This window comes from Motacilla alba, chromosome 2 (genome assembly GCF_015832195.1).
Source record: "Motacilla alba alba isolate MOTALB_02 chromosome 2, Motacilla_alba_V1.0_pri, whole genome shotgun sequence".
Classification (NCBI taxonomy): domain Eukaryota; kingdom Metazoa; phylum Chordata; class Aves; order Passeriformes; family Motacillidae; genus Motacilla; species Motacilla alba.
The window spans coordinates 142,065,604-142,209,782 of NC_052017.1; the positions used below are offsets into that span (position 1 = coordinate 142,065,604).

The 144,179-nt window shown below is 38.4% G+C and overlaps 2 long non-coding RNA genes across 5 annotated transcripts; one reads left to right on the forward strand and one right to left on the reverse strand.

Moving 5' to 3' along the window:
• Positions 1 to 2,975: 2,975 nt before the first annotated feature.
• Positions 2,976 to 41,642, forward strand: LOC119698049. Of its 3 annotated transcripts, none has more exons than XR_005256043.1 (5): positions 2,976 to 3,290; positions 9,735 to 9,875; positions 13,357 to 13,496; positions 32,850 to 32,973; positions 39,267 to 41,642. It is a non-coding gene; the product is annotated as an uncharacterized LOC119698049 (long non-coding RNA). The 3 variants fall into 3 exon arrangements; XR_005256045.1 differs by having other exon boundaries at positions 9,735 to 9,812; XR_005256044.1 differs by lacking the exon at positions 9,735 to 9,875 and having other exon boundaries at positions 2,986 to 3,290.
• On the reverse strand, positions 37,035 to 121,163 carry LOC119698050. Of its 2 annotated transcripts, XR_005256047.1 has the most exons (4): positions 120,751 to 121,163; positions 66,768 to 66,802; positions 41,651 to 44,041; positions 37,035 to 39,332 (listed from the first exon to the last, which is right to left on the reverse strand). It is a non-coding gene; the product is annotated as an uncharacterized LOC119698050 (long non-coding RNA). The 2 variants fall into 2 exon arrangements; XR_005256046.1 differs by lacking the exons at positions 66,768 to 66,802; positions 120,751 to 121,163 and adding an exon at positions 45,777 to 45,819.
• Positions 121,164 to 144,179: the final 23,016 nt, after the last annotated feature.

A 144,179-nucleotide genomic window follows, 5' to 3' on the forward strand; every position in this document is an offset into this window, starting at 1 on the left:
GCTGTGAATAAAACAACGTCAGGGAGCACAGCTCTGATCAGCTTTATTCCATACTCTCTGTCCCTTTGGGGAAGCCTCAGATCACACATGTCAGCTACCAGGGACACAGCAAGAGGTAAGATGAGCTGCCTGTGCACATGGAGAGTGATGTAGACACAAATGTAGAGTATGCTGATCAAATGCTTACATGATGGGAATATATGGTGTGGAGCATCCCTGGGTCTGCATTTTTCTCACCCATCTCCAATGATATCATACTCGTTCCACTTTCATGTGCATAGGAAACAAACAGCCCAAAGAATTTTTACATGACTTTATTTCTTCCTGGATTTTCTTAGATTTGGAAGGGAAAACAGAAATATTATGATCATGAAAATAATGAAAATGTTGGGTAGGAAAGGATTTAATGAAGACTTCTTGATCAGGATATTAACAGCAGTATTGTTGCTACACCACAGAATCACAGAATCATTTAGATTGGAAAAGATCACCGAGGCCAACCTTTGACCAATCATTGCCTTTTCAACTGGAACATAGCGCTAAGTTGTTCCTTGAACACCTCTAGAGATGGTGACGCCATCACCTTCCTGAGCAGCCCATTCCATTGCCTTACAACTCCTTCCATGAAGAAATTCCTCCTGCTCTCCAACCTGAACTTCCCCAGGTGCAGATTGAGTCTTTGTCTTCTTCTCTTGGGACCAGAGCAGCACAGATTGCATTTACTGCCCTTAGCCTTGCACAGATTGCATTTATTGCACAAGAAATCTGCAGTTTCTTTTTTTTCCCCTCCTGGAAAGTGAGCCTTAGAAACACTTGTGCACCTTGGGCACGGGGCAGCATGGCACACAGATAACATGGCAAACTTTCAGCAAATGATCATCAAAGCTATTAAATGCCGATCAACTTAGCTGAAATTATACTAGGTCAGCTTAGTGGCCTGTTGACAATGTCTCTCATTACTGAACTGATACTGCAATAGTTCCTGGGCAAAATGCACTGTTATTGTTTTTTTTCTGATTTTTTTTTCTCTGTTAAAATTAATGAAGGCCAGAACTTGAAGAACTGAAACCCAAACATAGGCTCTTGTGTCTGTAGTTCAGTTCCCCAGATTGGCCTGATTTTCAAAGATATTGAAACAACTTTGTTCAACAAAGAACAATGAATCCCACTGAAGCTGATTAATATTTTGAATATTTTGTCTAGATTTTCAGGTTAAACGATTAACAGAGATATGCAAATCACTGATGATCCAAGATAACTGCTTTATTTCTGCTGACACTTCCGACAAGAGATGTCACTGTGGAAAGGAAATGAGTCAGGAGAAATGAATTTCTGAACAGTTTGAATACATTCCTGGCAAGACCATTCCTGGAAAATAAAACAGAGTAGCAGATCAAATATGCAGGCAGATGAACTACAATAGCAAAACTTATGGCACAGAGTTTTTCCCTCTGATGTCATGACCTGTGTGGTTCTCACAAAAACCTTTACAACAGAGTGGATAGCTTCCTGAGGCTTGCTTAGAGCAGAGCTAAGGGAATAATACTGAGATTTCATCCTCATGTGGTGTTTGTATTCACTCAATACAGAAACTGATTTGTGACTCTTCCCTGTGTGACAGTAAAAATCTACCTGAAAGTGGTAAAACTATTACTCCTTCAAACTCCATCAGGTTGTTATTTGCTTATGCAAACTTAAAGAAGAACTTTCAAAACTTTTAGATACTGTCATTACCAGGTTGGATGACATAACGAAAAATTAAGTTTGTGACAACCTGTGATCATCAAGGATAGGACAGAAGGCTTGCATGCCCTGAAGTCTGTGGGAAATCTGGCATTGAAATTAGAGACACTAATAATTCAACACTGATCTTCCCTTTAGAAATGTTGTCTACACGTTACTTTGCCCAAAATTTCTCTGTGTGTCTCCTACACATATTTAAATCACTATAGCCGCTGTTTTCCATGCAGGGATTATGTCTGAGCGAGACACTTGCTTATATACTCATTTAGATGTCACCTACATTAAGCCATCTTCCAGCTTTTGTTCCCAGAACTTCATATTTTTCAATTTTTTATGTTTTATCCAAAATTGCTCTTTATATTGACTTTTAATTTAATACCCTCAGCAGCCCACACATTAGAAGGGACCGTGTGTCACTGGTACAAAGAAAAAAGTTCTCAAGAAAGGACAATTATTTTAAGCAATACCAACAACCTGATCTAGTTTCTCCAGCTAGGATGCTTTTCAAGTGATGACATGACTGTGGGTCAAATTTGAATTTAGTGGTCCTAGAGTAAATCTGAAAAGAGGGAGAAGTGTTTGGTCTACACCCTGAGTTACTGATACAAGTCCCCAAAGTCAACAGAGTTGAAGGAGCAGAACTAAATATCCCCCTCTGGATTAGTGACATTACCTTGGATTTATGTCAGTAGAGCTGAGAGCAGACACCCATTTAGCAGAATATTGCCAAGAGGAAAGATCATGGTGAGCTGCTAATATTTGTTGCTGGAAACAATCCAGGAATGATAAAGAAGCCATATTTTTACAAAGCTTTGAAACCATCCTCTAGGCACACTATGTGGGTCAAGGTACTAGGAAATAATGAAAGTCAAATGGGTCCTAGACCTTTCTAATCCTGTCTGATCCAATGATCCTCCAATTTTGGTCATTTCGCTTGAGTTTCTTAATCAATTTCAGGCCAGCAATGAAAGCCTGAATAAGAATGCCTTAAAATCCAGCTAGGCTCCAGCTTAAAAAAAAAAAAAAATCACTCTTTTGGCTTTTTGCAAATGATTGCCAGAATTTCACACAGAAACTCAACTGTTAACAACCCAGTCTAGGAAGGTGCTGAATGCAGGAGGTGAAAGCCATCAGCTGCCAAGGTACAGTAACACGATGGCTCTGAGTGCAAAGCTGTGCCACAGTCTGTTCTGGGAGACACTTAAACAGTTCTGTCATAAACTGGTTTTACTAAGGAAACAGCTTGTGGGCTGAGAAATCTACACAGAAAGGAAGTCAGGTTTCTTGCTCTCAGAACACATACAGGCTTGTGCAATTTTATAAACAATGTGCTTTTTTTTTAGCAGTTTGGAATTTAAGACAAATGCATCCTGAAAACTGTTTCCTTCTTTCCTTTCACTCTCAAGGGTAGATCTTCCTTCTAGTGCAGACAATCAGAAAATATTATGAACCTTCACGGAAACTTGGAAATATCTGATGATGCTCTCATATGATGGCTCAGATGCTCACTCTCAGTCCAAACAAAATATCTTCTGGGGGAAAAAAAGGTATGTAAGAGTGGGTGTATATGTATATGAGTGCTTATGCATGTGAATTTTCTTTCTGCCTCTCCAATGAAAGAGGAACACCTAACTTATTTTCTTGACATATTAAGATCTGGTAAACTATGAGTGAATTCTGTTACTATTTGGTTAAATTAATGTAACAAGGTTCAGGGGAATTATCCAACATTTCTAGGTTATGGATGGATATATGTTTTTAATTTCATGACTATTTATATTTTTGCCAGTAATAGCAGGTGAGTACTATTTCAGATTGACTCTAAGAGTGGTTTGAGGAATCCATACAGCTGATTAGGAGTCACAAACCCACAGGTCATATCCCAAGGAAAACACTGCAGTAATATTGTGCATTCTGCATGCTCACCTCTTTGAGAAGTCAGTGAAATTTAGATGCCTGATCTGATAAACAATACCAAAGTAAAGCCCTTAAATTCCTATTCTAGAAACTAGTTCAAGTTAATTACTAACAAATATTCCCCTTGAAGTCTATGGTTATGAATTTGTCAGATGAAGCCTCAGACATTGACCCTTTTGTCAAGGTGAACCTAATCAACCCAGATAATTTTTTGTTTATCTGATGGAATGCAGGAATGGAGCTCTAATGACAATCTTCTCTAATTCAAACTGCTGAGTAAATATAATAAAAAACATACATTAAAAAGATGGCCCGGTTCCAGGCATGAAAATATTGCCCTTTGTGATTAATCAAATGAAGAGAAGAGAATGATATAGTGCCACTGCTAAGAAAAAAATGTTTAAAAATCAACCAGCAACAGGAGGTTATACTACTGTTTATTTTCAGTAGTGCCTATACTGTTTTAACTGTGTTAACATGCTTTGAAAACTTTTAGGATCTTGAAGACTGGTGTCTATCTGTGACTTGGATCATTGTGCCTTTCATCCCACGTCTTAGAAATATTCCCCGGCATAAGATTTATCTCTTAGAACACAGCCTTATCAAAAAAGGGATGATAAAATAGAAGACAATCCAAAAAAGAGAATAAATTCAACAGCAGATAACAATTAAGATATTTGTTTCTTATACTAATATTTCTTTTGCTTTGACTCATTCCTATGTATTTTTTGCCATATTTTTCCCAAGCAAAGTTTCTGACAGAGCACATTGTAGATGACATGAAATCCCCTGGCAGAGGTATCTATCTCTTGCTATGCACACTATGAGTTTGTGTCTGAGATAGTTACCTCACTGTAGCCAAATCCAATAGAGAAAACAGAGTTGAGACTGTGATTGATCTGATCAAAAGCTTCTGCATTCTCTAGGATAAGGAGTGCTACACCGTAAAGTTTTCTGAGTTTACAGGCCTTTTCTCTATTGATTACGAAGAAAGCTCATGGCCAGAAGTTTAGATATAGAAGTCTACACTGCAGTGAGATGTATCTCCTCTCTCCTGACTTTAGACTGACTTAGTGGACACATATACTGGGGTTCCTGGTCTTCCATTTCTTTTTTTAAGACAATAAAAAAGAACTTAAAATCCTCTGGTAACACAATTGCTGTTCTGTATCCACAGAAGTACCACAGTGCATCACTAACCTTGCATCATCATTCAGACAACAAACAACACTGGACATTTCTTTAAATTTTCCTGTATATCTGTTGTAAATGTGAAAAAAATTATATGAGTTTTTGGGGTTTCTTTTTTCCAGTCTATCTGTCTGAGGAGACAGATTACTTCAGTTCACCTTTAGCATGATGCCTCACCTAGAAAAGCAAGAATCTAATGTTCACTTTTCTTCTCTTGATAATGTCTGCAGGTAGCTCAAAGCTCTCCCTGGTTGCTTTTTATCTCTTTTTTGGACTGTTTTTAAAGACATTCCAAGGTGTTGCTGGACAGCTCCTTTTCCAAAGGGTAGCAGTAGCAGAGGCAACAGGAAACCAAAGAGCATCCTGCTTACTCTGATGAGCCTTTTGTTAAAGGGACATGTGGGTTTTTAGTGTAGTCTACCATGATTTGAAGAAAAAAAGAGAAGTACACTATGTCAACCATCTGATAGTTAGTGCTACCTTTTCCTTCCACTTTCTGTGTTCTTTTGCCTTCATGGGTTTAACCTAGTTATTTGGGAGAAGATTGTCAGCACTTTTACCAGCCTGAGATGAATATCTGTTTCTTGAGATTGAATTCAGTTATTATTTACATACAGTCCTACTCATTTGTGAATGCCTGTGAGATAACCTTAACCTCAGCACAGAGGTTTGACTTTACATATGTAAACAACAATATTTTACTAGTTGAAATGGCAGGGTCCGTGTAGATAATGATGCCTCTGTTATGGTGGAAAGATTGTAAGACTAAATGTGAGATAATATTTGAACTTTGAAGAATGGGACATAATGTAGACAAGCATTCTCAGCCATGGTATAGCTGTGCCACATGTTTTCAATTGGAAATATGACCACAGGTTGTAAATGCAAGCAAGGTTGGGGAAAACCAAAATTGCCTCCTTCTGAGAACTATAAAATGACATTTTAGGAAAAGACAGTTCTGTTCCACTGTGAAGTGGTTTCTGGATATTGGATATGACAATGTCAAAAAAAAAAATCAGAATGAATAGCTTTATACTCTGAATGATCTTAAGTTACATATCTTTTTAATAGCACATAAAGCAGGGACAAAACTGTGCCTCTGACTTGAGTACACCATCCACAGTAGGCCAGATCTGGTGGAAAGATCTGGAAGACAAATCAGAATATGACTCTAATTATTATTTTTATCCATCTACTCTGTGAGTGTTGTTGCTGCTTACTTTCCCAGTTCAGCTAGTCCCCCTCATCTCACAAAAACATTGTGTCTGCGTGCACTGATGGACAGCACCAAGGCAATGGCTCTCACAATAACCAAAGCAGGTGGTTTGTGGCCACTCAAATAGTCTCTGAGAAATCATGGTGATAAAATAGAGGAACTGCATTCAACAAGGACTGCATGTCTATATCTGTGGGAGATATTAAGTCTATAAGGTGTGGAAAAAAGATTACTTGGGTAGACCTGCTGATGTAAGTGTGGCGTGGCTAAAGAGGAATGTACCTTCTGTGTCTCTAGAAAAGCCTATCAGTGCAATACAAGAGCCATATTGGCTAATAAGTTATGATCCTGGTTAATGGTTATTGAAATGGTTAATCTTTTGTTACCTCTCTTATCTGCAACATTTTTCCAAAGTGATGTGATTATATCCTTTTTGCCTATTTAGGGAAGCTTTGCACAAATCATTTCTTGAGGAAGTTGGTAGACTGCTGGTAAGAATGTTAAACAAATGAATTTTAAAAATTAGCGAGTATTTTATGTCTTCTGTGAGAAGATATTGAATGTATATACATTTTAGCTTATGTGGCTACTTAAAACACTCCCTAGAAAACAAAAAAATAATTAAAAAAATGACTACCTGATCATTACTATTTGATTTCTTATTCTTAGCACTGTTTCAGCTGAATGCATCTATTCTTCTAACCAGTCACTAGGAAAGCTTCACTGTGATAGCAAAACCATTTTCAGTCTTTAGTAAAACGTAGTTTTACAGGTTAAGTTACAGGTTAAGTAGCAGAAAGATGTTGAAAAATAATATAAAATTTGATTCTGAAATGAAATCCACAAAAACTTTAAGAATGCAGCAGTCTTAATGTCTTTTGATGTGAAATATCTAGCAACCTCATTTTTAAGTGCTACTCAGGTGACTGGCATAGTAAAAAGTTAACCAGACTCGTACATTGCTTCTAGCAGCATTTTTGTGGTTTTGGAAGACAAAGAGGCACCTCTCATGACAACCATAAAAAATCTAAATCTGTCCCCTTTTCCCAAGATTTTCCTTACAGCAACATTTTAGCTCTTAGCAATGCTTGCTGATGGATACATTTCATCCAGAAAATTCAATTGCCTTCTCCTGCTGCTGCTATGGTTACAGATAATGGCATAACTTCTTGTTCTGGTAGAGACAATGGGTTGTTATGATGGGTCAAAGGAAAAAGTTTCAAAGTTAGAAAGATTTCTCTGAAGGACAGATGGTTCAGTAACACTTGAAGCAAAATCCTGTATCTTTTCTCTACAAGTTGAAGAAAGAGCAAGGTTTTCTTTTTCCCTTCTCTGATAGTTTTAAAATTGCATGTTTCTTGTTAAAACATGGCTATGTGTTTATGTATTTTTCTAATTATTACTCCAGAATAAAGAACACAACAATATTAGGAGGCACAGGTGAAATCAGGTTTAGAGGATGATTAGATCCAATCTCATCCAAAGGCTTCCAGCAAACTAAAACCCAAAGATTTGTGTTTTCCTCAAAGCTGTGCTTGTTTAATCCATCCCCTTTGCATATGCTCATCACAGCTCATTGACTCCATGGGAATGCATCTGTCACCCCACAGAAGCGTGTGCTTTAAATGAGGTCAGATGATTTTACCTATATGCAATTTTGGCATGGACCTGTCACTTATAATTCAGTAGTTTATTTGGGATTTTCCAGGAAGTTCTCCTGCAAATCTCCACCATAATAATGTTCCTGTCCAACCCTTTCTATTGATAGGTGATGCAGGAAAAAAGTACAGGGAAAATGTGTCTTTCGGAGGTCTACTGCTTTTGTAATATCTCTGATAATTCTCAGGGTTTTTCTGTCCCTTGCACAGCCTGACAACAAGAAGGATACAGCCTGGCTATGGTGTTCCCCAAGCCTTCATTTCCAGCAGCTCTCTAGTAATTTTGCTAAGCCACAGGGATCAAAAACCCTGGGCCAGAATCTTCTCTTATTTACACTGGCATACATTTGAACATCAAGCCAGCAGAGTCAACACAGTTTCAAAACAGTGAAAGTGATATGAGATCAGAGTTGGATGAGGTGCTTTTGGTTGTCTTTCAAGGAATTCAGAGGTATGCAAATACATTTCAGCCTAGTATTTCTGCATATTCATGTTAGCCATGAGGATTTTCTCATCCTGTTCTCTGACACCTCTGCTCAGGTGCTTCATTGCAGAGGCTGCATTAGTGCCAAAACATGAGCTTTTAATGAGATAATGGAATGCTGTAGAATTAGTAGTTAAATTCAACACTGCTAAGTGCATCTGCTGCTATTGTTGTAATATTCTCACAAAATTTAGTGATGCTTTTCCATTCAAATTATGAGAAATGTTTTAACTGGTTCCTGGAGTGGACTTTCCATGGCATGCTGCTGAGGGCATGCATTTTATGCCCTCGGGTGCTTCATAAGAGCAGGAATGAACATGCAGAGTTTTCTGGGGCAACTTGGAGGACAGCACGGGGAAGAAAAAGCTATGCTTGTTCAATGCCATTCCAGCAGAATTCCCTCCCACAAACTCTCTGGACTCACAGGCACACCCAGGCTTTGTTCTGAAGGGAACTAATTTCTTCACAGCAAAATAAATTCCGAGAATAAATAACGGTTATGAAATTTATGAAACAGGCAGGGGTTGTCAGAGAACCAAGACACACAACTGATACTCAGGTTATCTCAGACACACAGCTGATACTCAGGTTATCTAAAACCATGAACATAACTGGATTAGGATTCACCTATTCTATTAGATAGTGTGTTGTACTGAAAAAGGATCTGTACAACTTGCAAAGGGTTAGAGTCAACAATACGAGCCCACATGGGGTCACACAGCTGGCTTTGCTCCCCATTTGGTTCCACGGACCAGCCTTTGGTTAAAACTAAGGCTTCTTGTTTTTTCCATTGTCCTGCATGGTGCTGGCAATGAATAGGCTCCTGGGGTTGTGGCTTAAGGGAATTATTAGGCAAAAGAAAAACATGCCTCATACAAAAATCCAGCACTAAAATTTATGAAAGTTTCAAAGACTGATGAAGAGAAGGTGTCGAACTGTAATTATGGGCTTTCTCAATGTACAAGGCAGAAAAAACAGACCAAATTCAGGTGGGACTTTCAGCTCCTTCAAAACAAACATAGCAGGGTCAGACCAATGCTCGTTTTAATTACTTGAACCAGAAGGAAAAGAAGACAACAAGGAAGGGCCCCTATATTGCAGCACATTATGTCCTGCTCCTGGTTTTTTTTTTCAAATCCACATGTTGCTGTGGCTATGGTAAAAATGGTGCTTGAATGGCTGCTATGATTTAACTGCATACACAGCTTTACAGATGTTGCCAAACATGCTCATTTTTACATAGACTCTTCCTGCCCATTACAGAGTCAATTCTTTGCATGATCTTGTGGCATCAGAAACAGAAGAATCTGGGTTTTCATGACATTATTCGCTTTTCTGTGGGAGCATATGTTTGTAAAGTCTGCAAATAAGCTTGCCTGGGGACAAAGGTTTTTCTATTAAGATTTTCTAAGGGGCTCCACAACCTTCAACATTACTGAGACTTCTGTTATGTGTTGACTCATGCAGAGAAGTTAGGATGAGATTATTTGATTTCTCCAATTTTAATTATTCCTCTCTTTTTCAGACCACTGCTCTGCTAGGTCATGGATGACAGTATGTGTTTCAACATCTTTTGGGAGAAGGAAGGCGAAGAGCTCTGAAGGTAGCTTGCTGCATACGCAATCATATATGCAGCTCATGACCCTGGCCAAGTAAAAATTGAAGTGTAAGGAAGCCCTGATAGATTGCTCTTTATTTCTCCCTCTTTTTCCAGTAAAAAACATTCTGTCTATGATGTTGATTCAACATCTAAAATGGTCTGCTTCCTTCCTGTCTTTATAATTAGTTTCCTATTTAATGTGTATGTACTTTGATTTTTTTTTGATGTTTGTACACTCTTGTCATTGTAAGAGTGATAAAAAATTGCATTTGATTTCAAGGTCCTATTAACACTTTGCTTGAATGACAAAGAATTGAGACACTTAAACATAATTTCTGGAAATATTTACTCACTTATTCACTTTTGGGATGCAGTTGTTTATTTCATAGCAGTAGCCTGAAAAGAGACCACAGATAAACTGTCAGCTTTGACTGAGTTTCAATTGGAAACTTCAGCTTTCCAAGAGGAACTCAATGAGCATGAGCTGCTGCATCTTCAAATCAAGATAATATTAATATTAATTTCTTGGAAAGTAAGCTGATATTGTGCTGTATATTTTCTAGCCTCTGTGTTGGAGAATGAGATTTTACCCTTTCTGCATTTGCATGTTTAGTGCAGGCCATTTACTAAAAGATTTCAAAATCATGAATACTTTCACTCTTCTTCAGCTTTTGGATACTCTGCTGTGGTGGATTGACCCAGCCTGGACAGCAGGTGCCCACCAAAACTGGATGGGAAAGAGAAAATATAAAAGAAAGCTCATGGGCTGAGCAGGGAAAGATCATTTATCAGTTACCACCATGGGCAAAAGAGACACAAATTTATTACCAATTGAATCAGAGTGGGATAATGAGAAATTAAAATAAATCTTAACACCTTCCCCTCATCCCTCCCGTCTTCCGGGTCTCAACTTCAAGCCTCATTTTCTTTCCCTCCTCCCTGCAGTGGTGCAGGGGGATGGGTTATGTGGGCTGTGGCCAGTTCATCACACGTGATCTCTGCCACTCTTTCCTCCTCGGGGTTAGGCTCCTCACATCTGCTCCAGCATGGGATCCTTCCCATGTGAGACAGTCCACCACAAACTTCTCCAAAGTGGGTCTCCTCCCCATGGGCTACAGTTATTCATGAACTACTCCAGCCAGGGTCTTCTAGAGTCACAGGTTCTGCCAGCAAACCTGCTCCAGTGTGGGCTCATCTTTCCATGGGGCTATGGGTCCTGCAAGGAGCCTGCTCCAGCAGGGCTTCCCATGGGGTCACAGTCTCCTGTGAGCCCCCACCTGCTCAGCACTGGCTCTGTGAAATGTAGGGGAAGCTTCTGCCAGGTCCTCACAGAAGCCACTCTCTACCATGACCATGCCAGACAAACTCCATGGCAAAGCTCCTGGTCTAGCAGAAGAGATTTATTCAGCAAGTGTATGAATTTCTTAATATGATCTCAACTCTCCTGTGCAGCTATCCGGGAAACTAGTGGGGAACAGGCATCACGTACTCTATTAGTAGTTCTTGTATATCTACAGGGAAAAAAATTATTCAAAGAATTTTTTTATAATTAATTTCTACATGCCATATGTGTGCTCATAAGTGCTTCAAAGTAATTGCACAGGAACTGTGATTTGTTTTGTGTTCAATGTGAACAATTTTGTGCCAGCAAGTGATTGCGCGTGTAACTGCCCGTTTGGCGTGTGCAATAAGGTGTTTGCACTTCTGCAGGTGTATTTGGGAGAATACAAACCAGGACCTCACAGTTCACAACAGAACAAATGAAGCATGGGAGTGAGTCATGGAGAAGACTGGCTTTGCATGCAAATCCCTTGAATCAGTAGAAGTACTGATTTCTAGGATGAAAGCATCTTGTTTCTCTGATTAATTCTTTATAAATTATTTTAAAACTTGCTTATTGGCTGTAATTTGTCTTTTTCAAGCTTGGTAAACAGGTGTTTTTAACCCTTAAGACCTACAGAGGAGCAAGTTGGTTTTTTTTATTTACATTTTCAAGTGCTCAGTTGTCACAGCCAGCCATTATGCAGAACTGATTCCAGTGACTAATTTGACTTGACATTTTGATACCTGTTTCTTTCAGAGTTCCATGTTGTTTGGCTGATCTTGACCTGGGCCATGTCATTCAGCAAGACATACCTCCATTTTTTGACTGCTACTCTACTAAAGAATTATATTCAACCTGTCTGTCTATTTTTCTTATATGTATCTACTCATAGCCCTCCTGGATTTTTCTTTATGTCAGCAAGGTCAAACTCATTCCTCTTCTAATTATACACAGTACCTATTCAAATCTTTGCTATTTGAGCATGTCAGCTGTTGAAGTAATTACATTAGTGTGAATGTCAAAGAAAACTTAAGAAAAGAAGGGAATACAAATAATTTAAAGCTTTAAGAGGAAAAGAAATTTATTCTTACTGTCACTTTATTTACTAAGTCCACTCAGATAATATAGTTTCAGGTGCTAAACAGTCTGGGGATGCAGCTTGAATTTAGGTTTGAAAGGCTCATATTCTTCACTGTTCTTTCTTATTAATACTTAGAGGAAAGCCATAATCTTTTAACCAAATTCATTACCTTCAGAGGAGGATCTGAATGTCTGAAGGAGAAGAAATATTCAGCCTTGCCAACTGAAGTTCCTGTCTTTAAGATTGCTTAGAACTCCCCAGAAAAGAAACAGTGTACTAACACATACAAAGTGAACAGTTACCAGACCCTGCTGATGAAAAAATAGGGGAATTCAATAAATTTTCCATTTGTATTGCATCTTATCCTTCTGGAAAAATGTATTGAGAAATTTATTATGAGTCTCAGTCCAAGTTAAAATCTCTGCATACTCTTTGCTTTTTGAGTAAAGACCCTCTGTTCTACACTTTATGATACAGGTCTTTACTGGTAGAAATCCTCTCATATAGCTGTGGAAAAAGCTTGGACATCCTGATTCTCTTATGTGTTTGTGGCTTAGCATCCTTTTTGTCTGGTGTGTGCAATTCCATCCTCTTACTTAAAAAAGCAGGGAAGGAGGGAAGTCTTGTGCACACCAGGAGCATTTTATTTTAGTGGTGTTTTAACTAATATATTTTCACATATCTTGTGACTTGGGTTTTCTTTAGGTAGAGGCAGTCAATGTAGTATTTGGCACTTAGAAGTTTACACAATTAATCTTGCAGATGTTAGTCTGCAAAGAGCCCTAAACCAACTTTCCCAGTGATGACCACTTTCTGCTGCTGTCCTACACAAGTACCCCACTTGTTGTCTAATCTCTACAGGGAGACCTGGAGGCCAGCTGAGCTTTCTCACCTGATTTTGATCACCTCAGGAACAGAGGAAAAAACTTGTATTTTTCTGGTTGATTTTGCCTGAAGCAGAGTTAAATGTTCAGAGTGCATTTAATCAATTTTGACAGTGGTGTATTCTGCAGTTGTGGTTATATGTGGGGGCACAGCAAGAGAGCACCACTGTTAAACACTATGTTTTAGTGCTTTGAATTTTGCAGTCAGTTACACTTCACAGAAATTGAGTAACAATGAAGCCATTGTCTTTGCTACAGGTCAGTGAAACAAAAATTCTATGTTTCAACACTGATGATGAGAAGCTCCTTTCTCCAGTTGAAATAGAATGGCCTGGATGACTGGATTCTACTCATTCTGTAATATTACATCTGAATCTCTTCTGCATCATGAAGTGAAGGTAAGATATATGATTATATCAACAATTACATTACACTTAAGATTGTTTTTTTAAACTGGCTAATTTGCTCCTGATCATGTTTCAAAGCCATCCATGTACCAGACTGAAATTTTTGGGTTATGCATTTATTTGTGGAGGAATACCAATCAGGTATTTGCAGGACTTGCAAATTGCTTCCAAACTCATCACTTTCAAATGAAGAAAAAAACCCCACAACTAAATAAATCTTCCTCACTTTTAAGACAAAACTGATTTTTATTGTAAAACTATTCATAATAAAATTGACCTATTTTTAACAACAAAACTCTCATAGGTTGTATATTTCAGGATCAAAAATACATTTCTCTCTTTTAACTTAAATTTATTTAGGAATGAGATTGTTTTGTCTAGGCAAAAAACACACCAAAACAATATTTTTTCAGTTCCTTCCAACTTTTTCTTCAAAGCCTTTTTTTCAGTGCTTTTTCTTTTTTCAAATTTCTCCAGCTTCTCATGAAAAACACTTTCACATTTCATTTTTAGGTTTATCAGTCTGATTTGAAAATTTCATTAACTTCTGTGAAAATTTTCCTTTCATTATGAAACCAAATGAAACAACATGATGCAGACTGAGGTTTTATTCACACATCCTGGAATGAGAAGAGAAAAAAAAGAGGTGAACTGAACTGGAAGAAAAGTCACAGTGGACATATGCATAAAACTCACATTGAAATAAAAGAAATAAGGCCTTGAAAAAGATTTAAGACAAATCTTGTCAAACTGAACTGATCTTTATAATAAACACAGTCTTGTGATCTAATAACTCATTTCATGTTTGGGGAAGCTGGGACTGATATTTTGCAACAGGTTCCAATGTCATGCTTGGGTAATTTTTTTGATTTGTTGCAATTTGGAGGACTGTGAACTAGACAGGGCTGTTGAGCCCAGCACAAAGAGCTTCAGAGCTATCAAATCTGGAAATTCCCTTTCAACAAAAACCATCCAAAGTTCAGGAACATCACTATTACATTCAAATTGGGTCAGTTTGTTATGAGGGAGCTGTAAAAGAGATTATATCATTTCCTGACATTAAAAACACACATTTGAGGTTTTTTATGATAGCAGAGTTGATCGGTTTTGGAGTGTTTCAGCATTTTGGCATGCCCATAACATGAGGATGTATCATCAACACTGCAACAAAAGAGCCAGGGTTGATGAAATTTGACCTTCTAGAAACTCCCAAAGAAGCACAGCATTCACATCTTAGTACTTGCCTTTTTATCTAACAAGGGGATTTTAATGTCTGGATTGGTTGTTCATACCAGGAAAAGAATTCTTCTTCTTTATTAAAAAAAAAAAAAAAACAGGTTTGCAAGTGAAGGCTTAACTTTTGTGTTTTAAAGTTGTGGCTGCAGAGAAGACAAATTGAAATTCTTCAAATCTAAAAAAATTCCAAAGACAAAGTTATAGATGGAAGACTTAAAAAAGTCCATTACATCTGATGTCAAATCTTTCTGATTTGTTTTAGATATGTGTCTGCAGTTTTTACTATATTTTTATTTATTTCTAAATTAGTGCCTTTAGGTATGATTCTTTAAATAGTCAAAATAAAGCAAAATAATAGTTAGTATATTAGAATGCAGCAAGTTTTACCTGCAATTCTAAGAGAAGGTGGTACGGTCCATGATCTACAGCCTGCTTTCAATTTTCAATTGGTTTATTAATCTAAAGTATTCTAATTCTCAAACATATTAATTTCACAATAATTCACAATGTGATTTCAAAGAAATTGGGAAAACTAGTCCAAATAAATTCAATTACATAAATTAAAAGATGTGTCCATACTTTTGCTTGTTTTTGTTTATATGATGTGCCTCAGTCAAAACTCTTCACATCTGCAGGGATGTAGTTATAAAATTCCACATTCTAGATATCTATGTCTATTAATGTTTATGCAAAACAACATGTACCCTTTCTTATATCTGATCTATAATTGTACCATAAATTTTTAGCATGCAAATTTTTTTCCCAAACAATTGATCCCAATGGGATAAAAAATATTAACCTTCATTTATTTCCTTATGCCTGATGTATTTCACTATATAATCAGATTGTTTTTCTTTAAATGAATGTTGTCTCCATACTGGTTTTCTCCATTTGAAGGTATTAATGAATAAATTTAAACTCTCAATCACAGGTGTTTAAATTGGCTGAGGGAATAAATGTATAACTACATTCATAAATACATATCAAAGCAGTCAAAGGCTTAGCTATATATTATGCCTTAATGTGTGTGCAAAATTTCCATTACTGTTTTTGGGAGATAATGTGTGTGTTGTGAGGTCAGAATATATTCCAGGCAGTACCCTGTGACATGTTTTTTCCTACTAGTCCCATTTTCCCTTCTTTGTATGCTGTTTGCTACAGTAACATAGCATTTGAATCAGAATTTTAGGAACTTTGAGGAAAGCAATTGCAGAATTTATACATCTGTCACAATAAAACAATTTTGCAAGTTTCACACTTGTACTGAAAAACCAAAGTATGTTTAGCCAGATGTTGATACCTAAATTGCAAATATCTGTGTTTAAGCAGATGAAGCCCTCCTGAATTAGAAAGCCCTCTGTTTTATGATTAGGACCACATACAATGATAACAGTAAAAAATAAAAGGACATGGTTGCTAACGTGGTTGTGGTGGTAGCACAGGGACATTGGCACATGATGGTGGTGCAGGAAGATGCTCATGGTGCAGAGAAAACCAGTTGTCCTGTAGGCGGGCTGCAAACCTGACAGCTGAAAGCAAAAAAAAAATACATCATGTTGGAAACGTTTTCTCAGGATATTTAACACTTATTACGAAAAGTTAAATAAAAGTTCCTCTATGTTGTTCAGCTATTAACAATTTTTGTTACGTCTCCAAAATGCCCATTATTTTCTGCCTGCATCCCAAATGACACTTCTCTGGGTTTTTATCCCAGCTAGTGCCAGGAGTCATCAAAGCCTTTGCAGGTTCAGAACCTTTATCTGTATAAGAATCTGAGCCAAGTCAATTTTATTTTGTTATTATCTAGTGCTCTCCATAATTTTAATGCCCTTTGGTTGTGCCTTCAGTTCTCTTCAGAGAAAAGGATGGAGAATATATAAAACTGAGAACGATGTTCTCCTCACAATGAAAAGTCAGTGCACAGCCCAATTTCAAGAAGTGTGTTGTGTTCCCAATCCTGCTGGGAAGTGTGTATAGCACGGTGACTAATGAAGTGCTAAGTAGCTCTGCTTAGCCAAGGGAAAGGGCATTATTATTCTTCCCTGGGAAATGGGTTAGAGGAAAACTGTTTAGAAGAAACATCCAAATAAAACAAAACAAAACAAAGCAAAAATCACACACACACACACACAAAAAAACAAAAAAAAAAACAACAAAAAAAAACAAAACCAAAAAAAACCAAAACAACCCACAGAAAGAAGAAAAAAGGAAAATAAAATTCAACTATCTCACAAGCCAGTAAGAACTTTTCTAGTACTAGATGTGTATCACTGGTGGGTACACTCACTGTTCCCTTAACATGTGTCCCAGCTATTAGTAGCAGGCAAGAGGATATACACTTGCAGAGAGTGGATCTAGGTGCCCGGCAGCCACCACCTGCAGACTGTAAAGTTTTGGGTAACCTAAATGCATATTTTTTTCCCTTGACTTCTAATCAGCTTCAGATGACACACACATTTATTTAATTCTTTTTCAAGGTGAAAATTTCTCCTATCAATTGGTGGTTACTAATCTCTAATTGGAAAAGGAAAAAAATGTAAGTGGATTTAAACACACTCTTTAACACCAGAAAGGATCTCTAGTACTGAAATACTGAGGCACTTGATCTGCATGCTGCAAAAAGCAAAATGCAAATACATTAAATAAAGTCACATTGGTTCTAATGATGCTCAAGGCTGTGCTTAAAACCATGCTGTTATGATGTAGTATTGAGCAGTTTTATTTGTTGAAAGCACAATCCATGTATTACTGACCTTATTTAGGACTCATCTCTGCAGATCTATTAGATGCAATAAACAAAGAATTAGAAGTACAGAGAAAAAATAATAAAGGTAATGATATAAATATTTAAGAATTGTTTTGCATATTGTAATAAACTGCAATATGTCCAAGCAACAGTGGGATAGGTCCTGGTACATCAGGATAATGTAATTTATTTGGAAAATCTGCCAAGGGAAGGTGGCATTCTCATAGAAAATGATAGATTTGGAGGAACCAATTAGAGTTTTAAACCAAAAGAAAAAATGCCCATAGAATTTCTTGTATCTATATCTTGCTTTGGCCATTTTGTTGTGCTCCTGGGGAATTAAGTACATTTTGCTTATAATAGATAGACCTTCTGGGGGTTTTTTAGCCTATATTTCCTTATGAGATCTTGATCTACTAACTGTGGCATCAGTCTCTAGGGCAACATATGCAAACAAGTTACAGTAGTCTCTTGTCTACAGTACTGTCATATTTCATTTTGAAAATCTTATGAAAATATTTCCTACAGAAAAACAGTCCTTGCATTTCCTTATTTGTGAATTGCATGTCAGAGTGCTCCAATTAGACATCAAGTGAAGAACATGTCCAAGAGATAATGTATTTATTTTTACCCAATATCTCAACATTGCTCAATTTGAAGTACCATAAATTCTTAGTATGTTCTCAGATGAAGACAGATGTTATGCATGGTTCATTGTGTAGACTTGGGCCAGATCACCTTCAATATGCTGAAAGGATTATTCAAGGCTTTTATTTATGTAAATACGAATTTTTTGGGTTGCTGTGTCCACTGTCCAAAACATAAGGAAATAAATAACTTCAGTAGAGGATGTGATGCCTTTTATTGGATTATGGTATATAATGCCTGTAAAAATATTGTTTTCATAAAAATAAATTATTTCAAAGTCATCAAGTCTGTACCAACCAACACTGATTCCACTGATTCCACTGATTCCACTGATCGAGGTCACATTTTCTTCCCCTCCTTTCTAAAGACTGTTTCTTGCATGGCCCTCAGCCCTGCCCTAGGACAATTTTCTCAGCAAGACCTAATTTCCAAGGATTTTTTTGCAACCCCCACTTTGTTGATCCAACCCCTACTTGATGACCCAAACTACTTCTTTGAGCTGGTCCGTGGTCCTGTAGAAGGGAAATTTCTGAAGCACTGTTATACCTTCAGCAAAGGCTCCAGTAAAGCATGGTATAATAGTTAGAAAAAACTTTATTAAGACCATGATAATGAGTAAAATACATTCCATATTTACTGGTGTGGATTTTCTCAGCTGAGCTATGGGGAAATTGACCATCAGAATAAATAAAGTCAACAGTGTTGGTGCTGGGCGAAATTGGTACCATATAACAACCAAAAATCTCCACTGCTATGCACTATGTGAGATTCTGTTGGATGATTTTAGCCAAACAATGGAAAAATATGCTTATCATCTCTTGCAAATCTGTCCAAAGTTAGGATTTTAAATGTAAGCATGTCTACAAAATTGAAGTCAATTGTTTTGCCAAACTTTGGTGTTGAGCAGGATGCAGAAAAGGAAGAGCCTAAAACATTCAAAACAAATTTAGGAGAGACTTAGTTAAGAGTCTAACTTGTCCATTGTATATGTGCACATACCTTGCAACATGTTTATTTTGAAGAAATGTAGTTAAAATTTTGCATTAAAACTCTTATTTTATGATAGGCACTTAACTGCACTTCATTTCTCACTTGCTATTTTCTAAGTTTTGAGCGCATGACTTTGAAATGTCAGGGTTCTTTCAAAAGGGTGTCTGTGCGTGAAGGTGAAAGAGGCTAATTTCCTAGGTTTTTAATAAAGGAAAAAGGAAAAAAAACAAAACATAAATTCCATCAGGTAGCAACTGAGTGGCACAGGTACCCTTTCAGACACAGCAACCTTTGCATCCATTGCAGAGACCTCTTTTCTCTGGATTAGTTTTGTGACTCCTGGGTGATGTTCTCATGCTTTCTGCTGAGCGGCACTAGCAGATACAAAAATGCACATTTTCCCTGTGGAGTTGCACAAAATGCTTGCTGAGGGGTTTAGGAGCTGTGAAGCTTCAGATACATCTGTTCCATTTTCTCTCTCACTACCTGTCCTACTATAGGATGCCACTCCTGACTTCCAAACTCTCTTTGAGCTGAATTTTCTTGGATACACATTGGGTTGTATCCTCCTTCAGAGAACCTAGGCTTAGCCATCAGCAGAGGAAACACTGAGTTCACACAAAGAGTGAGAAAGAAAGAGACACTTCCTGGCCTTGAGAGCTGGCAGCAGGCAGGAAAACACAACCAGTGCGGAAGGAATTTCTAAGCATGCAGCTGCCAACTGCCTCAGCTCTTGTCTGAGCATGGACAAACTCAGGAGCCTTTTAAAAGGCTACAACTAACAGACAGAAATGGCTTGCAAAGTATCCTGAGTCCTGACATCACTTTCCACTTGTTACATTTTGAATCTCTACCACACAAAATAACATATTCAGTGTTACTCCAAAAAAGAGTTGTTTTTATTTGTCTGAAATGGGTGATCACTGAGTGTTACCTGTCTTTCTGAGAAATGGGTCAGGTATTTTGAGCAACAGTGTCTTTAAAAATTCAGTCTAAGACAGATAACAAGTTTGGAAAATTTTAGCCTGAGTGCTTACAGTTTGACAGAATTTTAAGCCCCTGAAAATAAAAATTTATTAGAAGTGTTGGACAACTTCAAATTTAGGCAGCGTTGCCACCTCTATTAGCAATATATGTGAAAATTCAACAGCAAGCTACAGAAAATGAGACTCATGTATTATAGTGTTGGTCTATTAATATGCATATGAAGAAAGAGAGAAAATAAAATGCTTCTTTCCCTATTTTTTTAATGAGACAGAATCATATGTTAGAAAGAAAAACAGGCATACTTAAGAAATTAAATTGAACAGAAATAGGAACAACTCTGGGTTTATACATTCCCTTGACAAATCTCTCAAGTTTTTATGACTGTATAATCCAGCTCCTGTCACAGTTCTCTGCCATGGCATCTTTCAAATGATTGGTTTTGTGCATAGTTATTAGTCTGATGCTGCTAATCTCTCATTTCTGAAGGAATAAACTCAAGTGCTTCTAGCTGAATGCTTATACTTTCTTTTAAAATGATGTAATTCAGGTGGCTTAATGTGAAAGTGGATGATCCAGATTTAAAGACAATGTTTGATCTTTCATACATGCCAGGTGGACTAGAAACTGGGCAGTATATGGGCAGTATTTTCCAGTTATATGTGGAAGATGACTAATAATATTCAATTGTAGTTAATTAAGAAAAACAATTGATGGGATTTCCTTCAGCTGTATTGGTAGGGTAAAAGTAATGCATGTACACCAAGCCAGTTTCCCCACCCATGGAGAGGGTGTCTCATCCCCACAGGGGACAGGTTTACAGGTTTGTATCACAGAAGGATTAACCTCCCTGTGGAGCTGCTTATTTTTTTCTCTTAATGTACAGAGACAACAATCTAAATGGTTTTAGATGCATGCACACCAGGCACATGAGATGGAATGGAGATGAAACTCATTTGGGTTATAATAATTGTCCCGTTCCTGCAGGGATGAAGCTTACATAGACATGAATGTTTTGATGTCTTCTCAGTGATCTCATAAACTATTAGCAGCTCAGGTTTATTTTATCCTGACCTGAAACCAAATTCTGAACAGATGTAAAAATAGTAAACTCCGTCTGCAACTATGCAGGATACAGGTGAAGCCTGGTTCTGAGTGTTCTCTTTAGCATTTTGTGCTTTTTATCCCAAGACATTCCTCACTTACTACTCACGACTCACAAGACATACTCACCTAACGTTAGCTTAGCTTTACAAAATTGTCAAATCTTGCTTGTAGACTTTATCTGAGGCTTCAGCCAGAAAAGAAAGTTATGTGCAGAAGACATGGGAGTAAAAAGTGTGCCTTTTAGAGTAAGATGCTATTTTTGAGTGTGTTCTTAACATTTATCTGGAGCAACCAAAACACAGTAAATATGTGAGTATTCCTACTCATTCTGGGTTATGATCTTTCTTTTTGCTTGTTTCCTGACTTTGGAAACTAATTCTACTTATTAGTTCCTGTGAACAGTAAAGAACCATAAGTATTTTTGCTTTCATTACACAAGAAACTCTACAGCTTGTCTTCTTTTCAGTCTCCTCCTGCAAACTGTTCTGGTTTTGGATATCAAAAGACTAAACATCTGTTCCCCTAATGATACCAGCCTTATGTCCCAAGAGTCACATTTTTTTTTCCATTGCCCACTTTTAGATTTTTCTGCCTGTATTGAATAGCAGAGGAGCTTCTACCACAAGAAAGCCATGACCCCTAGATGGGACCTCTGGGTTTAGCTGTAGTTTGAAGCATTATGGCACCTTTAGACAGAAAGTGTCACCACCTCTAGAGAGAGTCTTGGTGATTCAACTTCCAAACTTCCTGCAGTCTATGCCCTGTCTTTTGTTCTCCAGAGGACAAGAGACCTATGACTGCCTTCCTTACATCTTAATTAAGCAAACTCTAAATCCAGAGGTTGATGAACAGATGCTGTCTCTTCTCACCTCTCACCATGTGACCTCTGAAACCCACCCTGAGAAATACCTCCTTATTCTTCAGAAGAAAGGCATTCTCCCTACTTATCCTGGGTTGTTCAAAATATGCCAGCAAAGATGGAAGGGTTTCTTCTCCCTTTTTTCCTTGGAGTTATGCAAAGACCAGAAGCATTTATAGTCATAGTTTCCCAGTGATCCTTCCCACCTTTCTTTCCCCCAGAGATCTCTTTGTCCACTACTTGTCTTGTCATACGTCAAATGAAAAAGAAGGGCTGTCTGTGCCTGATTCATTCTTTGAAGTATCTGCCACTGCAGTGTAATAAATAACCAGAAACTTTGTGTCCTTAAAATGAGAAATCAATCCACAGAGGCAACTTTTAGATATTTCTAGAATAAGAATCCAAGGAGGAGGAAGATTAAGTGAAGAAGTGAAGAACTTGGCTGTCACCTTGCCTCATGTTAGTTAATTGAACACAACTGTAAGAAGAGGCAGCATTCAGCTTCAGGGTTCTTTCTGTGTGGAAAGCCAAGGTGAATTCCCTGATATGCTACAAAAGCTCTCTTCTTTCAGTTGGATTATTGATTTCTTTGACATATTTTAAGCATCTTTCTAGCTTCTGCTTTTTTCCTTTCCAGACTCTGCCTGCCCTCCTCTGGTCTTTCCACACCTTCACAGGCAAAGAATTGAAATGTTGAAATATCTGAAAACCAGAAAATATTATAAGAAGAAAGAAAGCAGGTGTGAATAAAATGGAATTGGTTAAGGTAGTTATGCTGAATATGATGCCTTGCCTTTATCTTAGTATAAATAATGTGAGAAGTTTTTACCAAATTTAGGATCGCTGGCCTATAGTCAGGTAGAGTTTTTTCTCACACCTTGTTCAGGCACCTCAAAAGTCTCATGACAAATGACTGTGTCTGAGCAAGCAAAATGTTTATTTCAGGAAACAACCGTGAAGTGACCCGCACTTCTTGGGTCACAGTAAAGTATCTACTAAAGTACATATCTTCCTGTCTTTTTAGATTACCTTTTTCAATTTTAAGATGCATGTGAAAATTTAGAATTCAGAAGTTTGTAGTAAAACTAAAATCAAACGAGATTGTTAGCATGAAATAATGAGAGAGACTTGTTCTTTGGTTGTGATGTTTTCTCCTTCTCCCCAAAGTTACAGATAATTTTAAACTTCTGCTGGCAGTACGCCGGGAAAATATCTTCTCAAGTTTGTCAATACATTTCTTAATTTTTTGTTCCTGCTCTGTCTGACCATGCTGGGCAGGTATAGAGCAAGAGAAGAAGAATGAAGGTATCCACAACAATGGGGCAGTTGTGGAAAGTTCCTATCTGACTTGTGATGACAAATGATGTTTCAAAGTAATAAGTGCCTGGAATGGATTGATACACACAAGAAAAAGACAATATATCCTAGTGATTTCTGTTAGTCTTTCTTAAATTTTAAAAACATTTACTTAACTTATTCTTTGCATGCTATTCTAAAATATTCACAAGGATCAGTGATATTCAGGGAGTTTGTACAGAACAGCTGGAAATCTTTCGTTACTGATCTGACTCACCGTGTCCTCCTCATAAGTGCAATCTTCTCCATTCCCCAGAGCTACCCACTTTTACAGTGAAAAATGTAAAAGCAGCACTGTGGAAACATTTTGCAGGAAGTCTTTGCAATGCAGTTAAGTACAGTGCAATGTGGCTGAAAACACAGCCCCCTTGATGCCACGAGGAACCTGTCACAGAGCTGGAGAGTTGTTTGCGTTGGAAGGGACCTCAAAGATCAGCTAGTTCCAGCCATGAGCAGGGGCACCTTCCACTAGGCCAGGTTGCTCAGAGCCCCATCCAACCTGGCCATAAACTCTTCCAGGGATGGGGCATCCACCACTTCTCTGGGCAACCTCTTCCAGTGCCTTGTCACTCTCACAGTAAAGAATTTCTTCTTAATGTCTCATTTAACTTTACCCTCCATATTATTTCAATTTAAAACTCTTACCCCTAGTTCTACTACCACAGTCCCTGTTAAAAATTCCCTTCCCACCTTTCCTGTACGCCTCCTTCTAGTACTGGATGGTCACTATAAGGTCTCTGGAACCTTCACTTCTCTAGTCTGAATGACCCCATCTCTCTCAGTCTATGCTCAAAGCAGAAGTGCTCCAGTCTCTCATCAACTTTATTGTCCTCCTCTGAACACACTCAAGCAGGTTCATGATCTCCTTGAGATGGCATGGAACCACAAAATTGTACCTGGAAGTCTGACTTAACTAAGAAACTACGTGAAGAAATTAAATAAAATCCTAAGTCTTCAATAGCTGTAATACATTTTATCCCAAGCTGGCATGCAGACACCTCAATACAAGGTATTTTCTCCAAGTCCTTCTCTGAAGGGCAAGTTTAATAAAATTAAATCATGTTGCAGCAAAAGTTCCAGCTTTTCCAGTATTTGAAGTTAATAATTTCTTAAAATGCCCTTTAGAAAATTTCCAGAACAAAATAATTTGTCTTAAACCTTTCAACATATTACTCAAATAGTTCTCTCATTTAAAGTATTGAGAACTTCCTAACAAATGTAATTTCTTTGTTTTTTGCTTCCACGTTTATAATTTCATGGTGATGTGGTCATAAATTAAACATCTATAAGTATTTCCAATGTTTCCTGATTAAAGTTTGTTATTTTTAGCTGCATATAAAGGTATGCAACAAGCTTAAGCCTTCTTCTAGATGCCCTAAAAACGACAATGAATGCCAGTCTCTAACCAGATAGTTTTTAATTTGAGGCGTATTTTGTTGGTGATAAGCATGAGTAAATTTCCCATTAGTTTGTATGAATCACAAATTTATACTGTAACATCTTAATTTCACATCAATTAATTGTGATTATTGGTTTAAGATATTCATGCAGCAAAAGGTTTTGAGAAAGATGAGTAATCAAACTGTTTTGAAAAGCAGCTGTTTTTTCACATTTGACAGGAAGTTCTACTTTTTGTCTGAAACGGATTACAAAAATTTCTACAGTCATACAGGAAGAAAAAAAAAACACCAGTATTTTTAAATCATGTCTATTGAGCTGAGTGCTATATCAGTGAGATTCTGCAGTCTGTCTTCTCAATTCATTCACTAAAAATAATAAAAAAAGAAAGAAAATAAATAGGCATTGAGGGGAGGGGGAAAATACAGAGGGAATTAAAAATAGTGAGTTTTTCTGTGGCAGTTGGTTATCAAAGGCCCCCATTGCTGAAATAAATGGCTACTTTGCAATTGGATCTTCTCTCAGCAAATAAGTGAGAAGGAAGTACAGTGTGCAATTGATCAAACAGGGGAAGACTGTATAGGTGAAAACTTACCTAAAACTTTCTTGTTAACTGAGTAATTGAGATTTGTTCCCTGTGTGCTCATGCCTGGTACAGAAGACACTGAGAGTTACTATTGCAGGAGACCATGAGAACTAGGCTATAGAATCATGGACTCAGGGAATGGTTTGGGTTGGAAGTACCTTAAAAATAATCTTGTTCCAACCCCCTGTCATGGGCAGGGACACTTTCCACTAGAAAATCAGGAAATGTTTTTTACTGCAATGGACAATCGTATCAGGTTAGAGAGAGTTTTCAAAGTGTTTTCATCAGCTCATGTTTAACAGTCATTCTTTACTTACCTCTCTAAGTATTTCCCCCTATGAGACTAGAAACTGTTCTAAGAATGAAACTGGCCCCTTTTTGACGTCTCAAGTGCCCAGCTAGAGCAGACAGGGAACATCTGGATCATCTGCTTTACCATTTGTGTGTACTCCACTTTCACCCTATTTTCCTTCCACCTAAAATTCTGTCTTTTCATTTGATCTTTCTACTTATTTCCTCCCTGAAGGCTCAGATTTGCATCCAGTGAAGCCAGTATGAATGCTGTATGAGAAAGTTTAAGCCTTTAGACTGTGGTTTAACAAGGTACTTAAGCACATGCCTGGCTTAGCACACAAGAACCTTCTGATTGAAAGCAGCAGAAAGATTGCTACTGGCCTAATTGGGAACAAGAGCGATCTATGAACCATTAAGCAGCTGCTGAATTCCACTGCAGCAGTGGCTGTATTTAAATGATAGGCCGGGTGTGAGCTCTGTGAACAGTTTATGATGTGCTTGGGATCCTTAAGAATGAAAGCACCTCTATGCCAGCTGCACCCAGCCATGGAATTTACCGGTCTAGACAATGTATCTGTGGGTCCACAGCCACCAAGAAGCTTGTAAAAAGTAAAAAGGCATTTTGCAGAACAAATTGAAAACTATATCTGCCCAAACTTGAGGGTAATCAGTGAAAAATATTTCTCAAGACTCTCCAGAAGAAATGGAAATTATTTTATGTCTCTCTGTCCCATGCCAGAATAGGATTTTAAAGCACTTCTTGGTGCGCACATATCCAGGCATGCACACACGTTCACATATAGGATATTGCACTCAGACTCTTCAGTCTAGCTGGGCAAGACTAGGAATAGTATTTCTGAGTTTGCTCTGATCTCTGTCTTCTGATGTTCCAGAAAGGAAACTCTCACCAGCAGTTAACAATAAATACTTGGAAAAAGTGTAAATTATTTCTTTTATAAATGCCAGAATATTAGCAAAGACTTATGAAATCATCCATAGATACAGTCCTATCTTGATACTCCAATGTAATATTTGATACTCCTGTAGGAGGTGTTTGATACGTAGGTGAGTGTCATGTAGTCATGGATACATTGTGCAGTCTGTAGGGAGATGGCTATGACTTTTGTGAGAGACAAGAAATGTGGTGATAAATAGGAAAAGATAATGCTTGTTTTTGTAGGTTGGTGTGATCCTCTCACTGTCCTTTATACTAAGGTGAATTTATCGCCCATTTGAAGCTGTGAGATGCCCACCCCTCCATTTCATTGATCTCCTATGAACTGTAAAGCATCATAATCCATGGGATGCCAGGGAAAATATCTGTGCTCATAGTTGAGTGAAGAACTCTGTTGTGATTGCACTGCCTTTTACCCTACAGGAAATTGAGAACCTTGCACTGCCTTTTACCCTACAGGAAATTGAGAACTGTGGCAGTGCCAGTGGAGCATCCTGGTCCTCTTCCAGCTCAGGCTTCTCCAAATGACAGGCTGAGACTCGTGTCATATTCCCCAAGCACAGGGAACGTTAGACTTACACCAGCTGCACATATCCCATGTGCTCAACAGGAGGATGGTTTTTGGGACCATTTAAAATGGTTTTGGTGTAAACGCACTATGGGCCAGTGGCCATTTAAATCACACTCCGTGCCTTCCCCTGTGCTAGGCTCTGGGTTAAGTGATTCAGAAATGCTGTTGTAGTGTTATTGCTGCTGCTTACCCACAAACCCCTAAAAAGTTGCAGCCTAAACCAGTCATTCAACAGCCTCTGCCTTACTGATTGAAGACTGTTCATACAATGCACACAAAAATGGTGTAAAACTCTGATAAATATATGCTGCCGTGGGTTTTGGGGATCACACAGAGCAGTGTGTCCATAAATAGGCTATTTTTCTTAGAAATTTCGCACTCTGTTTTTTTTTTTTATCTTAGATCTGTGCATCATGTCTGGAAAGCAAAGTTTCTTCTTTTAAAGTTGTATTTGAGGTTTGCATGAAATTTATTTTAAGTCAGCAGTGGAACACAGCTTTTTTTTTTTTTTAGTTTAGGCTTTTCACTCTAAACTTTTAAAATAATACTTTCAGTCCTGCTTGGCTACATAATTTGGCACCTGTGAATACCTCTTGCCACAATCTCTTTAAGAATACCTTCCTGTTTGTGCCTATGGTTACACAATTCCCATGACAACTGTGCAAGCAGCCTGAAGAGTTACTTTTCTTGAAGGACTTCCTATGAGGTGAATTTCTCACAGTGCTAAAAGACCTGCAGAAGCAGCAATTTCAGAAGCATCACACAAGTGCTCAGGAAGACTTATTAGAAAGATCTGCATTATCTTGAAAAGTAATGAAACTCTCCTTTTAAGGGTTGCACTTTGACACAATAGACTCAAACCTCTCATTGATCCCAGAGTTTGTATGTGGAAATTACTAAAGGGCTGCTTGCAGTTTGCAAGTGAGAGCTGGAGAAGAGCAGAAAGATCACTGCCCTTAAAGGAGCGCATCACTTCTGCAGAATGGTTAGACCAAGGAAAGCCATCTGCAGCCACTGAGGGTTTTGTTACGGGGAACAGCAGCAGTCATCATCTGGGGGAGGCTGTGGCCTCAACTCTAAAGCTGAGCACTGTCTGATATGATCTTTGACTTGAAGTTGCACATAAAATACCATGTGCTTTAGAGTTTAGGAAGTGTTCAAGGATATTTGCCAAAAATTTGGACAGAAAGACATTGTCTTACTGCTTGTTGACTTTAAAGGGCACACCTAGTATTTGCTTACTGGGTAAAGAAAAGGCTAATATTTAAAGGTTCGTTGACATTACAACTTTATAATTTAGAAGGGATAGGTGTTAAAGAAACTATATTTGCATGTGGGGATGAGAAGGCAAGAGACCATAAACTAAGAACAGTTCCAGGTGTCTGGGCAAAGCACAAGCAAAGTCTTAGAGTGATGCTGATGAAAATAGCTGAGCAGTTGAATTCCTCTGCTGCTTCAGGAGCACCAGGAGAACTAATAGAGCATCCTCCTGCATCCTCCCAGTCACCTAAACTGCTTTGAGAAATGCATTTGCCCATTTCCCCATTTTCCCACTATACCACCTAGTTAATTCTCCCTATGGCCTCTTCAGCCAGCCTTGTGTATTTCCAAATTGTCACAATTGAGAGCATTTGACTAAGTTGAATTGTCACTCCTGAAAATCTGTTGTTTCTTTGGCTTGCCTTAAAATTCTCAAGCTGCCTCTGATCCCTGTTGTTCAAGTTTTTAGGCAGAACATTTTACTTCTGCATCATGTCATGTGCTCTTATTTTTAGCTTGTTCGGGCAATTCCTAAAGTGTTTGTTTCTAGTTTAACTAATTTCTTAATAGCTGCATCTGTTGGGTTGGGGCTCAGTTCAGGAAAAACAATGGCTGGATTTTATTGTTTGTGAATTCCCAAAGTGCATGGCTCTGCAGAGATAACTAGACAGAAAGTCACAATTTCAAAACACTATTGCTAGATGACTTAGGCTCTATTCCAAAAATAATTAGGCACTTAGAAAGATGATTTTTTATGAAAATCAAGAATATGCAGGAGACCTTTGACTGGAGATCTCAGGCTTGGAAAATGAACCTATGAATATTTGGAATTTTACTCCTGACTGTAATTCAGTAAAGGGCATCTTGTAACCCACTCCATTACAAGTAGTCCCATTAAACTCTGTTTACCTCACCATGAGTGAACTGGGTTATGACCTCAGTGGGGACAGCAGAAGTGAGTAATTGAAACAGATGGACGGGATGTTAAAAGAGGCAATATTATAATTGCATATGACTATTATCTCAGGGTCTGCTTTTGTTCCTGTATCATCAGCCTGGTAAATATTATTACTGTTTCAAGTAACTAGTAGAAGATAAGTTGGCTTGGTGTGTTTGGCTACATTTTTCACTTGCTTATCACTTTGCTAAATGGTAGTTGATTGGAGTAAAATTGTTTAGTCTCTTTCTGGTTCTTTGTGGATAATTTTGTTTGTTTTTTCTTTCCTTTTGAATTCTTTGAAAATGTGATGTGGAGAAGGTTTGTGAGGAATGAGGATGGTGACAATGCTTTTTTCTTCACCCTAGAAGATTTTTGCTGGAAGAGAGGTTTTGGCCCTTGTAGGCTTTAAAGCAAGGAATAGAAATTTGGCAAAGGGTGGGCTTGCTGTGCAGAGTCTTTTGCTGTCTGTGTAAAAACATGGCCAAATCCTGAGTGTTTGAAAAGAATCACTTTCCACAAGCTGAAACCTTGTTTCAGATCAGGGGAAACAGTTCCCTGTCTTGACAGAACAGGCTCCATCCCAACAGTGAACAAGGACACCTGTTACCAGAGCTGAAAGGTGGGGCAAACTTCTTTAGAACTATTCTTCCTTGTATCTTGTTCTCTGGGACCATGATGGCAGTAGTCACTGAAAATTAGAAAAGATTGTCTGCTCTGTCAGAGTTTCCTCTGCTGATGCCACCACTGGGACTGTGTCCAGCTGAACCAAGGGTATCAGTAGAGGTGAGAACAAGCTGTCCAGTACCTCTGTCAGGGGGAATATATGAATCTCACTAGGAAGTCTCAAATGTCAAAATAGTGTAATTGCATTGAAGACTCATCCAGAAATCAATCTACTTGCCCAAATCAGTGTCGACTTTGGATCAAAATCCCCAAATTAATTTTTTGCCATAATATTTAATTTTCTATGCTAGTCTCTTAAGAGTGAAAGGAGAAAATGGATGTTTCACTCTTCAGAACTTCAGGGAAAACCTGTTCTGCAGCATTTTCTTCTCTTAGCTGGAGTTTTGCCAGCTCATCAAAGCTAATATCCCTCCTTCTGCAAATAAATGCCAAGGGATCTTTAATTAGCTAAAATGACCAGCAGTCAGGACCTTGATTTCTCACTTAATCTGAAAATAGCACAGTGTCCCTTAGCACTCTGCTAGAACATTGGCACAGTACCAACAGAGAGAATATAGTGCCATTTACTTAATCATACACTTCCTGCAGTTTCTCCTACATTTCTAGTTGAGTTCATCTCAACAGCTGGAGAAGGGCATTGTAGTTTCTGCAGTTTGTGGTAAGGGAATTCATGCTTTCTTTGGTAATTGTAGGGCTGTTTCAGATCTTTTGGATCAGTTCACTCGAACGTTAATACAGCAAACTCTAGTGGTCAGTATGGTGCAGTGGAAAAGAGTGAAAAAGGCAGCCCCAACCTATCCTCTGCTATGATTTATCCACAGGTGAAACTTGGACTCCACCCCTTGTACTCATTCTACACCACAGACTGCTGTTCTTAGCACAACTCTAATACCTGAACAAACAGAGAATAAAGGCTGAGCAAGATGTTTGCAGGAGTCTCAGTGAGCTGTTCCAAAATCTCTGCAAGTAGTCATAGGACCACTGCAATAGCAACCTGGATGAGTGTGCCTGCAGCAAAGCTCCATTCCAACAGCTCCCAAGAATAGATGGGAAAGCTCTAATATTGTGGATTGGCTCATCCTTTCCTTAGGTGCTAAGTCAAAATCAACAGAATTTAACAACTTCAAAGTATGCTTTGACATATCTCTCATCTTCAGGTACTCATCAGTAAATCACAATAACATAGCAAATGCTGGGATGAGCCCTTCTTAAACCAGTGAATTGCTCTGTCCTGCAGGGGAGACATCCCAGTGCCAGTGAAGCAGTAGAGTGGATGCAGCAGGGAGCAGAATGTTGTGGTGGAATTGGACACAATGGGAACATGCTGCCAAGGGCCAACTTCCTGGGTTTGCACAAAGACTTGTGACCCATTTTAGCAGAGATCTGTTTGGTTTTGATTTTAACTGGCAGTGCTGAAGTGAAAAAAAAAAAAAAAAAAAGATATATAATGAAAGCCAAATATTCTAGTATAAAGAAGTATAATCCTGCCTAAATCAACAGAGACTGGCCTAATTCAGATGTAGACATCTACATAGATTTCAAGTAGTTCTTTCCTTACCTGTAACTCATCTCTTGGAAGAAACAATAAGCTTTCATGTCACTGTTAATTAGAGTCTGAATGTGATGACTCCACAGCTGCCTTTAAGTTCCTTATATTTCTGGGCTGGACAGTGCAAGACACATTCATTCCATGGAGGGCAGGGTATGGGGAGGGTGGGGGCTGGTAAAATTTCCTCCTGTTTTTCTGCTTAGCAGCTTGTTCTGCTCTCACCAGCACTGCAGTGCAGGTGAGGTGAGTGCCTGTTTTCCATGGCTTCTGACACATGGCTTGCAGCACAGGTGTGACCAACCACACATTTAAGTATCTTAATGCTTCTGCTCCACACTCAAACAATTTCTTCCCATGGAATCCCACTAGTAACAGTGAAGTTTTTCTAAGGATAGAAGCCTCAAGGCACCACTGTGAGTAGAAAAGGAAAATATTTTTATGCCCAGTTTACAGACAGGGAAGTAGAAGTTCTTCAGTTACTTCCTCTGCATCATTGTAAAACTAGGCTTACATGAAGAATGAGTTAGAATGAGAGAACAGAGGTTTTCTCTTCCAGCCCTGTATTTATTTCCATGTTTCTCTTTCTTTCAAGAGACTCTACATTATAATTAAATTAACAACAAATATGGTTAAAGTAAGTGGTTCAGTTAGGGTTTTCTGGAACATTATATATAGAGACTGCTTTCAAGCAAGAGTGGACTTTTTCTTTCTCTTTCCTTTTTTTTTTTTTTCTGCAGTAAGCCTCCATTTCCTGCTTTCTTTGAAAAATTGTACTACGAATTATCAAGCGGTCACATATTCTACCATTCAGCAGGAGCTGCCAAACCTGCAGTAAATATTCTCTTTAAAGTAACATCTTGTGTGTTTCACTTCACACATGGCCCCGGAGCTTATAGGTCATGCACAAATACAATGGTGGTCTTTCATGACCACAAGAGTTTCTAAATTTCTGTGTTTGTCATCCTCTCCATCTGTGTGACTTATTCTGGTCTCATAACTTTGCAAAGAATGACCCTGGCATATTCAGAATTTTGCTTTTCACACCCCTCTACCCCCAAATGTGAAATTAATTGGTTCACAGCTCTTTGCAGGATTGCATGTAATTCAGTTTAGGGCATTGCTAATGCTCTTAGAGGTCTTTTTACAAGCTAAATTATTCTATGATTCTGCATCTGCTACAGGTCATACCAAGTGTCCATCTAGCCCATTGACCCCTGCTAGCAATGTCCATGCAAGGAACTATTGAGGAAAGCAAGAAAAGGGCAAATACACCAAGTCTCTGCAACCTCCCAACTTCTAGGACAAGTGAGTAATGGTATAATATTCTAATGTGAGCTGCACTGCACCCAGAACCATAGGTGTGGCAAAAGAAGGTTATTAAGAAAGAATTTGGGGTAATTTTGATGAGTATAAAAATCAGGTTTCGGTTCCTACTGGACATGGAAATTATTGATTGCATAAGAGCAAAAATGAAATTCACAAAAGCTCAGGACCTTCCTTTCCATGAGGTTTTGTGGCTACAGGAATTCATGGCTACAGGAATTGGAAGACCAGAATTACAAGAAGAAAGAACATCTGTGCATTAAGAACTACAGCTTTTTTACCCACTATTGATACATGCTTAAACCTCAATGTATTTGTTGTCCCCAAAAGACTGAATGAAGATTTGTAATTTTTATTAACTTCAAGTCATTAATGTCAACAATGCACTTAAATGATAATTAAGACACTGCAAACTCCTTTTAGTTCAAGGATTTCTAACACTCATTATTCTGAGTCTAATAACTATAAGCATTGTTTATCCACATGCTACCTGAGCACTGAAAGGTCCCACACAGGCCAGTGTTGATCCTGATGTCTGATCTGCAGCTGTTTGCAGGACTTTTAAGGAAATGACTGCTGACATTTACAAATGAGATAGCACATGGATGCCAGCAGATTAGTACCCTGGTTTCTTGCTTTGAGGTTTGGTATCAAAAGAACTGAAAACTTTTTAAAAATGCAAGTGAAACCAAGTCTTACTTGGTACCTCCAAGCATCAAAGTTTGATCTATTTTTATGCCTTTTTTCTTCAATATTTAGTTCCTCATGCACAGGAAAAGTTTGCATGGTGTTACTGCAAATTCAAGCCCACTTATCAGATCAAACTGTGCATCTACTATGCAAGTGTGATAATGATAAGATCATGAAAATCCCATTTAGAGTTTTTCAAACCATGTTCTTGGTTTCCCATGTAGTAGTCCATATATCCACAGTGGGCCTTTCTTGCATTCACTCTAGCAAAGAAATTGTCCATAGGACAAGATTGCTCCAAGGCCTCAAGTGAGATCAAGGAATATAATTTCTGTGGAAAAAAAATCATAAAAGCTATATATTAAAGAGCTTCATGGCTGGTGAAACTCTAGGTATCTAGTTTTAAACCAAATAACACAAAAAAAACATTCCCCATCTAATGTTATCAAAAATCTGGCCACTGACTTTATACAAGTCTCTCAGGAGATAAGACTATTAATCTAGTAATCTGATTTCTTTGTATTATTTGATTTCCTTTACATCTCTCTATATAAAAGCAAGTATTTCAGAAGGGAAGTCCTTTATTTGAAAACATTGAGTCAAGAAGAAACCATTGTTTCATGGTTAAAGTACACGTTTGTTCAGCATCAGTACTGTTCAAAAGTGTCCACTATTTTTCTTCTGAATTTGTTCAATGCCAGTTTCTCTTGAAGTGACCCTACAAAGACTTCTTTGGACTCAAGTTTTCTCTCTACAAGAAATTCCTGGTTGGAATTTCATTCTTTGTCTAAATAGTCTCTCTATGTTCTTACTCAAACCAGTCTGTCACCACTCTCTATCATCACAACACAAATTGCTCCTGTAGCATCCTACCTACCTCTGTTCTTTCTGTAGGAAGCCAAAAGATAATGACAAAGGCTTATCAACATCCCTTAAAGACAAGAGGAATTCTCCTTGTTTCTTCCCTGTCTTTGTAACACAAGTGGTCTTCTGAGTTGCTCGAGCTCCCCATAATTGCTAAGCAGGTCACATTTACAATAACTCGTAAGTGAAAAATTGTACTTAGTGGCTTGGGTTTTCAGATCCAATCTTCTTTCCTGGAACAATTGGAATAAGTGGTATGGACTGCAATTTTCTTCTCTTTGTTTTGGAGGGAACAGTGCTCACTTTTAAATCTTCAGTTCATTCTTATTCAAAAGGGGTGTGCAGCAGCCCTTAAATACAGAATACCAGCATAAACAGGTTCCTGGAGTCATCACAATGGCCAACAATTAGATGTATAGCTAAAGACCTACTAGTAGTTTAATTCCTACTAAATGAGGAAAAGAGAATTTTGGAAGCCTAAACTTACAACTCACTTTCAAACCAATGGGATAATAGTCTCTTTGAGAGCCAAAATTAAAGAACATCTTTTAAGTTTAGATTTATTTTGTATGGTATTTTCCTAGCTAGGACAGCCATTTCAATCCTTTTTGAAATGTTCCACCTTTCTCCTCTCATGCATTGGCCAAATAAAGCCTCATGAAACAATCCTGAATTCGCAAACAGATCAAAGAATATGATGTTGATTTTTTTTTGGTAAAAAAAGTTTGCCTGTTTGCCTGTAAGATGCCAAACTGACTATAATTTCAGTGTAGCTTGAACAGTTTTGCTTGTTTAGGGAATAGAAGTTGAGTTTTATGTTTGACCTTCAATGAATTTCAGGTGAATATTTTACAGTTTTGATGAATATTGAACATTTTTGCTAGCAGTAGTGCCTGAAAGGTATTCATTTATAACTCCATACCATGCTGGCTCTTTACAGCATATCAGTTTTATGAATGCCAGAGTAGACTCAGTGGGATCTTTAACATCTCTGATGTATGATGTGGAATAATGGCGTGATGCTGAGTAATCTGATTGACAACCTGAGACAGTCAATCAGATACATGTATCTGTCTGTATTTTTTCCTTTAACTCATCTTTGCTTCAATCTGCCTCAATTCATTGTGAGGGAGTTCTGCATTGCAGCTTAAATAAAGCTTGGTTAACATCAAGTGAGTAAAATTTCGTCATTAAAAATGGAGGACTAGATTTTTCACACATAGGAAAAATGAGCATAGATTTTAGGGAACTGTTTTGGTTCAAATTCCACAATAAAACCCATGTATTGAAAATAAGTGATTTGATTTACAGAATTGTGGTGCTTTGCTTAATTCATTTAAACAAAATGTTGATAATAATAAACTTGGTAATGTCAAGCAGTTTCAAACTGTGGTGAAACAAAATGTATGTTCTGCATTGAGTTCATTTGACAGGAACTGAATTTTACAAAGCTATTCTTTATAATCTTTTTTCCACGGTGATTCAAACCAAAATGTCATACATTTTCAAAACAAAAATTAAATAAACCCCAAAGTATTCCCTCAGTTGTAACATTGAAAAAAAATTACTGTGAACCAAACAGTGCAGAGGTTTATGCCAGGTTGCTGCAAGACAAATAGATTGCATGTGCAGTGCACAGCAGTATGTGGATATTTGTGAGTGAGGAAACAATTAACTCACCAAGTGCAACTGCTTAATGTGGCTTTTTAAAAAGCCCATTGTCATATTATTTATCACATTAACTGATTTTGTTTACAGATTATTTAAGAATAATTTTCAGTATGTTTAAAATTATTCACTGATGCATTTTTTTTGAAAAATAATTCCTTATAAGTTCCTTATGCTACAGATTTGAAAAGAAAGGGATTTGATCTATGAAATGGACTAGTGTGGAGTATTTTAATACTGAATATGAGCTTTCTCTTTTACTACATGTCTTCTGTGCATAGGATTGTATGTTGCAACATTTATAACAACATTTCTTCTTGTTTTGAAGTCAAGAACAACAGCACCTAAAATATAGATGATTAATCCCAGCACAGTCATCCAGAGTACCTCAGCCAGTTGCTTATGTTCATTAGGCAGTTAATGGAGAGAAAGGATTGTCTCTGGAAGACAGGGCTGAATGTCTAGAAGTGTAGACAGGGAGCTGCTCAGAATCACCAACAGCAAATGGCCAGGAGTGTGCCCCCACTGCATTTCCCTGTGACTCACGACTCACTGAGCCCCTGCAGCCCCTGCAGCCTCTTCTAAGGCTAAATAACCTTCACAGCAACATTCCCTCTGTGCTAAAGGGGATGTGACACCAGTGCCCACTTCTCTCATGGTAGCTCAAGAACTACTCAAAGTAGGGGACCTTTTGTGTGCAGGCATGTTGATGTGTAACTCCAGCACCCTGTGCTGGCCTTCACCACCAGGCTGTGGATTATTTGGGAGAATCAGAGGAAGCAGAATTAACTTCCATGTCTCTTGTTGAGATTGATTACTCATGGACAAGATTTGAAGCAAATGGAATTTGGCAGGGACAGGGGAGGGAATAGTAGTTAGAGAACGGCTGAGAATGGCATAAACATGGCATTCTGATACCTGAAAAATTATAAATCCAAAATATTTGATCAAAGATAGATACTGTGGGAGGGAGAGGATATTCTTGTGTCTGAGAATGTTGACTGAAAATCTTGGTCCTATGGAGCAAGGTTAACTCCTTGCAATGATAAGAGAGAGATATAAGATGGAGAGATATAAGATGGAAGGATCCCAAGCCAAAATGAGGCTTCAGAATGGAAACTAAAGAATAGACTAGGCTAGGATAGTTCAAGCTGGAAGGAAAATACAATGACCATCCAGTCCAACTACCTCGCTGCTTCAGGAATGACTAGGAGTTAAAACATATTATTATCTGCATTACCCAAATGCTTCTTAAACACTGGCAGGCTTGGAACATCAATCATGTCTCCAGGAACATATGCTTTCAGTGTTTGATCACCCTCTTGGTAAAGCTATCTTGATCACAGGGAGAAGAACTCAGCACTCTCCTCCCCCTTTCCCATTCTCGGGAAGCTGTTAGAGAGCATGAGGTCGCCACTCAGCCTTCTCTCCTCCAAACCAGACAGCCCCAGAGCCCACAGCTGCTCCTCATAGGGCATGCCTTCCAGTCCTCTCACTGGCTTTGTTGCCCACCTTGGGATGCATTCAGGGACCTTCACATCCTTCTTCAGTGGCGAGTCCCAGCCTTGCACCCAAGGCTGAGAAAAGTGGGCTTTTTCCTGGCTGGTTGTGCTGTGTTTAGTGTACCCCAGGATGGGATTAGGGGTCACTGCTGGCGCTTGGAGAGCTGCTGCCCAGCCAGCACCCTCAGATCCCTATCTGCAGGGCTGATCTCAGCCACTGCTGTCCCAATTCATACTTGTGCCCACTGTTGCTGCATCCCAGATTCAGAATATGGTGTTTGGTCTTGTTAAATTTGATCCCATTAATCATTGCTCAATGCTCAAACCTCCGATCACCCTACCGAGGCAGACCACCTCCCAGTTTAGTAACATCAGCCAGCTTGCTAGTGATGCATTCAATTATCCCTTTGGGTTTTCTACACCCTCTTCTTGCCCTGAATAATGTATTCCTTTATTATACCTTGGCCTGTTGTGATCAGTGGAGTAATTCTGATTTATATGCAGGAGAGGAATTGTTAACATTAACCATGTAATGGTTCATGTAATATCTGGGACAATTTACGAATCATTTACTAAATGAAAGTAGAGTACAGCTAGATTGACTTGGAACATATCTGTACCCTCCTATTTCAGGTAAATAGTTTTGGCATCTAGTTTGCTGGACCTGTGACATCTTGGAGAAACACCAGTGTCTTAATTTTAGCTCAGTAGTGCCTTCCATTTGGAAGAATCCTAAAGTTCCTTTGCCCTGAATACAAATGACTTCTCTTTCTTCTTCCTGTACATTTGATGAGGAATTAAGACAGGAGTTTTCTTCCTCCATTACACTTTTTCTAGAGCTATTTTGCACATAATGGTGTTCTGATCTAAGAAAACACAGAACTAAGAAGAGACATGAGAGGAACATGACAGTGCAACTATTAACTTCTTTTGCGCTAGGAAAAAGTTTCTTGTTCTCAAGATCTTCAAAACAAACTGAAAGTCAGTCCACTGAGAAAGGTGACATAATAACATAATAAAGTCCAGATCTCTCCTCTACTGTCCCCAACATAAATGATACTATTTTCTACACAATAACAGTCCAGATCTTCATATTGGCAAAAAGGGTCCCCCAAACAGGAAATGCATGTTTCACTTGCTCTGTTCAGGCACTTTAACATACAAAGATGCTCAAAGTCTGAACTGATGAGTTTCTTTGGCAGTGATTATCCCACAACAGTATTTCATTAAGCAGTATGGGGGATTTCCTCTTTACTTCCGCTCCAGGCTTACTCACAGATACCACAGATGCAGATCTCTCAAATGGCAGCCTTTTTAGCCCCTTCCTAAACCTCCAAGAATTTAAAGATTCCTTTTAGAATAATAAATTTCCCTTTTATTGTGACTCAGACTTATTCAGTCCAATCCAGTCTGTGCAAACACACATGCAGCTTTAAATTAGCATTTGTGAACAAGCTGGGTTTCTTTGGCTGTTTGCTGAGACTTGGCAGTTCAGTTCTTTGAGGAAAAAAAAAGAGAGAGATTCACATCTATTTATGGCTTGATTTTCAGACATGCTGAGTACCTCCTGTGGACTTTGAGAGCTGTTCCTCTGGAAATCAGGTCACTGATGTGATGCTGGAAGGAGAAAGCACAAGGAAAAAGAAGAGCTCTGATTTTCAAACACAAATGTTTATATGGTTTGGGGAAGATAATAAAATGAATAAATAAACCTGTTTTAAAATGTCTTGTTTGGAACTATGACTGAGCTCCATATTTCAGACTGAGTTCACAACTGAAAAATGCCTGTGTGCACAAAAGCACCAGCAGGCATCTATTTTGTTGCATAAGCAGAATGCTTGCTTCTCCCCTCCAGCCAACTTGCTAGTAAATCACTAAAAGCTTTCTCAGTGCAAGTCCAGCACTGGCTGGAGAGGTTCTGGCTCTCCTACCTATCTCAGGTGCCTGTCACTGCCTCAAGCCAGAGGTTCCTGTCCTCTCAGCAGAGTACAGAGCAGTTGTTTAATGGAAGCAAGCACTAAGTTATTCAGTCTGAGTAGAGCAGCTAATATATTTTAAAAAGCATGTCCTTCACTAAAATGAACCAGGTAGTGCACATGGGATCTCCTCAGATGTGGGATCTGACCAGGGTGGAGTTCTTCACCAGAGGTAATAGGCAATAATTGTCTCTCTTAGTTTTTTTTAAAGCCTCTTTTTAACCCAGATTATTTTTTCTCTGTGGCACCCAAAATTAAATCACAGTGGCACAGAGAGTAGTTGGTACAAATCCTAACTACTAAAGAACATGAAAAAGGAATGTTTTCCAAAACTTATGATAGTCAGTTTATAAAGCAAACCTATAATGTAGGTCCCATATATAGTACAATATAATTGTACTATGGTGTATAATATATAGTGCAATAGACTTGCATTCCAACAATGCATTTTCTTATTAAGGATTATAAATGTTGCAAATGCATTGCAGACTTTTATTCCCTCACCATCTGCTAAGACAGTGTTAAAGGTGGAATTTCCAAAGGTACTTAAGTTCCTGAAGTGAGAATTTCTGATTTGTAAGGATATTATAATTATAGATAAATTGTTCTGTCTAACAGACTTCAATTAAAAATTTAATAAACAAATGTAAACCAACCTATATTTTTGGGACCTATAATATTTTTTAGCTTTTTTATATTCAGAAGGCATTAATAAAACTGTGGTGGTTTTTTAAATGTTCAATGCAACTTAGTGTAGACATATTACTGCAAAATAATCCCAGTAATTTCTGTTCTTTATTAACTCTCAGATACCACTCAGTGTCAATGAGAATCAAGTATTCAGATTTCTCCAACACCTCTAAATTCTGCAGTAAATATTTAAATTCTGTGACTACTTTTGTGCATCAAGACCCCTTAATTGGAATTAGAACAATTGCTATCAAGAAAAAAAATATTGGGGGAAAAAAAAAAAAAAGAGACTGAGTAAATGTGTTGGTTTGGGTCTCCCTGAAGGACAGAACAAGTCTAATAATTTCATTGCCAATAGATGCCATTAGGCATCACACATCCTTGTGAATTGGTTTTTTATTGATTAAAAGAAAAAAACAACACACGCTCTCCCCTCCACCCCACAACAAACACACAAAAAAAACCCCAAAACAGGCAAAAGAGCTTTTTTAATGCCAATTGTTGGCAAATATGAAATATTTAGGATTTGGAATAAAAGCTCAAGTGGGTAAAACTGCTTCTGAGTGTCTGATCTGCATCCTAGTCCTGTCAGGTGAGTTTGAAACAAATTCCATTAAATAAGGGATAACTGGAAGAGTAACCCTTACATTTCTATCACCTACCATATAGCATCTTCCGTAGCCATTTTTTCCTAGGCTAATAAAAACAGTGTGGAGATGTCTTGTAGAAGTTGCTTGCAAAGATCTTTAAACAACATTATGAGAACTAGGAAACATGTTTGTGACAAAAGAGGAGTGAGATAAGATGAACACTGTCACACTGAAAAGCAATTTATATTGCAAGATTAAATAATCCAGCTGAAATGTTCAAAAGCAACAAATTTCAAAGCAGAAATTTCAGTCATTTCAATCTGAACTGGATATACAACTTTAAAAATACAGTCTTTGTGTATTCAGGAAACTTAAAGGACTGTTGTTCAAACCTGCTCCATTTATTTTGTGCGAGAGCATCCCCTCAGGAGGCTGGACAGATCCCTGCCCAAAGGGCTCTCACAGTACACAGCTGTGCAGAGATCAGAGAAGGGCAACAGCAACAGGGATTTACCAGGCATGATATCTTACAGATGTGGAAGTCCAAACAAGAAGTCAAATAAAAGTAATTGGGGAAAAATGAGTATTGTTTATGTTTGAAAAGACACCAATATCTTGATCTTTAGGCAATAAATCAGCTCTTTAGCTACTGATACATTTTAAACCATAAGTTACTTACATCTGTTTATTGGCTAAAATGGTTTTGAGCCAAACTGCATCTCTTCTGGCTTCTGTCATTGTTTCTTTCCAGGAAGACTTTTGGCTGACTGGGTGACTGATTGGTAAGAATGAAAATGCAAGATGCATGTAATGACAGGATTAGAAGGGCTGGGTTTTCCTCCTGATTTTACTCTGAGAGTCTATGTGATTTTGGACAACTCATTGCAGCTTCCAGGGCTTTGTTTCTCTTGAAGACGAAATTCCAGATGTTTTTCTTGAAATAATTCCAGGCATACAACACCTGCAAACACTGAACTTCCAAGAAAATTCCACTTTGTTATTCAGTTTCAGACAAAACTCCAGACAAAGCCGAAAACCTCTCTCAACCCAGTCCATATTGTATAACTAGAAAACAGATTGATTCCACTTTGTTTCTCAATATGAAGCAAACCATAATTCCTAGAAATGTTGTTCTCATAACATATTTAGAAATATGGCCAAATAAAGAACATAATTCAAACATGAAGACTGATAAATGGCCTGCGACTATTTAAAACAACATCATATCTCAATGTTTGAAAGTCTCTGTCCAGGCCTAAAAAATTATGTCCAGGCTGCTAAAATTATGATCTCTTTCCAAAAGGTCCAACACCTTGTCTCACTTCTTGAAATCTTTTCTGCTTGTGAAATCATTTATTGCTGATGATGGTTTTTATTATTAAATGTTGAAGGCCCCAAGAAAGAACTCCTGTCACGTTCAAGAGGCTGGATGGTATCATACAGAAGGGAGAAATCTCCTTTTTATGGTATATATTTTCAATATTTCTCCACCTCTCAGGATCTGTTTCTGACCTACTTCAAATTTTTATCTTCTTTCTTCAGCAGAGGTGGTGTCCTGCATCTTAATACTTGTGACTGTTGTATTATCACTGCTGTGCTCATACTAACTCTCAAACATCTTTATACATCTGCTCTTGAAAATTCAGATCTACCAAAACATCAGCAAGAAATCAATCAATCCAAACATGATATTACACATGCTTTCTTCAGGTGAGATCTGATTTTGAGCTGTTTCTTTTTCTTGTCCTGCTCACTGCAGAGGAGTTGCATCAGGTGACCTTTAAAGGTCCCTTCCAACCCAAATTATTGTATGATTCAATAACTCTTGGGGAATTAAAAAATGGTGTGGTATTTTTCCAGGCTTAATATTTGTATTTTGCAGACAAACCTTCAGCAAAGCAGTCTGCCTCACCCTGAGCAGTGAAACATGGTGTTAAACACCACAGTTTGAGTGGATGCTCGAGGAATGATCAAAGGGTTCTTCCTGAATCCTTCCAGTGTGGTGCTCCCTCAAGTCAGCTTGGAAAAACCCAAAAAACCCAAAACTTTCCCGGGATGGCCTCAATGCCAAGCTTGGCAGAGCACAGTTACCAGTTGTGGCAAGCAGTGCTCATCATTACAGGTGTCAATGCTCTTTCTCCACACATCTTGATCATGAGTGAAACAGTTAACCTTGCTGCTATTTGAGATCACCAGAGTTCATTTAATGTTTACTGAAAAGCATGGAGACAGTTCAAATTTATTTTAGTCTCTGAATACTCAGGCAGACTTTTTGGTACCAATTACAGTCTCTTCATCTAGAAGTTTACTCTAAAAGACCCTGGGGCAGAACAGTACTACTGACACAGAAAACCTAAGTAAGTTTTTTTGTGCGGGTCAAGACATAGGAAAGAAAATTGTGATTAAAAACAAAACAACTCCCAAAACTTTTAAATGCAGCAGGATCTTAAAACAAGAGTGAGAGAAAGAAAGGAAATCGATGAATCCTAAAATTAGAGCAGGAAGTTTTGAGGATTTGTTTGCTTTATTTTTTTTTTTTTTAATTATAGATCTAAAAGCATGATTTGAGTTATTTTTCTGCTATTTTCTGCTATAAGATAAAAAACAGAACCATTTGCACATTCATTTCATCTGGTTTGGTCATGTTTTTTACTAATTTTTCAGTGCAGACCCTTCCCTTGAATGGCTCCCACAGTTTGAACTACTTATCTGCAGGTGGTAAAATATTTGCTGCTTTGAGATACAGAGTGATATTGCCCACTCTCTCCACCCACATGTCTATGGGTTCTGAAAACCAGACAGCAAACAAGACAGGTTTGTATGTGTGTCTGCAGCCTCCTCAACCCCACAGCACTCTACAGAAAAAGGAAGGGTGCACTGACCTTCTTTAAGTGAGCAGTGATGTAATGGTGCTTGTTAATGGAGTCTCAGGAGTATCATGATTGCAGGACTTTCCATTACAGTTCCTTTTCTGGGTCTTCTCCAAGAAACAAATCCAAATATAATCACCTCATGTGCTGCAATGGAAACAGCCCCAGAGTATCACTCCAGTGTTTCAAATCAGACAAGCCTAGAAAATTAGAAAAATCATGCCGTGTGTTTTAATAGTGATTTCCTGCAGTACTTTTCAACATCCTTCACTGTCTTGCAAGAGTTCCTGATATTTTTTAAGAAAATACTGAGTTGTTGGAGAGTACAAGGGAAAAAAATGCACATAAAATTTTGCAAAATAAAAGGAGAGAAATGCTAGAAATAACAGATTTTATGAGGTTCCACTACACTGTTCCAGTTTCCTGTTACTGCATGCAGTAAGAACTCATATAATCCCCTTCACAAATTGAGTGAACTCTACCCTCAATCTCCTTTGATTACTTTGTACTTATTTTGGAAAAATGTTCAAGAACCTCACTCCTGTGAATATTGGAAACCTTATTGTTACTGACCTGTCATTGCTCAAGACCAAATTAATTTTTGCCTCTGTCATTTTCAAATGATTTTCCACATTTTACTAAAACAGTTCATTGTCTTCATGTAATCTCTCTTTCTTTTCCTTTCTTATTTTTCACCTTTTAAGTGTCCTTATTTATGCTTTTTCCAGACTTCATGTCATTAGCAAATTTGACTAGTCTCTTACTATTATATTTTTGCCATGGTCTCTGATAAAAATACTTAGTAAGAGGTATTTCAAAACTATTTCTAGAGGAACTCCCAATTTAACACAATTAATGGGTTTAGAATGTTCAACTAGCTTCTTACTGGAGTTAGGATTCATTTATTAATTTACATGTTTTCCAGTTTAATTTATGGCTTCCCATGTGACAATTTACAATCTTGAAAGCTAAATAAATTTATTCTACCAAAATTTCTTAATCAAAAATCATTCCTTATTAAAAGGATATGGAGCTATTCTGGCTCAATCTGTCTTTGGTAAATTGAAGCAACATCTTTTGCATAATTTTAAATATTTATTCTACAATGCTACACAGTTAAGATCAAACTAACTTTAAAATATTCTCTTACTAATTTAATATTTTCTCACAAAATTGCTCTCAGGAGAAGAACTTTAAAGAAGAAAAGTGGTGTTTGTCAGTGATACCTAACAGCTGGTAACAGAATGGATAGAGGGCCTCATCCACAGTCTGTATCAGTCAGCTGGAGTCTGTCTGCTGACTTAACAATCTGCAGGTCAGTCTTACAGTAGTCTAGAAAATCACCACATCTTTTTTAATTGTATTATCAGCAAAAGCATTGTGGCCCAGCTCCCGAGACAGATAAGGAATACACACAAGAATTACAAAACAGATTTTTTTTGCTGGCTATTTAGTAACTAATTTTCCCTATCCTTAGCTCTAAAATTTTCAATATTTTTATGGAACACATTACACTCATATGTTGATAAACTATCTAGTATGAAAAAATTTCCATCTTTAACTTTCAAGACTGTAATTTTGGGGAATATTGCTTCTGGACAGTATAAATCAAGAACAAGACAAGTTCTGTGGGATGATGACAAAATTCTTATGCAGCAGTCACAGCAATAACAGTGCTTGTAAACAAAACATAGTAATATATTATTAAAGAAACATTCAGTAGCTAATGCAATTATTTGGGCTCAGAAATAGTGTTATATCATAGACTCATGTCACCACATTTCTCTTCACAGAGAAAAGCAAGGCATCATTTTTACTAAGAATATTTCTGGGCTTCACATTCTCTTAACCTCAGAGAAAAGAAAACATAATTCTTATCATATTTGCTGTGCCTGTGTTAGTGCAAAAGTAGAATGCAATGTGGAGATTGTTTACCTGAAGTGATGGTGTTTTGTTTCTTTGTCCTGTCAGGGCCAAGGTTGTGTGTGTGTGTGTCGGGACTGTCAGCTGACAGTCATGAGATGCTGTGCACAGTGTGTGCAGTAGAATGCTTGGCAGATTCAGTTTAGATGCAATGTAATATAGTGTATTATAATATAGAATAATATAGTATAATAAAGTAATTAATTATCCTTCTCATAAGATGGAGTCAGATGCATCATTCTCTCTCCTTGCCAGGGGACCCTGCAAATGCTATAGACACATAAAAACACTGGCATTTGGTCATACTCAGGGCATTTAGGTATGCTCATAAGTAGTGTTTAGAACAGGCATGTTTCTTTCAAGGTTGATGTCAGGAATTTTGTGTGTTCCCTTAGGCAGTTAACACATGGCATTACAACAGTCCATGGTTGGAAATTCCCTGAATCCTCAGCACAGTGAATGAGTGCACTTTTGAAATCATGTCAAATTCACCACACCATTCCAGTTACAGAGTCAAGATATAATACCGATCTTAGCCTTCCAGACTGAGAGTAGGGGAGTGGAAATCAGGCACCAGTTCTTTAGAGAAATACAAGCTCTTACTCTCTGGTGTGTTCATTATCCCTGTGTTCATTCCATCAGGGATAAAACTTTTGCTTTTCCAGCTCCTCAGATTCTTTGAGCAGCAATACAGGACCTTTTTTCCCAGCTACTGGAAAGTTCACACTCTTGGAAAAGTACCCCGACAATAGTAAAATAGGTGAGACACCTCCGAGCATGGACAGCAGCAAACCCCAGGAGGAAAGTGCAATCCCTCTGTATTACAAATTGGCAGTGTGAGCACTGCTTGGTTCAACCCTCGAGTCTCTATTTTCTGTACCTTGGCATGGTTTCCAGTAGGATTGCTGCTGGTCCATGTGCTAGCTCCCAGAATTCAACAACGAGGTCAGTTAGGTCCTCCTCTTTCACAGTCTGCCAAGACCTCAATGTCTAAGTTTACCTGGGATAAACTTTGCCTTCAGGCTAATCTACTTTTTTAGAGGTTTAAATATTTCAGTGACTGCTTTTAAGAAGTGCTGAATAGAACAAGGCAGATTTTTGTGGAATGAGGAGGCAAATGAAATGCAGATAATACTTCTGAAGTCCTAGACGTTTCCATCCTTCCTCAGATCTAGCTATGAAGCAACAAGTAAAGAGCCAGCTTGTTAATTTTCATTACACTGACCCCAATTTTTTATTTTTAACTAGGAGAGAAAGGGTCAAAAAAGGGTTAAAGAACAAAGTCATCCATCTAGGGATGATATAATTACGCATTGTAATGTTTCTGACACACATTTCAGTAATTATGGGAATCAACAGGGATTTGCACTCCGTATCCTATAAAATTGGGAGGAGTAAATCCAAAGTAACAGGAGATGGTGGTGTCATGATTAAGCCAGGGAAAATTTTCTTCTTTGGGTTAAACAACATTCAATAGAAAAATACATTTTTCTGTTGGATTGTCAATAACCTCTAAAATCCATTTTCTGTATAACTACACTCTCCCATACTGATTTATACATTGTTAGGTTATTTTTATCTAAAACACAGGGAAAACATCCTCTAGAAAATATCATGAGAGGGGTGATAGAAGAAAAGTTTTGCTTTTGCAGTTTGAGACAGCATTTCTAAACTGCAAGGCCCTCAAGCTTAGTTACAGAAATACAGCCCTCAGTCAAATAAAAATAAATACTCTGTATAGGAAGACATTTAGGAAAAGTTTAATGGAGAGATCACAAGTCTGAAATCATGTTTTACATTTCTTTCCAGCAGACAATACTTCACAAGTGTTTGCTTTTTAATGTAAGCTTTGCTTTCACTTTTTTTTTTTTTAATTTGTAGCTCCACCAGCTCATGAGATAAAAAGGTGGAAATCTTACAACCCTGTTTTTAAATTTACCTGTAAGACTGGCTAGAAAGGATTATTAAAAAAAAAGGAAAAAAAAAAGTAAGAAAAAAAGAAGGAAGGTGAGCTGGTATTGCACTGTCAGATTCTTAATGCAAATCAGTCAAATGTTTACAGTCTGACCACTTGAGCTCAGCCTGTTGCTTATTGGAGTTATCTCTTTGATTGATTTACTTCACAAGCTGAAAAGCTGTATGGATAAGATGTTGTGGTTCCAAGTAAAAGAAGAGAGGAATTCCACTGTGGAAGTTTTGGACACCTTCAAAGCTGTGTCTAACCCAATCCCTGTGGTACTACACTTTATGGTTCGGATATGAACCCCACCACACACAAATCCCTGCTTACCTCTCAGTCTATGTTACTTCAGGATCTTGGTTGCATTCATCTGACTGTCACAGACATCCTTTGGCACCCAGTCCCTCTCCCAAACAGATCAAGTGCCACTATGAGCCCAATAAGTCTTTTTTTCAGTCCCACTATTCCCATTGTTCCATGAAACTCCCTCCCCTGGCAATAAGAACCTTGCAGCCAGTTTCCAGCCTTGAGTCATGCATGGTAGGTTTTCACTCATTCAGCCTTATGCTGACATGTTTCTAAAGCTTTAATAATCGATTCTCTTCATGGAATATACCCTGATGCATAAAGAGTCAGGAATGACATCCCTTCTCAGCATTAATTTTGACATACTAAGCAAGCCAACACTTCCAGACTCCTATTACAAGTGAAACTCTGTCTTCCTCTCAATAATGGTTTCCATGAACATGTCCTATATTTCTGTTAAAAAAACCCTCTGGATTTATACATGAGTCCAGGATTTCTGTCTCACTTGAATCCACTGTGTTAACTCCAATCAGACTGGGTCCAAAAATACTAAGTCTTTCAGCAGGACACATTCAGCTCAGTTTTATATCTACTTGGTACAGCACTTCCTAGAAATGTTACCCCTGAATATTGTGGCTCTGCAGATGCCAGACTTACTGTTCAGATATTAAATATGAGATGTGCATGTGTTCAGCAAGCCTGAAGTGATTGCAAAACATGAAATTTAGTGCATACAGATATTTCACTGCTCTTGAGCTTATCTGAGAAATGTGGGGAGGAGCAGAGTAGTCCTCCCTGCCTTGGCAGCATCCTTTACCTGTTTCCAACAGGAATAAGCAGAGGTGATAGTGACTGAGCATATTAACTATATGTACTACACTTGCAGCATCTCACCTAATTACAATTTTAATTTACTTTTTACTTGGTCAAATCTTAGTGCTGTCTCAGAGTTCTTTGTCTTGCCAATACAGATAAATATGGAAACTGAAATGCTTTTGATTTTATGTTTAAAATTGTCATTTTGTTCCAATGGGACAAAACTCTCAGAAGATAAAAATTTGAGCTAATTCCGTGGTGCATTAATAAAAAATATGGCATGTATTTTTCATGATTTGGATAAAGAAGAGGCAAGTGACACTATCTTTTCAAAAGTTTTGTTTGTAGTATCTCTGTATTTGTTGGCTGAATGATTTTACAGAAGCAAATTTTACCAGATCAAATAGAAAGAGAATTTTTTTTGACATGATGACTGCTTTGACCTTCAAAAGCACTCTAAATTGGTCAACTCATCTTCCTCTGGAAACAAATTGAAGTAAGAAAGAAACCTTTTGGTGTGTTGAATTTGAGACTCAGTAGATGAGAAAGGGTAGAAAGGTGGGTCACACAGGATACGACTCACACCCAGAAGCTCTTGTGTGTGCCTTTTGGTGAGTCAACTACAAAAGTTTTGGTTTTAAAGGTTACTGCTACTATGATTTACTGCAAAAGAGCATTATTGGTAGTAATGTCTCACTTTAGTAATGCCTCACTCCATCCAGCTAAACTGTGCTTAAGTCACTGTAGCCTTAAGCACTCTTGAATCATTTCAGTAAATGAGGTTTTAATGTATATATAAGGATTGGATAACAGCAAATCAGTGCCAGAGCTGGAAAATAACCCAGGACTACTGGCCCTCAAGTCTATGCTCTAATTAATGCAAATATTTCCTCTCTTATCCAGCAGTTAGGATTGCAAGTGATACAAAATGAAAGTGAAGAGTTTGTGTGGATATTTTACTAACCTTCATCTTGTAAACATTAGCTACAATTGGACTTTTAGTATAAATTCCAGATTTCAGTATAAATTCCAGAGCACTGTTCTCAGGCAGATACGTCTCTGATTCATTGGTGTTTTTTGGGTTTTCCTGGCTTTGTATTAAGGGAATTACATCTCACTGAATTGTGTAAGAAGGATTGAGAGCTGTTCCTCGGCTAAAGCAAAGCTCACACAAAGGTACTCAGTGCCAGTAAAGCTGCTTCAAGTCTGCCAACTAACCAACAGCACTTTTCTTCCACCTTTTTTTTTTTTATTCCCTCTTGGCTCTGAATGGTCCTTTATTGTCTCCAGTTCAGTCCTCCCGACAGGAATGGTTTTCTTGAGGATAACAACATAGCCAGGGTGTCTGAGCCTCTGTTGGGCTTTTCCCAAAGAGTCTAAATCAGTGTTTCCAAACTGTTTTCATTCTGTAACTCCCTATCTTCAAGGGGAAGAACAAGCCTCTGTGTAATGTTTAAGCCTCCCAAGAAGATGCCCACCATGGTCTAGTTGACAAGATCTTCAGAAGGCCTCTGGGGTTACAAGCTGAAATTAGCTGGCCAGATTCAAGGTCTTATATGTGAACTTACATCCATCTAGAGCGCTTTCAGTCTAAGGTTTGGGATGAGAGAAATATTTCCAGTGATAGCTTTCTATTTAAAAGCCTGTCCTCCATTAGTGGTGTTTCTGCTACATTAAACCATCTGCTTTGTCAACTTATTTACTAACATAGTGCTGAGTTCAGAAATTTCCAATTGTATCAGCCCTTTCATTTCTAAAAACTCTCGTCACCTTCTGAGCTGTTGAATTTGTGGGAAGAAAGGTGGGAAAAAATGAGATACAGTTCAAATTATAGCTAGTGGAAAAGCCTTTCCTCTCTTAGATTATGCACCTGTGTGAGAAATATTGAGGGAATTTTCCGGTTTTCTGGGTACAATCAGCTGTCACACAACCAGGGCAGCATCAGTTACTCACCACAAACCTTTCACTTCTGCACCCAGGTGGAAGTGTGAAATGGTATTTCTTTATGTACACACACAGTTCTGCCTTTTGTGGCTAAGCAAATAGCTCTGGTGTTTTTCTAACGTTTTCTTCCACCAAAAGAACAGATGAGTAACAAGTGATTTCTGTCACGGGGAAATATGGAGGTGAGGACATCACTGTTTTAGAGAAGCCACAAAGGAGAGGAAGCCAGGAGTAAGAAGGGAAGAGTTGTAAAGATTTTCTGGGATCTCAATCACATATTCTAAGGTGATAAGATAATTCCGGAAAGTTTCAGATGTTCCTGAAAACTAGAGGAAAGTCCTACAAAACAGGTCTATAAAGCTGGCTTATTGTACAGACTGAGTTATTTTCAAATGATCTCTAATTATTTCTGTTCCTATGTGTACAGATCTAGAAACTTAATTTAAGTCACTGCTTTTTTAATATGATAACCTGGAATATAAATAATTGTCTTTTTGAAAAGTAACTGTCTGTTGCACTGCCATGTCAGGATACTAGTACAAGATTAATTAATTCAGGAGCTGAGAAAATCAAATTTGTCTCAACTGGCACTGTTTTTCATTTCTTTTTTCATGAAGTCAGAGTTTTGGCTTCGTTTCTGTAGAAAGTGACCCAAAAAGAAGTGGGAAGTTGTTTTCTACTTTAGACATATGACTTCCCAAACAAAGGAATCCATCTTCACTGCATTACACATACAGACTATAGATAGAGCTTATTCTGACTTGTAGGGGATGCACTGGTCAGAAGTCACTCAGTAACTATGAAAAAGATCAGAATGATCAATACTTCCAACAAAAGACACATACCAAAGCTCTCAAATAGTCACCAAAAAACAGTCTAGGAAATCATTTAAGTTTTTCCATCTTTACATCTACAGTCTTATGAGTTTTCAAGATATCCATTACATGAGTGGTCAAAGCTCCTCAGTATGACATGGTGCAATTTATCTGACTCTAGACCAACTACAGCAAGAATTTGCTTTGTCTGATACTCATGCAGTCTTCTACTGGCTGCCAGTTAGCTTTCAACCACATGGTCATCCACCCTTATAAAACATAAATGGATTTTAGGGAAATTGATATAATTTTTGGTTTTGCAGCCTCACCTTGCTCCTTTTATTCATTTCACAGAACTTGTTCACACCAGGGTCAATATTCACAGTCCTTTGCAATGCCCCATTTGCAAAGCAAATCTCCACAGTGAACCCATACAGACCTTAGGAGACTCAACCACAGGCTCTCAGAGACCCCTTCAGAAAAATGAGGGCAAAAACATCCAGGGATCCACCTCCACAGGGAAATCCTGAAGAAAACATGTATTTCTTATAGTGACTGAGAGGGTGCTCACCAAAACAATGGGTATAATATAAAAGCCTGAGAAGGAAAGGTCTGCACAGGCGCTGTCTGTGTATGCAGACATCCTCCTTCGAGTCCTGCGCACATCAATGCTTTTATACATTTCCAGAGCCATTCTCTTAATCAATTTCAATGAACAAAGAGTGAGATTATTGCTATGTACAGTGTTGACACAGTCTTCAGTTGTGCATGTGTAACTTGGCAAAATTTGCAAGGATTTTTACAGTGTAAGAGCAAAGTTGCAGGAATCAACCAAATCTTGCTTGACTGTTAGGAGCTGAGGGCAGAATTAGATGATGTCAGGCTGCCTTTATGCTGCCCACAGATATTTATCTAGTTGAATGCTGTTTATGAAGAAATTAAAACCTTTTGTAATTGCCAATGTGATTAAGGACTGATGAACAGCAAAGCTGTTCAGGAAAAGGTCCTTCTTGTGTGGAAGGAGGCATAAAAGGGGTGGGAGGATACTGTGATGGTTAGCAGAGGGAGTGAAGTATAATGTGCCCTCTCTGAGGGTCATTGTAAGTCTTAGAACTGAGAAAGGGATTCTGTGAGTGCAGAGAGGAGGAAGAAGAGATAATTAAAGTGTTCATGTACAGAATGAACATTTTCGCTGACATGAAGACTGAAAAACCTTGTAAGCAAAAAGTAGAAACTCTTTCGGTTTTTTTTTTCCTTTTTCCCCCTTTTATCTCTGCTCAGTGTCTCTGTGAAAAACTTGTGAAGCAGAGGTGTTTTAATTTTTTTTTATTTTGGGGGGAGGGAGCAGGAAGGAAATTGAGAAGGATTTATGTACAAAGCTTTGTTGCTTTCAGAAGCAGTAGGAAGTTTGTTTATTTAAGTGCTGTTGGCCAGAGAAGAAAACTGAAACCCTAATCTCAGAAGAAGATAAATCATTACCTATTTCAACACCATCACTTTTTAAGATTTTCCCGGGGTCCAGTTATTTTTTTTGTTTCCATGGACAAGGATTACTGACTAACTCAGTCTCACAGAAAGTGGATTTCCATCTCTCAGAGGAAACATAGGCAAAGATCACACCCTTGCAGAATGGCTGTGCTAAGCTGCCTGTCTCCAGAAGACCATCTTGCTTTAAGCAGTGGATATGTTCCTTGCTACTGACTGGACAGTGAAAGTGAAATACAAGTATTACAAATTACCTGAGCTGATGAAGTATTAGAATTATTCACTCAGCCAACCAAACCTGTCCTGCTCTAAACACTAAATTCCAAATAAGGACTCAATTGTAAAAACATCAGTTTAGTGTCTCACAAAAACAGACTTATATTTGGTCTTTTCTGGGTGCTCTTAGTTCCCCAAAAGACAGATGTCAGTGGCAGTGGTAAAAAACGCTCTTCCATATGATGTAGATTGTTATTGGAAATCAATCTAGGTTGTTGTAAGCCCCTCTCAGCTTAGGCTTGTTTCTAACCTCACAAAAAATGGCTTATCCTGACAGCATACCATGCAGTGGTAGATTTGGTTATCCTTTGTTCAGTTACATACCGAAGTAAAACAGTATTTTACTGGCATGGAGATGGTAAATTTCATGTATAGATTGTTATTGAAGACTTCTAGCAAATGTTCAGAATCTTTGGCACACCCATTCCCCTTTTCTCATCCTTTTCCCAACATAATATTTTTCTTGAAAGATATCTCTCCCCTGCCCAGTGAATCCTAAAGCTTCTGCTTTCATCATACAAGCAATTTTTCCTCACAAAAGACCTTTTCTTCATCCTAAATTAGCAAGGCTTGTGAGGGGGAGGGAGAAAACTTTTATTTGTAGGAAATAATTTGTTTTTCTTCTGTGAATGATAATGAAGTGTTGAGGTTTGAGGTGGGAATTATCAGGACATTTTTTCCCAGCACTAGTTCCATTGTCAACATCACCCAATGCTGAGGATGATTATAGTAGGGGATGGAATTTCTGATGCATTTTCCACCTACTCCATCAATAAAATTTCAGCCAATTCTTTCCCCTAACTTTCCAGCCACCTTTAACAGTCTCACAGCTTCTGTAAGTTTGTGTTTTAACCATACTGGGCGGAGGAAGCAACTGCACTAGGTTTTCCTGTTCTAAGCAGGTTTGAAACCAGTTAGTTTTTAAAGCAAAGAAACCACAATTGTAAAACCAAAACCATGTTCAATATGAGAACAAGCACTACGTACGGGTCAATTCCAAGAATGTTTTCACTTTGTGTTACCTGACTGTTGTATAACATTGGGTCAGTTATACTTAGGTTTCCAGAGAATAAGAATTGTCTGCTTTCATTTATAACTGACATTAAATTTCAAATGAAACAAAAACCAAATAAGAGATCAAAAATTAAACACAACACATCAGTACCAGCTGAGTATTCATTGATAAAATCTAGTGACTATCAGAACCTTTTTTGTTATATGTTATCTGTTTTACTTATTCTGGTTGATTCAAATTGCATTTACAAAAAGATTTTTGTTTCAAAGGAATTTCCATAAATAGTCCCTTTCTGCAATAATGACTTTTAACACAACTCTGAAGCCCAAAACCATGCAAAATGTTGATATTAGAGCTAAAACTAGGAAATGCTTCTTTGATTTCTGTGTTATGACCAACTTACCTGATTCAGAACAAAACTGATTAATGATTTGTCATCACAACTTTTAATGGAATATCCTGTGTTCAATTACGTTTCCAAGGGATCATGTTCAGTTCTGAAATCCAAGAGAATGTTATCACTGGCATCTGGTCTTAAAAACATTCCTCTGTCATTAGCTTCTGATTCTTATGTGTCATCAGCAACCGTTTGTCACCCATTCCATTTTGTCTACTGATACACATTGAGAACCAAATGAAAACCAATATTTTCAACCAATGTTGAGACACTGAGCAATCTTGAGTGGTGGCCAACACAGAAAGTAAAAAAGCTCATGGTTTTATTTTTAAAATGGACTTTTCATCTTCTTTGAATTCTTCAAATTTATATTAATTCACAGGAAGATGAAGAAATGCTACATTATTATGACCATGACAAGATTTTGGCATTTCTGCTAAAGTGGTTTATCTGCTCTTAGTTTTGCACATACACAAATTGTCATATCAACCAGGAATAGCAGGATCATTTAAGAAGGTCTTTTTTAGTGTGAATAAAATATATGTGATTCTGGCTGGTAGAAATAAGGGGATTGAAAGTTTTTTGTGAAAGACTGAAAGTAAAAGTGAAGACATTATGAGAAGACCTATATGTGGACACTGTGATAAAATCTATATATGTGGTGCAATTGCTGCTAACAGACTAATATTTTCCTTTCTATAGATACTATGGTCACACTAATGCACAGAGGGAAGTGCTAATGTGTCTAAATTTATTATTTCAATTAATTACTCACAAACGCTGCACAGACCTCTGACAGACTCCCAATATCTGCAGTGCATGCATGACCTTTTTCGCAACAGTGATTGCATCTGGGAGACAAATTGTAGTGAGCACAGGTTAAATCTGCCTTATAACCCTGGAAAACCCAGGATGCATTCCATGTGTAAATGTGCTGGTGGGAAAGGGCACCCTTGTACATGCAACAAGTAGGAACATGTAAGATGTTGATGAAGCCTTAAATTTGGTTTCTAACCATTATGTGTCAGGGAGACTGATCCAAGAACTCAGCAACTGCAGAGAAATGATGCAACCTTGGGGCATGCATTCAACAGAGACAGTGAAAGTCCTAACCTACTCCTTGATTTTTGCTGTTCATACACCCATAGCAAGCCCGTGTCCCGAAGTGTTGCAAATGATGTATGAAATTCTCCTGTACTATTATAGCCCCAAAGGAGCAGAAAATGGCCTAATCATTTCTTTATCACCCATGTGAGCAATAACAAAGCAGGTCATGAGTTTCCTCTACGTGATGTCACAATTAACTTCTGTGTATCCTATGTAAATTAATTGTTTTCTAGTACAAAATCCCTGGCTCTTACATTTACTCCTGATATTAGTTTGTGCTTGACCACCATAGAATGACTTGGGTTGGAAGGGTCTTACGATTATCCAGTTCCACCTTCCCTGCCATGAGCAGGGACAACTTCCATTAGATCTGATTTCCCAAAGCCCCATCCAGCCTGGCCTTGAGCTCTTCCAGGGATGGGGCATCCACAGCTTCTCTGGGCAACCTGTATCAGCCTCACACAAAAGTACCTCTGTGTAATATTTAAATGAAACCTACTCTCTTTCAGTTTGAAGCCATTCCCCCTTGTCCTATTACCACATGCCCTGTGAAAAGTCACTCTCCGTCTCTCCTATAGGCTTCCTACAGGTACTGGAAGGCCATCATTGGGTCACCCCAAAAGCCTTCTCTTCTCCAGGCTGAGCAATCCCAATTCTCTCAGTCTTTCTTCATAGGAGGGGTGGTCCTTCTAATCATCTTGAAAAGGCAGAGCCATCTACTGTGCAGTTTGTAGACAAACTATGTCATTGTTATATTCCTAGCCTGTGATTTTTTCATGTGTGATTTGTATTCTTTCAAGTACTAACAAATTTTTGGGGACTGAGACTTTATTCACTTTTTTCCTCCAGCGATTGATCCCTGGAGAGCCAGAAAGTTTAAGGACCCCAATTAATTCTAGCAAAGAGAAGAAATGTGAATAGAAACTTCCCCCCTAGATTAGGGAAAGGTGGTTATTCTATCACAGTGCTAGTGGAAACTCTTTGAAAAGTCATATTCCTATTACTATAGCATAAAACTTGAAAAAAATGTCTCCTTACACGGAAGGCTGGTAAAATATTTGTATTTTATTTTTTATTTGCTAAATACTGTAGCATGTAAAAAGCTTAAATAAGTACAATAAACTTCCATATGTTCTTTTCACGTAGATTTCCTCAGTGGGCTCATGGCATCACCCAAACCCACTAAGCACAGGTACAGAATGGGTGTAGAAGTGGAAAAGCCCCCATGTATGATGGTATACATATATCTATTGCAGGTATTTGGCGAGTTTCTGGTCAGTTCAAGGAGAAAACCAAGTCAAGGTTCCACCAGTGACTAGGAGGCTCTTGAAAAGAGGACACCATGCTATGATGTATTTCCCAACCTCAGCTCAGTCCTCGACCTGCTGGTTTCCATGGTAGACTTCCAGCTAGCTAACAAGCACAAGAGAGGTGGTGGTGGTGCTGCTCTGCAAATGCATTAATTCCTAATTCTGGTAAGAATTCTGGTAAGAAGGTAAGAGTCAGCTCAGTCCCTCAGAGGCTTGACAACTGCTGCAGGCAGCCTGAGGCAGGAAAAGACAGAGGCAGGACTTGGCAGGACAAATGAACTGATGAGGAGAAGTATTGATTTCCCCCTGCTGCTTTTACAGCTAATGTTTCAGATTTTGTGCAAAGGCTCCCACAGCAGCCAGAGCATCTCACTCTGTACACACCACACACACACACACACGTGTGTGCAGGGGACTGTATAGGAAACACAGCCTGAGACACCCTTTTTGTCTGTGAAAGGAAGTGTTTGAATTGGAAGAAGATTCTTCTGAGGAGAAAACATCAGGGACACATTTATACATAGAAGTAGAAATTTCTCTCTGAACTTCATATAGGAATGAGTCTGAGAGGCAGATTTTATAAACAGAGCTCTCTGGATCTCTGAAGAGAGGATTTGAAAAGTCAAACACATCCAAGACATGCCTATAAAAGTAAAAATTACGCTGCCCAGAGCCTTTTAAGCAACAGACTTATTTCAAACAACAGAATACTATAGCTCTTAGTCTTTCTCTCTCTCTCTCTCTGTGTAGACATACATTGGCAAAACTAACCCCTGAGTAAAGATGCTGTTAGTTTAGAGATTTTATCCATTACAGCTGTAAGACCCATGGCTGAAACTTGTTGATCCTTTCTGCTGAGCAATAAGACAGGCAAGTCAGATGCCCAGAGACAAAAAACCTTCCCCTTGTTTAGCTAAAGGAATGAACTGATTGGGCCAGAAATCATTTGCCTGTCATTTAAGAAGCAGTTTGGGTAACTATTCTTCTATTAGCAGAGTAAGTTGAATTAATTCATCTGAAAATTAATTCATTCACCTGAAAGTTAAAAGATTTATACCCAGAATGAACAGTTATTGTAATTTGCATTGGATAGACACTATGAAAGACAAAGGATGCTGGAAGAGTCTGCCCAAAATGAGAGCAGGAAACCTCATGACTCATGATTTATTCCCAGTCACTTTCTGAAAGGTTTATTTTCACAGTTCCTTCAACACAAACTGCTTTGCTCTTCTAGCACAGTGAGAACTAGAGATTGTCTGCAGGCAAACACAGTCAGCATTGCAGATGTTTCTCCCTGCAACTGCTGAATCAGATCCCTTTAACTAGTCTGCCTTGAAACTTTTAGGGCACATTACATTTTTATTCTGCAAGGCACCTGGAGAGTCTATCCATGAGTGGTATGCTGCTGTGTCCTGACAGCTTCAGCAGTTCAAAGGGGGAGTCATGAGCCAACCAAACACAATGTTTGCAGTTCTTCAGGAGGAACAAAACCACTTTGCTTTTTCTTCCTTACTACCAGTCTTTCAAAGAAAAGCAAAATTTACAAGTGTTCCAACAGTTTCATTAACTGCTGCCTCTCCTCTATAGACAGCAAGGGTTAAGGATGCATGGCCCTGGCCACTTGTCAGATTTGGCATGCTAGAGCCAACAGCTGGTGGAGGCAGTTAATTAGTCCTTTGCCCTGCTCAAAGTTCAGCCTTGATTGGCAGGGAAAAGCAGGCTGCAGCAGCCTGCTTCCCTCTTTCAATTAACAAAGGCCTGTGCCATCAGATTACCTTGGCAACATGCCATGGCATCCCTGCCTGAGCTTTGCCATGGCAACAGGAAAGCTAACCTTGCCAAGGCAGCATCTGGTCTATGGGTGGCAGATTACCTGCCAAACAGATTTACTAGCTGCAAAGTGCTGCCGATTGCCCTGAGAAAAGAAAGGAAGCAGGAAAATCTTGTGACAAAAAGATGATTATCCATTTTAATTTTCCTTTCCAAGCAAAGGTTCATAGAGGTCCAATTCCTGATGTGTGAGTAAGGGATGTCTTTATTCTTTCTGGGCATGAAAACCATTAAATAAATTAGGCTTTATCGTAGCCACAAGGTCTTCTGGGCATTACAGAAGCAAAACTCTTTGTTGAGGACTAATGTCTATTATGCAGTAACCAGGCTGGTCTTGACAGAGCACTGCTGGTTTTTCATTTCCTTTTATCACATCCATTTTGTTGTGTTGACAACAGAGATACCAAATAATCATGGGTCCAAGTGCTCATAAACTAAATGGAAACTCAGCTCTGAATGTCAGAATCACATCAAGTTCCAGTGGCCTGTAAACTCAAGGACAGCTGGCACTAGATTTGTAAGCAGTGTGAGAGTTTTCCAGTGGACTATCTGAACTCAGTAGAGTTTGAAGCTTCTGGATTCATTGAGGGCAGGGGAACAGACTGTAGGCAGTGCAGGACTGGCTCCATCTCTACCAAATGACTCTTGAAAGCAAGTCATGTTATAAAGGAAAGCCAGAAAACCAGTGGGTGAATCCCAGACGTTCCTCTGTTTTGGGACACAATTCCTTTCTGACTCTAACCCAGTCCGTCCATTAACACCAAGCTCCTGTGACAAAGACACACTAATTAGACTCTCAAGTGGTATGTGAATGGAAGCACAATATGACTGCCACTATGCAGCAAGGAGTGAAAGAACAAAGTTTTTTTCCAGTCCCTCCTAGATCATTGGCACACATCTGACATTTCTGTGAAGCAACAAATGTGATTGAGGAAAATAATTTCCATCTTATTTCAGCTCTTCTTGCAAACCTAAGCATCTTCTCATAAATTTACTCACTCCAGGATGTCCCTATCCCAGTTACTGCCTCTGTGAAATTTAAACACTGGACCCTGAGATTAGTTTAGCTGGGCAGAGCATGGTGCTAATCATGCCAAGGTTGTGGCTTGTGGATTCAACCCCTGTCTGGGTCATTCACTCAACGATTCTTCAGTGTCCATTCCAGCTCAGGATATCCTGTGAAGGAAGTTGTGCAAAGAGTGATGGTAGCTGCAAATGGAGCTAGCAGAGAGTGAATTTGCTGCAGCGGGGGGAAGTTTGCTTCAGCTTGGAAAGGAAGGTTGGTCACCAGTGCTTCACACATCCATCAAAAAGCACCATAACATTATTTTGGTTGTCAGTGGTCTAGATTCTTCTCTTTCTTTAGGTGTGAGTTTCTAAGACATAAGGGATACGTTTGGGAGAGCGTGCTTGCATGGGTCTCTCAGCATCACACAGAACTATGTGAGCTGAGAGAGAAAAGTCAACACCTAGATGTGGACAAAATAAATTGGACAGCTAGGACATACTTGAGAGGCTCTTGGCAGAAGGATAGCCTCACAGATCAGAATACAAATAACTTGAAAGTTCATAATTTGGTATTTTGGTATGAAGGTAATGGACAATACCACTCTTTATAGAGAGTGAAGATACTGAGAACTGAATGATCTCATATTCACAGAAGTTTCACCCGAGTGAGTGCTCCCTTTCAGCTCTCTAGGCTGTGCCCTCTTTCAGCTCTGCGTACGATTACTTTTACTCTCTTCCATCCATTCTGGTTCTCCTGTTCCTAAAGCAAACATTATTTCAGTAGAGATCAGAGACAAGCCGAATACTGCAGCTCCTCTGTAGATGGCACAAGGAGAGGCTCCGTATTGACTTGCTGCTGCACCAGCTGAGGCAAATGTTGATGTTGAGATCATGTGAGAGATCAGGCCAGGGCTGGGGAAGACTAACAAAGGGAAACAGAGGGGCTTCAATGTTCCTTTGAGGGATCAGTGGCTCCACAACCTGAGGGATCAACTGTGTCCATCAAGAATAGGAAAATACAGCCCCCCAGGGAGAGCTGGGCCCCCTAGGGTGGAGGTCTGGGGCTTTCACGAGTCTCTCTCTGTACACTCTGAGGACATGCTGAGGGATGTGGCTTCCTTGAGGACCCCAATCCCCAAGGAGCCCGTGACATGGCTGGCCAAACCACTGACAATGTGATTGTGTCTCTAAGTGAACATTCTCCCCTCAGTCAGGGACATTTTTCACCTTTAATTGTATCCCTGATCCCAAATAGAAGTGAGCTGACTGTGGTTTGTACAAGACTAGCTGCCCCATGAAGTTACAAGCTTGGCAGAGGTTTCATCCTTCACTTCACCACACTGATATATCTCTCAACCAAACGTTTTGAGTTTTCCCTACCCTGCTAAGATGAAGAAAAGTAAAGAATTCTTCCAAAGAAAGGCTCCTGTCATTTTATATCATATGTGTCAAAAATCAGAAAATGGCCACACTGATGAAAAACCTTTTGTTTCCAGCCTCTGGTATGTTCATTACTCTTTGCAGACCGCAGACTTTACCATGTCACTGTTTCTGTAGGCAAAAGGCATCTGAGCATGTAATTTTTTTCTCTCTCTTCAGTAGTGGTCAAAAAGAAATTCAGTAAAAGAAAAAAAAATCAATAATTTCCCCCCTATCTTTTAGCTACTGGGTGTTACACTACAAACTGGTGGTTGGAAAGTTAGTAAAACACCTTGAGGGTGCTGAGCAGACCCACTGTGATTTTTGACCTCTGCTCAAAGTGTTATTGATCCCAGAAATTGTGGGTGCCCCATGCAAGATGGGATGCCTGGGAAGAAAGGTGGGAAGTGCCAACACCCAAACACAACACACTGGTCCTTATTTTGGAGAGAAAACAACAATGGTAATGGCTAAATCAAAACTGAGTTCTTTCAGGCACTCAGGATCAGGGGCTAATCCATAACTTGTTGTGGTCTTTAAGAGGAGAGCTCTATTCATTTCTGTAGCCCTGGGCTTGTGCCCTGAGAGTCAAGTTCCACCACATGCATGAGTTCTGTAAAACACTAATCAATAGGTCATCGTGTGAACTCTTAGTTCAGCGTCAGGTTGTAAAAATTACATAGATTACAAAGATAAAAATTACAAAGATAGCTTTGTGTCTTCCAGATATGTGTATTTCTTCCCTGCATGATGGAAAGGTGCTCAGTTTAGCCCTAACGTGATAGCTTTACTATGATGGAGTAAAAGAGAAAGGAATTAGAACTGCATATCTATATTTTGTTTGCTTCTCTGTGTGACCTACCTGTACCCATAGCAATTTTGAGACAAAATAAGAGAAGGAAGCACACTCTCTGTCATCTCTCTGTGATCAGAAGAAGTGTGTATTGAATATGTTCTTCAGAGGAGTGGAACTGATCTGAAACTCTGACACCTCATATATACTGCTGGGCCACCCTAAGAAATCCTAATAAATCCTTCTGGCTTAATTGCTAAGCTCTCTGTGGCATGGAGCTATGGACAAAAGCAGCATGCTAAATGGCCTTCAGGATGTCAGGAAGTCTAAGAAGCTGAAACCAAGTATTTGTTATCACAGAAGTATTTTTATTGGAAGCTTGAATGTGCTATACTTTTTAAGAAAGGCTTTACTGGGATACTGGAATTGTTTCATTATTTATGGGATTGAAGAGTTACCACACTGGAGTCAGCAGGAAGCCACTAGGGAAATTTTTCATTAACTTAGGAAGTGTTTTCATATGTGGAATCGGACCTTTTGCACAGCCTATGATGACTATATTACTTCATGTGGTGATACTGCATTTATGTGTTTGGAGGAATTTTGATGATCAAGACATTTCCCCATGCTGAAAACTGACTCAGCAGTCAACCCAAAGTGTTGTCTCATGTTAGGATCTCAGATTAAGTAATTCTCTTTTATAATGCAGGTGGTTTTTTTGCAAGAGGATATCCTGGACACCATCCCCACTGCTGTCAAATTTAATCCAGAAGTAGGTCAAATCCAGATGGTGAGTCAGGAAATGCTAATGTGTTTTAATTATTAGACTATTTTTAAAAGGTTCAGCATGTTATATAGCCAGGAAGTGAAGTGAAGCAGAAAGTAAAATCCAAGTTAGATGAGTCCTTCTTCTTGAGATAAGGAGATGAGTTATGCATCATTGACACGATTAATGAAAAATAAATTGTGACAGTTCTAGGTCTAAAAGCTGAGCTTGAACACAGAGCATCTACTCCAGAAAGCAACACTTCTTGTTTACTTATGTCATGTTTCCTGAATCCCAACAAGTAACAGAAATTTTTAGTAGGTCCTTCAGTTACCTGTTCCATGACCTCCTTCCTTCCATTATTAGGACACGGAAAATAGCAGTTATTTTAATCTTCAGGAAGTTTTTGGGAATATTTTCCTTGTGACTGAGACTGTATGAGTAGAAAAACTTGAATTTTTCAGGGCATTTACTTATTTCTGGTACTAGGTAAAATGATGTAAATGAGCATCAGGCACCCTTACCTCAGAGTTCTCTTGTGTATTACAAGCTCTGAACAGAATCATCCTGAGGCTGAGATTAGGCAGCAATTCCTTTAGTGATTGGTGCCAAGATATTTTGCACAAAAACATGTAAATGTATTTGAAAATCTGGAGCAACAGACTTAGATTTACTGAGTATCAGCTGCAACTCCTGACTGTGGTCCATTTCTATCTAGTGCATGTGGGTCTGGTTCTAGGCTCTGCTATGTTTATCTTGAGTGTGATCTTGAGCAAATCATCTGTACTCTCTGCCCATCATGTGTAGTGCAAAGAAAAAACTACCCTATGCCTCACAGCTCTCTTTTAATGTTTATTTGTGTAGCATCTGGCTGTAGAATTCTACTCCTGTTTGACACTCCTCAGTGCTACTATAAAAATAAGAATATTTATTTTCTGAACATAATAAAATAAAATAAAATAAAATAAAATAAAATAAAATAAAATAAAATAAAATAAAATAAAATGAAATAAAATGAAATAAAATGAAATAAAATAAAATAAAAGTCCTTGCCCTTTTCTCAGCATGCTACTTGTGAATCCAAGCAAAGTACAATCATTACTGATTTTTCCACATAAATGGAAACCTCCATTCAAATTAAATCTTTGTGCAGTTATCAAGTAAGGAGAGCAGCATAAATCAAGTATAATGCAAACAGTAGAACAGGTGCAATGAACAATCCAGACATCCCAGGTTTCCTGTCTTCTGCCTCTATCCAACCCCTGGAATAATTACAGAGTTTCTCTTAGGCTGAAAAAATGCTCGTCTTGCAGTTGCAGGCATATCATGTTGGATTTCAGTTTATTTTTAGTCAAGTGGATCTCCTGTCTCTTGTCAGTTTATTGTGTTGTGTTAGCAGGGACATTTAAACAGAACAGAGTTTTGCTGGAGCTCCAGTGGGGTCTTGCATATAAAATCAAAGTTCTTTTTGCTTGCTTCATGTTCTCATTCACTCAGTGTCTCAGAGCCTGCCAGCTCCATGGGCAAGCAGCCAGTTTTGCATTTACTACAGGGTTTTGTGTTGGCTGCCAGTCACAAAGGGTGGTGATAAATGGATTCAGCAGCACCTATTAGGATTAACTGAAGGCTTAAATTCATTTTGAATCCTCTTACTGCCAAAATTAATTATACTAAAATTAATTATGCTATGTTATCCACTGAAGAACAGGCCAAGGTGAGGAAAATACCCACCTTCATGTTTACTGCAGCCTGGAGCTGACGTAACCAGGGGAATCTATAGAACTGAATCCATCATGCTCACCAGACTCATAAAGCTTTTTGTGCTGCCTACTTTCAGCTGTCTTCAGGCTTTTGTTCTCAGAGACCTTGTCCTACGCACTGGCTACAGTGATTCAGGTCTATCAGAAAGCACCTGTGGTGATCTGCAAAACAGCTTGGGCAGTAGGAGTATCCTCATATTTTAGCAAAATCATCAGCTCACTTGGAATCCCAGTTCCTGTATAAGATGTATTTCATGGTATGGCATTTGGAAGAAATATGTTAATAGAAAACCCAGTGACTTGATTGTTTTGCAAACCAATGAGGTTCTGTCCAACTGACCTCTTGTTTGCAATAATTTAGTCTGGCCTCGTGTTGAAGAGAAGCTGCTGAAAAACAGTGGAATATCAGATGGAAGCCCTGAAATTCTCTACTGTCAAAGCAGCAGGCACAGTACAGCCCACCATGGAGGCACAGGGATTGTGAATTAAGCTCTGCCATGTCCATACAGTGTCATAGCTTGCACTTAAGAGCAACACCATTGGATTAGAGCTCCCTTTGAAATTAGGCATTGGTGTGAGTTATATGGGCAGAATCTGTACTAGCTACACAACGAAGCAGGTTTAACACTGATAAAATCACAACAAATTCACAGTGTCTCAGTATATGACTTCCTACATTTTGTGTCCTCTTCTGTAGTCTGATAGGGTGTGAGGCCCATCTACAGCATAAAAGCAATCAAATTCCCTTGATCAGAAAGCCTCTAGCTGAAGGGAGGAGTATGGCTTAAAAGATGGAGGAAAGAAAGGACAAAATGTAAAAAAAGAGCCATTTTATAGAAATATTGATTAAAAAGAAATCAAATATCACTCTTTCCTGTTGCTCCACAGTCTAATCCAGGCAAGAAATTTGTGTATTTTGACTGTTTCAGGGAAGGGCCTGATTGATTTAACCTTTCCACAGGTTCTCCTATAGTGCCCACTGTAACAAAAAAATCAGCTCATAAAAACTCCACTCAGTAGTTTTCATTCAGGGCTATCTTCAATCATTTCAGACCAAACATTGCTCTGCTCATTTTGGTTCAAGTCATTAAGAATTCTGTATTGCCCTTACTACTGTGTGCCCGCCCTTAACTTGCAAAGAACAATCTTACCTGTCTCTCCTGCCAGAAAATTTGGTTGTTGGTAGATATTTAGAATTATTTGCCCTTTGAAAGGCAAATTATACTGCTTTGCCAACTAGTTGTGTATTTCTTGGAATTTTGCTAAAGAACATGTTTTCATTGAGGAATTTTGTTGTTGTTGTTGTTATAAAGGTAGATTTAGTAATACCTAGAGAATCAAAGATAGGTTGATTTTTTTTTTTTTTCATCTTTTGAGTAATTATGTGTTTTACTGACAGAGAAAACATTCCAGATGGGCAAAATACTGGTAAACCAGCTTCAGGCCAGGAGCTTGAAACATGTATCAGAAACATTAAAGTCAAAACTGCATTAACTATAGATTCTCTCACTCTTCAACAAGGAGACATACGTGCCTTTGAAATGATTCAGTCCAATTATTATTAGAATCTTTATGGGGATTTTATGGTGGACTTAGTTAAATTCTTAGTTTATGTCACCTCCTTACCAGAATTCTCCAGAGTAACTCCTGAATCCCTTTAATGCTCAGAGTATTGGAAGAAATTCTTATAATCAGTAGACTTACATTGCACATTAATAGAAAAAGACTCTTCCAAATTCTCCTTTGTCATCTTCTCACTATTTTTCATTACACTAGTGACCAGTTTTTCATGTCCTTCCTGATATTCATTTATTTGTGCAGAACCTGAAAGCAGAATACTGATCTAGGTGCCCCATTAGGTCTGACTCACAAGCACATTTTCAAGTTCTTGTGACATTTAACTTTTTCCATCCATCTGCAAGTCTTCTGATAGAGACTAGAAAGTCTTTACAAGGTTTGAATGTGAAATTGTAACGTACTTTGGCAGCTTGCATACCTTAATTCCAGATGAGAAGGTCAAGACGGCAGCTTCTGAAAAACAAAACAGGAATTAGTCACCTGCTGAACCAAAGATTCCAGGGAAGACGACCACTCAAAACTGTGCAGCATAGGGTATAGGAGTGGATTACATGGCCCAAAAGAAGACACTAAATATCAATAGGACTGGGATTCCTGGGTGATATTTCTTGCTGCAAGGAGTGTAATTCTTTGAAGTGTCATTGCTGCTAAACCCCAACATTTAAACAAGGCTGCAGGGTCAACACATAAACACCCCAGAATCTGACCCAGTTCAGAGCAAAGAAACCCTCTGCAATATTAGCAAGATCTAATTGAACCTCTTGGCTGTTAAGCAAAGCAATTAACGATGTAACAAGCAATCATGCCTGATGTTCAGTTAACAGCAAAACAAACATGATAAAATACGTCCGCAACATTTTGAGTCAAAACCTCATAGAGAATTACCATGTGCTCTTACATCTTCCCCTGTGCAAGTAGTGCATCGTTAGCAAAGTATTATCCATGAGTTTTACACCACTGCCTAATTGCATGGAAGGCAGTTAAGAAGATCAAAGAGCTCTATTAACAACAGATAACCACAGAACAAATATGATTAAAGTAATTACAGAAGGAAGTAATCTGCTAATTCTTAATGATTCTGAGGACTCAGGGAGGAGCTCTCAAAGTGATTCTCCTCACTGGAAATCAGGGTGTTACTGCAATGGACTGATATGATATTTTGGGTTTCAAAGTGTGAGCCATTACCATTTTTCTATATGTGTTTTCTCTTATGCCTTCCCTTAAACTTCATACTCAGTGTGACACGATTTAGAAGTGGAAACATCCTTACCATAACAGTTACCAACCTTTCTTTTCTTCCCCTCCTTTCCCCCATCTTTTGGTGCCTGGCAAAATTTTCCAGACCTCTTCTGATTTTGAATCAGAACTTACCTTTACATTCTAGAGAGCCTCTGGAAACACATGTATGCAATTTTCCTCACACTTCCTTTCCCCATGCATCCTTTCTATCTTATCAACTAGGATTAGAGATGATTTTTCACTCTTTCACTCCTCCTCCTCTTACTCTATCCTAAAACCTCCTCCCTTTCTTACCTCACCTTACCTCCAGACATCCTACCAACATTGACACTAATAAGCCTTTTCTTTTTGTTCTTATTCAGTAGACAACTGAGCAGTTAATACAGAATTAAAGGGAGATACATATACGTTTATCTATACTGTGAGGGGATTTGGAAGTCTTCCTAAAAACAGAATCTTTTAAATGTGCATCCTCTGTATTTCCGCTCTTTTCTTCCTTCCCCAGGCATTGCTTCTCTTTTGCCCTTTCCTGTCTTCACTGGCACCAAAATATGCTTGACCTTCATGTTGTCAAGCACTGAAATTCAAGAACCTCTACAAATCATTGTTCGATGTTACACAGCTTCTAGTGGTGTCTGAAGCTCCACTGTATCACTTTGCTGTTGACATTAAGGATCACAACTAGAACCAATGGAAAAGCTCATTGAACCTTTCATGGTCTGAAGCAAGCACATTTTGTTCAGCTACAATTAATGCACTTGGTTATATTCAAAACTCATGTTGTACCTTCAGAGATGAACCATGCACACAGAGAGACTATATTTCTGTAAATTTATCTAATCCTTGCTCTCCAACCTCTTTTGCTTTCTATTCTCTCCTCTTCAGATGCTGCTTAAAAATTTCATTTCCTAGTATCTTGAATCACCAAAGTATTTCTTCTCCAGGCCTGAGATCTCTGCTACAGGCAACAGACCCATGCTATCCCAGAGCAAACACTGCCTTTGTCAATACTAATGTCAGAAAGCTGAAAATAATAGAGGCCAGATTCCTACATTTGTATTAGCACTTAGTAAATAACCTATTTTTTTCCAAAATTGCTTACACGTACAGCAAGCCCAGCTCCTCTGAAAAAAACATGGCCAATTGTGATGTCTTCCCAGAAACCAACAGTAAAGAGAAAAGACAGTATGAAATAAAAAAAAAAAAATCATGTCATGTTTTCATGCTTAAGCACGTCCATCTAAATAAGAGCATAAGTACATAGTGAAGGAGTAACTGGTCCAACATGGATTACCATCTCCCATGACATATTGCTGAGTGCTCTGCTTTTACTAATGATGGCCATGTCAATGAAATATACCCCTTGATCTTTGTTAAAGAAAACTTAAAATGTCGATTTTTGCTTTCAGTTTTGGTAGATTTTCCTTTACTGTTGATTGACTCATCTTTTTTCTTTTTTTTTTTTTTCTTTTTTTTTTTTTTTTTTTTTTTTTTTTTTGTGAGATCCCCCTGGAGGTAATTCAGTGTCTTTTGGAAATCAAATATTTAAATTTTATAAAGATAACAGTGTACTGTCTCTGTTCTTAGTTTCTGAGATGTCCAGCTTTGCTGCATTGCCTGATCTTTGCAGTTAGAGCTTTCTTCCTCTCCTAGTAACACAGACATTGCATTGTCTTCTCCACTTAAAGATGGACAGCAAGGTAAAATATACACTTCTCACAGTCACAAACGAAAAAAACCCACATTCCTGAGACAATACTATCTCCTGATTTTCACCCCAGTTGACTGATAATTAACATTCCTTGCTGCCTTTTAGATGAATTATTGCTGTCAGAGCACCTGCTTGAAGACCGAGGACTGCAGGAGTACATTTCTAAAGGGATGGGGGGGATAATAGTTTCCAAGTAAGGACAATTGCCAGGATCATCCCTAATTGATGAGCTGATGTGTAATTTTGTCATATTCACCCTGTGCCTTCAGGGCTTTTGATCTGCAGGGTGCTCTGGGAGAAAGTTTCTCATTAGAGAGTCACTTCATGAGGAAGTTTTGCTTTGTGTAGGCTGGGCTGTGCAGGATGAGGTGTTTTACAGTAGTAGGCAAGGTTCTTTATTGAGAGCTAATGAACTTGTACAAACAAAATGGTCTGTGCAACTGGCTGAGGAAAGCCTATCCATTGCTCATGTGGGGTATATTTACCAGGCTGTTTCAGGCTCTGAATCAGGCCATTAACTTGATTGTGCCTCAGAGTACCTGAAGTCAAAGCCTTGGTCCTCCAAAATCCAAATGGAAAGAGGGAAGTGCTTCCAGAGGGCAAATAAAATTACTTGCTTTGGTTACACCTGTCAGTGCACACAGGGTGACTCTTTCTCCTCCATCCGCATAGATTTTGCAAAGTTTAGTGAAAGTCTCTGCAGATTCCAACAAAGATGTCAGGAGGAAGCTCAGCTGTCTGGTAGGAGGTAAGACCACACCTGCTTGACCAATTTTCTTAGAGGAGACTATCCTCCTCCATGGTGTGTGGGGAACGTGAATAACTCCTGTGTACCAGAGGACATTAGGACTACTGTGCTTACAGAAGCATAGACTTCCTGAGGTGGGAAGAGACCCATTAGCATCATTGATCCATTAAGATCAAATCCCTGCAGGGCTGCCTTATATTTACTTCCATTTTCTGTTTTACCAAGTTAGTACTACTGTTCCTTGACTAAATCTTAGGGCACTAAACAGACATTATACTTTTGCCAGATCAGGTTCTTAAAATCTGTGTGCTGTGTGCCAGGCAGTTTGTGGGTTTTCTTAGGAAAGGGGATGAACTTGAGTGGGAGGGAGAGAGAGAATAGGAGAGTGAAAATGGGATGTCTTGACTATACATTTCACTCCTATTTTCTAATAAAACTAACAAGCAAGTAAGCTTTAGGAATGAAATTACTACAGATATTCTCTCACTGCTTAATTCCCTACTTCAGCTTTTTACTGAAAGGTTGACATTTCTATCCAGGATGCTTTAAAGGTAGTTGCTTGTTTAAGTTTAGAAAAGACAGATTGCTACTGTGCTGGTTAGTCTGTGGTTTTCTTCCCTACTTTTTCTCCATAAAGGTAAATATTGTTAACTTTACTTATAATTTTATTTTTTTTTCAGAATGCATGTTCTCACATTCCCCATGCCATGCAGTTTGAGTAGGAAAATTGTGCCCTCCATTTCCATTCCATCACATGTTGTGCTTTAGCTGTATTTCTGTGCAAAGCTGTGAAGTGTGGGTGGTGAGAGACAGAAGATGTTTTAACTGAGATTTTGAGAGCTTTTATTCTTGCTTAATTTGAACTAAGTGGAAGTTAATAGATCAACCAAGCCTAAAGTTCCCACTGCCAAATAAAATACACAAAGCTTGAAGTTAATAGCTATTTTTATAGAACATAAAGAACATAAGCTACTAAAAGAAATAGTGGATTCTTTCAGCTAATTCTCTAACCTTTATTTTAGGCATGTGAATAAGAGTCCTCATTTTAAAACAATGTTTAGCCTTCAACAAATTCCCTTCATGCCATTGGGACCTGATAGGTGCTTAGCAAGCAGAATGAACAGGTGATTTATTCAGGTGCTTGAAATCATAATCCTGTAAAGATTTATTGTTTCAAAATCAAGTTTAAGACTTCATTGTGCATTCTGAAGCCTAGTTTCTAAATTCTTGCTTTCAGTGTATTGGTGTTTTGATTAACCAATGGGTTTAACTTACCTTTACTGTGATATTTAATGCATATAAGATAGTGCCTAATAAATAACTGCAATTTTATTAGCTGAATAGTTAGGAGGGCATGACTGTTAAGTAAGATGTGACATAAATCAGTATCAAAAATGACCAGCTCTGGAGGCCAAACATAGCAAAGCCTTAAATAAATCTCTGCATCTTCTATAGATCTATAGATTATAAATCAATACACAAATCACAGCTGGGAAGTTAGATTCAAGAGTAATTAACTTTAGATCAAACTGTCTTGATACACTGTAAAACAGCCAGAAATTTGTGAACATAATTAACTTGCATATTGTTTTGTATTCTACCACAGCATGGACTAGTTTGAAGAAAAGTTACTTCATGAAAGAAGTTGTCACTTATATTGGAGTGTTGAAGTAACACAACAATTGAGAGTAACTGCACAATGAACATAGAAATGTGACCATATCCATAAATAGTTATACAGCAGTATTATCTATTTTTCTACTTGAAATTTTTCCTTCACTTTCACATGTGTTTTTCTGAATGCCACTAACAAAGCAGAAATTCTTAGTATAGAGATGATCTTTTCTGTGGCTGTTCTTTCCCTTGTTGTTGATCTCTTCCTTCACAACCCCCACTTTAAAAACTGAACATCTATCCAAATGCATATATATATATATGTATATATTTTTTTTATTATTTTTAAGTGGCATATAAAAGGGGAAATTGAAGGTTTTTACATGCCAGGATCCAGTTGCCTCAGTGGAAAAGTAAAGCAGGTAAAATCAAATAAAATCTAGTCTAAAAAGTAGGAAATATTCTTGTCAGCTAGTGGAGAAATACTGAGATAAAGCAAACACAAAGCTAATTTTCTAAGTATTGTGAGTACCCAGAATTTCAAAAGAAGTAAATATGTAGATGAATATCTCAAAGTGAACCCATTTTTGCCTTTCCTATCATCACATGCAAAAGCTTGGGCAAAAGAAGATGCGTTGAAAGCTATGCCTACATTTTGGGTTCTGGAATTATCTTTTCCTGCAATTATAAAATCATATTACCAGAGTTGGAGATGAAGTCTTAATTTCACTTTCTACTGGTTGTACTTCAAAATTTACTTTGAGCTTTTTGCGCTTAGCAGCTCTTCATGACAACTAAAATGCTTCCTTCTAGTTGTACAATCCTGTTTTCTTAAGGAAAAACCCCAAGCAAACAACAACAATAACAAAAAAAAAAACAACCAAAAAAAACAAAAAAAAAACCAAAACAAAAAAACCAAAAAAAAACCCAAAAAAACCCCAAAAAAACCACCAAAAAACCAAAAAAAAACCCAACAAAAACCAAAAATCCTACACCCCCAAATTCCAACTGAAGTCAACTTCAAGATTTTAAAGAGTAATATGTTTTCTAGCATAAAGGTTTTATCTTGTTTGGTAAGGAAATGCACAAAGGGCAGCTGTATGCTTGTAGTACTCACAAGAACAAGCAGAGCTACTGTGAGTATCCCTCAGTTCTCTCTGGAACTGACAGAAAATATGCTAAATTTATATTCTCTGTGATTTACTATTACAATTTCCTTCATGTAGTTCATGAAGCATTCTCACACAAAAAGGCCTTGCATAGACGCTGCCAGAGCACTCAGCACAGAGCACATCTCAAAATAACAGAATATTAATGAGTGAGTGAATCCATGTAGGAGAACATCTCTCACTGCTGTTTCCCCTAAGAGATTTCTCATATGTTTCCTGTCTGCCCCAGAGCTAAAAGGCAAAAGCAGTTTAGGATCTGCATGAGTTGTAAATGTAACTCAACTGGTGTAGAAATTCCAAGGTAGGGGCCAGCAAGTGCAGCAGGCAGAGAAATTAAGTATCTTGAATTGCTACTTCTACCAAGTCTGGGGAGTTATCTCTGTACCTATGGAAATAATTTAAATTGGAACTCAAGGCAGAAAAGATGTTTTTCCAATAATCATATAGTTTCCTTTCTAAGGAATAGAGGTTTTGTTCTGAGGCATGTTTAATGAAATTTAACAGTTTGGGCCATCTCCCCAAAGGTGAACAGTTATTCACACATCAGGACTTGAGGTTGTTTAGTGAGGTCTGTCATAATGCACTTGTGGATCTGGGACAGGTGTCCTGGATGGCAAATCTGTAGTTTAGTTTATCATTCATGAATTTTTGTTCTTCAAGTGAAAGATGAAGTAGGTGCTGCATAACAGCCGTCTTATGGTGTCTCTATTTGTTGTGTATCCTTACTTGTTCTTCCTGAGACATTTACCGCATTAAGAGTTACTCTAGATAAAGTTACAGGCACTCTAGATAAATGCCAATGAACAGTGGGAATTTCTGAGAGGAGTGACAAACTTGAGAGAGCATGACTCTTGAGCTAGGATGATGTGGAGTTCTCAGAATTTTAAGTTTAAATAGTCAGGGTTATTTTTCAGTAATGTGCCATTTTCCAGAGAAGTAAAGTCCTTTAAACAGATTCACAAACTTTGGCTCAGAAAGAACTTTCCCCCTGTTGCATCATCCCACTACTTGGATATAAGCACTTAAATCTTCAGGAAGGCAATGAGTACATTTTATATTTTGGAAAAATAGTGTTGAATGCTTTTGGGATGATAGCATTATACATTCTAAATCAAAGCCAGAGACCTGCTTACTCTGTGCTGAAGAGAGCAAGACTTGTAGCTCCCAATGTTAAAGTTAGTTGCAGTGGAGGAAATGTCTCCTGGTCAATAAGGTGGTAGGATAAAATGCAGGATAAAAATGGGGCAATGGCATTACACGGTAGACAGAGGAAAAAATATAAGAAATGTTTTAGTATTCAGTCCAGAAGGCATAGTCAGAACATGTCCTCCCCAGGAGCTAACAGAGCTTCTGAGTAAAGTGTCCTGTTGCATCAGAACATGCTGAAGATTGTCTACTGAAACATGTTAGCGGTTGCATGGATGGAAGTGGGCTCATGGGACTGAGTTCACATCCTTCTAATGAAGGGCTGACATCACTGGAGTAAAAATAAATATATTCACCACATGCTTTTTTCCATGAATGAGAATGTAATGTAGTTTTGTGACAATTATTATCCAAGACTTACCCACATCATGGCACATGGTGATCTGCAGATGCATGAAGCATAAGAAGCAATAGCCTTTTTGAACCCTAGTCATTAATTTTTTCTTAAGTTCATTGATGTTATGGCTTAATAATCTTCCAGCTTGCTGTGACAAATCTTAGCCCACTGTTGAAGACTGAAATGTCTCCTGAAGACCACTTTTTCAAAATTTTCAAATAGTGTTCAGCATTTTTATTGCTAAGGGAAGACAAATATTAGGTGGGGCATTGAGAAGAAAAAGCGTTCAGGTCCGATGAATGCTTTTAAAAAAACACTCCTGAAAGGTGAATGGACAGTGGTTTAGTTGATGGTAGGAAGTTATGGATTATCATCCCAATTCCATTTTTCTGTTGCTACAATACTTGGTAGAAATTACTGTCAGAAAGGAAACAACAGTCTTGGGAGGTTAATGCTTAATTTAAATTGATGACCTTGTCTTCACCTGACAACAGTATCTGCCTCTGACTACTAAATGGAGAATATTAGAACTCCTCATCTTTGTATCAGTTGAGGCAGGGAAAATAAAATATAAGTGGGCAGTAATCTCATCCTAACAGTTACTATTGTAGAGCTTCTGGCATTGGATTTCCCCAGATGGAGATGAATTATTTTACCCTTGAAGCCTCAAGATTGCTATAGTTGAACAATGGATGATGATGTTAAATGCAGTCTTTGTTTAAACAGTCTCTAGGAACACTAAGAGACACAAATAACTGGTAAAAAATGGAATTACACTTAAAAAAATGTAGACTCAGCAAAAAATTGTAGCTGTCCCAGGAAATCTACATGCTGGTTTGGCTGTCTTCATATTCCACATGAACCATATACATCCAAGAAATTTCAGTTTCTTCCACAAGACACACACCATTTTTAGGCTTGTTTTCACTAGTGCATTATTTAAAGAAATATTGAAATTATAATTCAATTTATCTATCCTTTTTTTTCTGTTTGCATGCTCAGATATGTAGATGAACTGTGCAAACAATAGATTCTTCAATTCACCAACTGCATTAACAATTGTTTTTGATGCTGGCAAACATTTTTCACTGTCAAACAATAAAGAATATTAATTTCTCAAAACTTTGTTTATTTGTTTTATAACGAATTTTGGTCATTTAGTTCACTGTTCAAACAATATTTTGCTACTTTCTCTATTTTCTAAATTATTGAGGCTAAACAATTAATTCTCCATTTTCTTTGCAAAGCAGCAGGTCAGCCCCCAAAACCGCCTTGAAATGGATGTATATAAATCATATCTTTAGCCTATATGCTGCTTATTTCTTCACCCAGACTACACAAGTTAACCACACAAAAAGCGTGCCACCCAAAATAAAATGCGCCAGAATTTGCTGCTAATTTTTGTTGCTTTCAAACTGTTTTCCTCACTGAAAATAGAGTTTGTTAGAGTCAGTAATAGGATGTGAAATTCAGCCTGGGTGAAACAATGAATTTCCGTTTTCCTGGTCTTCTCTCCACTGGCAGGTCTTGCTCTGGGTTATCCCGGGAATGTTGCTGTGGGACATTTTTAGCCTTTTGCCAGCTGAATGATAATTGTTTCCTATCTCTGAGTCTTGAGTTCCATGCATCCCTCCTCCTCCTCCCCCATGCCCTGGATTGAAGCTCTGAGCTTCCTGTGAGGTCCCTGCAACAGCCCCAAGGGCCTCTTCTGCTGCCATATGTATGTAATCACAAACTGAAAACTTTTCTGCTTCTTAAAACACAGGGCTGCCATGTGAGATAATTATCTATAGATAGCAGCCTCACACAGAAAAGCCTTCAGATCCACCACTGATTTTTTTAAATTGTCCTTTCATGCCTTTTTTGCTTTTTTTTTTTTTTTTGGTCACACACATTGGTATTAACATAATGGATGAGCAATGTTAATTAATTAATTCTATCAGGACATGGTTCCACCTTAAGAACTTAGCAGTGTGCCAGACCTTTTCCACAATAAGAAACACACAGCAATGCGTAACCAAAATCAATTTAACTGCCCAGCTGCAAGCCAGGAAAAGCCACTTAAAGTGGTAGGCAGAATCTAAATTATTTTAAGTCTATTTTATTCATACTCCCCTGAATTTGTATGAATGTATTTGCAGTGCAAGGACATCAGAGGTCTAAGAGTTCTGAACCAAAAGCACTGGAATTCTAGGACCAATTCAACAGCGTGTGGTTATTTTTAAGGGCCTTCTGGAACCCTGCATCCAAATGCAAAGATGTTTCTGTTGCTCATAAAGCAGTTGCAGATTCACTGTGGTTAGTAGGCTGATGCTGGAAAATGGACAGAAAAAAATAAAATTAAACTTCCACTAATTCAAGCTAACAAAAAAACCCAAAAACCCCACACAAACAAACAAAAAATCAGACAAAAACAAACAAACAAACAAAGGCTGAAATAAAACCTGTGATGGTTCATTTGCTTCAAGGAAAGCTGAAACTCACTGCAATGGGATTGTAGCCCCAGAGGAGCATCTCTTCAACTGGGGTGGGACCCCCACTGGGTAGCTCTGCAAGCTATGCCTCAATAAACACAGTTTTTGTGTGAAAAAGATGCATTTTTTTTTTCATACAGTAGTTAAAATCACCTGTCTCAAATTAACTGAGAGGAAGAAATTAATTTAAATTCTTGCCAAACAATGCCACTTTTTAACCTATAAAATGACCTGGGTTTTATTCTGTAATTTCTTCTCTGACTTAAGTGGTATGTCAAGATAATAATAACAACAACAATTACAATAATCTCTTTCCCAAAATTTTTTGCCATTTAATGAAGCAACAGTAGTTTTCTTCCAACATTTAAATGGATCAGTGTAATACAGCCAGTCTAAGTAAAGCTATGGCTTATTCATTCTAATAAACCAGAGTAGGTTACTTCAAATAAAAAAATAAAATCTACATATTATATAAACAAGTGCTAAGAATGTTGCATCAACTATCTCCCTAATCTAGGAACATTTCAGGTTTTCAACTTGGAAAAAAGGAATGTAGTTGAGAGGACAGCATTGTTCCTAGCTAATGGAGATGACAGCATTAATTAATCCCTGAGCCAGCACAGGTTGCCTTTGTGGGAGTCCTCTGACTTGGCTTGAGCCAGATTTCAGATTGCCTCAGCTTCCACTTCTTCATTCAAATTCTTGTAACCTGGAGTAAGGAGGGTGAGGGGCTGGTGGTGTTTATGTTTGTTTGTTTGCTTCCCCTACAAAATGAGTAACTCTCAAGTAAGAACTTTTGCATTTTAAAGCATGCTCAATACTCCCACTGTGACTCTTCCTAAGAAAAAAAAACCTTGCTAAAAGTGGGCAAAATAATGACTTCCCCACTAATTGCAGCACAATTTTTGTTGCAAATGTAACCTTAAGTATATTTACGCTTTCATCCTTTTCGCTAAATGATTTCATTAAGCATTTGAGTGGTTTGTTTCATTATTTAAAGCATTAGACATGGATTTTTTTGATGGTTTAGCCTCCCTTCTCCTGCCCAGCCCAGAGGAAAAGCAATTTTTTGCTTTGCATATATTTTTTCTCTTCTTCATATTTATGTCAACATTCACCTTTAACAACTTTGAAAACTCAGTCTCTTTTTGAAGTTATTTCCGTCAGTGTAACTGAGCAATGAAATGATTCACGAGCACTGATAATTAACCAATTTCATGTGTACAGGTATTTCTTCCACTGATAACAGTCATTTAGTGATGGAATTATGCAGTGAACACAAATGAGATCTAAGGGCAAATTTTGGTTTTGAATAATATGGTTTATTTATAAACCAGATGGCAAAGTTTTACCTTAACTGGCTAGTTGTTTGGTGTACAGATAGAATTGTCTTATTTTCTCTGGGAGGTTTTTATTTGACAGTACAAAGAAAAGTACTGTCAGCCTTGTGACAGGAACTTTGACTTTCCATAAGTTTAGGTTTCCCTGTAAATTGGAAACTGAAGGAAAAGACCAATTTTTTTGCCAAGCCACACAGAGAATTCAGTATCCTTAATGATATATCAAATGTGGGGACTTCATGATTTTTTTCTGAGTTTGGAATATTGACATAAAGTTATTAATAGTGCTTGTAATAGTACTGCTAATTCAAAATATTATGAACAACAGGTATCTATTGTTAAAAAGATGCTTTCAGTTAAAGGGAACATTATTTAATAGGAAATGCCAATACATGAAAATGGATTTTTATATATATGTAATTTGAGTCAGTCCTCTGAAGAAGTCACTGAAGGAGCACATTCCCACTTGAAGAGCATTAACTGCAAGCTTGTTGTCACTAAACTAATCTTTCCTTATCTTCTATTTAGCAGGAGAAATTCCTCTCCCAGTTGGAACTGCCAGGTTTTTCTTAGAAATCCTCCTTGCAGAGGAGATGCTGAAAGCCGAAATTCCACAGAGTGTTTTGTCTTGCTAATGATTTCAGAGCACAATTGGCTGCCCAACTGTGCATCTTTGTACTTGAGCTGGTTTGGGACTGATTTGTCCACAGGGGGAAACAGCTACAATTATGTCTAAGGGAATCCTCCCTCAGAGCATGTGGGGGACATGAGCACCACTGCTCTTGCAGACCGTGGTGTTCTCTCTGCAAAAGGCAATAGCTAAAGAAGGGGGTTGACAATGGGATGAAAGGTTTTCTCTGAAGTCATTAAACTGTGAGGAAATGGTGAGGGTCATGAATTGTTACATAAAAGGAATTAATGAGCATGAGGTGGGAGGTAAAGGTATTAATGGGAATCTGACACCTAAATTATAAAGCAGTCAAGCTTCCAGACCAGAAAAGGGTATCTGCATTTTCATAGCAGATTTGTATTTTGATGATCAGATACTTTCATTTCAGTGTGTTCAAGTATTTCACATTGGCTTTAACCCTACAGCTGCTAAAACTGTGAAGGCATAAACCAACTTATTCACTCTATGCAGTGTACATATATTTGTCTGTAAATGTCTGTCCCTATTGATTTCCTCAGGAAGAGAAAGGTCAGAGGAGCACCCTGAACCCGAAAGGCCCTTGTACTCAGATCGGGGGTACAAAGCAGAAATTCGAGTGGGTCCAGTGATACAGCAGTGAGGGAAGAAAGGGAACACAAGTAAATAGGGGTGATACTATAGACTTCAAATGCAGAACTAGAAAATAATGTGTATCAATGGCACTTACTACACCTCAGGTCAGCCAAGAAACTTATAATTTATCTTCATGGGGACATGAAGACTTGGGGAACAAGCTGACTTCACAGCTACTGGGAACCCCTGTCCTGCTACAAAACCTGGTCCTGCAATAAAGCTCAAAACTGGCAGAAAGCTCCAGAAAATATGTAATTGTACCAGGTACTGGTGTTGTAGGAGAGACAACCTTGCCCTGTGTGGAATATTTGGGGTCAGCAGCAGGGAGAAATCTGAACTAGCAGGGCTGGTGTGTTGACCTTGCTCCCTAGCACTGGAGCAGCATCTCTCAGGTACAGAGAGTAGAAGGTATAGGCAGAACTCACTTTTCCCTTCCTTTTTCCTGTCCACCACGTAAAATTTGATCTTCAAACTCATGTTCTGCTTGAAATAATTTTTCAATTCCCTTGATATCTTCCTAACCAGCAGCAAAATACCCAGGATATAAATATAAAATCTCCCAGAATTGCCCACAGTTTGATAGCACCAGTTGGGGTACATCACAGGCATTGGTGATTTTAGGAGGACTTGCTAATTTGTTCCTGTCAAGTATTGGTGCTGGAAAGGGCTCATTTGCACAGAGGACTCCCCTTAGCTGCAGGCTAACAAAGCTATTGAATACAGAGCATATTTATTGCTGTGATTTGAAATGAGATTAGTGAGAAAGGATATTTATTTTAATTTCTTCCAGGTGGCATGAAGCCTTGTTTTTTTGTTTTGTTTTTTCTTTTTCTCCTTGCTAATTTAAGAAAAGCCTGTGGTTCGGGAATTAAAGACCTAATTAAGCTGCATGTCAAAACCAACAAAATACCGATACAAGTGATTCCTTCTGACAAAAGAGCCTTTCAGTTTGGGCTTTAACCTCGTTTAAGCATCAGATGACAGGTCTTCTGAGAAAGAGCTTGTCTTAAAATCAGTCCAGCAGTGACAGCTCCAGCCCTTGAAGATCATCAATCTGCTTCTCCCCACACAACTAATACCAGCTATAACATGTATAGCTAATAAAAATTATGTCAAGGAACTTGGAATCATTCTCACTGGTAGGTGATCTGTATCACACAATATACAAGAGATGCAATCAACCAGAGGGCTTAAAATACACTATGCAAAGTCTGAATAATAGCTGTGGCAACTTGTAGCATAGGAGAGGACAACAAAGAAATTCTGTGCAGTATGTCATAAGAAACCTTGGAAATGGGGAGAAAAAGATGTTTTTCTATCTTAGGTCTCCAGAGGAATTTTCATGTTGGCCATCTTCCTAGAAGCCTGCAGTGAATACCTGGTAAACCATGAGGTGGGCAATAAGAACAGCCATGTGCTATGTGATGGAGAGAGATGTGGTTGGTTAGAATGCTTGTGATGGGGCACTGAAAATGTAATATTGTCCCAGAATACTGCAAAACATCTCACAAAACAAGAACTATTCTGGAAGCACAGAAAAGGGATTCACTTGTACGTGAACTGAAGAGAGGAAAAAGTGAATAAATAATCTATTGGCCTTGGGACTGTGTTCCATCAAAACTTTATGTGACAGCACTGTGAACAAGGGAAGGGAGGAAGTGTGGTCTAGAGAACTTCCCCCAGGGTGTGGCTGGAGCCATGGCACAGCTGCATGGCAATGCTGCAGAGAGCACAGGGTGTGGGATCTCACTCAACCACTTCACAAAATTCAAGTGGAGGATCTCAGGGTTATGGTGAGCAAGCGGTGCAGTACTCAACCTCAAGGTTTTGCAGTACAACACTTCACTTCTTTTGTTTCAACAGGGCTTTAGACACTTCTTCAGAACTCATGAAATATTTCCTTTTCTGTGTGGAATAAGCAAAATTTTTAATTTACGTTTATCTTTCATGTCTTGACTCACTGAGTCAATGAGCTGCAAAGGTACTAGTATCAAAACCCAATACTATGGATTTCATAGTTTTTGACATTTCTTGAAGCCATTTTCTTTAAATTAACATGACAGATCCATAAAATTGACTGTTTCTCTAATATTTTTAATATCTGTTCTCATTATAAGAATATTTGTACTTAATTTTTCTAATCTATCAGTATATATAGCAAAACTTTTTTGTTTCTTCTTTAATGACAGATGTCAAGAACTGGATTGCCCAATTTCATCCCACAGTTAACATTTTTTTGCTTACCTTCCTAAAGGAGTACTATGAGGTAAAAAATAGGATTTTGTTCTACCTTTAGCCAAAACACTGGACCAAATCTTATATTTTTTGCTCAGAAAATTCTAGTTTATTTACTATAAACTAGAGTGCAAAAATATAATAAGAGGGAGAAAAATTATCTATTGGAGCAAATATTCCTAAAACATTAAGAAATGAATTTTTAAAATCAAAGTATGTTACTAGAAGCTCACTGTGATGAAATACAGGTTTTTGACCGATAAAACTTCATATACAAAGGCAGGAAGTTTATTTAAGAATATCCTCACACATAGAATTTGCATGGCAGAGATATTAACTGACAATTAATAGTACTGAAATATGATTGAATGATAGGAAGGCTGAATTGGGACTCAAAATTATTACAAATTGGAATTACAAATACTGCTAGAATACAGGACCAAAAAATGGAATAAATCTAGATATGAATCCCAAGTCACAGTGAAACAGTAATTGGTTTACTATCACATTCTACAGCTAATTTATTAGATACTTGTGGCTGAAGGACATACAGCAATAATTATAGCTAATCAAATAGCCTTAATCGTCACTTGTGCAGTAGACTATTAAAATATTATATCAAAATAAGGCATATAGAAACATTATTTTCCCATTCCAGCCAATTGTTAGTTCTAGAAGACAAAATATGGTGGTTTTGATTCAGCCTTTAGTATTATACAAAAATAGTTTCAAACATAAATTAAGTTACTACATATTAGAAAAACAGCAGATAAATTAATTTAAGATATTTTGAACAGTGATACTGAAACTAGGGAGAAGGTATTAATCTGTTTTATTGCATATAAATTAGGGTCAACTCTGCCAACTGAAATACAGAGCAGTGTAAGAACTCACCTTCATCTGAGTCCCTAAGTTCAACAAGAAAGCTTTCCTAAGGCAGCAAGATACCCAGCATTCAGCTTTACAACATGCTGAGTTTTCTTCACAGGGCTTACTAAGTAGGATTTGTACTCTCCTTACAACCTTGAAGAACAAAAGGGAGAAAGGAGAATTGTGGTTACTTTTATATTCAATTTTATTCATAAAAGAATGAATTTATCTCAGTATTGGATTTTTGTTCTTTTTTTTTTTTTTTTAAATTTCATTCCAATGATTCTCTTCAGATGTTAGGGAATCACCGTAGTTTTCTTCTGCTGCCTTTTTTTTTATCCCTTAAATATTCTACTTCTTATTCATCAAGAACTGATGACTGTGTAAAACCTGTGAATACTTTTGTTTTATTTATCAGTTTCACACTCTTTGACAATGACCTTCTGTATGTTTTTTTTAATCAGTCAGTAGAAGAAAATTGGAAAAGTTTGGTTTCCAGGGAAAAAGAAAACCAGCTGGAATAGAACACCTGCTTTTTCCTTCAGAAAAGCGACCTCTATATTTTTCATTCCAGGATGTTCAGAACTAGTATATAACAGAGTCAAAGCAAGGTCAAACTTTGATATGATGAACTAATTTTTTCAGTGTTAGACTATAGATTGTGCTTCAGTTTCTTTCTACTGTTTCCCACACCTCTTATCTTAGTCTAATTTTTCTTTTTCATTTCTTCACTGTGAAACTGCTAACTTGATTTCAGTAGGATTCCTGGTGACTCTCTCGTAGAGGTGAATTTTGAAATCTCTTCTTCCATTATCTATCCCCCACTCCCCTTTTAAAAAATTTTGGTTTCCATGGCTCCCAAGGATGGAGGATTGGGAAAGGTTGAATGGAGCGCTAACCTGAGGGTACACCTCAATGCGTGCACATATTTATTGTCATTACATTAGTTCCACTATCTAAAAATTGTTTAGCTGCCATAATTAATTTCTTAGATAAGTGAAGCAGTTGTCTACACCTTTGTGATATTGACAAATTAATTTTCTAAGAAATGCAAATATCTTGAAATAAACACTTGAGGGGTTCTTTGCTGGAAATTCTTGATTTGGTGCCAATTTTCTGTCTTCTGATACCATTCCCTTATACTCATGGTTTCTTGCAGATCTTCCACTGACATCTTAGAAACTCAGGAGCTCTTTCACACAGTTCTGTAGAATAAGGCTTAAAGGTGGCAATGTAAAAATGTGCTGATTTCACTACTTTGACCATTGTTCAAGCATTCCTGTCCATGTGCACTAGAAGTGCTCAGTCAAATTTTCTACTGGCTTAGTAGAACTTAGGTAGATAGGGCCACTCAGTGCCTGATGCTGATAGGAAAATTATTCTCTCTTTTTATAACTTTGATTTCTACCAAGGTGACTACTATGGCCAGTCTTGAGACAAGATACTAGGAACTGGCTTGATTAAGAGTTTAGAGTATTTTCCTCATAGAACCTTCAAGTTTTGTCAAAGTGACTCCAAAAATACATGAATATATATGTTTATGTTGGGATGTATATATATATATATATTTTGGTGGAACTATATATATGTATATAAATATATAATTTATATACACATTATAGATGTATAATATACATAGGCATATTTGTGGAACTCTATATCTACTACATACTATTTATATTTTAAAAACCCATCATTTATTAAATGAAATTTTAGCAAGTGGCTAAGTTTTGACTGAGGAGAAAGTGTTAGAGATTCAGACCCTTGAATCAGGATATAATACTACTGCATTTTGTTATGCTGAAGAATCATTTTTGTGATCTTGAACAAGGCAATAATGGGCACTCAGAGTCAGGTGATCCTGCAAAACTGTGTAATCTCTGTATTTTATGACTATGGACCCTAATTAGACTTTTACAAATATAAAGGAAAAATAAGTTTGGAACCAGAATTCCATAAAATAATGGTTTCCACTACCAAGAGGCCTTTCATTACTAGGGGTCCAGAACTTCATGCTGAGATGTCAGTCTGTGTGCAAAAAGCATCGGATGAGCTGGGAGGAAACAAGCCATAATTGCTTGTGAACGTGAACTTTTCCCAGCTGGATCTCAGCTCCAACCAATCTGGCAATTATTAGTATGCCTTTATATTACACACTTAAAAAAAATTTTAAAATCTTCTTATGGATCTCAACACCACAGTATTTGGCACAAGAATCAAAAGAATTAATCGAATGTCAAAGGGGTGAAAGCTGAAAATATGAGAAATTTACATTTAAAACCAAATCTGCGCAAACTCCCTCAAATCTCATGCAAAAATGTTACTGGAAAACTATTTATTCTGTACTGTTTTCCATCACTACACAACTGAAGTCCATATTGTGCTTCTGAAGTAAAAAACTTCCTACAAGTGTAATTTAATTGAGTTTAATTGGAATATAATGTCATTATATCTGACCACTTTTGATTTCTTGTGGAAATTCTACAATCCTGGATGCTAGCTGAAAAAGTAGGGAAGGGATGAGTGGAGAGAACCCCCAGCTGTGACTTCAACCCTCACATTTCTCTGAGACCCCGGAATGAGAAAGACCTGAAAGGATGGCTGTTTTCTACTGCCTCATATTTTGGAAATCAATATGAAAGCCATGTTGTTTCCTGTACAGAGTGATCCAACTCACAGCAGTGTGGAGAGAAAGTATTAGAGAGAGAAACCTGAGGAAGATATTTCTGTGGTCAAGCTATTCTGGAGGTCTCAGGTGAAGAGACAGAGGAGAGGAGAAAACTGTCAATGCTGGTAAGCATTTAAGATTGAGGAGTGGAACATCAGAAGTGCTTTCTTCACAAAGTAACCCAGCCTGACTAGTGAAAAGTGACTTGTGAAACAAGATGTGACTTAAAAAAGTATATGTGGGGTGCCTTGTGGTAAAAACAAACATTCAGATAGACCAAATAAAATTGTGTCCAGTCTATTCTTCAATTCTTATTTGAGTATTTTTAAAATTTAAGCTGACATAAGTAAATTTTATTTTGCTTAAGACAACAGCAATGTTCACTTTTACACATATCATTACCTTATCTGACAAGAAAATAAGTACTAAAACCCCACCCCTTACAAGAGATATGTCAACCTATTGCAGATTTGATGAGTTATGTAATATCATCAACTGTTATGGAATAAATGTTATGAATAAACCCCTGAATGAAATATACCGGTGGGGCTGATGTTGCCTGTGTTTAACAGAGGTTGCTGTGGAGCTCTTGAACATCCCCCTTCTCTTAAGGCTTGTTTCATGTCCTTGCATCAAACAAATCCTGGACTAACTTCACAGAAGTTGGCCTTAAGGTTGCTGGTCTTCATTCACAGCACTCTAAGCCTCCCCTGGGAACAGGCAGAAATTTCCAATAGCAGCACAGTTCACGTATTATCAAACACTAAGAGTAGGACTTTGATGTTCAGCTTTTTAAAAGCTCTCAGAAGTATTCTTCCTCATTATCACCCCAGTTGAGTGAGCTTTATACTCCCCTTTCAGAGAAATGTTTAAGCACATGAGGAATCTATCTTCCCAATGCTATTAATTAAAAGATGACAGATAATTTTCTGTGACTATTTTTTATTTACAGTACTTCATTGATTGGGGTTCTTGACAAACAAGATTCAGGAGGGACTAAAAAAAAGCAAGGTAATTTTGGAAGTTTTACCACACATTTTTTCCCCTTTTTGGATATCTGCACATCTATGTTTTAGCACAGTAGGAGGAAACAATGTGCCTCTTGCAAGTGCCTGTTTTTATTAATTTTTATTCGCCTCTCAGTGCAGGAAGTCTCCCCTGGGAAAAGCTAGAAATTTCAAACAGCAATGAGGGCCCACATACTCTCAACAACCATCTGATCAGTTGGAGACGAGAACAGCCAGTTTCTCACTGAGAAAGAACATTTTTCAGATTAACTCATACATGATTTCATCTGGGGAAATGGAGAGTTGAGATGATACAACAGTTTCTTTGTTTCACAACTTTTATGAAACTTTATCTCAAATGCCCTGCCATCAGTCTTGGACCAGAAACAGTTTCAAAAGAAGCAGCAAGAATCCCGTATGAAGGACAAACTGATCTCAGGCTACACTAGAACAATGTGTCTCAAACAGCAAACGAGTTTTCATGAGTCAAGAAAAAATGGAATTGTGCACTTTGTTAGATGTGATAGTTAAGGGACTGAAATTGTTCACAGGCTAAAATTGTTGAGAACTAAATAAAAGAGGAAATTCTACCTTTTTTTTTTTTTTCTGTAATGATTTCTGTCTATAGACTTCACATATTCAATCACACTTGACTCACCATTTCCCTGCTATCTTCATGGACAGAGCCTATGAACATGTTGCATAGGCAAGGAAGTGTGTTTTGGAAAGGACTGCCACAACGGAGGTCCTCAGGTCTGTGTAGGGAAGGGTCTAAAGGCATCATCAACTCATGATGGGTAACCAGGTAGGAAAAAAGATGGGTCTAACACTCAAGTGTTCTTGAACAAAGCCTTCTCATATACTTCAGTGAATCATGACAAGCCCTTAAGCTAAAATGACTCTACAGAATGTATCAGGACCCATTTGCAGAAAGCAAGTTGTGGCTCAGGGGATGGGCTGCAGGCCCAGAGGATCAGGCTTGCCACTAGTGAAGTAGCTGCTGACTTCCATAATCAGCACAGTCTGTGGTGCCTAAGGACGTCAGGATAACAGAGGAATGTCACCTTTTCCCTAAGTGCAAGCTGTACTGTATATACACTCCAACACTAGCAAGCTACCCTCCCTTCTTGTGCCTCATCTGCAGACCAAGATAAGGATATTTCAATTCTTTCTCTAATGTTGGAAAAACTAATGAGTTACACACACACAAAAAAAAAAAAAAACCAACCTGTAAAGGATCAGTAGATTCAGTAGATTTACTAATTGTTTGTGTTTACTTATTTATTTTCTGAGATCTCTCAGTCAGGACAAGAGGAAGGGAAATATTGTAGAGAGTACAGTAAGCCATTTAGAATTGATCTTGTTAAAAGACACCATCTTGAATGATTTTGTATCCCTGTAGTGAGAATATACTCTGGAGTGTGATGTTTCCAAAAGGTAGTTAGGTGATGTTCATCTTTCACCTGCTCATCTAGTCAAATCTCCATGAGATGTCCAGTTTAAAGCTTCCTCTCACTTCCTTTTCTAGAGGAGTTTTGTTGCTCTCCCAAGGATGAAACTTAATGATATTTTCCCCCACTCCAAAAGCTCTGAACAGGAAAACATCTCTGTTACTTTAGGAATTGACCTCTCTGTCTTGCTTCAGTACTGGCGACAGAATATTTGTGCAGCATTCAAAATAGAACCTATCTCTTGTTATACCAGTTGTTGGTCCCTACTAAGAAGAGACATCTTTGTGTTGGGCAGAGAGGCCTGATGTTGTGATCTGCATCGGGGAAGCAGGGGAAGGTACAGCTCTTCCACTAAGATGCACTTAGATGCTCACTAAGGTCAGATGCTGTTTTCTTCAGGACTCACAAGTGGCCTTCTCTGGAAATATCAAAGCAAAGTTTTCTGTGAGTTTACACAGATGATGAAGAATTTGTCCCTAGTTAATTTAAAGATCTCTTCCCAGATGACAGAGCACTGTTCTGTAATTGTGACTTTCACACTTCTCGGTGAGCTTTGAAACTCAGCATTTCTAATCCCAAAGGATCTCAAAGTGCTCTGCAGTCATGGGCAGAGGAGTTTAGTTGCCTTTGAAGAACTGCACTGATGCAGTCTGTAGACTAAAGGGCCATTATTCTTTGATCTCCAGCTGCTAGAAAACTTTGCTTACTTTGATAAGTGATCATAGAATTGTCTGATGGGCTTCATAGAGATATAGTTTAAAATGGCAACAAAGTGCATGGGCAATTAAAGTGCATTGATCTCTTTTGGACTCAGGTGCTGTTTCCTTAATTGAATACTTTTGCTTCATTTTTAATGGACACATTTGGTATATTTAAAATTATGAAGTCCCAGGTCTCTCCTAACACTGAAGTGGTGCTTCAAGATAAAATAGAAATCAAGAAAAAGCAGACGTGTTTACATGGAAAAACTGTATTTGTCGTTGAGTCTTTTTTTCAGGCAATTTGGAAAGAAAATTACAAATTTTCATGTGAATCATTACTTTTATTTTGTCTTTACCATTTTAGCTTGTTTTGTTAAGTTTTTTACTCTTGCCTTTTTGACTTTTCATTTTTACTTTTAGAATGGTTCAAGTAAGAAAAAAGTTTTGAAAAGCACAAAAAGAAAAAAACCAAACCAAACCCTCAAAAAAAACCCCTTGGGTGAAATAAAACCAAAAAACAATAAAAAGAGAAACAAACATTTCCCCTTCCCATTCCCTACTTAGAATTAATGTGGTTTGGTTACTGCCATACAATGACCAACATTTTGAATTTGCTTTCTTCTTTTGAAATACTTGCTTTTTTGATATTTTATTGTGAACTAGCCACAATAGATATTTCATAGATTCATAGAATTATAGAATGGTTTGGGTCAGAAGGTACCTTTAAAGACATTTTAAATGTCCAGTTCCACTGCCCTCGTTAGTTACATCTTTACTAGATTAGGTTGCTTAAAGCCACATACAACCTAATCTTGAAGGCTGCCAGGCATCCACAACTTCTCTAGCAACATGTGCCAGTGTTTCACCACTGTCACTGAAAAAATTTCTTCTTTATGTACAATCTAAATCTACCCTCTCAGATTTAAACCACTGCCCCTTGTCCTGTCACTACAGGTGCAGTCAAAAAAGCTCTCTCCATCTTTCTCATAAGTACTGAACGGCTGCAATGCGGTCCCCCTGGAGCCTTCTCCTCTGCAGGCTGAAAAACCCCAGCTTTCTCAGCCTTTCCTCATAGGTGAGATGTTCCAGCTTTCTGATGATTTCCATGACTCTCTTCTGGGCCTGCCCTAGCATGTTCATGTCTTTCTTGCACTGGGGACCCCAGCACTGGACATTTTACTCCTGATGGGGTCTCACCAGAGCAGAGTAAAAGGGGAGAATCACCTCTCTTGACCTGTTGGCAACACTTCTTTAGATACAGACCTGGATACAGTCGGCTTTCTGGAAGGAAGCGCACACACTGCTGACCTACATCCATTCTTCATACACCAGTACTCCCAAGTCTTTCTCCTCAGGGTTGTTCTCACTCATTCCCCAGTCTGTGCTGATATTGGAAATTGTCCTGATCAAGGTGTAGGACCTTGCATTTTGGCTTGGAGAACTTCATTGTGGTTCACATGGTCCCAGTCCTCCAGCCCCCCAAAGTGCCTCTGGAAGGCATTCCTTCTCTTAAGCAAATCCACCACTTATCTTCATGCTATCCAGAAACTTGCTAAGGGTTCACCTGATCTCATTATCTATATAGTTAATGAAGATATTAAATTCTATTTCTTCCAGTATAGACCCTTGTGGGACATCACTTGTTACTGGTCTCCACTTGGACATTGAGCCTTTAACTCCAGCTCTTTGGACACAGCCATCCAGTCGTCTCCTTATCCCTCAAATTGTTCATCCATCTGATCTTTAGCTCTCCAACTGAGAGGCAGGACTGTAGTAGAGGACTGTATCAAAGGCCTAAATAAAGTCCAGGTAGATGACAGCAGCAGCTTTTCCCTTGGCTGCTGATGCAGTCATTCCACCTTAGAAGGCCTGTAGCTCATTTTTTCAATATGTCTTATATTTTTACCATGCTGTTCGTGATCAATGTCTTTTACAAGCAGCATCTAGTGAGTCATTACAACAAGCCTGTTTTTTGAGAAAGTATTATTTTACATGCTTCATAGAAAAAAACAGGCCAAAAGACCCAACCAAGGCCTTTTATTGTCAGAATTTGGTCATCTGCAAAATGAATTGTCTTCTTCCCTGTATTTCTTATTCATCTCCCATTCTAACAGACTTGTACCTGGTGTGCAATATGAACCTGTGAATTTTTCACTAATTCCAGAACTGATCTTTTTTTCATTATCATCTGAATGTAATTGCTGGAGCCAGACCACTTTCTCTCTTATTAATTTCCCACACATTCACACTCTCTTATTAGTTTCATACATCCCATGAGACACAAGCTTAGTTTGTCAGGTTTAGTGCCTTTGCCCTTGGTTACACAATGTTGAAAGCCAAAAGCCTCACCCAGGTCTCAGGGCCATCCCCCTTTTACTTTCTTGATTATACATCTGTACACTCTGCAGTGACTCTCCTGGATAGTGGCTGAATAACGTGGCAAGAGTCCAGTGTACAGAAGTGCAGCAGACTGTACTGATCTGCTGTATGATAATGAGCTGCGTGGTCATTCTGTGGTAGTACAGATTGATGTAAATACTTCTAGAAGGAACTATATACTATATCTTATTTGGTAAGAGAATTATAGGAGATAGCTGTGTTTGGGCTCAATGCCCAGCACTGCTGTTCTCAGAGTAAACATTTTACTATTCTCTGCTTCCAGTCCACAACCAAAATAGGACAGCCTTGTCTAAAATTAACTAAAGAGGCTCTTTCATCTTAAGAACATTTAGATTCGGTATTTCAAGTAAATGTTTTTTAAAAAGCAATTCTGTTTTACTGCAGCAGTTTCTTGGAATCTGGGCTGGATGCCCTTGGCCAGATCCACATGAGATCTTCATAAGTGGGAAATGAACCTTATCTCCATTTGTCCTTCTTTTTTTTTTCCCTTTGATTTTAAAATACACTGACTCGAGAATTGCATTTAAAGCTATGTCACATGTCTTCTTGAGGTTTGCGTGTCTATTAATAGGTAGGATCAAACATCTTCCCACATCAAGCCTTGTTGTGGGGACAGAATTGGATGGATGTAAAGCAGAAAACAAAAAATTTCGGCATCAATTCATTTCAGGTTCTAATGTGTGTTTTTCAAAACCTCTTTCCAAATGACAAGTTCACTTTCCTTAGAAAATCAAAGTTTCTTGCCATAAGGATTCAGAAAGACAGTCTCTGTAAACTCATCTATACTTGCTTTTCTGCAATGTTTATTTAAAACACTTGATGACCTGACTCTTGTACCAGTGAAAGCAATAGTAAGCACTGTCTCAATTCCTATGGAAGAAGGATCAGGTTCCTAGATAGCTACATAAATATTTACCAGGCTGGGAGGAGCCTGGTAACACCCTCCAAAATAAAGGTTGCAATATAGCCTTCTTTTATAACTTCCTGTTCTCACATGTTAATAACTTCCTCATGTTTTAGTCTTGCTGGCAATTCTCCACGTTTGGTTTCTGCCTGGAGGTGATGTGTATTTGGAACAAACTTATACCACACTTTTGACTAGGCAAGCAGCCAAAATGGCTGAGATTTGTTGCCTGGTCTAGAGGTAACTGTCTTTGAGGCCTAGCACTTTCTCCTGAATGGGGAAAAAAATAGTTAGAATTGCCAAAGCTATTAAGTGATTCCAAGATCAGTTATGAGCCAGTGTTTGACTTTTTGGAAGCGATTTACTTTAATCACATCATATTATTGTTGCTGGTTTATGTCAGAAGAAATCTGTCCATTTAGAGTCAGTTAAGTCTCCTTAGGGGTCAAGAATTGAATGGGTAATTCATTCTTATCTTCCTCATTCTTTCATGTGGGTGGAGCAAGAAAAAGGGAAGAAGGTACGTATGACTTCTACCATACCTCCTCTCTTTTACTTTAATAAAATAATGTGTATTTAAGGGAGTTAGCCAAAGATAAAGTCTTCCTTCAGATACGGAAGAGTGAACATTAAAACATCATAGATCAACCAATTAAAATCTTTTGAGTACTTTGAAAAGCTAAAAGGCTTTTTTCCAATCCTAAAAGATTCTGAGCTTCTTCAGCAGAAATAAATGAAGCTAATGGTGTTTGTCTCCTCTTGTTCATTACCCATACTGGTATGAAAGCTCTGAGTACATAGCTTTAAAGCTGGAGATAGAATGTGTTAATTCTCCTTTCCCTATTTCTTTTTTTCTCACAGTAGGTAGGAATTCTGTGTCCAAAAAAACTTCTGCCCTGTGGGGATTTTTGACATTTCAGAAGCACACTATCACATCGTTGTATACAATAACAATGATGAACTGGAATGCATGGTATTTCCTTGCTTCTGTGGACGAAGCAAGGCAGGATAGTGAATCAGACAACTTGAATCTGAAAATCTCTCCCTTTACCTCCTCCACATGATCTGATGTCTCCTATATGTGCAGTGTCCAGAAAAGTGCTTGACATAGAGACTGTGGTAGGAGAGTTTTGAAAGACTGGCGTTATTTTGCTGTATCATCCCAGTTTCTAACCCATAAAGTTCATAAAAGGAAAACAGAACAACCTTTTTCAGGAAAAATAATGTTTGTGGTTTATAGCTATGCCAGATAACCCTGGGTGACAAGAGAGCCTTGTGCTTACTGAGAAGTTGACAGGTCTGCAAGATGTGAGTTCTTTCCAAAATGGCAGGATATCAGTCAGCCCTAACACAAATCACAGAATCAGAGAATCACAGAATTTCTAGGTTGGAAGAGACCTTTAAGATCATCGAGTCCAACCCATGTTCTAACACCTCAACTAGATCATGGCACCAAGTGCCACATCCAGTCTTTTTTAAACACATCCAGGGATGGTGACTCCACCACCTCCCTGGGCAGATGATTCCAGTATTTGACCACTCTTTCTGTGAAAAACTTCCTCCTTAATTCTAGCCTGTATCTCCCTTGGTGCAGCTTGAGACTCTGTCCTCTTGTTCATTCTGTTGTTGCCCAGAGAAAGAGATGACCCCCAGCTCACCACAGCCACCCTTCAGGAAGTTGAAGAGAGTGATAAGATCACCTCTGAGTCTCCTTTTCTCCAGGCTAAACAACCCCAGCTCCCTCAGTCGTTCCTCATACGGCTTGTGTTCCAAGCCCCTCACCAGCCTCGTTGCTCTCCTTTGGACACGCTCAAGCATCTCAACGCCTCTCCTTAACTGAGGGGCCCAGAACTGGACACAATACTCAAGGTGTGGCCTCACCAGTGCCGAGTACAGGGGAAGAATGACCTCCCTGCTCCTGCTGGCCACAGTATTCCTGATACTGGCCAGGATGCCATTGGCCTTCCTGGCCACCTGGGCACACTGCTGGCTCATGTTCAGCCGACTGTCAACCAGCACTCCCAGGTCCCTTTCCACCTGAGCACTGTCCAGCCACACCATCCCCAGCCTAAAACTTTGCAGGGGGTTATTGTGGCCAAAGTGCAGGACTCGGCATTTGGACTTACTGAACTTCATCCCATTAGATTCTGCCCATCCATCCAACCATTCCAAGTCCCTCTGCAAAGCCCTCCGTCCCTCTAACAGATCAACACATGCTCCCAGCTTAGTGTCATCTGCAAATTTACTAATGAAAGACTAGAGTCTTTCATTCATTCAACCCTCATTCATGTCATCAATAATAATATTAAACAGAACTGGCCCCAGCACAGACCCCTGAGGGACACCACTGGTGGCTGGCTGCCAGCTGGATGCAGCACCATTCACCACCACTCTCTGGGCTTGGCCATGCAGCCAGTTCTTAACCCAGCACAGAGTGCTCCTGTCCAAGCCACAGGCTGCCAGCTTATCTAGGAGTAAGCTGTGGGAGACAGTGTCAAAGGCCTTGCTGAAATCCAAATAAACAACATCTACAGCCTTCCCTGCATCCACTAGGCGGGTTACCTGGTCATAAAAGGTGACCAGGTTGGTTAAACATGACCTACCCCTCCTAAACCCATGCTGACTGGGTCTGATACCCTGGCCATCCTGTAAATTCTTTGTGATGGCACTTAATATAAATTGTTCCATTATTTTGCCAGGTACTGAGGTCAGGCTGACTGGTCTATAATTACCAGGATCCTCCTTTGCACCCTTTTTGTGAATGGGTGTCACATTGGCCAGCTTCCAGTCATCCAGAACCTCACCAAAAAATGTGTGATCCTGATATCTGAATGCTATGTTGGAGCAAACATAGCCTGCTACTGAGCATGGCTTACTACTACGGAATCATTACTGTGCCAACAGAATGATGCAGCTTCTGGTTGCTTTAGAGAGTAGGTAGACATCAGCACATATCAAACTCCTCTGGTATATCCTGAATTTACTTTCTCAGTTCAGCACCAGAAAGGATTTGAAGCCATAATAGAAGGCCTCCATTAAAATGCTTTATCCAGCAAAGCAATTCTGGTGAGGTTGTGTGAGAAAAGGAATGATCTGTTATTAACCCAGTCTCTCTTCCAGGAGTGTTGGTGTTGGGTGAGCAACAAAAAGAAGCTGACATGGGACAGCCCCCCAGCTGTTGCATGAGGGCAGCAGTCAACAGCTCCATGGCCAGATGAGGATCAGTGACAAGTGGTGTCCCTCACGGGTCTGTTTGGGGACTAGTACAGTTTAATATCTTCATCAAAGACACAGACACTGGGACTAAGTGCACCCTCAGCAAATTTGCAGATGACACCAAGCTAAGTGGTGCAGCTGACAAACCTGAGGGATGGAATGTCATCCATTAACACCTGGACAAGTTTGAGAAGTCCACGTGAACCTCATGAGATCCAACAAGTGTTCATGTTCTGGATCCCCAAAGGTTTCCCAGACCAGACTGAAAAAAACTCTGGGTACCCTGAGTAATCTGTTCATACATCATAACTAAAACTGTCTTGAGTGGAAGATTGAGATACAGACCTGGTGAGCTCCATTATGGATGAATGTAATCTATGAGCCTATAAATGCAGATTTCCTCTCCCATTAGTAGTCTGTTTTGACCAGACATAACAGTATATAGATATATTGATAACACTGTACATAAACAGAGAAGAATGTGCTTCTCAGTGTTTGCTTGAATTATTTCTGGTAGTGCAGTGTCAAATTCTCAGTTGAGGTCTCAAAGAAATAATTTTCGGCAGTTGATTTCTTCAACCACAAGGCTACTGTCAGAATCACACTGCTACGCCGGAGGAGTATGTGAGGTGAGAATGGCTCTCATGGAAGAGGTTAAGAAATGCTGTCTCTAACTTCTCCTTGCACTCCATCATTCCCTAAAGAATAGCAGAACACATGTGTAGGGTTTCAGTATCCTGGCCTATGAAGAAAATCTAAAAATATGAAGAAAAACTTTCAATATTCTGTCTGGTTGATTCTTCTTGCTAGGACATATTGCAAATTCCTCTGAGCTAATGCCTGTCTGAGTTAAAGCATCTGTCTCTGTAACTCTACATGTGAGTCTCAAATGCTTCCACCTTTACCTAAGCCCTCTAAACTTGCCTTCACCTTATGTGGTTTATTGTTGAGATGAGTTGAAAATTAGCTTGAATGTAAGGCAAATGATACACTTGAAAGTGCCTACTTCTCTTTTCTGACCATATAAATAGAAGCAAGACAATTAGATTAGATTAGATGTCTCCAATGTAAATAACTATATTGGATAAAATTGATATCTTTAGTCAAATTAGGGTGCTTTGAGGGGAGTGGAAAAACAGATAGGTCATATCAACACAGATAGTATTTTATCATATAATATTTTATGGAGAATAAAATAATCTAAATTTGGTTTACAATTTAGTTGTTATGGGAACTGTTTACAATACTTGGGATTTTTGAGTCGGGTGGGGTTCTTGGCCTTGTTTTCAGCCATCAGGTCTTGTTAAATCGTTTTTGTGCTGCACAAAGGACATAATTATTAAAGTTTCATTCCTTAAATTGGTACTAATGGCCTGTAATCAAGTCATCCCTCAACATTTTCTGTGATTAAACTAAACAAATTAAGTTGCTGAGTATTTCTGCAAAGTATGTTTATAATCTCTTAATCACTTCAGTGGTTCTTCTCTAAACCCTCTCCAGTTTAGCAACCTGGAGCCAGAACATTATGTATGATTGTATGATCTTCTCTTTTAATTTTTACATTTTTTTAAAATATTTTATTTTTCCTTTTCCACCACAAAATCCACATCCAGCTCTTGGACCATTTCCCACCAAATACTGATATCAATCTGTGTGTTTGTGGTGTAGCTCTTCTTATGCCTGAGTGGAAGTGTTAACATGAGCTCAGTGTTTGGCTGCCTGCCTGGGCTTACATGAACTTTCCCCTGCAATCACCACATTAGGACTTCCACTTGCAGTGTCAGGGTTGGAAGCAGCCCTAATCTGAATGGAGGAAAATGAAGAAAAGGCAGCTACAGCCACGTGTCTGTCACAGCAACTATTGAGTTTGTCTGTCACATCAGTAAAATAGAGAGGAGGAATGATGAGGCAGCTGCCTGCATACTACTCCTGTATGGAAAACCTGACCTCTATAGAGGTGTATTAATACTATAAAAGATATTAAGTTTAAAAAATTATTGGAGCACCCAGACTTTTCTTTCAGTCACAGCCTCTTATTTTCCATCCGTTTATTCTTATAATTATCCCAGCAATTCATAAGTGGCAGCACTCATCCAGGAAAATAACCAAATCCAGTTCTGACCTGTGTCTAAGTTAGTAGCACAGTCCCTGTAGGTTTCCTCCACATTCAATGGAAAAGACTGAACTCCCTCCATAGGGTGACGTTCCCAAAGGAAAAATCTGAATTACTCTTAACAGAGACCCAGCATGACAAGCTACAAATTTGGACTTCCCAGATAATCACTACAGAAATACAGCCCTCTTGGACCTTTTTCTTGATTTCAAGACATGAGGAATTTTTTCCCTTGGGATCCTTGCCTGATGGTTATTAATTCATTTTGTTTCCTTTCTAAGTGTCCTTTGATTTGCATCTGCAAAGAGAATCCACATAATCAGCATTTTATTCCCATGAAAAGAGCACATTTTCCACAGGCCGGAGAGGACCAGACTGAAGGAGAAAGAAGCCCTCTCTTATCAAGAGACGGTCTGCCAAGTACAGTCTCTTGTAGGTGATGGAGAACTCTTTGCAGCCATTGCCACTCGGCATCTTGAAATTATCAGGTACTGTAATGGTGTAACACTGCCATCCATTGCAAGACTTCTCAGCATTAACCAGGGAACTGGAAAGGGCTCAACCTGCGACCCAGCCTGGTGAAAGTAAGAGTACATGGTCATAATGGCCTATTCTACCATTTCTGCAATTGTGAAGACTTTGCTTTCATGATACATGAATGAGCTAATACTTAAAATCAACATACTGCTCTTGGCCTCCTTTTGAGGTCTCTCACTGCCAATGTGCCCATAAATGTATATTATCTTGGGGAAGATCTAATGGATCCCTTATTCCTATTAATAAACAAGAAGACTTGCATCAAGGTGGCTTGCAGTTCACAGCAGTCAGAGCCAAGCTGAGTAAGGATGCCTCTTGAGATCTACCCTAATCATTCTCTTTGATCAACTTTATGAAGTTTGCTCAGACTCTCATAGAAAATATGATGTAACAAAGAATCAGATCACTGCTTCCTAAATTCAACAGTAACTCTTGAGCTTTTGGTCCATCCCATCCCAGTGCTCTATTAAATTGTCTCAGAAGTTATGGCTATCCCTAATTTTTTCTTGATCCTTCAGTGCCACCCTATGATGCTTGAAACGCCTGATGCTCTATTTGTGAGTCCCCATGAGCAGTGAAAATTGCCAGCAGTGTCTCACCAACTGTGATCTCCAGCAGCTCAGGGAACAGTGCAGTAAAGACTGAGCAGACATTTTGTGTATTTCCTTACAAGCTGCTGCCTGAGTGCGCAGCCATTAACATCACTCTGGCACTCACCAGCTGCTCCTTTGAGCAGCCCCTGAATGAAAGGGTCAGCTGCACGTGGTCAAGCCAGCTGAGTCAGTGATCCTTCTTTTACCCTCACACTGAAATGTAGCTCTGATGCACATCCTCCAACCAAGTGAGGAGTCCACCCTGAACAGGTGCGGGGTGGCTCAGCCACTTAAACTTTTGGAAGGAGCACAGAGATGGTCCTGTGAATCCAGATATCTGAAAAGTGTTAGAATATGTGGACTGGACTGGAGGTGTGCTTGTGTATCCAACAACATGTCAGTGCTCTGGAGACAAGAAATATTCCAGTGCAGTTAGAAAATAATACAGAAAAGCAACTTTTCAACATCCTGGGAGGCTGAGTTCTGGTCCATCTTTCAAGAGCCAGACCTTGCATTTCATCCTTTCCAATGAAACAGGGACTGAGAGTTGAAGATTGCAATGGAAGAACAGTGTGTTATCACCCACAGGCAGTATTTTACTCTAAAGCCTATTTTATGTCCTCAACAATCTGTAATGTGCATCTCTGAAAGTGAGCTGGGCCTACTTTCTGGCTCAAGAAGCACTGGATATGTTATGAGACACACATAGCTGGCTATTCCTGTCACATGAAAGCATAATAATTCATATCACTGCTATCAGGATGCCTTTTTCTATCAAAGAAAATAAATCAGACCTATTAATAGAGAATATTCATGCAGGCCAAGCTTTTTATCTGTTTGCCACATTTTGTTCATTTACAAACAATTTTCTTAGCAGAACTCAACCTTCAAACAATGAATAAAGGTAGGCATTTAAAGGTGTGCTTTTTAAACTGCTCATCCAAAATGATAGCAAAACCCTGTCTCATTGTGCCTCAGAGCTGCTTCCAGGAAGTATCCACGTAGTTGTGAATATGCAAACAGCTGGAAAGGGATAGTGGCTGGAAGAATCTATAAATGAGTGGAGAAGCTATGACTGATTTGTATTTATGTATGAAGAGAGTGATAAAATCAGAAGAAAAGCAATTTTTTTTCAGGTTGGCTACCTTTCAAATTGTTCTAGTGCCTGCTCAATTGCTAACACCTATTACACAGTTAATCAGGGCTAAAAACTAAGAATTATTTTTTTTTCCTCTACAGCTAGAAAAACCTCCTATTTGTGTGTCTAACTATGGTCTATCAGCTAAGACCTCAAATAAATCCAAAGGATGGGTTTTGTTACCCAAGGCTCCTTATATAACAAACCATGATTTTTTTTTTTTTCCAAGCAGCCTAACATAGAGATGTACAAAATCTTACAGTCCCTGTAGGAATAGGCTTTATGTAAAACTACACAAGGACTATTTAAACATCATTAATGTATGGATTCTGTGGTAGCCCTGTGGCAGAAAGGCTTAGACTAGGGATGCAAGGTCTAGTCTGTGGGTGCTTTGTGCTCTCCTATATAAACACAGAGCTGTACCTTCATACACCTTCTACTATAACATCATTATCAAATTCTATGATTCTATGATTGCCATCATCTTCTCACAAAATTTTTGACCTTCCAAACTTTTCCCTCTATTTCTTCTGACAACTGGAAGTCATGCATATTCATGGTTCAAACGAAGCTGCTGTACCTTGTGTTCGAATGGAGCAGCAAGGAGCACAGCATCGCTGTTGGTCTGTTTCCACAGATGTGAAACACTTCAGAGTGTTTTTTTCTGAACTGAGAGAGAGATGCCATCATGACTTTATGTGATTGTTTCTTCTTGTTCCTGGGACCTCCTGGAGGTAGTCCCAAATTAACTGGCTTTTCCAAGGACAGTCCAGCCAAGCATCATTACCATACACTACCAAAATGGGTCCATCACTCCCCCATCCTGACCCTTACCAAGATTTTTGAGGATGTCCTAATGAAAGCAGTCTTTTCTGTATTTTCTGTAGCATATACACCGAGAGACTCAACCCTCTAGGAGATAAAGATATTTGGAAAAACCTTACACCACTTTCAGATGACATAAAGAAAATGGAACAGAATGAACCAAGAAGCAAGAAACCCTATCCATTGCCTTTTGCCCTTCACTATTAAGACTGGACTTCCTTATCTCTCTCTGTAGGCTGGCTCACAAGAAATAGACATTTAGACAGAGTGCCTGTTGAAAAAAATGCATTTAAAATGCAGTGGGTACAAAATTTAGCCTGATATATGACCTGGAGGTGAGTCAGTCTTCTGTATGGTAAACTGGGAAGCAAATAGGAGCAAAGACTTCTCAGAAGATAGAAGGAGTTGAAGAGAAAAGCAAGATAAAATTTTGAAAATGAGGCAGAAGGCTGAAAAAGAGAGGCCCGAAAAAAAAAATGTTGTGAGTAGTAAATGGTATGGAATTGAAAAGGATTAGAGGAAGGGAGAAGATCAACTGAGGGTCAGGTTAGAATGGGGGAAGAAGTGGAAGATTAAGGATCAGTGAAGCATGCTGATTCTGGCCCAATTCTTTGCCCTTTTCTTTAGACTTTAGGAAGGCAAAGCCAGATCTTTGGTTTCTAGTGAATTTTCCTTCCTTTCTTCCCCTGTATGCTTCCTAAAATCTATGCATGTGTGCAATTTGCAACTGTGACTTGGTGTAAAAATTGTAAAAACAATTTTTATGGTAGGAAGAGTTTGCAACATCAGAACTCTATAATAGCAAGGTCTTAGAGCACAGACTAGTTTGTCAGCTGGTATAAACTGAGAGAGCTCCATTGAATCTGCATACTCTTTAGTCTTGAATTAAGTAGCAAGCATGTTAGTCACTGAATAATGACAGGAGACTCCTTTTTAACTCCTAGAGGCCCTTCCTGGGTCCTTGAGCTGAAAGTTTTTTGTCTCTTTAGAAATTTAAACCATGTTTGTTCCATTCTTACATCCACTGGAATTCGCAACATATCTGCTTTGTAGTCTGGACAAAGCTTGAAGATTTCCCCAAACACAGTGTGAATCAAACCACACAGGAATGTTTGTAAAGAACATCTTGGACCCTTTGAAAACATATTCAGTTCTCAGAAGCACTAATGCATTCCACATTTGGTCATTAAACACTAATTGGTAACATGCTGTGGAAGGGTTCACTCTCTGACCAGTCAGTATTTCCTAGGTCACAGCACTGCATGACCTTGTGCCCTGACGTGACCTGCCCTTTTGAACTTCTAATCCTTCAACTCGTCAGAGAGCATTAGTAGCTCAGGCCACTTTGGAAGCCAGAGGCATATTTTCCCCTGGCTGTTTCAAAGTTTTCTTGGTTTCCCTTCCATCTCCTGCTCCCACCCCCCTCCCTGCTGATGATTCAGGATGTCTTTTGGGGGACTAATTGAAGGCTTCAAAGTGCCCGATAGTTTATTATGAAACTATTGTCCTTGGTAAATGTCACAGGACTCATGTTTTATTATATTTATATCCTTTTTTCCATTAGTCTGCTATTTCCCTGAGAAATTATGACCTTGGCTCTATCAGTTTAACCAAGCTGGTTTTATATATAGCAAATGTGTGCGTGTGCACAAAAGGAGAGAAGAGGGGAAGTCACCAGAGAAATTTCTATTAAAACAGGGCTTTTACTGGCTTCTCCTAGAATCCTGCAAGCAATTTAAAGATTGTGATAAGGAAAGGAATCAGGAAAAAAATTATGTCTAATATTAAAATCTCAAGTGGTATCTCTGACTTCAGTGGACATAGGGCAATAGATCCTGGTTGCTGTCAGGTCTATCATTTAGCATAAATTTCACCTGATATTTCCTATCAGAAGTGCGTTTAGGGTTTCCCCCTCTCCCTTCTTGTTCTCTTATGCTAGCTTACTTTGAATTTTCTCACTCTCACTCTCTATTAAATTTAAAACATTTTTCTTAACTCTCACATGGTCTAAGTCTCAGTATAGACTACATACAAACTGTATTTAATCCTTAGCAGTTCAGAGGATAAAAACAACTGGATCTTTCTGGGAATTTGGGGAAAAAATATTCGGGGCACACTGAGTGCAGGGTTACAGACTGGAGTGGGTGGCATGGTGCTTTTAAAACACCAGTCCCTGAATCTTTTCTAAGATGTCCCGCAGAAGTAAAAGCAATCTATTAGCAGCAGATGTACATCTGAAATACTTGAGGTTGTGAGAGTATGTTGACTGAGTACTTTCATTCATGAAAGGGCTCAGGATATTTTTAAATGAACCAATAAATGAAACAGTGGCAGAAAATCTTCCTGGGCACAGGAAGGAGGCTGTCTAAGCACTAACATTGTTAGACCAGTACTGGGACGGTTAATTTACTGGTGCAGACTGAGCCAGAATAGCTGAGTTCGGTGGGTACAATTTTAAGGATCAAGCAGGGTGATCTCCCATTGAAAGAAAGAACATAGTAACTGACCTTGGTCTTGTTTGCCTCCCAGTGGGAGTGGGTGAGGTCAAATTCATTAAGTCCCTATTTGAGAAGGAAAATGCTATAAAAAGCAATGTGTTGGGTTTTTCTTTCTTCTTCTTTTTTTTTTTTTTAATTTTTGAAAGGAACACTTAAAAAAAGAAAAAGTTTAGTATTGATTTCATGCTCCAGGATTTGAAATTCTTCCATTCCTCATCCCCTTAGCCATCTCTTAAACAAACAGAGCAATTCTCACTGTAGATACTGAAAGAGTTCTCTGCCAGCCATGCTGGCCCAGGCACATGGGGATAGGACAAATGAAAAATTGCAGAAAACTTTAAGGATAGAGATTTTTTTCAGAAAGCTATATCTTCATGAAAAATTTCACCTTTTAAATAAAAAAAGAGATTTTTTTGAAAGAAAAATCCTTTTAATTACTATCTGGTGAACAGTATTTATTCCTTCAGATTACTGGAACCCATCTTTTACTTTTGCTTTCATTACCTCCCCTGTGAAGATCACTATATATTGTATACATGTATTAGCTTTTCTTCCAGATCAGCAAGGGCAAGATACCCCCTGTCCTTCAAGGATTCCATCCACTTGCCTTTGCCCCTCCCACATGTCACTGGCAGTATGTAAAGTCATTAGAATCATGTTCTTGGCAACATTCCCATTTTAAAATGCTTCATTCCCAATTCCCACGTAAGGGATGACAGACTTTGGTGACCTTTTGTATCAACACTTGTTTGCTAAAATTAGATTCTTTTTCTTCCTGGCATATAACCAAACAGATTATACTCCTCAACCTGTCATCCTTGGAGGGCAGGCAGCCCCAGAAACTGATGATGCAGAGGAATAAACTTATCCATGAAGAGTAAATGGAGCTCAAAGGGAAAAAAAAACCCAAAAGTGAATGATTTCCTAGCAGTGTATGAATCTAATTCTGGTGTGCATACACATGCACAGATGATATTAAGTGATGGTGTCAGCCACAAAAGGTTGGGAGGTTAGAGACAGGTCAGATAAGCATCTAGCAATTTAGATGTGTCTTGAAAGTTAATTTGAATTTAAGATTTGTGGAAACCATAGGTAAAAACCCAAAAACCTGAATATTGCAAGTCTACTGCATGTCTTTATTTGGCTGGAAAAAATGCTTGGAGAATCTGAATTTCCTCACAATATTTCCATGACTTCTTGTGGACTAAGAGTGAAAAGTAAAAGCAGGTCTAGGAAACTCCAAGAGAAGAAAAATGTCAGTGTGATATTTTGAGGGATCAGTCTGGTCTAAATTGGAAAGTTCCTTAATATTTGACCATTATTAAGCCCAAAGAAATAAGCTGCAATGGGTAAATATGTCCTATACAGAGAATTATATTGTACCTAGACTTATGTTAAGAATTATGGTCCCACAATGCTTACTGGTATATTAACATATATGAAGTAATCACTCTCCTATAAACTTCACAGTCTGGCTCATTCTGAGATTTAAGAAGTTGATAAATAACTACAACAAGACCATGAGAAGATTAACAGGAAGTTTTGATTATTTGTGACTGGTTGTACGCAGAGATGTTTGGTTTATTTCCTGACCAATGAAATATTTACTTAGAGACCTAGGCTACTAATCTTTTTTGAAGTAAGAAGCTGTTCAGCTTCCACTGGAGCCCATACCATGTGTGAGCTGCTGTGTCTCTGTTCCCAGCACACGTGTCCAACCTGAAACTCGATGCTGTAAATTGCTGCACTTAATGAGTGACTGGTGTGTCACTGCTTCAGCAGCAGCACTTCTCTGGACTATGGAAGAGCCATTCCAGCAGTGTCTGCCCCACACCACTCTTCCCTTAGATCACCAATTCTGAGACTTAACTGAAAGTGTGTGCTAACCATATCCCTATAAGCTGGATATATGAAAGGCCTTGAATGCTAACATTAAATTATCTTTAAGGTCATTTTGCATATCTTAAATGAAACAACCTGACCATATTTCTGCTCATTATTAATTACTTTTGCTGCTAATTCACCAGTAGAGATGATGGGTTACTAATACCAGCACTCTTCTACACTCGCCTCAGAAACACTGTGTTAGGATGCTTGAGAGAGAAATGTGGGACCGTGCAGCCCTTTCACCATGGCTCTGACTCTGCCATGACGAAGAAGCAGCACAGTAGCAGTGTCCCCAGTACAGGTGACACTTCAGGACAGAGTGCTGTTTGTGTGCCTGCTGGCTGGGCTGAGCATCCCACGTACTTTCCTATGCGGTGCTGCGGGAAGCGGAGTGCAGCCCATCAAAGCTGGCAGTCTTCATTCTCTTCATGTGGTTGCACTTGCAGTTGTGACACTGCCAGTGACGTAAAGGGAGAGGAAAAGGCTGCTTTTTCAGCAAGATACAAACACAGAGATATTATCCATCCACTGATTTTAATCTCATTTCAAATACTCACATATAACTAGATCCAAGCTGCTGATAGGGTCCCTCCTTCTCTATCCCTACCATCAGGTTTCTTACCCTTCTCAGGAATGGATATCACTGTATAAGCATCAGTGTATATAACACTGCCCCATATTCATCTGAGACAAGAAATACTTCATGCTGCATGTTTATACCTTGAAAAAAATTACAGAGCCTCAAAATCCAGCTGGCAGCTTACACCACCTTAAAGCACAAAAATAGCAACTGGAAGCCCTAATTTTGGAGGAAAAAAGGGTTCTGGTCTTATCCTGCTAAATGTAGAGAAAAAAGTATGTCAACAGTAGTCTATCTTGACTTTCTTAGACTAAAATAGTATTGAAACAGCTTTCTAATTAAGAAATTCTTTTTTTTTTTTTTTTTTTTTTAGCAAGAAAGGGTTTTTCCTCTTACAATATATTTTTGTTGGACATGCTGGACTTCCTTAAGTATAAACAGAATGATATCAAAGACACTAATATATTTCAGTCAGATAAGAGATTGAAACAATTCTTTTGAGTTTCCTGGACAATATTCTACACATTTCTTCACCTCCTTATTCTTTTATATATTCTTCTAAGACATATTATGTGTCCCATGACTTGCATTCTCCACCACAAAGACTGACTCCGTTTCATCCTTCCCACTTATTTACAAAAAGACCATGGTTCATTAGAGCACAGGCCACTGACCAAGAGAGTTAACTTACTAAGGAAAGTATTCCAGGATCTACAAGAAACAATGGCACTAACAGTCAGAACACTTCAATTTTGACTTCTGTGCTAAAATTATGAGCTCTCCTGAGAAAATATTGGTATATTTTACAGTCTATGAAACTGTCTTGCATGCTTGTGCCACTACCTCATTCCTTTCTGAGTGTGGGAGACTGGCTCTTCTCTGGATTTCTCTATGCAGTTATTGTTTCGTTGTTTTCATTTTAGCGGAAAATTTCCAGAGACCGATAGCACTCAGATAATACTGATGATTCATTTTCTCACCATTTCTAGTCAGCAGTGTTGTGGCTGTGACAGGTATTTTCCCTTTTGCTTTCTGGTAAGGGTCCCCAGTATGTAGCCATGGAAGGTGTGAGTTTTGCACACATTTGGTTTTACTGCTTATCCACGATCAGTGACATAACTGGATCCTCCCTGTTGCATTCAATGGCTTTTGGGGGCCCCTTTCATAAAGCTGTTTATTCTGAGCAGAGTAAATCCCAAGCAAAGGTGTCTCCTCATTCTACTAAATCAGCAGCTTTTAGACTCAGCTGGGTAATCCCCCTTTGTCACATCAGAATGCAAATGCAAGCAACTCATGATGTGCTGTCTCTGCCCATACTCACTCCCTCTGCTCACCCAGAGACTTTGCTGTTTTTTCGGGTTCTGCTGTGGCAGCTCTGGGTCCAGACTTGGGCTAGCCTCAGTCCTAACACAGGAGTGGTCCCTAGCACAAACTGATCAAGAAAAATATGCACTGATCTCAGAGTTACCTTTGGAAAACTAGACATCATCAATCCACTATAGCTATTTTTTTTAAAAAAATTGAAATGAATAATGACTGTCTTTCCATAACATGGTTCACACAGATTACTCCGTGCTTTTCATTTCTACATTATTATTTCAATTAGTATTGTATTTTAACAAGTCCTAATGTCATATGTATAATTATTATTTTAAAGGTTGGCATTGTTCTCACTTTTTTCTTGTTCATCTCTGAAGGGCAGACTGAATGCATATGGTGTCTCTCATGAACCTAAACCAAAGGAATGTGTGAGGTGCAACCACCTAGAACTCATAATGAGAGGGGACCATCTTGGCATCCACATCCAGACAGCCTTGACAACTTTGAGTCCAAATTAAGATAGATAGGGACTTGCAACCCCTGAGTTCAGGGATGGTTTGCCACAGGTTTCTCACCACAGGTGAGATTTTGCACAAAATTCTGAGGCCCTGTCCTCTGTGATATTTAAATTTCTATCTACCACAGAAAGGAGGTGGACTTTGGTCCCCCTTTAGGGGAGATTTACTTTGGTTTTACTGCAAAGAAAATGAATGTAACTTTTCCTTGCTATTTAGAAAAATCCCAATATTAAGGATGATCTTCATAAACTGTCAGAAAAATGCCATTATTCTGTGATCATCTGGCAGTTGAAGCACTATCCATTTTCATTGCACATGCCCAGGATAACCAGACCTCTGACCTTCACTCACAAAGAGGAGTTTTTCAGTGTCCTGTGAAGGTGAGTGAATGATGGCAGAGCAGAGGAAAATGTGAGCATTGTGTGGGGAAACTGAGACACTGAAAACTTAAGCAGGGGTGCAGTGACAGCACCAGGAATATATTTTTCACTGAGTTGTTCTTTTTATGTATTTCAATTATCAGATTACCTTGGAATCTTATGAAGATGGTATTTTTGCTCTTTCTTCTTAATCCTTGTGTTTTCAACATAAAAGCAAGTATTATTCCAAGAAGCAGTTAATTTATTTTTAATGAATCTTACCGAGTTTTGTCAAAAAGAAAGTGTAAATTGCAGCATCTTTTTTTTTTTCTTTTTAATTTAAAATACTATATTTACAGCTTCCAGTGACCTTTATTGCTTTTAAAATTATCGTTTCACTAAAATTTTCAGTGATGGGTTTTTGTGGAGAAAAAAGTTTGTTTTTAGGCAAAGAACAGTGTTTTGGGTATCAAAATTATGTTTTAATATTTACTTGACTTTACTTTACTTGATTATTTGGAGATTTTTTTTTCTCCTATTACCTTCAATATTACTCACTAAACATGATTCCAAATGGTCTTGTGGACACATGCAGGTAAGCTTATCAGCAGCCTGACTTGTGATATATCCAAGTATTCAGCATTGATTTCAAGCAATGACCTGTATAGCAGCCAGCAGCGAGGAAGGCAGATCATCTTTCCAATAGCCTTGAAAAGCAAAGAAGAGAAAGAGAACCAGAGATGTTCATAAAATGATCACAAATCAAGAATAGAGGGAAGCCTCTGTGAAGAACCTCTCCCAAGTATTCTGTGAGAACAAGAGAGTACAAAGCTCTGTTCAGACTAAAAGCAGCTGCATCACCTTTGGAACAAGCAAATGGGTTTGCAATGGAAGATCTGAGGCTGGACTTCTGTAATGACGTAAAACACATAAGCTCACATGCTTTGGTTTCTCCCACTACAGGTGGGAAACGATACATAATTTTTCCCTTGCTGAAGCATTTTGAAATGGATGTAAATGAGGTCTTAACAACCTCCTATTATAAGGAAAAAGAGATGAGGGTCCCTGCTAGAGCTCCCATCTGCTGTCATCAGCAAACAAAGGTGTTCTCCCAAGCAAACAATCTGGCTGAGAAGTGCTCAACCTCTCAGTTTTCTCTGTGTGCAGTAGAATTTGAGCTAAGCATAGGAAGCTGTGATTACAAAACACTTTCCTTGAAAATGTATTTTGATCTGTGGCCTCCAAATTGCATCAACCTTCTTCCCTTCTGAGAAGAACTTTCCCAGTTCTTAGAAACGGCCAGCATTCTGTGGGGCTGCTTAAGCACTTCTGTTCTCATGGAGGCACAGACAGGAGGAACTAGAAATGCACTTGTTAAAGGTCAGAAGTTTTCTAGATTTTTGTTTTACATATGAGAGATCTGTATTAGTGCTTTTATTCCCTTCACTCTGACCCATTTTTGTCTAGTCAGCTCAAGGAACAGATGTGGGCTTTCATCCAACAGTGTGTAACACGATAAATATGTGCTCTGTGCTTTAATGCCTCGTGTGGTGTTCTCTGGAAATAGACTTGAACAATGACAACTATACTTGGCATTTGGAGGAATCAGCTGGGCTATCTGGTGTTCACAAAGTTCAAATAGGAGAGCTGCAAGAAAAGGTTTGTTTCGGGCTTTTTTTTTCTTTTTTTTTTTTTTTTTTTTTTTTTTTTTTTTTTTTTTTTGCAGTACAGCTGGCTTATTCCAGCCTTACTTTTGCTTACATATCTGAAATCCTGTCAGGAATCCCTCTGCTGTTCCTCACAGTTATTAGACAAAACCAGGGAATGCTGTAGAGAGTGACCTCATAGATTAGGCATGCTTATACACTTTTCTAGGAAGCAGGATATTTCTGGAAGTCAAATGCAAATTTATACCTTGGAGTCTTGTAGAAAAATTAAAAAAAAAAAAAAGAAGCTTTATTTAAACTGAATTCACAGCAACTTCTACGTTTGGATTTCCGATCACAGGGAAATGAGCATGGCAGGTGCTGGCTGTGATAATGATGCTGAACCAGTGGAAGTGACCTGGCCATTCACCTAAGAGGTGAATCATGCTGCATCACAGACTTATTTTTAATATAGACAAATAGTGTATCTCAAGCTTTTATATATACACCAACCTTTCACATGGAGTTTTTGGACACATTCCCCCACCCACAAGGATCTGGCTGTGGACTTGACGGACATAACACAGGATGTAGAACCTGGCTGTGCTACTATTTGTTGGATGCATTTCATGCTTATCTGAAAAAATTCTGCAAATGACTCACTATTTCTATTTTTTCTTTAAGAAATTAGATGTAATACAAGTTCTCAGTAAAGAATCTTCGTATTATCCATATCCTGTGTTGACATCCAGACTCCCTTGTGCTTTATATATAATTTCAGTAACCAACAACTTAGGAAATTGGGCACTTTCTTCTTTAGCTCGTTGTTTCCTAAGCTGCATTAATATAGTTGTCAGCATGTACACAGAAGCAGTCCAGGTAGCTTCCTACTACTTAAGCACAGCTGAAATCCGAATAGGAAGTGGCCTTACCATCAAGGTATTTGACTGGCCACAAAGTAGCTGGCTTAAACTCATCTTAGTCTACAACAACATTCTGCTGGGTACATGCAGCTGCAGGACATCAGCTACCTGTAAATATGTACAGCTGAAACAGGAGCTGCCCTCAGACATCAGACTCATCAGCTAAACCAGTCTTTCCAGGCTCTCAGTTCTAGACCTAGATTTACTCAACTCACGCTAACATCCTACATGTAGCATGTAGACCTTCCTTAGTTTGTACTTTTAGACATGTTGGCAAGCATTCTTTAATATATATTAAATGTTTTGTTGAGATAAATGTCATCTGTCTTTGACAGGAAAAGCTGGCCTGGTTTCCAGAGGTGCTGGTCATCACAAATGAAATTTAATCCGTGCTGAAAATCAAGACTTGTTTAGTGACTCATGGCATATGGACTGGGGAAGGATTTTCAGATGTTCAAGTTAATTTACTCCAAGGCAATTAACTGCCATTAGTACTCCTAAAATTCCCTTTACTCCCCTTCTTACACAAATACATCTATTTATCATGAACCCCTGTATTTCCATAGGGTATGTTTCGGATCTAATACACTTACTGGAAAAAACTGCAAGTTCAAACAGTCTAAAGAATGACTGCTGGTCAATCTCTGTAGGCCAAATTTCTTTTCCACTAGAAGTTCATTTTCATGTTGCTTCTACTGCCCTGCTGGTGATTGCCATTAGAGACAGCAAGACTTCTGACCCAGCCTGGCCATTTCTACATTGCTGTTCATAGCACTGTATTCTAATATTATCTCTGGATCATTCGATTAATCAGTTACAGAGGATATGGATATTTAATTGCCTTAAAGAGAGGAAGATGATGTCATTGATTGTTTTAAGATGGAATCATCTGAAAAATGCATAAGTATTGAGAACTTCTTCTCCATAACCAATATTCATAGGACCTGAAGAGCTAGACTACAAGTTACTATTAATGTAGAATGAATTCATTATCCAGATGTTACATCAGCACTGAACTCAAAGAATGTTATCTCAGCTGGAGTAATACAGAATTTTACTTACTGAAATAACTAAAGCTTATGAGTACTGTAGAAGGCTTACCAAAAAAAAAGCAATTAGTTACCTGGGTTACGCACTCTTCAAGCAGGAAAAGGAAAAACAGTTGATTAACATGAGAGAATTGCTACATCTGCTAAGTCTAACTGACTGATATGAGCATGATATTTTAAAAAGAATGCTAATAGGAAAATGACAGAATGAAGCACATCAAATTTTTTGATCCCAAGTTGATATTTGATTTATCAAAATAAAATATTTATTAATTTTTAAAATTTATCTAATAACTGTTGTATTTATATACCTTTATGTATCTACTGCATGTTTATATAGCTGTGTAAGCTACAGTTACCTATCTATGAAAATGAAAGGAAGTGTTTTAAAATTTGAGAAACCCTCTTACTGTGAGTGCTTTAGAGCATTTAAGCTTATTACAAATACGTAACAACAAGACTGCCCTTCTCCCGAACCACTTCAGTCACTTATCCCTGGACCAAAATTCCTGGCAGCTGGGAGGTCTTTATCTTATCACAGTAAAATAAAAAATTCACTGGACATGAGTGATGAAATAGATTTCCTGAGTGTAGTTGGACAAAACACTTCTCAGAGCCAGCAGAAGGCCAGTGGTATCCTGGGGTGCATTAGGAGGAGCATTGCCATCAGAGGGAGGGAGGTGATCCTGCCCCTCTGCTCAGCCCTGGCAAGGCCTCACCTGGAGTGATGTGTGCAGTTCTGGGTTTCTCAGAGCAAGGCTCTTTCTCACTCACTGGAGTGAGTCCAGTGGCGGAAAAAAAGATGATTAAGGAACTGGAAAATCTCTCTAATGAGGAAAGGCTGAGGGAGCTGGGCCCATTCAGCCTTGGAAAGATAAAACTGACATGGGACCTCATCAATGTCTGTCAGTGTCTGTAGGGAGGTGTCAGAGGACAAACTAGGCTCTGCTCAGTGGTGCCCAGCAAAGGACAAGAGGCAATGGGCAGAAACTGATGCCCAGGAAGTTCCACCTGAAAATGAGGAAGAACTTTTTACTGTGCAGTGACCAAGCACTGGCACAGATTTCACAAAGGGGGTGTGGAGCCTCCTCACTCCACATTGAATACCTCCACTGGAGGTATTCACGAAATGTCTGTACCATGTACTCTGGGATGACTCTGCTTGAGCAGGACCAAACAACCCACTGAGGTCCCTTTCAACCTGACCCATTCTGTGATTCTGTGAAAACATGTTTTTAACAAATGCTGGGAAAACTTTCAGCTTCCTGAGGACTTAGTGCATGTCAGAAAGTTTTTCAGGTCACAATTCTGCTCTGTGAGGACACATCTGATCCCTGTCAAAACACCTCTCGTTTCCTTTGGGTATACCCTCTGTTTCCCTGAAGAGGTGCCAGGGTGGTAAATAGTCATGAATATGCACTATTGCTCCAATTGACAGGTTCACCTCTGTATAACATGTTTTCATAGATGTTAAATCAACATAATAATTATGCCTATAAGATGTAATTTAAAAATCTGTTTTGTGGATCAGAGGAAAGACAGCAGAAGTTACCTGTTTTTTTGAGATTCTCAAGTAGAAGAAGAGACAGCAACACATCCCTGCAACAGGAGCTCCTGTTTCTTAAAATAACTACAAGTGCAGAAAAGTCCCATGATATTTTATCTGCTTTAACATGTAGTCCTGAAAGTTATTAATCTGACTTATACTTGGCTTCATTTCCATCTCCTTAATATACTGATGCAATGCCCACCAGTAGTGTCTAAACATCTAAATAGATTACCATTATTCAGAGTATCATTCCTGCTGATACAGATTTAGGAGAGATATTAATGAATATTCACTCTAAGTCAAATGCAATTACAGCCATAGATGTGGAGAATTTTTTTAACTTGGAGCCATATGTATGTATGCAAAATGTATATGAAATACTGCAGGATGTTAACAGTATGTTTGAACCAAATGAAACAAGAATCTGGACTTGGTTATACATGAGGAACCCTCTTTTCTTGGGAAATAGTGTTTTCAGCAAGATTGTAAACAGAAAAGAGACATCACATGCTTTGTATTATTTCTCCTACAAGCTTTCTCTTTCAAAATGAAGTACTGCAAGATTTTTTGTATTTGACTTATTGTGGTGGAGAAATAAGAATAAATTATTGAAACATTTGTGCTCATAATTAGACCAAATTGAGTCTGATCAAATAGAACTTTAGGAATTCCAGTTATGCTTCAAATCTCCCGTGGAAGATGAAGAAGAAAGAAATGAATCCACTATAGTCATCAAGATTTTCACAAAACATTGAGGAAAAAAGAATGATCCTGTGGTTAACATACTTGGTTCAGGTCTTGATCCAATTTCTTCCTTGGTTTGAATGATGTGGTGTTTTATATGAATTTAATTTCTCTCTGCCTCAGTTTCCCATTAGTAAAGCAGTGATTAAACCCTTTCCTTTCCCATTTTCTGATTAAATTACAAGTCTTTCCAAGCCAGAATCCATCCAGAATGTGTGCATACAAAGGAAGCTTATCACACTTGGTTTCTGAAAATTGGTAATATTCCTATATGAGCACGGAGATCACTGACAACAGGTGTGCTTCCCTCTATTGCCACATTCTCACTCCTTTACATGGAGACTAAAGGCTGAATTCAGAAAAATATAGGTGCCAAAATCCCAAACTGCAACACAGTGCAATACTTGAAAGGGTACCTAAAGCCTACAAGTAGGTGAGATATTAGCAGTGTATTGAAGAAAAAAGGTATGGGGACTAATGATAAATGGAAACAAGCTTCTGGTATTTAACCTCTTCTCTAATAAATCTTAGTCTATAAAGTACCAGGACATGCTTAATGTTTTGCTCTGGCTCATGTCGGCACCTCCTCCTTGAGTAAGGTGGATATTTTGAATATGCTGTACAAAAGCACTTGCTGTCCCAGATTCTGCTGCAAAAACTTAGCACCAAAGTAGGGTATTGCAACATGTAGACTTGGCACAACTTTCCCTGTGTAAAGGGAAAAGATTTTTAGTGAGGGAAGACTTGTGAAGCCTTGAAAACTGCTAATGTCTTTACTGCTTGAAATGCAATGAAACCAGAATGTGCTATCATCCAGGCCACTGATTAAGATAACTGAAATATAACATCAAAACTAAAACTGTGTAACTAATGGGCTTGAATTGGGAGTAAAGCTCTATCTAAGTAACATATGGTGGGATATCATCTTGTTCATTGCAACAGGCACATGCTCGAAGAATCATTGTAGCCACCACTGGAGAACTTTTCACAAGCCTTTCCATTTGAAGGAAAGATGTGAATAGGAGGCTAAGAGTGTGTGTGTGTGAGCATGTGTGAATGATTGTTTCTGACCAATATTTTCCCAGTGCATTAAAAGGGATGGGTTTTTAATAATCAGATTGATATTGTTAGGGTTATGGATAGGCTAGACTTGCATAGCAAGAATTACATTGGCTGACCCTCTTTTCTCTTGCAGAAAGTGTTTGAAGGTCTCACTGTTCCTTCACAAATGGTCTTAACCAGCATTTTAAGACAAAGTTCTAAAAGGAAGCAAAAGTCTAATGTACTTTCCAATCGGTATAAAGATGATTTTGTCTTTAAAGATATCTAATTTCTGCAGCAAGGGAGGGGATTGTTTTGCACCATATGGTAGCTGTCCTGTGATGTCATAGTGATTAATGACAGGATCAGTTGGACGCTCCAGTGGCGTAACAAATGACCTGGGTTTCCTGTAATGGCAATAGTTACACGCTCGTACAGGACCCTGCAATTAACTGAGCTCTACTCACGGCTCCCCATGGGGTTAAGCATAACTACAGAATGAATGTGGAGACTACTACCAGCTTCATGAGGATGCGGGTCAAGCATTCTGTGACTTCTGGCAGATCCCTTAGACTGTGGATATCTGTTTCCCATCTGTAAAACTGATCTTATAATTAGCTGTTCACAGGCTGAATGTAAAGCTAGCTGGTTGGAGTATGTCAAACCTTTGCAGAAGAAAAACTCTAAGCGATAATAACATTCTAGTGAAACTATCTGTGTATTTCTAATTTTGTATCACAGACTGAAGAACCTTCAACACTCTCTGCCTGATTGGCCTCATGATTATTTCTCAGATGAAACATGGAAATTTTCATTAAATGCTTTGGGTTCTACTTTCAAGTCAAACATTTTTTTTGGGGTAATCGTTGTGGCCTGTCTGAAATAAATCTGGAAGCAGATAAAATACTCCTAGTGTGCTGAAGCAAAGCAATACAGACAAGGAATGATCCATTTATCCCAGTAGCAGCCTTACTGACAACATGATGACTGTCATTGTAGTTATTATTTTAGCTGATGAAAAAAGATCTCAAAACAACTAAAAATATTTATTTTCTTGAAGCCATGCTTTAGATTTTCTTCTGATTTTCCTGATAGTTTTGGTCAAAACTGCAATTTTTTTTTTTTTTTAATGTTGCTTGGATATAAGCTGTATTTGAGATCAGGCTTTACATTTATCAAGCTGCTGAGGTTCTCTGAACCCTGGATTTTCAAATGATTCATCATTTGGAGATGTATGCCTCCAGTGATTGCTGTATAATATTAATAGGTCATTTTATTGCATTTTAATACCTTTTTTCCACTGCTGGTTACTGGACAGTTTAGTCAGCAATAAAAAAAAAAAAAAGGATCCTGTAAAAATTGAGTTTTACCAAAAGACACAAGGCTATTTCTGATTGGTTTAGGTTCCTTCATTTAACAAAAAGTGAATGCTCCTAGATTATGAAGAGCATGCTTAAAGGGTGACACGGTTGGATCCTCAGGCTATTTTATGATTTTCTTGGATAAATCACACCTCTCTCTGGTTTCTGAACCTTGCAGTGTATGAGTGTGTAATTTCTTCACTGGTGAGAGGAGCTTATCCAAAACTCTCCTACACTACTAATATTCTGATTGCAACAGCATCCTGGAGGGAAGTAAAAATTGTATCTCTACAGAAACTTTTCCTCAGGCTAGATGATCCAAAGAGTACAGATGTGAACACTGTGAGGTCTATAAGGTAACCAACACATAGATTCATGTCCTTCCTGGTTCAATCACTGTTTTCATGACAGGTTTGGCAGTGGGATGAACACACAGGCTTCACATAATTCATGGAAGTGAAGGAACAACATGCACACAGATCATGTTCCAGTGATGGCGTCCTGCATGGTGTCTGGAGAATACCAGGTGCCAGAAACAGGGATAGGAGAAGGTGGAGGTAAATATAGCTTGTTGGCTGGCTTCATTCCTTCAAAGCCCCCACTCCCTGCTTGCTCAAGGCAATGTCTTTTTATGTCATTTGGAAGTGATGGTTCATGGCTGCTGTTATGGTTAAGAGAGTGAATAAAGCAGATCAGAGCTCTGGTTTTGAAACTACCAGAGTTTGAAAGTTCTGGTGGTTTTATAATGGGTAAAATTGCACACATCCTATGAATGCTCTCCTGGTTTGTTTATTTTTTATTGTTTTTTCTGTGATTATCCGAAGACATTCTCAGCTGCATTTTCTTCATTAGCCTAATTCACAACATTTTTTGGTTGTTGAACTCTAAATTGAACTTCAGCTTTTGCCAAGGATCGGCATTTCTCCCTACATTTAATTCATCCAGAGTAGCTATTGAGTGACAAGGGCAGTGTTAATTTATGATTGGATATTGGAACCTGAAATAACAATTGGAAAGGGAGAGGCAAGAGGCTTTCAAAGCAAGAAATTAAAACCTTTGGGCTATGGCTTAACTTGCTACTTATTTTTCTCATTTTCTTGCCATCAATACTTTTGTTCTACTCTTGATGTGATGTTTTTCACAGAGCATGATCAGGGGTTTTATTCACTCTTTGTTTTCATGTGATATATGGGGTATTTTTTATTAGCTTGTATTATATCCCAAGCTCTGTCTGTTCTTATTCAGATGTCTGCTATTAATTGTCTTTATGAGAGTTATAAACTTTTCTGAGATACTTGGCTGTAGTTCTCCTTTAACTTGCATGAGAATCAGATCTCAGTAAATAAAAAATGGAGATTTCTGAGGAAGCCTGGGAGTTAGAAATCTTCTGCTTCTGCACAAAACTGGCCCAGGGCACCAGCATGCCCAAGGATTAGTGATCAGGGAAACCAGAGAAGCTGATCCCTTTTCCTGGAAGTGTTGGCCTGGGCCAACCAAAAATCTGCCAGACAGTGCCTGGGCCCAGCTTGTGAGATGGGATGGGACAGTGCAGAATGGCACAGGACAAGGGCTGTTCACGTGATGGACCAAGCCAACCTGTTCAACTTTTCTGAAGGGGAAGAGTGGTGAAACTTATGAATCCAAGTTTATCCACTTCCCCAATGGGACATAGAAGAGGTACAGAATATTAATTATTTTATTTAATATTAAGACTAAACTTTAAAAGTAAATAAGGAAACAAGAAGGCAAAACATAAAATAGAAAGAAGAAATTTACTCTGGAAAATAATTGCCAACTTATTTTTATGAACTTTGGTGAAGAAGGAGAATCTGAACAGAATTAAATATTTTCATGACTTCTTGTCCTTAAATTGAAGGACTTCTTGTCCTTGAAGTAAGTTGCTAGGTGATTCAGGGTTAGAAAGAACTTCCAGGAGAGCTTGTTTACATATATATACAACATCTTACTCTACTACCACTCTAAAATAAGACATTGGAAATATTGGAAATGTCTGAGTAATATACTGAACCCTTTTAGCTTATCCTTTTTTTTCTATTGTCTTCCACATTGATTGTTCTTTTGAAGTAGAGACCCAGTTTTCGGTCAGTGAGTCCACAATAGTGCTCTGAGCTATTGCAGTGACAGTTATGATTTCATGAAATCATGATTTGAAAATAATCCTGTTATTTAAAATAACCCTGAATTGCCAAATATCTCAGAGCGTGAGTGTTGGCAAAAATATAATCAAAGCAGGTGTGAAGGGTTGTTGTTTGTTGAAAATTTGCTTTCTTGACTCTCTGTGGAATAACCAAGTTCCACTACTGCCAAGTGAAAAATGCTGTAGGTATATAAGAAAGTTCAAATATGCTATAAACTCATTCTTCTGGTTCGGAGCTATTCAAACTATTCTGTCTGCACCAGATTTAATATTTTGATGGAAGAGGCATCTGTCCTGTGCAGAGGGCATAAAATCATAAAACCAGTATAAATTCCTGCAGTTCAACAGTCATGAACCCACTTCAATCAAGATCAGATTTGATGGTTGAGCTATAAGGATCAAATGTTTTACTTGCAATTAGGCCACTGGTTTTGTCAAATAAATAATGCCTTTCAAACAATAGTTAGGACTATTTCTTCTGGCACCTAAAGAAGTTGGAGAGGTATTTTTCACAAGGGCATAGGACAAGGGAGAGGGCCTTAAACTAAAGGAAGGTAAGTTTAAATTAAATTCTTCCCTGTAAGGGTGGTGAAGAAATGGAACAGTTTGTCCTGAGAAGCTGAAGGCACTCCATCTCTGGAGCTGTTCAAGATTGGGTTGGATGAGGCTTTGAGCAACATGGTCTAGTGGAAGGTGTCCCTGCCCATGGCAGGAGGAGTGGTATGAGAGGTTATTTAGGTCCTGTGCAACACAAAACATTCCATGACTCTAAGAAACAAAATGCATTTTACTCATTGTAATGAGTCAGTCCAAAGGATAAAATTTTATTCTGAAAGAAGAAAATTTCAACTAACTGGTCTTATGTATAAGGCTAAACTCTGATCTATATTATGCCAGGTTCAGTCGAGAAATCGAGATCCCTCCAAGTTCTGTAAACACATTGTACCCTGGTCAATTGATGCATTACCATTTTGTGCTAAAAAAAATGTAAATGGGATCTGAATGAATTCTTGCAGTTGTGACAGTTATAAATCAGAAAATATTGATGTAGACAAACCTTAGAAAGTACTGGCGCGTGAGTGGCAGGATAACTTTTTCTAAAAGATGTTTGGAAATCTCACTGGGAAAAGGTTTTGATGAGAGTGAGTGATACAGCCAGAAAGAGCAAAAGGTTATGGATAAATCCTTTGTCCTTTTTTGGACTGCTTACTCTGCTAGGTTTGCATGTATCTGACATTGCTCAAATGATTTATAATTCTACAGAAGTCTCCCCACACAGAGGAATGAGGTGAAGGAGTTGAGTAAAATGGAATGAATCTCAACGCACTATCAATGCAGTGCCAGAATTTTGCAGTGCAAAAGTTGATGGAATTGTGTCTGAGAAGTCAGTGGGAAATTCCCACAGAAAAATTGGACTCAGTTTTTGTTGCTGCTTGTCACTTCCTGGTTGCATTGAAGCCTTTATTGTAATCCTGCCTGGGTGTCCATGAAAATTATTTGAGTCAGAGCCAGCAGTAACTCATTTCTTTCCTACATAGCTGCTGCTTGCTAGAGTCTTAAATTGTGAATGGCTCCACTACAGAAATAAGCACTCAGTTTTTAATCAAGGATCCTGATACAGGTTTAAAATCAAGAGATTATATTAGTAAATTATATCTTATAATACTAAAAAAAAAAACCCTGTTTTGAATTCTGTTTTGTTAGACTTATTGATTGGCATTTTAAAGTTTTCCCTGTAACAATGCAGGGATATTCTAAAAGGTTTTTGGTGCCATGGAAATTAAAGGGTGGGTTTTTTTTAGCTCCTCTATGTAATCAGTTCTTAAAATCACATAATTTAAAAATGAATTAATTTTGTTACATTCAAGTATCCTGAAAAATCTTACTTCTGGGAAGTAACATGGAGAGTAGTGGTTCCATATGTGTAAGGATAAGACAGGGAGCTGGATAGTAATGTTGCTGCTGGAACAATTTGAAGGAAATATATAAATCAGTTCCTAGATATTTAGAAATAATTTCTCTGTGAGCAGACTATTCTCCTTTAACCGTTCAGAGGTTTCTTTTGTCACTTTGGGCAAGAGAATTTTTCTTGGATTTCACAATGCACTGTAGTAATTCTAAATGCACTAAATATTTTTTTTTTAATCAGGCAGACACAGGCTGAAATGCTGGATCCAAATCATTTGCAGATTAAGGAAAAAATTATATGCATTTGCTTGATTCCAGCTGGCTGCAACATCTATTATCAAACAGTACTAAATGCAACCAGCATCAAGTTTTAAGAAACTTGATATCTGAGCCTGAGTTTCACTCTTAGGCCCAGAACCATTTTGCTTGGATACATTTCAAACACCAGAATCATTCTCATCAATGATAAAAAAATATACTGTCAATATATTATTGACATGGGAGGACATACTTCAAGAACACTCTTGGGAGGAAGGCTCCCACAAACTTTTTGAAAACCTCAGAACTGGTGAAATCGCCCATAATTTTCCCCCTACACCTCTGTCTCTGCTTCACAGAAAGAAATGGGATTTATAGTTTCCTGTACAAAGAGAACCTGACCCATACCTAAAGTAATGTCTCACTCCTTAATGCAGTGTGTTGTTGTGGATATTAGGGTAGCCTCAGAAAGGCAGACTGAGAAAATCCACCAAACAGGAAGACAAATGAACTGACCAGTGAGTCCAGCATCATGGTCAGTTTTCTGGTCTACAAAACACTTTCTGATCTCTTGGTCTTGTTAGAGCTGGTTGTTTAAAAGTTGATCAAGGCATGCATGTGAACTCTCAGAATAAATACCCCCTGCTTATTTTGTAAAAGTGTATCTTTTTTTGCCCTAAAGCCAGCACAGCACTCTTGAGCATATCTGTGGATGGAGGCTACATCACAAAAGCAAAACACAGCAAACAGCCCTGATCCTCTGCCCAGTATGAGGAACTTATTTTTATGACCTCACACGTTCAGACTGAACATGATTCACTTACCTGCAGAGATCCAAAACTTGCCAGTCCGTGTCTGATGGGAAGAAGTGTTGTTGGGGTGTGTGTTAGGTGTGGCAGCTGTGGGTGCAGGTGTGTGTGTGCTTGTGAGCTGCTGCCCTCTGCTGCACACCTTCCCGGCAGCTCACCTCCAGCCACCCCCTCACCCCAGCCACAACAAGCTCATCATGTGCTGAAGCTGGAGAAATTACTTCCCTCCTGCCAGTGAGACATTCAAAGAGTCACCAAGCTTTGCTCTGAGCCACCCATGAAACTTCTAGCAGGCTACGATTGTCTCACAGTGGAATAGAGCACTGCTTCTGCTCTGGCATCAGGTGAGTGTGCAGATCTCCTCAGCCTCAGCATCTTCATCATCCCCATAGCAGTGGGAAGAGACTTCTATATGAAGACAATCTCTGTATGAGTTCTGGCAACTGCAGTAGTAAATGCTGTAGCAATAGGCATGGAAGTCAGCACAACCTAAAATTTTAAGATGCTTCTCACTTTATGTATCCCCAAGACAAGAAGAATTTCCTTCAAGCACCACTGGGGAGGTTGTGCTAGCCCCTGGGCTCATTTTTTTGCCAGACCATGGACTCGGTCAGTCACTTCCCTTCACAGCATGGAACAAGACATGAACAATACTTCTTAGAGAAGGGGAGAATGAAGATCCTGCCTCTCTGCCCATCAGTGCAAGAGCAATGGCTTTCACCGATGGAGAGCTGCCTGAAGGACTCAGTATTTGTATGTCTTAGGAGCATTCTCGAGAAACTTAGCGAGAGAATAATCTGCAAGTTAAAAACAAGACAAAATGTGTATGTGTGGCAGTATCTGAGGACAGAAAACAGATTAGACTGTGCAGAGAGCTGAAATGGGGCTGGATTTGGGAAAAGATTTTTTGACCTAAACATTTTTTTGGGCCAGATTCAGGGTCTCTACCTACTAGGTGCTAGTGAAGATGGCTTAAGAACAGGCAAGTTTTGGCTTAGGCTGAGAATTGTCCAGACACTCTCCAGACTCCAGGCAAGCAGAAGACCTTTCCCTCTTCTCCCTGCTGCTCAGTGACAGGTCTGCAGGAGACTACAGCTCTTGCAGGTCTGTCAGCCAATTTGCTCCTCTGAATGCCCCCATACCTAACTCAGCTGCAAAAGAGTTCAGCTAGCTGAAGCTGTTTAAAACAGATTTTGCTGGCCTGGTTCATTCTGATTCAGATCATTTAAATAAGCATGTTTTTTGTAAGCAGCAAGCTGGAGCTGTCAAAAGGGCAGTAAAAAATATTGGTCGAAGGTTGAAGAGTGTCAGATCACAGTATTCAACCACAAAAGGACATACACCCGACACCCAAAGACGGGTATGAATGAAGAAGCTCCTAATATATTCTTTCCTTACAGACTTAAATTTCCATGTGTATTTGTGGAAGTGTGCACATGCAGTAGGAATTTCTACACAAGCCATGGGCCTGGACAGAGAAGGAATTATGAAAAATGAATAATAAGAAATGAAACGTCTCACAACTATGCATTGTCAAACCATCCAAATTCAAATGCTTTTTCTCTCGTGAAATTGTTATTTAAGACTTTCCAAATAGAATTCTCTTATATTTATCTTGCACATGGTTTTACTCCTTTCACCTGCTGTCCCTGAAAATTTTTTTAACTGCAACATCTGGAATTTTGAATTGATTTGAGCTGTCTTAATGTGGCCTAGTGATATGAATAAGAAATAATGGTGCAACACCACATGTTCTTGTACATTTTCCAGCGTGTGGTTGAAGCAGACTGGGACAGTCAAATACAGAAAAAAAAACATGAAAGTATAATGGCTGCGTGAGCATATTGAATTACTGATGACACAGGCAACATAAAACTCTACTTAAATGCCAGGGTTAACCAGGGCCTTGCAAGTGATTAATCATTGGTTTTAAAATACTGAAAATACTGAATCTTTTTGGCTAATAATATTTCTACCATTTCAAATTCACCAATTGCCCTCCTTATGATTCATATCTCCCCTTCATTATTCCAACCTTATTAACATTTTTATTATATTCGTAAGAGTAGACAGTCCTGGTTATAGCCTCTAAGGACACATTTAGGACTCAGCCCAGAAGTCTAAGAAAAAATGAACACATCTTTCTCATGGCTGGAAACCCAGTCTGGAATGAACACTGTGTAAAATATGACCACCAAATGTGTGACCAAAGAGGGTAGGTTATGGTTGCACAGTCTTCCTTGACCAGCACTTCAAAACCCTCTGCACCTTTTCCTTACATGTCCGGCCTTGAAGAAAGCTTTAGTATGGGTTGTGGGGCTTTGCTGCTGTTCCTCAGTTTTGCAGGGACAGTCGTGTTGTCCATGGTCAGTGACTGGGGGAAGACATTCGTGCATTGGCACTGTAAGCAGAAAGCAGCTGCTTTGTGCCTGTATGAGTTTCAGGCACATATAAAATATGAAGGAAGCTTGTCAACTCAGATTTACTTTGGAGACAACCCTTCTTCATCCCATATTGCAAACAAAGGAAGAAAGTCTGGGATAAAAAAGAGCGTATTGGTGAATACATGGCCCTAACTCTGTGCAATCAACATTAAACTTCTCCTGTTTGTTTGCTACCAAAATTGTCAAAACAGAGCAAGGCAAGTTTTTTTATTACTGCACAAGTCACCAAGTGCAGTTCATTAGGAGGCAGGTCCTTCAAGATATTCACTTCAAATGCACAGATGCAAAAGAAAAACCCTTTAAAAATGACAAACTGAGATTATATAAACAATTTCAACACACAGCACTACTAAAAGAATATGTTCTTAATGGCAGCAGCTCAAATAAATCACTCCTACTGAGCTTGCAGCTGTAGTTTAGAGACTGAATCTCTGCTCTGATTTAAGAGAAGCTACAGGAGTGGGGCTTTTCCAAATTATAGCAAACTTGTTGCTAATGTAGGGAATTTTAGGTTTCTGGGAGAAGTAAATGGTGAGGTTAAACACCACCTCCATTTGAAAAATTGCCCTGAAGACTGGAGCTCTAGTAATCTAATATGGAGTTAATAAAACCTGTATAGGAAAACAGGAGGGATGATGCCAGGGTTGCTGTGAAATTGTTTTTGAAGACAGTCTGGGGCTTTGTGAAATATCTTGTATAAGTTATTATTCCTTTTCAGAGCAGTTTTGGGACTCAAGTACACTGGACTTTGTAATAATGGAGATATTTAAGGGTACTTTTTATTTCTGGTGAGTTGTACAAAAACTTGGTTTTCATTTTCTATTCAGCTGCCTTTGGCATCTTACCTCTGCTTTTAGGAACTCTTTTCCCTTTATGTCATTGAGTCTCTGATTTATCACAAACCCTTGCAAATTAATTATCATGGGAAAACTGTGTCTGCTGGAAAGTCAAGTGCAGCTTACTGTTTGCTTTTCCAGGCACAGAAAAGGAATTTGATAAATAGTTATATAAAAATAATTTTATTACAACAAAATAGGCTATTGACACTTTTTTGTATATTTATTATTCTCTATTTTTACTTATTGACTATTTTGTGCTTAGAGGGTGTACGTATACATCAGAAGAATCCTTCACTGATGTTCATAAAATTTACTTTTCACACTGTTTCTTATGCACCTTTAACCCAACCATATTTCTAATATACATAACATTCCTTTACACTCCAAATAGGCCTCTTAGAATTTTGCCCTGCATTCACATTTTATATTTTGGGATTTTCAATGAGACTGAACTTCATTCAACATTGCATTTTACATCTCATTACTATTTGCCCCTGTGGAAATCAAAATGAAGTTAATACAGAAAGTTACCACAGTGATTTTGCAGCATTACAAGACTGCATCAAAACTGTTCTAAGTGACCACACACAGTGCAGTGAGGCTGAAGAGGTGGCCAAATATTTGTAGCCAAATATTTTTAATCATTCAGTATTTTCTAGCAATATGCTGGGACACTAGCTTCTATTGTCCAAGAAGGAATTCTGTCACCTATTGAATAAAATGATAGTTTGCATTTGTTTATTGCTTGTCATGCAGAATTAGAGAGTGGATTAATCTGCCTGTTGATGTAATTTGGGTGTTCTTTTGCATGCCACTGAAATGCAGCCACCTCTGGGGAGATGTGTGGCAGCTGTGTATAGCTTAAGGCATTGCAATAGTGTGGGAACCAAGTGAAGAACTGTGATTTAGTGGCAACCTGGATTTTTTAACAGTTACTGCTCAATAAGTTCTTTGAAATGGTGACTTTACTGCCAGTTGCAGCAGCTGCTGGACTCTTACACTCCCATAAGGAGAAAATTAGAAATATCTAATTCCTTCTTGATGTTTTGTTGTTGCTCCTGATTCAATACAACAGACAGCTATTGCTTGTTTGTTTGTTTATAGAATTAAAGACATAATAAAAATAAATTATTTAGGAAAATAAACTATTCTTAGCTACTGAGCAGACTCACACTTCATAGGTATATAGGTTTTTATTGCTTTCTACCTGCCAGCATTCTTATGCAGTTTATCTGCTGCTTCTCTTTGGCTGCAGTTTTCATCTCTCACTGTTTCTGCAAAACCTCAATCTGTCAATCAGCCTGAGAAGATGGAAATTAGCATAACGTGATAAAAATCAATGGAAAAACAGTATTTTCTAAAACAATAATTAGACTCCTTGGAGTAAAAACTGTTTCAACAACCACTGTGTATAATGTTATTTTCCATAATAACAGTTAAAAGTAGCCATTTGTTCTGTGTATTGTAAGAGATGTATCCCCAGGGGTCTCAAGGATTAGATAAGGGTTGTTCTGCCTTGGGATGGAGTCCAGAGAATTGCAGCAGCTGCATGTGCTCACCCATTCCACACCCAGAAAAGCTGGTGACAAAGAAAAAGTTTCAGAAAAGGTAGGGTGTCAAGAAGAGAGACACCTGGGGGAATGTTTTCTGAAATATCTAGTGGGGTTTTGAATATTCAGTGGAAAGGTGCAGCAAGTTCAACAGGTGAGACTGGGAGAGCCTCAATCCAGAGTACTCTGAGGTCCATGGAACTGGGTTCCTCCAGAGAGCACCACAATTTACAAGCTGTGAGTCCATCTTCCCTCATTGAGAGGCAATTAATCAAGATCTAACTCTTCACCAGAAAACACTGGAGCCCAATCCCACTCTCTGCAGAGTCCTGTTATTGTTAGAGAAAAAAATAAAGCTCTACATTAACAAAATCAGACAGAAAATGTGAGTCCAAGAGTTCAATCTGTATGTAGAAATAATTAATAACCTGCTGCACATTAAAATAGTCAGAGAAGTAAACTCCTACCACATGCATAAGGAAAGAAACTATAATTATCGGAGTTTTATGAATGAGGAAACCAAGACATATTTTAGTTTATATGTCTCACTTAGCAAAAATTTTAAATGTCATAAGTAGTGGTAAATCCTAGAAATACTTTCTAAATCTTTACTCTGCTGCTTTATGGTAGTGACCTGTGTAATAATTTTGCAATAATTTGGTATGAAGAAACATTTTCTGTGCATTTATTGGTTTCCAATATAATAGTATTGAATAAAATTGTCTGCATTTAAATCAAAGCTTAAAAATAGATATTCCTTCTCAATTTTAAAATAAATTATCATATTAAGTATGAAAGCAAAATAAGATGAAACTAAGCTGATATCTTTCACTTTCCGTTGGTTCTAGAAGTGATCAGGACAGTTCTATCTAAGCTCCATGCAATAGATTTGAAGTTAGTTCATTCTTCTCTAAGGAAAGAAATCAAAATTGGCCAATTTAGAAGCTGTAACGTTGCCACAAGAAATCACTGTCTGATGGAAATCAAATAATAGTTATTGCCTAAATGTGGTGAATAAAATCTCTATAGAGGACACACCTCATAAACATTGTTAATTTTCATGCAGTTTCCACACATATGATGCAGTAACATCACAAAAGCAGAGATAGCAAGACTGTGAAGAAAGCTATGTAGCAGTAGATTATTGAAGGGTCGGTCTGGTGAGCTTTACAGCCTTATTACCCTGAGAAATTCCTAGCATGTCAAAGTTTTTTGAAAAATAATGAAAAGAGGAAAAAAAAAAAAAAAAAGGAGAGAAGAAGACTTTGGATCTGTGAGCTCGGTGTGGCTGCAAGATGCACAGAAAGCTGCTTTTGCAGTCAGTGGCAGTGTCAGTGACAGTGTCAGAAGGCTGTCCCAGGACTGCTGTCCTCTTCTCATGACACAACCTTCTGCAGCAATGAAGTTTAACAGGAAACTTTTTCCCTTCTTTGCAGCTTTGTTGTACTGTGGGGTAGAACATAGAAAATTATGCTTTTGAGGAAAACACAGCATCATAACACTAAGTGTTCAGAGGAAATTGCTCATCAAATACACCTCCCTGTGCCTTTCTCCTCAGTGTAGAAAAAAGTACATTTGGCAACTGTATTTTTCAGTAGCAGTTAAATCAAAGGATGGGAGAGGAGAATCACAAAAGTGTATTCAATATTTTTGTTCTGTTTAAGATAATTTTGACAATTCTCTTTGTGTATTTTAAAACAAAAGTGATCAAATAATAATATTTAATTTCCTCTGTCTTTGTTTCATTCTCCACAAAACTGCTTTTGCACTGAGATTTCAAAATATTCAGTTCTACAAAAGATTCCCATGGCCAGTTTCCTGATTAATTAGTTAAGAATTTTTCATGGATATCTGATATCTTTCTGACATTACCTTTGGGGAGAATAAGTTGTTACAGGAGTAGCAAGAGGGAGATAGCAGATTTATAAGAGAAAGACTCTAAGCAGGCTGCTCTGCAGACATTTCAATTTCCCCACAGACTTTGTCATATTATATATATCCAATGGAAGAAATCCTGTTTCCATTGAACTCAGTAGTTTACTGATAATTTCCAAGTGATTAATATTTTACCAAAGGAATTTTGAAATGGATGTAAACCATCAGTCTTCAGGACACTGAGGAATATCCAAAAAGTGCAGTTAGGTAAGGAATTCTGCCTGTGGGCAGGTCATTTATGATTTGGTAGAGTTCCAGGCCCTGTGCCCAAGTGTGGAGTCACATTGAGAGGCTGACTCTGGTTCTAGCAGGACAAATCTTCCTACAGCAGTACTCCCACTTGACACACTCACTGGGAGTAACTGAGGTCTTCCCAGTCCCTGAAAGAATTTATATAAGACTTTTTCTGCATTTCTTCTTCGCCACTTCTTCATCCTTTCAACAACTCTTTGCTCCAGAATTCCTTACACTTTATCCTCATTTATGTAGGATTAGTCCCTTTTGAAGACAGGATTTTAGGCTACATGGACCACTACATTTTTTTCATAAGGTCACTCTCAGAGATGTTTCACTGTGTCATGTAGGAAGAATTTCGTGGTCTCTGACAAAAACATAATGGTCACAGAGAGCCACTATCAGTGCTGGGATTTCATATTTCACTGATCCTTATCAGATTCAGACATTTTTATCTAACCAACCATCATCTTCTCTCATTCTCCATCTCTTCAGCATTTCCCTTCTGCTTAATATAGACTGAAGTGTTTTACTTTAATTTTTTACTTGCCTTGTGTCCAGAATGGATTTCAGCTAAGTATTCCCAGCCCATATATCTGACAACTCTGGTTCCTTCTTTGTTGCTTTCCCATCCTCCCCAGAGCCTGCAGCACCTCCTAATTTAGTAGAATCTTCAGATTTAACAAATGTGGTGTATGCTTCTTCTTCAATGTCATTACTAAAAATGTAGAATAATGCTGGGCCAAATTCTCATTGCCACAGCACTTCCCTACAACAAGATGCATTTCTCTTTAAATTATACCTCAGTGAGTGCTCCTTTGCATTGTGCATCCCCAGTGCTGAAGATGTGCTGTAAAATCAAAGATAACAATGGACTGGAATATTCTGATATCTTAGGTTTAAATTAACTATTTTTCAAAAGTTTTCTTGTACATTTGGAGCTTGAAATGCAGGTGTACCATATCTCAGTAAACAGAGGAGATGTATTAATGGGTTTGGCAGAGCTTGGAAAGTACAGATTGAGCCAACTGTTTGACTTTGGGAGAATGCCTAATGTTTTATTAGCACTTCTGCTTCTTCTCAAGAGAAGTCAATGGTCTTTTGGGAGGTCTGATAAGATAAGTCATTAATGGGGTACTAGTGTTTCCAAGGAGGGAAATTAAAATAATTCTGTACTTCAAAAAGTGACTTTTTATAAGTGTATCTCAAGTTATTCTAACTTATACCTCCAATCATAAAAGGCATGAGGTTTGAGGAGACTGTCAGGGTAATGACATCCTCCCTCGGCGCTTTGCTAACGTGTAAAGCTAAATAGCACTTCCAAATAATTGACTTTACCTGGGATTTCTCAGTAAGGTCAACCTCTTGTCAGATAGCTATTTTCTGAATGCAACCTAACAGAAAAACTTAATGACCTCTATTTACTCAAGTAGAAATCCATCAAAGGGACAATTAGCTAATTTTAAGCATAAATTGGCTCCCTGGTGAGAAGCAAGCTTATAAATAAACCATTTCATTTGTTCACTGAACTAGACTGTCATGCAAGTGAAATTGCTGACTCCAAAGCAGACAAATTGGCAAACTTTTCTTGCCTTAAGTGCCCTGAGAGGAGTTAGGGGAAGAAACCATGGGAAGCAGTTTCCTTTGCCTCTGCTGCTGTGCAGGCAGGCTGGATCCAGACTCATCCCTGCTCTATCCACACCATTCTCAGAGTAAGGCAGCCCAAGCTCTCTACCCTGTTGGCAGGCAGCAAATGGTGCAGATAGACACAGCACCTCAGATCTCCAGCCGGCATGCCAGCAGCGTGAATGTTAGCCCAGCACACAGAGGGAAGAGCAGGTCCGTGCTCGCAATTTGTGTAGAATCCAAAATGTTTGCAAGAAAGTTGCACTATTGCATGTTTTCCCTCTCTTGGATGTTCCTGTCACCATGGTTCATGACCACCTTTAGTCTTCACTGCAATTGGTTTTCCAGTATAAAACAGTTTCCTGAAAGAAGTGCTGGTTTTTGGGAGAGCCACTGTGCCTCAGCTTCCCATGGGAGGCTCTTGGTGGGACCTTTCCAGAGGAGCAAGGCAAGGAAGAAAAGTCTGTATCTCAGGAGGTTGCCTTGACACACACTGGGGGCTTTCTTTTTTTTCCCAAACCAACATTCCTTGAAAGCAGCACATGTGTCTTGCCAGTACCCATCCCCACACTATTTCCACAATACTAGCTTTGTTAAGAGAATGCATGGCAGTACCCTCAAGGTATTTAAGATGTGACAAATAGGGCAATGGAGAAATGAGGGGACAGTGCAGGCCAGTTTCCAATCCCATGAGATGTGGGGACTGAAAATGTCTGATAAAACCTCAGTGAATTTTCAGGCAGGAGCTTTCCTAGGTCAGATGGGGGTTCAGGAGGGAAACTTTATAGCTGTCTTCAAGAGTGAATAAAGTTTTCTCCAGTTTGCTGTGCTCAGTGCTATCAGACCTGAGATTAATTGTTTATAAAGAGAGCCAAGTAACTGCTAGAGGCAATAAAAAGAGGAAGAAAGAAAAGATCCTTTAAGTAGAATTTAATTACCTTCTTCTGTACATTGTTTTACTTTGCCAGATTAAAATACAGTAACTTGTATAAATGTGTGTGTGTGCCTGTGCATGGAATGCTGCATGTGTAGAGAGAGTGCATTTGTACACGAAGTTTGTTCAGTTTTTAATGCTGATTATCTTTGCTCATAGGAATATTCCATGACTAAATCAATAAATCTTGTCCTAATTAATCTGAAAACAAGAGACACAACTGTTTTCAGAGCTGGGAAACAAGAAGCCTCCATCCTCGTGTTGATTACCTATGTTCAGAGGATTTTTGGGACCCTCATCATTCTGTGAAATAGATGGCAGAAAAGTTCAAAATGTGGCATTTTGCTTTGGTCTTTCATACCTGATAAGTGATAGGAAGGTCTGTTCATGCTGAAAACTTCACTCAGAAATTTTACCTTGACGGGGCTTTGTAGGGTCTTACCTGACACACTAATGCATTTAGGCCCGATTTAGAAAACTTGTGACTCATCTACTTTGAAGTATTGAAGTATCAGATTATTTTCAGCTAAAACACTGATATCTTTCCAAAAATCACAAAGGAGAATGCACTAAGAAAACTCAATATACAATTTTTGCCCTATAGAAGTCAAGCATAAAATCTTAACTTTACCACAGCTTAGTTGCCTACTGTCTCATTAACTACCCATAAATTTTCTTTATTTCACATATGTATATATATATATATATATATATATATATATATATATATATATATATATATATATATATATCTCCACAGAAGTGTATCCTGGAGAGAAGGAAAACTTAGGAATATCTGTCCTAATATCGCTGAGATATTTCTGGTAGAAAAAGCAGGATGGCTTTTTCTTTCCTTAAATTTCTGTACAATCTGAGTTGATAAATGCTATAACTGCAATAAATAGCCATTCTCTGGAAGTTACAGATGTGGAAATATAAATCAATAAATACAATTAGTTCAGTCCTTAACCAACTCACACCAGACCTGCAGTTAATGGAGCTACCTCCATTTACAAACTATTTAAAGACACAATTTAACACAAAAAACATTGTCAAGGATTTTTTTTCCTTCCACTTAATCTTAGTGTTTAGAAAAGAAAGAGTCTGCTACAGGAAAAAAAATTAAAAAGAGTAAAGGAGGCTAAGAATAGACCCTAAAGTATGTTTTGTAGAAGAGGATTCATGCTCCCAGTATTTTGTGGAGAACCACAGCTGTGGATCGGCACACATTCCCATAAAATGGTTATCAGATGCAAGCATGAAGTTTCCCAGCAGTACTCTGTGGTTCAGTTAGCAGCTAGCAATTCTCACCACACAGCTGAAGTCATTTCCCTGGGTTTGCCCTAGTTTTTTAAACAACATGAAACACACCGCAAATTCTGGAAAGCTGAGAAGATAATTCTTGAAGCCAATGCTCAGTTTGGAAAAACTATAGGAGGTGGAAGAGATTTAAGGTATGTGCACAAGGCATTCAGGCACATCCTGTCTTGTAGTGTATCTTCATTGCAACAAAAGGAAAAGTTGTTTTCAGTTATTTTTTTCAAGGTCAGACCACACACCACCCTCTTCCCAGCTTGCAAATTTTATCTCTTGCTCCCTGCAGGAAGGAATAGCTGAGATACTCATATCAAAGCTGCAGGCTGGGGTCGGAGCAAGCGTCACTGATGAGATGTTCCCAGCATTTAGAGTCATCCCTCATTTTGGTGGAAAGAAAATCCATCTGTCTTCTGTTTCCCTTTACTGGATGATTTGATCATGCCTTAGAAGGGTAACACTCCAAGAGTGCTGAGTGAAGATGAGCGTCAGCTATTCCATGTGGTTTTCTTGGACCCTTCCACAAGGTTGAATCTGAACTGAAATCAAACACGAGTCCTTTTAAACTTGCTTTGTCAAAATAATGTGTCCTCTAGATGAGACACAACTAGGTGAACCAACCATTTCAAGTCATAATGATAAAAAATAATTATAAATGTTTTTAAAGATTCTGATTGCAGTGCAAATGGAGATGCATGTTGCTTTTTTGCAAAGAGGTCATGCTGCTGTAGGTAAACATTGGCATGACCATCCCCAGTAAGTGTTCATGCAGGGAATACTAAAATTGCTAATTTCTGTTATCTTCCATAGGAGTTGCTTAGTCTATTCTTAGATGGTGTTGCATGGGAAGGATAGTGTCAGCACTGTGAATTAACTGTGATTTACAGAGAAAAGAAATCGGGGTGGGGGAAAGGTGTTTTCTTGAATTTTGGCTTCAGAAATATCTTGTTCCTTTATTTAGTCTTCTCTGACTTTGGTCAACAAAAATAGAACAATGTCCCTGGAAGACAATTCAGGGCACCTAAATCTAACATCTGCTTAAAATCACCTTCTGGAAGAGTCTCTGCTTTGATCCATTAACTATAGAGGGAGAAAAGGCAGTTATATCTGGTGAGGTCAATGCCTCCTGACCAGTGGTGTTATCTGAGGGAAAGTCCATGAAAGGATGAGAAGATCACTCACAACTCCTTCTGTTCATTTTTGTCCACCTCTGTTTCACCTATCACAGCACATGGATCCCACTTACAGCTGAACCGTGGGGCCCCTGATGTTCAACATGCTGAGGTATTCAGATTCATTTGCCAGACCACCTCAAAATATGGATGCTCCAGATTGCATTATTGTGTTTCTTGATGGACTCAGTATTATTATATCTCGTGGCATAGATCTAGATAGCAAGCAATGACAATGTGAATTTGAGGATCATACAGGAAGGCTATGAGACCAGATGGGAAAAAAAGGAATTATTTTTATGATCTAAGAAAGCACTTACATATGCTAGAATATTAAAATACAATATAAAATGTTCTTTCAAAATGAAAGAATATGAAAAATAGGGTATTAGAAGTACAAATCTTACACACCAATCCCAACCCATATCCTACTTTGTGACCACAGGCACTCTTGTGTATTTCCCACATTTTCTAAATAAAGTCAATGATAAACAGTTGCTATTATTATCTAGCTCCTAGGTAACATTTTTATCCATCAATTTCAAATTACATGGCTAACAAGGCTGCATTATTTTTGTTTTCCAGATTTGGGGCAGATACTGTGCAGAGATTAGCAAAAGGACTTGTCCTGTCTTCCTAGCAGATTGAATTGGAACAGGACACGCTTTGATTTGGTTACTCCTAAACAGAATAACTGAATTACCTGCTGACTGCCACTTTGCAAATTTCTCACCAATTCCACAGTGGGTTCTAGACTGAAGCAATCAAAGTTTGAGGAACCTATTCATTCTGAGTTGAAAAAAATGATGCACTCTAAGTGCATAGTAAATATTTTATGCATCGTCTCCATAAGACACCAAAGATTAGTATATCATTGCTCAAAACACAGGTAAGAATTTGCTTGACAGAAAAATGTTGCTTTCGTGACTATTTTGTATAGCTGGTCAGCAAATGGATTTTCCAACCAAGGGGAAAATAGAAACAAAACAGAATCTTGCAAAATTCTTTAATGGAATAACATGCAAAATAAAACCTGTGTTCACTTCAGGTCAATGAAAAACCTTTATGCCAATAAACTGAAAATACTATTGTAGGCAGACCTTTCATTTGTCCTTCTAAAATTAGAAAATCTAGTTTTGAAATATGTTTTTTATTGATTTAAAAAGAAATATTATAAAAATCAGTAAAATTTCCAAATTATTCATTCATTATAGACAGAAAAAGTTTTCAAAGGTGAATTTTCCTACTATTTTCTTCTCCATACGTTCCATTTTAAGTGTAGATGTTTACTCTGCAGTGTGGTCTTTTAACTGCTCTAAATACTTCAGACCTTTTGCAACAGTTCCTATATTACTGTTTCAAACCATTCCATATTTTTACAATTAGCACCCTAACCTTTTCTTATCAATGCATTGTAATGATTTACTTTGTTCTAGTTAATAAGATACTTTTGTTCATATTTGTATTTCAGGATATTTTGCTAATTTAGTTTCTATTTAACAGTAATACTTCTAAGTGGATCCAAATACGTTAATGTGGTTTATTTGGTCTTGATATGAAGCACTGATATGAAGCAACAATGAAGCACTGATTCACAAGTTATCAGAAGTAAGCTAAACGGTTTTAAGGAACAAATCACTCAGTGGAGTGGAATGCTTCTGATGCCAGCGATGGATTTCCTTCCAGATCTTCTGGGGTAAAACTGCTACAACAGAAACTTTCAGAGTTTTTAGATTAAATTTCAGAAACTTTAACAAAAATGATAATGGGAAAATCCCATCTGCTTCTGCTTATCCATTCAGCTGGTATTCCTGTGTAGATTAGTTATAGATTAGATATAGATATGGATAGATAACATAAAGATACACAGATAGTTAGATATAGATGATATCAATATAGATGATATAGATATAGGTATAGATATAGATGATATAGATATAGATATAGATATAAGATATAGATATAGATATATAGATAGATTTATAGGTATATTCTGGTTATCAAGTTTGTGGGGTATGTATTTTATGTTCAGTGTGTTATGCCAAATCACAAGTATAAGAAGGCAAAATGCAACATAGCCTTGAGATATTTAAACAAATCTCATATTTTCTGATGGCCCAGCTTTGACATTTGAATATTTTCATTTGACAATGGTGCCATGGCTTTCCATTAGCATTTACCAGGCTCAACCTCTTCAACAAGGTATTAAGATGCTGAACCAAAAAAAGCTGTCAGCATTGTAAGCAGCATAGGTCAGAAGTTCCCTTTTATGACAAACTGAAGATCTGTAGTCCTGAACTGCTCAGACTGATTGCTTTTCCCATGGGATGCTCTGGCTGAGTGTCTGGAGCATGCTACCACTCTTACATGTAATGATTACAAGAAAAGCCTATGGGCAAAAGTTAAGTGGAAAAAGAAAACTGAACTAAAAGCAGTCATTCAAGGTAGAAAAGAGCTAATATAGGCTTTCAACAGTCCTTTCTGATAGCTTGTAAAATATATTTGTCTTTCCATCAATAGAGACACCAAAGATCTCTTTTTTATGGAATCACTTACTTTTTTGGATGTTTTTTGGTACTTAACACTGCTTGTGATTTCTAACTCTTCAACAGATTTTCTTAAAATTAGACAAAGACCTCAAACATTATTAAGAAAGGTCAGATGGATAGATAGACACATGCATGCACACAGAGTATGATCAAACAAGCCTCATTTCCTTACAAGCCTGAGGTAAAAATAACATTTTGCAATTTCCACTGCCAGAGTTTTGAGCACTTCTCATTACAGGATCAGGAATGAACCTTGGCACTGTTGACTGGAGTCATTTATTGTAGACAGTGGAATTATTGTTTACCCTCCAACAAAATGTTTCCTCCTTCTTCTGGGCCTCACATGAGAAGTGGGCAAATTGGTTAAGAGGAGAAATCTAAATCCCACCATGGCTTCTAGAATCCCTCAACCTTTTGAGAAGTAACAAAGAGTTGAGTAATAATAGGGGTGGAATAATTTATTTGACATGCTTAATCTATTCCTTGTGCATGGATATGTGTGAGCGTGTGGCAGTTTCCTCACATCAACCATCAGTTGAGGAAAGTCCACCTACCTCAAGTCCACCAAATAAAAGCTTGTCTGGACATGATAACAGCACAGAAACCTTTTACCAGGTGACCTACAAGGAACTGACTGATGAAGAAGGTGAGTGCAGAGCAATTAGTCTCTCTCATAGTGAAGAAACCAAGGGTTCACAGTGCAACGCATTGATAACAGCGTTGCTTCTAAAACAAACAAAGGCACAGCCTTTTTCACACATAACATACTTTCAAGATTACAACATGTAATATAAAAATAAAAGGATTATAAAAATCAAAACCAGTCACGATGTTTCCGTGGAGCAGGAGGATAGAACAAAAGGAGGCTAAGCACAGCCATTAGTTGCTCCTCACTTCTCACTCTGTGTAACTTCTCCACCCCTGAGATCCACCGTTATATTTTTCTCTTTCCCTGTAGCACAGAAAGTCCAAGATAAAGTGAATGACTCTGACATGGCAACTACCCTGGGAAGGAAAGATTTACACAAGAGATGGAAATTTTTTCTCTGGCCTGAGCCCTTCCTTGCGCTGTATTCCTGCCTCTTATTGCTGAAATACACCACACAACATTATCTTACCCAGGGAAAGTGGCAACTGTAGAAAGACACACAAGTCAATGAATAGCATCCAGATTTTTGAGAGCAGAATGCAGTGGTTTTGGTGACATTACATACAACATGCTAAATTTTTACAGCTGAATTCAAGGTAGAAATTGTAGCCTGGGCCTTGCAATATGAAAAAATTAATTTAGCATAAGTGTGTTCTCACTGCAGAGAGTAGAAAGAAAAAACTCCTTTGCATACATCCCAGGGAAATGTTTCTGCCAGAAAAGTACTTTGGAGACATTTCCACCTTTCAGATAAAGAGGTGTGTAGCTACAATTCTGCTGAACAATACTTGAATTGTAACAGCAGCTGTTCCGATGACTGCCTAAAAAAATACAAATCAGCAACTTTAAAGGTGGCCCAAATTAGTGCATATGCTGATGAAACTGAAGTCATCCAAGAGTACCTGTAAAACCTCAGGCAAGGAGATGCCTGAAATCTCCTTAGAAAAAATGATGAGCTTTTCCTCCTATATCACTGAACTAACAATGAACTCAGATTTTGCAGAAAGCAGTTTGTACCTCATTGATGAATTCCCCTGTGTTTCCAACCCTGTAAAAAAGCAGCTGATGAAGCAGATGCAAAGGGAATGATTCTGCCACCATTCATCAGAAAACTGTTTGTTTCAAGTTGTTCTAATAAAAAAAGCCCAAATTCTTCAAAACCATGAGGGGATGCCTCTTGAAACTTTGCCAAAAGGATTTTTTCCCAGTTACCCCAAAAAAATGAAATGGTGAAATAATGACAGAAAAAATGACAGAAAGTCTCTCTGAACTGGAATTAGACTCGCCAATTCTAGAGGCCAGATAAAATTACTACAGCCATCTCATAACCAGTAATTATAGCTGTGAATAATTTTTAATGAAAAATGAGAAAAAAAAAGTTGCAGCAAAAAAATAGGAGAATTTGCAGAAAACTTTTATGGTCAGAGATTAAATATCTGTCTGTTTAAAAAAACAACATCAAAAACAACAACAAAAAAACCCAAACCAAACCAAACCAAACAAAAAAAATCTTCCCCTGAATTCTTCAGGCTGAATTCAAAACCGAAGATCATACCAACACTTCAGGAAATTAAACTGATGAGACTTTTCTCTATCTCCAAATGCCAACTGTGAGTATGATACAGATGCCAAAGGCGGCGCTCTTCTCAATGACAAAATCCAGCATATTCTTTGAAGCAAGAGAATTTACTCTATTTTGATAAGTAGGGTTGAAATTTTGGATTGGTCTGTCATTTTCTAAAATTATGTTAAATTATGGAACTATTTGTTCATCAGGCAATCATTTTAAATATGCTACCACTACCTCATAGTATTATTATTTCTTTAATGAATTTTTGTGGTGAACTACCTGACGATGTAAATTATCCACAGATATATGTGTGTGGTTGCATTCATGAAATTCTATCTTTAGAGAAGTGCAGATTGCTTGAGATGTTGATTATTTTTGTCAATAATATGTAATATAGCTACAAATTTCATTCACCACATTTTGGAAGCAAAACCCTAATGTTTTCTCTAGGAAAAAGCTGTAGAATAGGTCACATTGAAGTTGCTTATGGTTAGATGAAAATTCCAGTTAAGAGGGCACCTGCAGGTCCACTGCTGGGCCTGGGAAGGATAATAACTGCTTCACCATATTTGTCTTTATTGTATCCTGGTAACTCTTCCCCACCGATGACTAAATCTCTAAATGGAGATTTGTGTCTCTATCTTCCACAGGTTTTCTTTCATTACTTGAGTGCAGTGTGCCATGAAGTACTTGGTTTCATATCTCTGCCCAGTTCCATCATCTCCCTGGCTGCTCTTTCCACTGGAATTCCACTCTTTTTAGACATAAATAGACACATTTAAACAACTGATCTTCTGTATCATAGCCTTATATCAGCTTCACATCAAAATCATTTTTTTATTGTTATAAATTTGCTGTTTACTACTATCCAGCAATTTTAATCATATTCAATTTAGGCATGAGTTTGTTTACTCACTTCTTTTGGCTCACTCTGAATACTCTCTGGAAAGTAGTGGTTAACATCATTATAGCAGTATCTGAGCTGTTGTTTAATATATCTTTACTTTGCTATAACTCTCAATGTTTTTGTGGACCTGTGTTCAGCTTGTAATGTACTTTGTATTTCAACATGACCTCCCTTCAGGATAACAATTCTAGAAAATTAAGGTATTACAAATTGCTGTCAAAAACAACACGAACAGCTGACCACTGTAAAGAAATAACTTCAAATGGAGTGGTAGGCATAAGAGGTGATCTGTTAGCAAAAAATGCATTGTCCTTTAAGGCCTTATCCTTGGATAACAAACTAATATGTCATATTAAAATTTCTTGTAGGGGCTCTTAGTATTTGTCAGCCACAGTCAACATGCAGACTCTTCTGTTGTTGACCACTCTCTGTCCTTCTGGCCTGTCCATCAAAATTATTAAAGGAAAACGGTTTATTAGGCCCTGCTGTAAAACATTTTCTATATAACACTAAAACACCCAGAGGGAAGAAAAAGAGCTACTAAACAAAAATAGTGACAAAATTGCAGGTCTTATATTCCTTGAGTAAGAAGTGAACTTAATGTACAGTAGGATACAAAATAATGATCTGAGTTCTACAGCAGCTTTTGTTCAAGAGTTCAGATGGTGGGTAAGGTGTCTGAAGTTAAAAGGAATGAAATGCCTCAGAGGCACTACTTCAGACAGTGTATTTTTAGCCGACTGAGCAAGAAAAAAATGAATAAGGCAAACATTTCCCAAAGTCCTTGGGTTTTGTATGATCTGCCTGACAAAATCAATTTAAAATTCTTAGGAAGCAGTTTTGTATGTATTCACGCACTAAAATCAATGAAGTCTTATACACAAACTCTTGATGCAATTACTCAGGGTTTCAAGATTACCTACAGACACTTGCATTGACAGAGCATTTCACGCCACAGGAATTCCCGAGGATGTCTTTTCTTTTCCAGTCTTTAATGAACACATATTCAGACAAAATTCCTACTTGAACTGGGCAAAGGTTTTTGAGCTTAAAAACCCGTCAGAATCAAAATAGTCTGTACTTAGAGGTGAGCTTCAAGAAATCCCATAATCCCCTCTTGGAGAACACAGCATGAGAGCACACGAGCAGCTGAATCAGGTTAGACCAACTCTGTGGCTGAGATGGATAGTCATGTCTTTGTGTTTAATAAAAATTTCTCTGTTCCTTTTTCTTCTCATTATATTTTCTAATCAGTTTTGGAAACCATGAAAGCTCCCAACATCTACAATTTCAAGGGACAAGGAGTTCTTCATGTCTGGTTGAAGAAATATCACCTTTGGTTCATGAACCTGCTGCCTGGTTCGTTGATGTAGTAGTTCTTGTACTGGAAGAGACAGTGAACAATAATTTCTTATTCACCTTCTCCATGTCATTCATGCTTTTGCATATCTCCTTTCACTCATCTGCTTTTTCCAGGCTGAAATGTCCCGGTCTATTTATTTGTTCCTCATATGGAAAATATGTCATACCTCTGATTATACTTGTCCTTTAAAACTTTCCTAGTTCTATTACATTCTTCTGAAGGTGGGAGGAGAGAGAGAAGGAAAGCATCCTAAGTTGAGCCCCATCACTAGAATGCAGGCGTGCATGTATTTTACAGCAGGAATGGTTTGCTCCCTATTCCTTTCTGAACAGCCTAATGTTCAATTTGCCTTTCTGAGGGTTACTAAGTGAGGAACTAACCATTTATTATAACCACAAGATTTTTTCTCTTGGAGGTAATGCCCTTTCACACATTTTCCCTTGTTCAGCTTTGGTGTGTTTTTTCTTAAGGTCACAAAAATTAAAAAAGGGAAAACAAAAGGAAAAAGGGATCTTTAGCTGTGATATTGCAGGGAAATCAGCCAGTCAGCATGATCTGTCATATTGCCTCATCTCCTTCCTTTGTGCTGGTCTAGCACACACTGTGTTTAGTGCAAACCTCTGGGACTCTCCTGACAGTCTGCTGAGATTCAGGACTGTTGGCAGTGGGAATGAAGGACTCCATTTTGCTCTGCATTCCACCAGAGCCAGGGAAAGGTGACCAGCTGTTCCTTCCTGCCAGGCAACAGCAGCTTTTATGAGGGTGAAAAAAAATATAAAAGATCTCTGGATCTTATTATTGCTAGGCTTTTTATGTTCAACAGTGAAAAAAGAGGGAGTTGACTAACCGGGACTGTTTGAAGTCCAGCTGGTGCTGTTTGGAAGAGGATGTGTCACCTGCAGTTGTGAGGTACTGAGGTGAGATGGCTATTTAGAATGTGGGTTTGTAATAACTCAGTTTTTTATAGCCTAAGTAACTTCGCCTCTATCAAATACATATCACCTGTTGTGCCTTATCAAGCATGCCTCTGATGGTTTTGATTCACTTAGTTCATTCATTTTTACCATGCAAAACAGCATTGGTGGGCCTGGTCTCATAAAAGCAGATTACTAAGGCCCTTGGGGCACAGGAAACCAGCAAATGCATGTTAAAAAAAAAGAAAGAAAGAAAGAAAAGAAAGAAAAGAAAGAAAAGAAAGAAAAGAAAGAAAGAAAGAAAGAAAGAAAGAAAGAAAGAAAGAAAGAAAGAAAGAAAGAAAAGAAAGAAAGAAAAAAAAAGCCATATGACCTAGCACAGGAAACAAATCTAATGAAGGAATGTCCTCAGCTTTCACAGGAAATTATTTTCATTTTATGCCATTTTCTGCCTCCATAAAAAGAAACAGAGTTGACCTCCTGTGCTCCCACCTAACCTTTCGGCATCAAGGACTGGAAAGGAGAAGTGTTGCCTGAACCAACAAGATACTAATCCATTCAGAGTGTAACAGAGAACAGACTCTTTTCATCACGGGCATCTTAACTGTCACACCACAGCCAATGTTTCCTGAAACAAACCTTAGTAGGGAAGTGGGGGGTATTTGCTGTTTTTTAACCAGACTGAGATATTTTAAAGGTGTTATGTTTTTATGTAAAGCACTGAGCACTCATTTTCTGGCAAACAGATCTCAGCTGGGATATTCATAATCACTGCCCGTTGCTTAAATTCTGAGAGTTTGTACTAAACAGTGCAAAGCAAGGCTGTAATAAATTACAAGCAGTTGTCAGTGGGGAGATGGTTTAACCTGATGTGTTTTGCCATACACACTTGCTGATTCTATTTGGTTTTGATTTAGTGTAGAAACTGAAATAATGTTTTTTATTTTCATCTCCTTTAGTCCACACCTTAGTTTGCTTTAGCCTTGTGAAGGAGCTCGATATCTTCCTCCATGACAGACCCTGTATTCACATCTTTTATTGCTGATAAGACATCTCACAAAGAAATTGTATTGGGTATAGCCTAACTCAGAGAAAGATAATCCCACAAGATCCATAGGTTGCATTGTTAATGCTGGAACAGTTCATGATTCAAAGTCTTGTGCTTGTTTTCCCATGGCAGAAATAACAGCAATAAAACTTCAAGACGTCAAAATGTTATTTCTTGAAGTAACTGCTTCTGGAGAAAATTCTACAAAATGCTTTGGGTCAGGAGGTGAGTACTCCTGTCTGTCCCCTTCATTAGTTAGACATGTTAAAAGAGCAGAAAAGCCTCCAAAATGGGGTTTAAAGGATGCCTTACAGGGAATAGATGATCATCCTTTAAAAAATAACATAGTCTGCACTATATTCAATTTCTTTCTGCAACTTCCTGCAACTCTCAAATTAACACCAGTGCAATGAATCTTAGTAAATTAACAAGTTTAATGAGTGAACAAGAATCAATCAATCTCCTTTGTTTCGAAACCATTAATAAGAACTTAAACCAAGTATAAACCTCTGAGTCACAGCCTCTTGCTAATAACATGCTTTTTGCTTTGAAGAGGATAATTAAATCATCACCACATTTCTTTTTCTCTGTAAAACTTCCTGTATGATGTGAATTTAGATCAAAACACACACTTTCTCCCCTAAGGGTTCTTTCTTATATCACATTGGAAAATTATTTCAGGAATTACTCCTGTCCTTAAATGCAAACAGATCAAGCTGGGACATTAGCAGTGCTGATTGCCTGAACCTCCAAAGGACTTGATAAGTCAGACACACCCCAATATTTTACAACTCTATTAGATAGCACACAGACCTGTGCTAAGCGTCTTATGAAGGAGAAGCTGTAAAAGCCTGGGTACTAACACAAGGAGCACAACAGTCAGGTTTGTTTGACAGTGAAACTATATCAGCAAAACATGCATAACTAAAAAAAAAAAATAAAGAACATCCAAAATATATTTAGTCATGTAATTTCAAACTCTAAAAATGCATATGAAATTGAGGCCAGATCAAAGATGTAGGGGAAGAATATTTTGCCATAAAATTGGTATAAGACTCTTAAGAACAAGTATCCAACTGCAAAGAAAGCTACATTATACTTTCTCTATGACCGTGGACCCTGGGTCATAAAGAAAAAAACATATTGTAGCTGGTTAATATTACCATTTTCTGGATCAGGGCTATTGAATGCAAAATGTGGAGAAAGATCAGAGGCAATCCAAGTCTCATAAAACGGTGATAATGGGTGACCTTTGTAACCTGCATATATACTGGTCAAATGTCACAAAGGGAAAAGGTTAACAGAAGCAATTTCTTGGTACCTTAAATGATTGCTTCTTGGAATAGCTATTAACCTACTGTATTTCCATCTGCTGGTGTGGTTTTAGTTCAAACAGGTAATGTTTGAACTAACAGCTGCATTTCCCACAGTTATGACGAGGTTCATGGAGCACGGTGAGGTCAGAGCACCAGCGGATGAATAAAGTGCAGAACCACATGTAAGGTGACCTGGTTTCTATTCCACATCCTGATAAAGATTTACTGGGTGATCTCGAATTCAGGTGCCTTGACTTCTTCAGGATTTCATCTTGCCATGTGTGAAGCAGGAGTATTGTCCACTGGTTGAAGTCTCTGGGAAGCTGAACATACTGGTATGCAGAGAGCTGGATAGAAGTGTAAAACATCTCTATCCATGTTGAGAGGTTATTGTTTATGGTCTGTGAGTGCCTCAAAAGGATGTCATCTTTCAGCAGATGGTCTAAATCAGCAACATTGTCTGCAATTAGGGTGAAAATACCATGACTGAGACCAAATACATGAAGTCCACTCAGTCACTGACATCATGGCAGATTAATCTTCTTTAACAAGGGAAAAGCATACTCTTATTTCAAGTGGTGACGGAAAGAGTCTGAGAAGGCTCAGTGTAGTGGCAGGAGCTTCAGAGAACTGTTTTCATGCTTGCCACGGTGCACAGATGGAGAGAGTGGGGGATGTCCTAGCTCCCTGTGGGAAGGAATCTGTAAGCTATGAGCATTTAGCTCCTTGTAATGCATGACTCCGGCTATCAGCTGGTCAACAGCTTTCCTTCTCTCACATAGAAGAGGGACTCCATTGTTCAACAGTATTCCTTTCCTTTGGTTGTCAAGCCATTAAGTGAAGCCCACAGCCATATTTGTCCCTATGGTAAGCATAAAAGTACCCCAAAAAAGTTCCTCTCACACTCTCCCTCTACTTTCAGCAGCTAACTCCTAACTCTGAATCCTCTTTGTGTACTATTTCAAGAAATATGACCTGTATCCCCACACCTCAGCTTGTTTTTCCATTGTGATTTGTTAATCACTTTATGCTCCAACTTTAAAGTCTGTTTGTTTCCTCTTGGGCTAATGGTTGTTAATT